The sequence below is a fragment of the Gigantopelta aegis genome, chromosome 10 (genome assembly GCF_016097555.1).
Source record: "Gigantopelta aegis isolate Gae_Host chromosome 10, Gae_host_genome, whole genome shotgun sequence".
Classification (NCBI taxonomy): domain Eukaryota; kingdom Metazoa; phylum Mollusca; class Gastropoda; order Neomphalida; family Peltospiridae; genus Gigantopelta; species Gigantopelta aegis.
Genome location: NC_054708.1, coordinates 28,657,478 through 28,775,948, shown reverse-complemented (window position 1 = coordinate 28,775,948; position 118,471 = coordinate 28,657,478). Strand labels below are relative to the sequence as shown.

Sequence of the window (118,471 nt, the reverse complement as noted above, 5' to 3'; positions counted from 1 at the left end):
GGCTCCCTCAAGATATATTTAAATTTCAACTATGCAATTTCCAGCCTTCAAGCCAAAAACAAACAATTTGCTATAAAGATCTGCATGGTGACAATTGGTATGTAGTTACCCCCTCTCTCTTCTCTCTCTCTCTCTCTCTCTCTCTCTCTCTCTCTCTCTCTCCCTCCCTCTCTCCTTTTTTATCCAGTGGAGGTTGGGGGGGGGGGGGGCATGGCCACCATGGCTCACATTATTTGGTCCCTGGATGAATTAGCATATAATAATAGACTAAATAATGCTAAAACTCATAAAAAAAACCCCCCATTAAACCATAGCTCATAGCATTTTGTACAAAACAATTCTATGAAAACAAAACGTTTCTTAACAAATTGCCATCAAATTGTCTAGATTAAATGTCATTTAAAACAGTGGTCAAGACAGAATGCTGAAATAGCTAAGTTAGGCAGTTACACCTGAATTGTTACTAGTAATCGAATAAGCACAAGCAGTTGCTTTTATATTGGCTGTTCCATCAATTGCCTTCAACCCTTATCAAAAATGTGAATTTAAATTATGCAAATTATAGTAACTTGAGAACATTTATTTTTTCACAGAGGTTTTTTGCAAAAAATCTTATGCAAATTAGTATGGGTTTATAACTTAATATTTTTATGTAAAATTTAACATTCATTGTAGAGATACAGTTTGTTTTGTTTAACGACACCACTAGAGCACATTGATTTATTAATCATTGACTACTGAATGTTAAATATTTAGTAATTTTGACATATACTAGTCTTACAGAGGAAACCCACTATATTTTTCCATTAGTAGCAAGGGATCTTTTATATGCACCATCCCACAGACAGGATAGCACATACCACAGCCTTTGATATACCAGTCATGGTGCACTGACTGGAATGAGAAATAACACAATGGGCCCACCGACGGGGATTGATCCCAAACCGACTGCTCATCAAGCAAGTGCTTTACCACTGGGCTATGTCCCACCTACTCATTGTAGATATACATGTCAATTCATCAGTTTCCTTTTGATGCAAACAGACTATAGTGATGATGATAAAAATATTATTTATTTTTTGTTTTGTATAAAGTCATGTGACATCTACTAGTATACTGGTTTAATATAATTATATAAGAAGAAAGAAGTGTTTTATTTAACGACACACTCAACACATTTTATTTACGGTTATATGGCGTCAGACATATGGTTAAGGACCACACAGATTTTGAGAGGAAACCCGCTGTCGCCACTACATGGGCTACTCTTCCGATTGGCAGCAAGGGATCTTTTATTTGCGCTTCCCACAGGCAGGATAGCACAAACCATGGCCTTTGTTGAACCAGTAATGGATTACTGGTCGGTGCAAGTGGTTTACACCTACCCATTGAGCCTTGCGGAGCACTCACTCAGGGTTTGGAGTCGGTATCTGGATTAAAAATCCCATGCCTCAACTGGGATCCGAACCCAGTACCTACCAGCCTGTAGACAGATGGCCTGCCACGACGCCACCGAGGCCGGTATATATAATTATATAAAGTCAACATTATAACAAATTGCACATATATTTTATATTATTTCAAAACTATTCTGTTGCACCAAACTAGTAACTGACAATAGACAAACAAAACTAACTCTCATTAAGATGAGAAAATAAAAAAAATAAAAGAGAGAAGATAATAAAACTCATCAGTAATTGATTATTTTCGACATGAAAACAGTTTGTAAATTAACTTTAAAAAAAAGACAAAACGAAAAGAATATTTAACAGCATTTCAGCACATTTTAAACTAGGCTATTTAGTGATGTATTGTTATTTCAACACGATTCTGAGAGGAAGTGGAAACCTGTTGTTGCCACATAGGCTATTCCCAATGAAACAGCAGCAAGGGATCTTTTATATGCACTTTCCCATAGACAGGACAGCACATAACATAACATAACATAAGACAGACAATGATGTTCACTGAGAAATATCAAACCTTGCACATTGCATCTTATTCAGCAGTCAAAACTATATATAAAAAAAAGCCCTCACATGTTGATAGACGATTCATAATAATGGGCGATATTAATATAAATCACTTAATTTAATCAATTCTCTGTGCCATTGTCACGTTTCTGGTTAACAGAGCCTTTTTAATGATGAAAATTACATACTACTTACACTTTCTTCATCGTAATGTTCACAGTAGCTGAAACTGGATTTCACATCCCAACAAATAACATTCGTATTAAAAAACTTATATACTGCATCTCAGTAAGCAAAATACAGTTTCAGCTTTTGAGATATCACAAACACTAAAAAAACCCATTGGATATGTGGGGGATTTTTATTTCAGTACCGGCTCCAACCTAGATTGAGTTCACTGCTAGGCCAAATAAGGTTTTTCATTCCAGTACCTGCTCCAACCCAGAGTGAGTTCACTGCTAGGCCAAGCGAGGTGGTTTTTCATTCTAGTACTAGCTCCAACCCAAAGTGAGTTCACTGCAAGGCCAAGCGAGGTAGTTTTTCATTCTAGTACTGGCTCCAACCCAGAGTGAGTTCACTGCTAGGCCAAGTGAGGTGGTTTTTCATTCCAGTACCTGCTCCAACCCAGACCGAGTGCACTACAAGGCAAAGTAAAGTTTTTCATTCTAGTACTGGCTCCAGCCCAGAGTGAGTTCACTGCAAGGCCAAGCGAGGTGGTTTTGCATTCTAATACTGGCTCCAACCCAGAGTGAGTGCACTGCAAGCCCAAGCGAGGTGGTTTTTCATTCTAGTATTGGCTCCAACCCAGAGTGAGTGCACTGCAAGGCCAAGCGAGGTGGTTTTTCATTCTAGTACTGGCTCCAACCCAGAGTGAGTACACTGCAAGGCCAAGTGAGGTGGTTTTTCATTCTAGTACTGGCTCCAACCCAGCGTGAGTTCACTGCAAGGCCAAGTGAGGTGTTTTTTCATTCCAGTACCTTCTCCAACCCAGAGTTAGTTCACTGCTAGGCCAAGTGAGGAGGTTTTTCATTCCAGTACCTGCTTCAACCCAGACCGAGTGCACTGCAAGGCCAAGTAAAGTTTTTCATTCTAGTACTGGCTCCAACCCAGAGTAAGTGCACTGCAAGGCCAAGCGAGGTGGTTTTTCATTCCAGTACCGGCTCCAACCCAGAGTGAGTTCACTGCAAGGCCAAGCGAGGTGGTTTTTCATTCTAGTACTGGCTCCAACCCAGAGTGAGTGCACTGCAAGGCCAAGCGAGGTGGTTTTTCATTCTAGTACTGGCTCCAACCCAGAGTGAGTTCACTGCAAGGCCAAGTGAGGTGGTTTTTCATTCTAGTACTGGCTCCAACCCACAGTGAGTTCACTGCAAGGCCAAGCGAGGTGGTTTTTCATTCTAGTACCTGCTCCAACCCAGACCGAGTTCACTGCAAGGCCAAGTAAAGTTTTTCATTCCAGTACTGGCTCCAACCCAGAGTGAGTTCACTGCAAGGCCAAGCGAGGAGGTTTTTCATTCCAGTACTGGCTCCAACCCAGAGTGAGTTCACTGCAAGGCCAAGCGAGGAGGTTTTTCATTCTAGTACTGGCTCCAACCCAGAGTGAGTTCACTGCAAGGCCAAGCGAGGAGGTTTTTCATTCTAGTACTGGCTCCAACCCAGAGTGAGTTCACTGCAAGGCCAAGCGAGGAGGTTTTTCATTCTAGTACTGGCTCCAACCCAGAGTGAGTGCACTGCAAGGCCAAGTGAGGAGGTTTTTCATTCTAGTACTGGCTCCAACCCAGAGTGAGTTGACTGCTAGGCCAAGTGAGGAGGTTTTTCATTCCAGTACCTGCTCCAACCCAGACCGAGTGCACTGCAAGGCAAAGTAAAGTTTTTCATTCTAGTACTGGCTCTAGCCCAGAGTGAGTTCAACGCAAGGCCAAGCGAGGTAGTTTTTCATTCTAGTACTGGCTCCAACCCAGAGTGAGTTCACTGCTAGGCCAAGTGAGGAGGTTTTTCATTCCAGTACCTGCTCCAACCCAGACCGAGTGCACTGCAAGGCAAAGTAAAGTTTTTCATTCTAGTACTGGCTCCAACCCAGAGTGAGTTCACTGCAAGGCCAAGCGAGGTGGTTTTTCATTCTAGTATTGGCTCCAACCCAGAGTGAGTGCACTGCAAGGCCAAGCGAGGTGGTTTTTCATTCTAGTACTGGCTCCAACCCAGAGTGAGTGCACTGCAAGGCCAAGCGAGGTGGTTTTTCATTCCAGTACTGGCTCCAACCCAGAGTGAGTTCACTGCAAGGCCAAGCGAGGAGGTTTTTCATTCCAGTACTGGCTCCAACCCAGAGTGAGTGCACTGCAAGGCCAAGCGAGGTGGTTTTTCATTCTAGTACTGGCTCCAACCCAGAGTGAGTGCACTGCAAGGCCCAAGCGAGGTGATTTTTCATTCTAGTACTGGCTCCAACCCAGAATGAGTTCACTGCAAGGCCAAGCGAGGTGGTTTTTCATTCTAGTACTGGCTCCAACCCAAAGTGATTTCACTGCAAGGCCAAGCGAGGTGGTTTTTCATTCTAGTACTGGCTCCAACCCAGAGTGAGTGCACTGCAAGGCCAAGCGAGGTGGTTTTTCATTCTAGTACTGGCTCCAACCCAGAGTGAGTGCACTGCAAGGCCAAGCGAGGTGGTTTTTCATTCTAGTACTGGCTCCAACCCACAGTGATTTCACTGCAAGGCCAAGCGAGGTGGTTTTTCATTCTAGTACTGGCTCCAACCCAGAGTGAGTTCACTGCAAGGCCAAGCGAGGAGGTTTTTCATTCTAGTACTGGCTCCAACCCAGAGTAAGTGCACTGCAAGGCCAAGTGAGGTTTTTCATTCTAGTACTGGATCTAACCCAGAGCGAATGCAATGCTAGGCTAAGTGAGAAAGTGAAAAGCCAGATATAGGAGATTAACCTACTTCACATGTGTAATTATCCCGTGAAAGAATATCCTCACTGGGGGATGATTACCAGGCAGACACTGCAATTTCCATATACCCCAGACTTGAATGATACCGAGACAGCTCCAAAATGTTTGTTTTCTTTTAACACCACCACTAAAGCACATTGATTTATTTATTGATTTATTGGATGTCAAACATTTGGTAATTTCGACATATACTGTAGCTCTTATCGAGGGAATCTGCTATATTTTTCCATTAGTATCAAAGGGATCTTTTATATGTACCATTCCACAGACAGGATAGCACATACCATGGCCTCTGATATACCAGTCGTGATGCATTGGCTAGAATGTGAAATAGCCCAATGAGTCCACCGACTGGAATCGATCCTAGACAGACCACACATCAAGTGAGCACTTTAACACTGGGTTACGTCCCGCCCCTCTGAGAGAGCTCAAATGTCAGCAAGCATGAAGCATGGCCTTGTCAAGTAATGAGATACCGAAAAGGAAATACATCTCGTTATCATCATCGGTATATGTTTGTGATGTCCTATCAAACTGTTTTTGTGTCTGGGTTAAATCTTTTTGTTTTTGAAAAACAAAACAAAAAAACCCTCCCTCCAAAAAAACAAAGCACAACAACATTAGTTAAGTATGACTAGAAACACACTAGATATATGCTGACATTGATATTCTAAGCCAAAAAATGCAATTAATAAGTAATTTTAATTGTTAAAGAAGCTCTGTTTTAATGGCTGCTAAGTCTGGAATACTGGCAAACAAACTTAATTTCATTTGAAGTTTTCTACAAGGTAATAAAAAAAATAACAACTAATGTCAATAGTTAATAGTTCATTTTGTTTAACAACACCACTAGAGCACATTGATTACTTAATCATCGGCTACTGGATGTCAAACAATTGGTAATTCTGACTCATAGTCATGAGAGGAAACCCACAATCTTTTAAATGCACTTTCCAACAGACATAAGCACCTCAGGTGAACACTCAACTGATTGAGTTAAATCCCACCCCTATGGCAATAGAAAAAACAAGAAGAAAAAAAGTTTGGTTTGTTTAACGAAACAACTGGAGCACATTGATTAATTAATCATCGGCTATTGGATGTCAAACATTTTGTAATTCTAACTCGTAGTCATCAGAGGAAACCCGCTACATTTTTTGCTAATGCAGAAAGGGATCTTTTATATGCACTTTCCCACAGACAGAATAGCACATACCACAGCCTTTGATATATCTGTCGTGACACACTGGCTGGAACGAGAAATAGCGCTATATGCCCACTGACGGGGATCGATCCCAAACCGACCGCGCATCAAGTGATTGCTTTACGACTGGGCTATGTCCCCCTCCCCTAATGTCAATAGATACTAATTTTGCGTAAATTGGTCACAACCATATGAAAGAAAAATTCAGAGTTACAAGGAACATTTTTTTCGGTTTTACTATTCAAAATTCAGATATCACTACACAATTCTAAAACATTAAATAGCACGTGCTACTCAATATTCCGCTGGTCACTATTTGTCGCTAATCAATATTTCTATAACAAAATGTTCCCCGAGTTAAAAACTTTGAATGTAAACTAAAATGTAGAGATTTTGTTTTTGATTTTCAGACACCTAAACAATTTCTCGCATGTGTTTCACATTTCCATCTTTCCCTATATGCCACTCTTGTAGATGTGCTTCAATGTCTCTGTGGGATGTTGTGGCTAGTTGAGAATAGGTCAGATGAGAATGGATACTATATACTGATGGGTACGACTGGTGGTAACACACAAAGGCAACAGTCATGCCTAGTAACGATCCAACCAACACATCTGCAAAAAATAAAAAATAAATAAACAGTTATTTCAAATCAAATTTTAAAAATTATGGTCCACTGGTAATATATAGATAGAATAACCCAAACAACACAACTGCCAAAAATTTAAAATAAACAGTTATTTCAAATTTCTAAAATTTAAATTATGGTCCACTGATGATCCCACATACAGGTGATAGTCTTACCTGGTAAAGACCCAACCATCACAAACATTTGAAATATAAATGTAGAAAAGATCAGTAGTACACGTGGGTTATGATCAAGTTACTTACCGATTACACAAATGCAATTTACATGAACAAGCAATTGGTTACCTAGGTAAAAATCAAGAGACCCAACTTCGGGTTATTTAAGATTTTGAAATATTTTCCCTTGAAAGTATAGTCAGTGACTTTAATATGGAGATAAGTAATACTGACTGGAATAATATTTTGTCTTAGAAAGATTGGTGAAATCGAGAGTCTGTGTTGGAGATGGACTGCCTCAAAATACAATAATTATGGCCACCCACACAGAATTCTGATTGCAACTTTACAAAAAACACCTGTTTCTGTAGAAGACCCACCTTGCCAATGGTGATGGTAGTCTGCAGTTCTTGACAAGGCTATTAGTATTGGCCAGACAAACAGTGTAAGAACCGAACATAACCTCCAGGTTCTGCCACGCCCACTGGCACTAAACACATGCAGCTTCCCAGCAACATACAAACCCATGTATCCTAAACTGGAAAATGAAACTTAAAAAAAGAGAAGAAATAATAGAAAAAAGAAAGATTTAACATAATAACTAGTGGTATTAACATGTATATCTTAAACATTTAATAATCATAGTTTACAATCTGCTGGGGCCTTATTAACAATATATTCCTTTCCTCTCTACATATACATTCATCCCTTAAAGATATAAAACATTATATTCGTCTCTGACAGGCAGCCTCTGATTGAATCAATACAATGGCTGAGAACAGAATATATATAAAGAAATAAAATATACACGATGCTGTTGTTGTGATTTCATGAAACAGTCATACTGCAATTGGTAATTTTCACTTATGAAATTAAAGTTACTTACAGATCTGTTTTCATAACTATGTACATATAAACTTGTACTCGGGTACACATACCACATGCAACAAAACTACTGAGTTGTGTTTACAAGCACCTGGATCCTATTCATAGTTTGTTTATTCATTTTGATTTGTCAGTGTAGTATATATGAATGCATCCCCTAAGAGATTTATATATAACGTGTGGTATATATCGATTGTAGAATACTAGTAGTGGTTTCTTTTTCTCTATTTCCTTTTTCCTTAAAATAAATCTGATAGTTGTTCACTACAATGTAGTTTTGTCAGTGCATAAATCTGACCATTTTTATACCCCCAACCATGCAGGATATACATCAAAGTGACATACCCTAGTTTTTATACACCAAGGCATATGTATCACTATTGGAGCTGTTTTTGATAACTGAAATCAGTCATTACTAAGATTTTATTGTTTATATTATCAATTTCTATACATTACATGTATTTCTGATCATCCTGGTGTTTTTAATATCACAAAATGTACATTTCATATTTTAAAAAATGCATGTGCGTCTGAGAAGAAACAGTTATGGAGTAGAGTTCTAGTCTGTTTTTAAAAGTATTTCACCGTGTCAACATCACAGACTCTTGTTTCACTCTGTTGTAACTTTATCCAAGTGTGTTACAGGTTTGTTGGTTTAAAGGGAGGGTAAACTCAAATAAGAGCCATGTATGTTGGAAAGATGCATAACACTTTAACAAATGAAAAATGTGTAATTTTAGAGTTAATCAAAAACCATCATTATTCCTTCTAACTGGGGGCAGCCATTTTGTTTCGTTTTTGTGATGTCCGGTGGTATAGCTTCATCAACCTGACTTGTAAAAGAATATAAATGACTTGATAGCATAATAAACTATTTAACTAAATATATTTCAATTTGCATCAATAGAACGAAATGGAGTTATAGTATTTTTCTCTTTAAAAAAATCCAAAGAAAAAATGCTTATTATTAGGCCTATTGGTAGGGTATGTTCGAGCGAAAACAACCACTCACAATACCCAAGTGATAATTTTCTTTTCTTTGGGACTATGTAATTGATCAGTTTTGTGATTTTAGATGGGAAAGTCTACTTAATTAAGGGTTTTACAGAATTACTTACAGTAATAAAGTGATAATGTCCATTACGATTTGAGGGGAGTCCGCACGGCTATCAGACAATACCTTGTCATCTTAATAAAAGAGGCACGTCTTTTTAGTGTGTCTAGACACAGTGTCTGGGGACCGTCTGAATATACACCTGCCAATCAGGTACAGGCCATGGAAAGAAAAGACCAATTAACCAAGAACACACTCTGATTATTATTTCAGTACGTGGGTTAATTTATGTACAAAACATAATACAGTTATTTCAACACTTTGACAATGGTGTCTTATTTTGAATTGATAAATAATAAATACTTGTTGCCGGCTTACTGGGATGGATATTATTACAGAACATTGCGATGCATCTGCAAAAATCTGGTATGTTTTGTTTCTTCAGTTTGAAGACTAATTCCTGACTTGACACATTAGGTATTACGTAACCACCAGCTCGCTAGAGGGCGTATTCACTGGGATGGTACAAAATGGCTGTGCCTGTTATATATAATAGCCGTCACGTTTAAACATTTTATTAATTAACTATACGATTATACTTGTTGATATTAAACAATAATAATGTGCGTTATATATCGTCGAATATGCATACCATGCCAAATGCCTTAATTGTCCCTTCCTTTAACTAAACTTAGTGTCCATTTTTATGGGCTGAAACTAGGGTCTGTGCCTTTAATGTTTGGTAATACCCCAACCTTCTTTCACTATTGCCGCAATATAACTGACCAACATTATTAGATTTAGTGTCATTATTTTTTGTTTCTTTGATATTAATGTATGTGTAATAACAATAAAAATTCATCTGAACAGAAAAATTGGAAATTTTAATAAAAACAAAAAATGTTACATAAATGTCTTCTATTTTTTTTTTCTTAATCAAACTAAAAAAGATTTGAGGGCTACCCTGGGGCTTAGCCAGAAAGGAAAAAAATGCCGAGGCAAACCCAGACTTGTAAAATAAATATCAGTGTCATGGGAAAAATAAAATAAATCTAAGAAAATTCCAGACGAAGCAAGCGCCTCGTCTGCCTCATGCTGGCTATGCCACTGCTACCACTGAATGGAAATAACAATAAAAACAATTGAAGAATCAGATGTCATCATTTACATAAAGTTAATAATCAATCCAGTTTTAATGTGATAAAATATACCTACATGATGAGTGTCCACTTGGAAAACTTTTATAGCCCTCAATGACTGTATCTATATTGCCAGTACAGTTTATTCCTTCATGTATTTTTCCATCAGGATAACATCGTGCTAGGAAATCTGGGCGAGGTCTAGTTAAGAATGAAAAAGTATTTTAACTTCACACCAATACATTATTAAAATAGGACTACTGTACCCAGTTTAGAATGTATCCAAAGAGTGTTGGCACAGTATTATACATTGCAAAAGTTTTTGCCTATACCAGATGTGATTGTGATAAATTTGTAGAATTTTAGTCTGTTTGTCATAATTTATTTACAAAAGTACAATGTAGTGTTAAGAGTTAACACTATATTTACTATATGTTATGTAAATGTATATTATATTGTTGTTGTTCACACACACACACACACACACACACAAAATAGATAAAATTACAAGCATTCTGAGAACAATACTAAAGCAAAACATGTTCCCTACAGAGCCCAACAAATGTTCTTATCTCCTAATTTTCTTGTTTCAACCAGTGCACCACAACTGATCAAAGGCCGTGGTATGTGCTTTCCTGTCTGTGGGAAAGTGCATATAAAAGATCCCATGTTGCATTAGGAAAAATATAACAGGTTTCGTCTGATGACTACGAGTCAGAATTATGAAATGTTTGGCATCTAATAGCCGATGATTAATAAATCAATGTGCTCCAATGGTGTCAACAAACTTGATAAATAACTGTAAAAATTAAACTTGATCTGTAACATTATAAAGCTACATGTACCAGTGTATACAAAATTTTCTCTAAATACCTTCAGGCATTGCAAAAACAAAAGTCTGGAAAACAAATGTTCATATCTCCTAAGTTCAAGGGACATAACTCTGTGCAAAATGGATAAATTGTCAGGAAAGTCAAACTCAATCTGTAACAAGACTTGATAAAGCTGTGTAAATTCCAGCTCATAATTTCGAGACATTGTGAAAAAAACATCTGGAAAACTATATGTGGGACAGATGGATGGACAAACAGATAGACAGATGGATGGAGATGAAACCTATAGTCCCCTCCAGTTGGATTGGTAGTGAACTAATAAAAAAGCCTATTACATTTGGATGTCTAATATATTGTTATTTCAACATTTGGTTTTTAAACAGTCCGGGGCGATCCCCGTCAGTGGGCACATTGGGCTATTTCTCGCTCCAGCCAGTGCACCACAACTGGTACATCAAAGGCTGTGGTATGTGCTATCCTATCTATGGAATGGTGCATATAAAAGATCCCTTGCTGCTAATAGAAAAAGAGTAGCCCATGAAGTGGCGACAGTGTGTTTCCTCCCTCAGTATCTGTGTGGTCCTTAACCATATGTCCATCGCCATATAACTGTAACTAAAATGTGTTGAGTGCATCCTTAAACAGTCCATGCTTCTACCAAACAGCAGAAAGGGATCTTTTAAACTTGGAATACAACATGAGTAGATTCTGTTTTTCTTATGAGATGTTTCAAAACATATCTAATGAGCAAAAGTGAGATGATTACATTTTTAAACAAGCATTCTGAGAGTAAATTTAAGAGAAGTGTAAATGTGGTAAGTTAAATATTGAAGGGATCTTTTATATGCACCATCCTACAGACAGGATAGTACATACCACAGCCTTTGTTACACCAGTTGTGGAGCACTGGCTGAACTGAGAAATAGCCCAATGGGCCCAAAGATTCCCATAATCGATCATGTATCGATCGTGCATCAGGGGAGCGCTGTACCACTGAGCTATGTCCAGTCCCAAATATTGAAGACTATCCATGTGTCAAGATCCAAGGTTATGTGGGTGTTATTTTATGTATAGCTTCAATTATACGGTAAGGAATTATGTGTGAAAGTTTTGAATACGTGTTTTGACAGTTGTACGGTAAAGTTTTCAGTGTGGCCAGGTCGCTATAACGATAGCCTTGAGTCGGCCTGTGCGAGAATGTATGTTGCGAAGTGTCCGGGAATGCACGTGCAGCAAGTGTGAGTGTGTGAATAAAATAGTTTGTGTGTGCTTGGGTCTGGGCAGTCAATCGAAGGTTGCAGTGTGCACGGTTGTGCCAGAAATGTGGAGAAAGAAGTTGTTTCTCTGTGGTGAACATTGGATTGGCGTGAGTTGTATATGTATTTAGTTGGGAAGTAATTTATTCATTATAAATTGTATTAATGTGTATATAGATAGATATATATATATATATTTCATGTTTGAACGTAACGATTATGTCACGCAATGTTATAAAGTAAGGTGAAGTCGCGCAGTTACAAAATGAGGTGGAGTTTAGCTTTAAATGTGATATTTATTGCTGTGTGTGTACAGAAATGTATGTGTATTTATTACCGGGATGCAGTACGTAAGATGGATTTCTTACGCCAGTAAGATAAAGTTACTGGATGAATTTATTTTGAAAATGTTATATTTTCATTATAGTGTCCCGGAGCGGATTTAGACCAGGGACCAGTCTTCCTAATCCGGTGTTGTCGGAGTATATGTGTACGAAGTCAACGTGTTGAGGTCTTGTGTGATGTTCGTCAATGGCTGGAGGTGGCGACGTCTGTGATGATATCTCGTGTAGTTAGTCGACATGGACAACCCAGTGTGATCGTCAGTGGCTTGAGATGGCCATAGTGAGCTCCAGTGTAGTGGTTTACTGTTGTATCTGAACAGTAGAACAGGTGTAACTATTGGAACGAGCGTGACTAGTGACTATTGCTACTATTGTAAATGAATGTTGGAAACAGAAACATTCAGATTGGAGAAAACTTGAGGTGTTTTCTCTTTTATAGATACATTACCTGTCCTCAAACAAGTGCACCTCCCCCCCCACGCAAGTGGTCTGGTCCGAACATCCCAACAGCCAATGGGATGGCCTAAATTCTTCTACTGCATACTGCTCTCTAGTTCCGGTCACATGACTGTAACTTCCTTCTTTTTCCCTGAGCGCATCGCACAGAGAACAGGAAGCGGGGAGGCCCGGGCGGGATGAATTTTGAGGACAGGTAATGTATCTATAAAAGAGAAAACACCTCAAGTTTTCTCCATTTCTATAGACATTACCTGTCCTCAAACAAGTGCAGCATTCAACAGATGGTGGTAGGTGCCGAGATCCGTAGATGCTTGTGATAACTCCCCAACCGGAAAGAGGCTGACTAGTGGAAGAATGAGGCCAACCTTGGTAAGCTCTCCTCCTAGGGATGCCCGTCACAGACCAATGCAGGTGATGTTAGTAACAACAACCAGAATGGTGGCATCCGTCAGCAGTGGCAGGTATGGCTCCCAGAACAGGGACCAGGAGGCGGCTGCCACATCTCTGACAGGGTGGGAAGTCGTAGCCACCAGGGATGCAGGTGTTAGGTAACCCTCACGTATTGAAGTGTTATAGATTTTTCAATAACAAGCGACAACCTAATGAGGTGCATCCGTCAGAACATTGAACAGAACAAGCCCCCCGAGTGTTTTCTGTCTAGTACACCAAAGAACTGTTAGTTCAATAACGACAACAAATAACCACATGCAGTGCAGGTTATCGAGACAAAAGTTCCGGCACCAGTGCGTGAACTGTGCAAAAGAACAAAAGTCTAAGCAATCCTCACCTGTCGATTCGATGGACATCTCGGTATGTAGCCCAGAATCAGACAGACATCAACGGCGACGAGGATGGCTTGTATTCAACAGAGTCTGTGCAGCAACAACCGGACCCAGATGATGGAACCCCTCAACGTCTTCTGTGGAGACATCCCTCAGATAATAGTTGGCGAAGATGGAGTCCATAGCCCAGAAACAGCCAGTGATGATGTGCTGAATGGATGTGTTGCAGTGCAGGGACATCGTGGCAGCCAAGGCACGGAGTTCATGCGGATGGGAAGCAGACGGAGCAGGTAAACCCTCCTTCTGATAGGCGGTCAGGATAGAAGACCGGATCCAGGTGGCCACCGTGTTCTTGGTAATATCCCTCAACCGACTCTGGTAACAGGAGAGGAAAAGTCTTTTACGATGTTGTCGAAAAGATCTGGTCCTCTCGATGTACTGGTGCAGGGCTCTAACAGGGCACAACGTGAAGTCCTCAACGTCCGCCGGACCAACGATAGAGGAGAGGGCCTGCACAACATACGAGCGAGGCGCTTGGTCTGGTAACTGATTCTTTGCAACAAAGGTCATGAGTAACCCCAAGTTGACTGCACGCCGATCTCGGTGAAAACGTACCAAGTCTACATCAAGAGCATGGAGTTCTGAGACACGGGCAGCCGTGGCGAAACCGAGTAAAAACACCGTCTTCCGCGTCAAATCTTGCAGGGAAGAGGATTCGATCGGCTCATAAGGTGCGGTCGATAACGCTCGTAACACCAGATTCAGGTCCCATCTTGGTGGCCAAAACCGGTGTACTTGATCTTCAAGGCGAAACCCTTTGATCATCTTATTGATCTCAGGAATACCCGATAACTTCGTTCCAATAGTGACATCACGAACAGTAGCGATGACCGAAACGTACCCAGCGATGGTAGACCCCTTCAATCGTAAAGTAGTCCGCAGATACAGCAAAAAATCAGCAAGACGAGGTATCTGGATCGTCTGAGGTTTGAGTTTTTGCCGGACACACCATCGGTGAAAGCAAAGCCATCTGACGTTGTAAGCCGCTTTAGTAGATGATCTGTGCGCTTTCAAAATGGCCACCGTAGACTGTGAAGAAAAACCTTTCTTCCTCAAACTCTTGGAGATAAAGTCCACGCGTGCAGTTGGAACAACTGCGGACGTGGATGGTATAGTCTTGACGTGGGATGCAGCAACAGATGATCCCAGTCTGGCAGTGGTAAAGGATGTGGATCGGCAAGACGTATTAGATCTGGATACCACATCCTGGATGGCCACATCGGAGCAATGAGTAACAAGCGACAATGGTACAGCTGAACCCTCTGCAGCACCCTTGGAAGGAGGATTGGTGGAGGAAAAGCGTACGTGTCCATCTGTTCCCAGCTGATGGCCAATGCGTCGAGATCCAGAGCTTTGGGATCCGGCACCGGAGACACGTAAACCCTCAGCTGATGGTTGAATCGTGTGGCGAAAAGATCGATGTTTGGTGTCCAAAGTCTGTCGCACACCCATCGAAACGCTTCCGGATGGAGCATCCACTCCGTCGGCTGTGGAGACGACGGCCGGGACAATGTGTCGGCTAGTACATTGGAAACACCTGGAATATGACGAGCCCGAAGTTGCAATGGAATTTCGTCGACCAGCTTGTAGAGACGATAAGTCAACTGCAGCAGACTGCTGGAGCGAGTTCCGCCCTGACGATTGATGTAAGCCGCCGCGGTAGTACTGTCTGTGGCCACCATGAGAGAGGCTTCCGTCAACATCTGTCGCCAATGAAGGATAGCGTAGTAGACTGCCAATAACTCTAGCAGGTTGATGTGGAGTCCGAGTTCGCCGGGAGACCACAGCCCTGAAGTAGTCTGGTTGCTTAGATGGGCTCCCCAACCTTCCAGTGACGCGTCGACGAACAGGTGACGAGTGGCTATGAAGGCCCGCATAGAGACACCTTCTAAGACGTTCGATCGGAGCTGCCACCACTGCAGGCTGGAGCGTAGATCGTCCGGGAGTGAGATGATCAAGTCCGGATTGTTGAAACGAACAAACGGGTTGAGAAACATCTGCAAGCGCCGCAACTGGAGACGACCTCTGAGTGTCAAATCCTGGGCGGAAGTGAGGAGACCCAAGAGACTCTGCCAACCGCGGAAGGTCATTGGAGCGGTGAGGGCTATGGCAATCATGGTCTGGATCTTCTCCCAACGGTCTAAAGGAACTTGAACGAGGCCCAAGTCGGGTCGAAGCCAAGCGCCTATGAACTGTAGAGACTGCGTGGGAGCCAGTCGAGATTTCTCAATGTTGATAATCCAACCCAGCTGCTTGAGAAAGTCCATGATGAAGGCAACATGTGCAGTCAGCCCTGTCTTGCTGTGACACCTCATCAGACAATCGTCGAGGTACGGGTAAAAGGATATACCTCTGCGATGCAGGAAGCGTGACATCGGAGTCGTGATTCTGGTGAACAGCCATGGCGCTATGGATATCCCAAAGGGCAGGACTGTCCATTCGTAATGCCGACCCTGTAGCACGAACTGCAGGTAGTGATGAAAATCGGCATGCATCGGAACGTGCAGGTAGGCGTCCTTGAGATCTAACGAGGCAAGCCAATCCCCCGGTCTGATCACGGCTATGACATCTCGCAACATTAACATCTTGAAGGTCGGAGGAGGAGACAGGTAGTGGTCGTTGAAAACCGCCAAGTTGTGGATCATTCGCAGCTCCGGAGAATCTTTCTTCGGTACGAGAAAGATGTCCGAGTAAAAGCCGGGTGTTAAGTGTGCTTCCGAAATGCTGCGAACGGCTCCCTTCTCCACCAGCTTGTTGACGGACTCCTGTAGAACCTTGACTTGCACGACGGAATGCCGCGGTTCTCGAGGTTAAGTGGTCAATGGAGGAATGGCAGACAATTGCAGACGATACCCTGTCTTCAAGATCGACGTGACAAACGGATCTTGGCAAAGTGTCTGCCAGTTTCGCCAATAACGTTGTTCTGGTTCAAAATCAGGGGCGGGCGTAGGTTGAAGCAATCTGAGCAGTCCACGATCTGTTGGCTGGCGTCAACGTCGACCAGGCTTCCCCTGGGTCCGAGCTGGAGGACCGGATGGTCGTCTGACCGGAAACCGTCGAGAAGGTTGACCTCGAAAGGAACCTTTCCAGCGCTTAGATGGTGGTTGTGGAGTGAATGTAGACTTTCGCTTCGTGGATTCCAACGTCGAAATAAGTTGCAACGCTTTGACAGTTGCTGTCGACTGTTGGTCCTTATCATTGGCCTTCACCACATCAGAAACCTTGCCTGCAAACAGCTTCGTTGCGGACCACGGTTGAGCTAACAGCTCCTTCTTATGCTGGAAATCCAAAGTGGACTTTTTCAGATAAGCCTGGCGACGGTATTGCATCAACATCGAGGATATCGAAGTCACCGAAGACGTCAGGAAAGCTAGCATCTGCGCCGATTGCTGAAACAGCGCGTAGCACCGTGCATCTTTTGCCTGGGTGGCCATCGCAGCAAGGAAAACGTCCAAGTAAGATAACACAAACAAGCAACGTCTCTGGGCAGTATCCATGGCTTGTACTTGTTTGTCCGTCAAATCCACGGTTGACGACTTCCCAAGACGGTGAACATCTTCATCCAAAGACGGAGCTCCATTTGTAAAGGGCATGTCAAACACCGGATACATACGGTGACCCCAAGACGGGAAAGCGACGAAGGATGCTGTCTCTTTAAAGGTGCGGTCTAAATCTGTCGCCACCTCGGATACGAGTGTACCGGCTGCCAAGGAACGGATCACCACATCTTCCGGAGGGACATCAGTTGCTATCATCGGTGTCGGTCCCTTCTTGGACGGCGTTGGTGGATGTGGCAAGGACAGCAACATGTCATAGACGGCCGCCAAGCAATCCCTCATAGTCATATGGTCAGGAGAGTCAGGCTCATCAATGATGGAAACCGCTGTAGGCGCTGCATCTCCAAAGTCTCGAAGCACTCGAGCACAGGCTAATCGATCCGCCGAAACATAAGCCACTGGTGAACCGGACCGTGGACGGTCCCGTCGAGAACCCTCAATAGAAGGTCTGCGCTGCAGATCCACGGAACCCGTAGGGAGCCGTGCAGGTCGTGGGGAACGGCTACGGGCCCGGCTCCGGTCCCGGCTCTGCTGCGCCGAAGATGACTTCCCCGCTGAAGATCGGCGATCCTTGGAGGCCGTGGAACGTCTAACTGATTGAGTCGGCTTGTCAGAGGGCTGCCATCTGAAGTCTTGCATCCTGGAGCCGCACCCCCCGAAGAGGGGACTGGAACCGGACCTGACCCCAAACCTGCCGGTTCTGGTAAGGCCGCCATCGACACCATGGTCTCTTTCAGCATAGTGGGTAGCATCGAACGTAATACTTCTGCTACGGAGTCCGCAATTGAAGGCGAAGATTCCACTTTCTTGGCTCTCGCCGACACCACCTTCAAGTAAGCCGCGAACTCGACAGTAGACAGGCCCAAACACAGGTCGCATCTCGAAGAGAGGCTACAAGGAACACGGCAACCCGGACATAAATCACGAGGGTCGCCGCCTGCAGTGAACTTCTTACAGCGTAAACACGCTTGTACCTGTCGCTGAACATTAACATCCGACATGATAATAAGTTTTCAATCTGTGAAAGAGAAAGAAAAAGAATCCATGACACAAACACAAAGCCGGTCAACAAAGACGCCATTTTTCAAATGGCGTCCGACACGACAACCGGCAATATAAACAACATTTCATGTAATTAAACGCTTGGAAAGTCAAGCGAAATACGCGAAAAACATACGAAAGCTAACGAAATTAAGGTGAAAAACATTTCACCCAAACACAAAGCCAGTCAACACAGACGCCATTTTGCAAATGGCGTCCGACACGACAACCGGCAATATAAACAACATTTCATGTAATTAAACGCTTGGAAAGTCAAGCGAAATACGTCCGACACGACAACCGGCAATATAAACAACATTTCATGTAATTAAACGCATGGAAAGTCAAGCGAAATACGCGAAAAGAACATACGAAAGCTAACGAAAACGAAGGTGAAAAACATTTCACCCAAACACGAATACAAAACCAAAGGTCTTATAAAAAAATTGACTCCAAACAGAGCCAAGCAAAAGGACGTCCAGACCCTTTAGCGAAGAGAAAAAGAAGGAAGTTACAGTCATGTGACCGGAACTAGAGAGCAGTATGCAGTAAAAGAATTTAGGCCATCCCATTGGCTGTTGGGATGTTCGGACCAGACCACTTGCGTGGGGGGGAGGTGCACTTGTTTGAGGACAGGTAATGTCTATAGAAAGTGTATTTTGCAGTGCTGAGACTTTTCCCTAGATGAACTGGGGTGTATTTGAGTTCATTGAGACATTTTTGTATACATGTATTTTGGGGATGGGTTTAGTTTTGGTGTATTATAGAGTGTATGTGTAGTGTGATGGTGTGGTATGTTGTGTGATGTGTGATATTCATGTGTATATATTTTGTAATTAAATTATTTGAATATCACTTAGCCTTGTTGTTGCTCCAGTTCGTGACACCATGGTTAGGATATCCAAAAAGCATTATCAAGTGATGAAAATATTTGTAACGTTGAAGTCATGGCATGTTCTGATAGGTGATTTACAGTTACAGGGAAAACAATTTAGTTCCACTAGCCTTGTTAAATATGTCTGCAGGGTTTTTTATTTGAATAGCAAAATTGGTGCAGTGCTGGACTAAATGAACTGAGCTACAAGTTGACCCAAGTTAACAAAGCTGATGAAACATTTAACAAGGCTGAAGTACAGGTAATAGTAGGTCATATCAGGCCATGGACATTATGATTTCCCCATGTATAGTTACCTTCCAACAAACAGTTTAAAAACATTAGTCAGTGACGCAGTCAAAAATATGGAAAGTGATACACCTACAATATAAAAAAGTTTACATGTATAATAAAATGTGCATAGAATATAAAATATTAAAGTGACTTACAGAATAATTACAAAAAAGTGGAACAATTTGGTTAAAAATGATAGAAAACAAACTGAATACTTAAAAAAAGTATAATTTTTGTTTTTCAATTTTTAAAATTGTTTAATAATTTTATTTTTTTAAATCCCTTTAAAAACCAAAAAAAACCCATGAATATATATATTTACAGTTTCTTTTATTATTACAATATACCCATACTGCTATCTAATTGACCAAGTCATAGTAAAGAGTTTTAAATGAAAAATAGGCTTATAAGCTAATGGTATTAAACTGTATTCTAACCGGACATAAGTAACACATTTTGTGTTTAGAAATCACTGATTTCAATTGTCATAACCCAACCACACATGTATGGTATGGTAAATTAATTTAATCAAATGCGCGACACAATACTGATGGGAATTTTTTCTATTTTTCTTGCGTGACATGAGTAACAAAAATATCAGTTTTACTTGGCAATTTCAAAATGAAGACTGTCTTTATGGTTGCATCTGGTTAGGATACAAATTTTATCACATCACTCGCGTCCGGTTAGGATACAACATTAGGATTATTAATAAATGCAATAAAGATCATTCCCAATGTCATGATAACTGTCAAATAATCATTGTATTTGATGTCTCCTCGTTAACCGACTATTTCCCGTTCTCAGAAATACATGTGATGACATCCATCCATCCAAAACCATCACCCACCATTCACCCTACACATCCCTCCATCCATCCCATCCCTTCCTCCATCCATCCATTCATCTACCCACCCATTTGTAAACCATCTTACTGTATCACCATGCAGAGATCTGAATGAAATAAAATTCTATTCTGTTCTGGCTGGTAAAAAGTGGTAAAACAATATTACCTAAACTGGCTTCCATACAATCATGCCTGTCACGATATCTCAAGTAAAATAGAGTCAACACTAACAGAGGAACACCATAAATTGTTAACTGAAATACAGAAAATGACAAACTCACGAAAAGAGAAATCTATATAAATGTAAATATAAATAATACAGATTGTATAAGAACTTTTAATGTAACTTCAATTTTAAACTCTACATATAATATTAAACTTTTTCTTTAATTTATACATACAGTTCTAACCCCCTCCAACTACATGCAAATACTTTGAAGGCTATGAAATATGGGTACTTCCATGCATTTCAATTATCCATTTTTATAAGTTGATGTTGATCAAACGAACAGTTGCTCTGTTATATAATGCACAGAGTTAAGAGTTTTGATCCCTACCCAATCCAACCAGTGCTCTACCACTGGTATATCATGGGATGTCATAAACAAATTTCAAATGACTATTTCGTGTCTTAAGATGAATGCACACGGTAGTGAAAAATATTGTTTTCCGAAACAAACTTTAGTGGACTTAACAGATACCACTTTCTCCTATCAAGAGTAACCTATGTAGTAGTAGTAGTTAAATTTTCCTTTCATTCTGTTGAAATAATGATATAAATTACCAAATGTTGGAAACCTAACAAATGTTATATTGCTGGCAGATAATGTATACCAAGTATTTACATTTTGCCATCATTAAAGCATGCAGCACACGCTGCGACAAGTGGAGATTTTTTATCACAGGAGACAGAAATCTCCACTCATCTCAGCGTGTGCTAGGGACTTGAAACAAAAATCTCAACAAGTCTCGACGTGTGCTAGGGTACGGCGACAAGTGGAAACAATCGCATGAGACTGTTTCCAAAAATCAAACATGTTTGATATTTGTTTCCACTTGTCTCCACTCGTCTCCACTTGTCGCAGCGTGTGCAGGGTTTTGCGACGGAGACGCGAGACTACTTTCTTCGATTGACCAATCAACGCTGGCTGTCGTGGCACATGACTTCAAAATGGTAGCCCCCATGGAAGCATTTAGTTGTACACACGATAATGAGGATATCATTGTTAAATTGTGGGCGGAACGACCGTCCTTGTTCAATATCGAGTGTCCAGAACGCCGCCGCCATTTCTTTTTCAGGTGCAGTTGAGTGATGTCACGAAAGCTGGAAATGTCACGAAAGCACCATCACTTGCTAGCAACTGCATTGGTATCAGAATTGTGCCTAAAATGGCCTTTCAACAACAATGTATGTAGGGAAAAGATCACCATTAGACCTCAGCAAGGAAAAGGAAGGGTTAAATATAAGGGTTAAATGTGCGATAGTCGGCGATAAAAATCTCCTGTCGTCGCCAAGTGTGCGGGGTTTTGAAACAAGCGGAGATTTCTGTCTCCGGCGACAAAAATCTCCACTTGTCGCAGCGTGTGCTGCATGCTTAAGGAGCGTTACTGATGGCACAAAAATGCTGTGTGTACTATTGTTAAGTTTGAGCCCAGCACATTGCTTATTTCCCCTCCCATAAATAAATTTCAATGTCACTTCTCAGCCTTGCTTCCAACTTGCAGGGTTTCTGCCAGAGGGTAAAACAGGTATGGCGCCATACCCAAAATGTTTTGCAGATTTTATTTTTTTAAGTTAACCTTTTGACAAAATCAATTATTCTTATCATTACTGAATGATTTTCTTAACCCTATCCCTAAACTTGACCTAGTGTTTTCCCTAGCTTGTTTTAGCATGGTGCGGCACCATGCCTCAATAGTCCATAGCACCATCTTGCCTTAATCAGTGCCATGCTGCCCTGAGATTATACAAGCTTTTTTCAGTAATTAATTCTAAAATTGCCTTTATAAAACACCCAAAAAGGTATTTAATAATTAATAAAATATGCCTTTTTATATCTTTTGCCATTCATTTATTAAAGGAAACACATAAATTACATTAATGCTTATTTTAATTAATTTTTGTGTATTTTTAATGAAAAACAAGTGCCCCGAAAATGGTGAAAATGCCCCAAAAGTGTTTGGTCTACCATGCCTTGCCTAATTTCTAGGGAAATCACTATTGACCCATTTTCTTTTAGGGGTAGGCCCCCATACCCCCTATTGACTGTGGTTGCATTCAATTCTATAGTGCCGTACACCAAAATTTCTTTCTGGCAGAAACACTTTCAAGACCAGTGAATTTGTATTATGTCACACCTGAGTTAAGCTACCACTACAGAGAGTTCAAGTATTCCGTTTCACTGACCTAGGATTTATAGTTTGTGAGAAACTCATCTAAATGCAAAACTTTAATGTTAAACTTTAAAGCAAAAGGCAATAAGGCAAGACAATGAAAAAAAGGCCGAACACAGTTTATACTATATTAGATGATTTTGGAGAATAAAAACGTATCCTCATAACATAGGTGGCTTCTTAATACAGGTGGCCACTAGAGCAGGTCTGACTGCATCTCATACTTACATGTAACATGTCCACCGAGTAATAGGCGTTTGTCTTAGGAAACCGATACAGCCACATTTCTTCAGGCTGAATCTTCCTGTGAAATCCGTCCATGTCATCGGTCGACCTGGCAACATATAAACAAAGATATAGTGAAACTATAAATATCCAGGATTTTTTTTTTATTGTTGAACCCCCCCCCCCCCCCAAAAAAAAAAACAGAGCCAAAACCAAATAATTCCTATATCTTTTTGTGAGGGTGATAGGTATAAGAAAACATTGCCCCCTCCCATTTCCAATTCTCCACTTCATGACGTGAGTACATAACATTTATTTCTAAATCTGTTCTATCATTATATGATTACAGTAACAAATATATCAGCAAAGCTATTTTACTACTTTCTGTTAGGAATTATAGGTTGCTTTTATTGCTTTATTCAGCATCTATTTTCCACATTTATATTTTTAATGCAGAACAGAATTGGTAATCAGGCATGTGCCTATCGACAGGTAATTGTACCACAAATAATATTATATATATTCATACATTAGACCTGTAGGAACGACATTTAGAGTAGGCAAGATAATCATTTAATACAATTAACCTGTATTTAGCAACCACCTGTCAACAAAGCTGACTGCTTAACACATAATATAATTGTACCTGTATACAATAAAGAGAATAATTCGGATCCCAAACTCCTGAAGTAGATGCATGTTTTTTTCAGTAAAGGCAAACATCGTGGTCCAGTATCTTCAGCTAGAAAAGTACAAAAACAGATTGTTAATAACATCAAGACCAACATGAGAATAATATCAACACTAACTTGAGATATGCTTTGGCATTTGGCGCCAACAGGGGCTTCCCACAAAAATCTTTCGCTAAAAATAACAAGTACAGAGAAAATCAGATCAGCATGACATACATACATGTACAATATTAATGATTCCATGCAAAACTGACAACTGCACTGATGACACGTAGAAAAGTCCATCAGAGGAGTTGGACATTAAACATGGCAAACTATTAGTCTTCAGCAATGTCCAACTAGGATAACATTATGGAGAATTCGCCTCAACTGAATGCAGAGCTGCCACCAGTTCTTTGAATCAATGCATTGTCATGTATTTAACCTGATATGTTGTAAAAACACAAAGCAATGAAGAACATTGTCATATGAACCCATCACCATTTATTCAATATCGTGTCATGATTTACCACGTTACTTTCAGAGATTGCTATGTAGTACACCATTCAGAAATGTTAAATAGTTGTTCCTTATCAATTTCAAATCAATTAATAAATATGTATTTACTGTAGTGTGTGTATTAGTGATTAATATGTGAACATTTTTTTATCAGGGAGCTCGAAAATGATCGATGTACAGGTATTTAACGTCAAACATAGAATTGGTGTACATATTTGAGCAGGAATTTTTGACTACCGTTTTGTAGGCAGCGATTGTGCAAATTTATATAGATTGGTCTCAGACAGTTAGAGAGTGAGATAACTGTCCAAATATCCATTTATCTCTCAGAAGCTATGTCTCCATGTGTGCGTATGCATATGCGTATGTGCGAATCTAAAAATTCGCTTCTATGTATTTAAATTGTGGTGTCTCTATGTGTATGTATGCGTATGCGTGAGTGTCTGCATAAAAAAAATGGGATGCAGTCGATTCATCCACTGGACAATTCGTCCACAGACGATTCGTCCACTGAGGAACTCGAGACGATTCGTCCACTACAAAAAATCAGTTCTGGACGATTCGTCCACTGGGTTTTTATTTCCCCAGTACAATTCGTCCATGGACTAAATAATGTGTACTACATGTACGTGGGGGCTAAATAAATTATTAGATATGTTTTACCCCGTATTTGTTCTTTGCTGTCATAAATTTACAAAGGTGAAAATAAATTATATTGCATTAGATTACGCTTGGTAGATGTTTTTGTAACAATGCTCTGCAGATAATCTTTAGCCCTTCCCTTTCAACTTGTTTAGTTTCTGTTTGCTTTACCAGTACAGGGCTCCATTTTACGAAGCGATCTTAGCGTTAAGATCACCTTAAGTGCATAGCTACATAATGCATTTATGGTGATCTTAGCGCAAAGATCGCTTCGTAAAACGGGGCCCAGGTGTCCTCTATTGTGATATTGTGAAGTAATTAGCTTAAGCTTGTTTCACCAAGTTGGATCCAGTAGCGTCTAAAACAACATTTAATTAAATTGGAATTGAAGACGAGTTTTTATTTTATTTCGAGGTTATTAGGCATATGGGGATAACATGTGACGAAGGAGGGTACAGTGGATAGAATTTACGCCATTGAAGGAGAACATGACATGGTAATAAAGTCTTCCGACGCAGAAGCTTGCATTACCTATTTACCCCATCGTGACATGTGAGATAATGTACGAGCGAGTGGACGAATCGTCCACATGATAATGAATACAAACAGTTAATAAAAACTGGATATTAATGTTGAATTTTAACTCTATTTTACTTTTTTGGTTATAGTATACCACAAAATAATGTTAAGAAACGATTACAATGTCAAAGAAATAACTATTAATATGTTTGAACAAAATGCAGTCATCGAGTGGACGAATTGTCCGACTGAGTGGACGAATCGTCTGGTAGATGAATCGTCCATGGACGAATTGTCCAGTGGACGAACTGTCTGGAAAGCAAAAAAATGTACACACAAAATCGGTACATGTAGCGAATTTTTCTCTACGCTCATGCAGTACGGACACGTAAATTCCATAAAATTACGTTATCAGTGAATTTTCCGCTAAATTTGAAGCTAACATTGTGGGTGTCTTTTCGTGATTTCAATCTTTTCAACATTATTATTATTATTAGGCCCCTATTATTATTATTATTATTATATATGTATTATTGTTATTGTTATTATTATTATTATTAACTTTATTATTATTGTTATTATTATTATTATAACTTTATATTTTGTTATTTTTCATAATTCTGGACAAAATATTAATTTTAAGATTCCAAAGATGAAAGAAATACAAAGTACCTTTTGTCAAATATATCATATCAAAAAATTACCGTTGGATATGTTTTATTTACTGTGTACGAACCCAAAACAAGGGTGCGAAAAGTGACTGTCGACGTGTCGTCGACCTTAGACTTAGTCTGCTGGTCAGTAAAAATTGGACATAAACTTTGTAAATGTGAGAGCTCTTTAACGACATTTGTTTCAATGATTATTTCTACACAATTATTATTATTATTATATTTTAAATACATATATATTTTACCTCACACTGGTACTCCAACCCCACACGCAAAACTCCTAAATTGGCATAATCACTTAAATCAGGGAGAAAAAAAATCTCCGACCCATGTTTACCTGTAAACCGGAATATCATCATGAGTTTCTCCCCTTGACTAGGGACGTCAAAAGCAAAAACGGAACCGTGCCAAACACTAGGTCTAGAGAAGAAGAAGAAGAGGGAGAAAAATGGGAGAGATAAAAATCGCCCATTTAAAACTCACGTTCAGACATACCTAGGCCGAGTACTGTGCCGTTCCAAAGCTATTCGGACAGTAATAAGGGATCAGGCTAAAACGGAACCACTACCAAAACGGAACCATTTTCGTTAACGAAAACGGAACCGATTGTGGCTATAACGGCACCTCACTGTATTGGCTAAAACGGAACCACACATAATAGAGAGAGAGAGAGAAAAATGAAAAATCATGACAGGTTTATTGCCGAATAAAGCCGGTCAAAATCGTATTATTCAACATGTGAAACCGTGGATTGTGCTACGATAGGAATTAACACTTACCAAATCTTTTGAGTTGTTATTACTGTAGACTGTTGATTATCAAGCATTTAAGTTACTAGAATTACACCTGTATTGCTAATTGTTAATCCCATCACCGATTCCGTCTAGCCGGAGTGTCGCAGACAAAACATCAAAGCTCACGATGTTCACTGCACAGCCTTGCCGGGCTTGCGTAGTTAAGTACACAACAATCGATTGCTTGTTTTGTAAATAAATAAACACCATTTTACTTTATTACGTCTGACTTCCTTCATGAGATCTGTTAGTTGTTGCTGTGTTTAAAAAGGTAATAGAGTAAATTAGTGCCTTCAGTACAACTGTTATTTTTAGCTTGAGCACGTGCTAAGATGATGCTTGACGTCACTAATCGAGGCCCTTACTATGTAGCCCAAAAATAACAACACTCATGTATATATAAACAATTTCACTTATTTAATTCACATAAAAATGAACTATGAGCAATCATGTTATAATAGCATATATTATTTTCTCATTGGGAATGCGAGATAAATAGGTTTTGATTTCGGTGCCGTTTTAGCCATCGATTTTGGTGCCGTTTTAGCCAACGCAGGTTCCGTTTTGTCCACAGATTTTGGTACCGTTTTGTCCAATTTGGTTCCGTTTTCGCCTGGGGCCGTTTTGGCACGGTTCCGTTTTCGCTATAACCCAGTAATAATAGCTCGGACAGTTATCATAATTTTATATAAAAAAAATTAATGATGATTTTTTTTTTTTATCATTTCGTTTTGACAACCTACCATATTGCTTGGTCATTTCGTGCCTGGCCCTTAGTTTTGTTTTGAAATATTTTACTGATCAGAATAAAAAAGTCAAAAGGATTGCACAACAAGCAGAGCCTATATAACTGCTCTCCTAAACAAAATGGACATCAGACAATAATCAATATTCATAATCATATATAAAACATAATAACATAATGTCCAATGGCATAAAGTATTTAACATAATTAATATTTATTAATATATAATAATAAAAGGTAGAGAGTAGATTTATAGAATAGAAATGGGATAGTCGAAAAAATTTATTATCGTGATGATCCTATTGTTGGAGCTAAACCTTATATGGGGCAGTAAAAATCAGAATAATAAGTTAGTTCAACTCGAATCTCTTACTTTCAGCTCTACATTTATGTAGGCCTACTGCTTTAAAAATAAAATAGTTTTCTTCAATTGCGTGAATAATGAATTGGTTAGTTTGTTGAGCCGGATAATTAGTAGATCAATGTTTAAGATATCAAGGTAATGCCTTAGTCCATAGTCAATTCGTAGCATGGGCATTTCATACCATTGCAAAACGTCATTTAGTACCATAATAATTTTGTGCCATTGTTGAAAATCATTTTGTACCATTACATAGTCACGGGACCACAAAACATGAATTCCGAACATCTATACGAATTAACAGTTCTAATGCATAAAAGGAAACGGAAATGTCCGTCTGCTATTAATAGGCAAACTAACCGATAAATAATTTAAATATAATTTTATTCTTATTTTCACACATGTTCTTGCAAACATAATTCCATAGAATAATTACATATTATACACTCACAATAGTTTGTTCTATAATAAAATACTTTATTAAATTATATTTATGATTAATAATGATTTTTATCGATTTCACTAGTCTTGAGTTCTGTCATAAAATTATTGCACTCCTTCCTTGTTCGATATGTCTGTTTGAAGTTTATTATTTATCAGCACCTCATAGTAATGAAACTCTTTCCAAAGACAATTACTGGATCCCTGCATGCCCAAAACAAAGGTGCATGTGACTGGTAAGTTTGCAATGAAACGTGTTTATGTTAGATAAGATGTCATGAAGCCGATGATGGGCCTGATTGAAAAAGTGAACACAATGAATGAATGATGATCACAATTAATGATACTAATAGGGTCAGTCTACAAACAACACAGGCACTTATCATAGGTTGGTATCACCCATTCATTGATTCATTTTAATTTGCCCACTGGGCTATTTCTTGTTTCAGCCAGTGGTATGCACTATCCTGTCAATGGCTCTAAGTGTGAAATGGTGCATATAAAAGATCCCTTGCTGCTGATTGATTGAAAAGAGTAACCCATGGAATGGCAGCAGCAGGTTAACTACAATGAGTTTGAAAATACTAACTTCAGATTGGTCAATTACCTTAAATTAGCTCTATTAAATCTACGTTAACCTACCTCTAATTTCATTAGTGCGCTTTACTCGCATAGGAATTTATGAATATACATTTAACATTGGAATGCTAATAGAAATTTTCAATTGAGAAATAGGTATCCACCCCGAATAGTTTGGGGATGATATGGAACAGATTCAAGAGGAACACAATGCCTACAATACAACTGAAGAAAATAAAGAAAGTTAGAACACAGATTGTATTTTTAACAAGTTGAGTGTAAATCTAGTGTTTACAGTGTTTATAGTCAAAGTTACTGGCCCCAAAATGTTAACAACGTTATCTTATAACACTGAATCTTGTACCATAGAAAAACATAAGTATTCTGCTATTTTACAAAATGATGCGCCAAAGTATGTATATCAATATGTATGTCCACAAAAGACTGTCAGGTCAAATGTTGGGAATTAACATGCTTACCGGTATATCAAATAAATGTTCAAGCATGCTTGTTGTAGATACAGCGTCTGACTTAATTGGAATCAAATAGAATTCTGGACATTTTAAATAATACCAATTGTATAATTTATGAGTGTCAAGCCAAAAAATTGAAAGAAAATTGGATGCAATTTTGACGGTTCTCTAATAATAAATACTGTAATTAGGACTCTTAAAAATTAAATAATTTTGAACCAGAAATAAAAACAGGTGCTTGCTCCATGTCTGCGTCTTCCATTTCCATGTCTATCAATTTCTCACAAAATATCCGGGCTGAGATATCTGGGTTCCAAGGACGATGACAGTCACTCTTCGCACCCTTGTTTTGACTTACAAAAGAAAAGCTGTTTTGAAAATATTTAATGAAAAGTTTTAGTTTTATGTGCATTTTGTGAAAACGTAAGTCAAAGTGTAAATAAAACAGCAATTCTCAACTGTAGAGAAAATGTCATCTACTAATGGAGTTTGAGAAAGTGTTGGAAATTGGTAGGCATTTCATTATCGATAATCATTTATAATTGGTTTGCACCAACTGATCAACTTTTGATTACACAATAGACCTCTTTCACATTTCACTGCGCATGTCCCCTTTGCAGGGTAACTCGAGGATGCAAACCGCAAACTCACGCGAGATCTTGCAAAAATAGACCTGTGGACAAGTAGGGGGCATAGACAATGGGAGGCCACACAATAGGAATGTGAATATCTCCATGATTAATTATTCTGTCAGTAGGGAACTCGAAAATTCTGTCGACATCCAACAAGACTTATTGGAGACATTTGTGAATTATTGCTTATCACAAAATAAAAAATATTTGGTAATGCCCGACAAACCATTGGTTCGGATTCATATGCAATAAATATCGGATATGGGCTGAAATAAAATTAATGTATGCACGCGTGTATTTATATATGCAGATATTTATTGTATTTAACATGATTTAAATATTTATAAAGCATTATACAGATTATTCAGGATTCTTGTCGGGATTTCTTTTCACCAAGTTATTTTAAATTTTGTTCGGTATTTGGAATAAAATTAAATGATACATATATAATTTGAGCTATGGTATATAAAACATTACAATCAAGACAGTAGGAACGATATCTGGAGTTGGGTGAGGGGAGGGGGCACAATCTGTAGAGGAGGTGAGGGGGCAAAAGCCATATTTTAAACCTGGTTTATAAAAGTGAGGCTATAGTCCCTCCGACTTCTCGGTTGCTACCGACCTTAGAATGGTCATTGGGGGGGGGGGGGGAACAGACGATCCCCCCACGCAGGATTGAGGGTTCTGCTCAAATGAAGAAAAAAAATCGGATTTTACATCTAAAAGTCCTTAATTGTCCCCAAGTGACCAGGATAATGTAGCAAGAACGTCTGTCTGAGGTTCCATTTGCTGAAAGTTTGATCCTCCTTGATTATTTCCCGTCCCAACCAATGACCCATCAAAGGACGTCGTGTATGCTATCCTGTTTGTATGAGAAATATGCCATGTATCATTTATTATAAATACATTGGTACGACTAAAAACTAACGGTTTCTTGTCGTGGCTCTGTGACCAGGCCATTTTACAAGCACACCACAACTTAATGCAACTTGTTAATGTATATTTCGCAACAAAAGTTATATACAATATTCATAAGTTAGACCAAACATCAAATTAGAATCGTATCGGGTTGCATGGGTCTACCACTCTGGAAAGGTTGCTGCACTTTATTTTATATATAATCATGTACGTTATAAAAATGTGTGATACTTGCATACCATATCGATATAGAGAACTTGTCCCTATGCTTGTAAATGTGTATCAAAGTACTGATGGTATCGCTAACGATCTCAACCAATGTTCTCAAGTACAAAATACAAAATAGTAACCAAACACTATTGTACATACAGATATATGTTTACTTCAAACTGATCTTCATGTAAAGAAGAAGATGTCATCTTCTTAATTCTTAAAAACAAACAATGCCAACAGCATGTCAACTTTTACTTCCGCGTTTACATGTGATGACAAACTTTGAGCCGCGTTTACTCGGTTTCTGGCGTCATTCTAAGTTGTAGGTTTTCGCGTGTGTCGGCTCATATATGTTTAAAAAAATTATAAATATCAGATAATATTTCAAGTGAAGTTGTAACATTGATTAGTAGTTGTACGACTATCTTTTTTTAATGAAACGATAAGGGAAAAAATAGAGCTGTGATAAAGGTCTATGTGAGTTAGGGGTTTTGTTGGTTTTTTAGGGGGAAGGGAGGCATATTTTATTAAATTTTAAATACTGATACATGTGGAGAATTAAACATTATTGTATGAATCTTTTAATTTTGTGTTGTTAAAATACCCTTGACAGGCGGCATGGGCGGATCCAAGGGGGGGGGGACCAGGGGGACGCGTCCCCCCCAAAAATTGTTCAAGTGCCCTCAAAATGTCCAAGTGCCCTTTTTGTTTGTAGAATTTTTTTTTTTTTAAGTAAACAATAATTATATTGTAGATAAATGAAATCAAGATTTTCGTGTACATGCGCAAGCTTGCAGATATGTGTCTGTGTTATTGAGTCTCAATGGGGCCCCATTGAGGTTCTAACGCGAGTGACGCCAATTTACTTCATTATTGCTAGTATATTATGACGTAGAACTGTAGGAATTCATATTAATTGTAAATATCAAAACTTGTAGTACCGTAAGGTGCCCTTTTGACGAGTCAATGTGCCCTTCTTTTTTGGTCCCCCCCTAAAAATATTTCCTGGATCCGCCCATGGGCGGCTCTAGAGACTTTGTCTAAGTTAATGTTTCACTGCTTTTGGTCTTAAGCCATTCCAATGTAAACTTTAGTAGACCGTTTTTCGCAGCCATTTTAACATCTGTACGTTAGTCGCAAGAGATTCACAGCTCCTACGAAGCTACTCATGACGCTCATGACAACTGTCGATCATGCCCCCCAATTTGTATATAGCCTCGATAACGTCCAATTCGGCAAGGGATGGTACTCTTTGCGCACATGCGCAATGGGAATGTGAAAGAGGTCTATTGGTTAGAAATTAAATGGACGTGAGATCTTACAAGGATTTGAATTATAATGACCATTCATCTATTGTGTTCACTAGAATAGACAAATTTGTGGACACATTAAAACAATTATTATTTTAATGACACCAATTGTGGATATAAAAAGAGCAACATGGGGTTTTGTGTTCTCAGTAAGTTTTTTTGCAGCAAGAAAATAAATAGTTGATGATGCAATAATGGGATGCACTAGTGACTGCCTGGTTGAAACTGCTGTTTTTTGACATTCACAAACATTTTATCCAAATTCTACTATCAGTAATGAGTTTGAAATAAGTAATAATAGGACAAAAACATGTTTATAATGACATGATATTGATAACATGTTATATTTTTCCTTAGGGGATGGCAAGGACTGTTTGCTTATGGAAGTCAAAATTTTGTCAGTGTTGTTGACCCAGTTACTGTTCAGGTAAGTGTATTACTGTATATGTAACAGTGTTTATTTGACTAAGATATTATGTATTTTACCCAGAACAACTTCAAAATCAAAGTGTTATATTATTATGTCTTCTAATTTTAGGTGATCCAAGTACTACACAAGCACAAAGCTAATGTTATTAAGGTGAAGTATACATATATCGTGTTAAAAACTATTAAATCAAATGTATTTTGAGGTGATGGAGTTCAGCATGCATGTTCTTGTACATGTAAATATATCTCATTAGGGACCATTAAAATAAGACGTAACGCTCAAGGGGATGGGTGTAGGTCCAAATGTTATGTGGCGTTGTAGGGTGTGGGTGGGTGTATTTAATAGCTTTACTTAACACACTTTTTAATATTTTTTTATTACTAAATAACATTTAAAAAACTTCATAAACGCTCTGTCACAGTGACAATGTTTAACATAGGTAGTTATAGCTAGACATATATCTCGACACTATAAGGGTTATAAATCTAATTGAAATGCATATCTGCACTTACCCAAATTGCAAGACTACGTTAAAATTATATTTCACCCTTCGCATGACTTATTTGTGAGTGAGGGGTCTCCAAGCTTTACATAATATTTTGGGGTGTGTATGGTCCAGTGTTACAGAGTGTTACAGGGGGGAGGGAGACTGTCTTAATTTTGACAAAAATAGTGTTAGGTAATTTTTGAACGGCCCCATAGTTTTTTCAACCACTTCTGTTCAGTCAACAGTCTATTTTATGCATCGCACTTTAAATTCTCTGTAATTTGCAGTATATTGATTTAGCTACATCACAAGAATCTGCAGTTTTTCAAAAGTTTTTATAATGGGTTATTGTAATGTATCTGTACCTGTAATTAGGTATAGCTCTTTAGTATTGTCAACCATTTCTGTTTTTAAAATCAACACAAGAAACATTTATTTTATGCATCACACTTTTAATTCTCCATACTTTCAGGCCTATGAGGTAACCACTTTCCTTTTTGTGTAACCCGTTGAATATATTCAAGTACATGGTGCTCCAGATTCTGTGTGAACAAAAAATAGGTTACACAAAATTAAATTTGCGTGAGTAATGCACGAACGAAATGATTATTCTTGCAATTTTCAGAGGCCTGTACTTTTCAATATATTGATTTAGCTACATTACATGGATATGCAGTTTTTTGCAAGTCTTTATAATGATGTATAATATTGTAATGTATTTGTGACATAACCTGTAATATTTATTTGTTTAGATTTTTGGAATTTTCTGTGCTTTTAGAATTTCTGGTCTTCTGTTTTGTTCTATGAAAAGCAGGTAGCTTATATTACCACAACTGTTAATATTAGTAGTGATTTGAGGGGATTCGAACTACAGACTCTTAGTACGAGAGTCCAGCGCTCTACCAACTGAGCTAATAGGGAAATTCCCACTAGCTATTGCCAGAAGGAGGCCTTTATACCAATACTACATATATTAGGAGAGGGCTTACTAAGTTTGCAATAAAATGTTTTCAGTCAATCAATTTTCAGTCAATATTAGTCGAGGTTTAAATATAAACTGTTCATTACACATGTATATTATGAATTTTAGATCAAATGGGCCAAAGAGGACTACCACCATGATGTGAACAGCCCATATTGTCTGCGACTGGCCTCGGCCGATGCCAGTGGTAACATAATCGCGTGGGACGTTTCACAAGGTCATGCACGAGCTGAGTTTTCAGATGGGAATAAGCCAGTGCAAGGTACCTGTCTGTTAGCTACACCTTTGATATGTTCAGAAGGATAATTACTCAGCCGCAGATAAGGTTAGGAGTCTTAGGCATTTCATCCTCCGTTTGTGGCAAAATATTATGATGAAAGACGAAATAAGCCATGTAGGCCCTATATACAGTGAAGACAAGACCCTCTGTAAATTGGAATTCCCTCAAAACCGGACTTTTTACAGAGTCCCTTTCTAAAAACCTTGACAGAACTTAACCTCTCTAAACCAGATCCGTCTTAAACCCAGACCAGATCCGTCTTAAACCCAGACATTTGTCTTGATCCAAGGGTTTCACTGTATAACAAAAAAAGTAATTACTGCAACAATCTATAAAGTTAAAAGTGACTACGTTCCTTAGGGACTAGTACATACATGATCTAGTGTCTTAAATCAGTGGAATAATAAATTTGATGGAAGTCTGTAAAACATTTAAAAATAAATCTGCCAAGTAGATGCTCATTTGCAAACAAGTCTAGATCCACCACTTTTGAGACCCAAATATTTTTTCCCCAGCATTTTTATCCACATGCATTTTTATCTTTTGCACCACAAAAACCTTGAACATTATTTATTATTATGTTTTTCAGATATGGATTGGCTTGGACAGCAGGATGCATCAAGAGATTTACTAGTTGCATTGCATCCTCCTTACTCCCTAATCCTGTGGAATGCGGACACTGGCACACGGCTGTGGAAGAAAACATACACCGAAACATTGATTTCATTTTCATTTGATCGTTTCAACTCTAGAAATGTTGTCTGTAGGTCAATTTTGCTTTTCAACTTATTTTCGTGCTTATATCTAACTACGGTTCAAGCATGCTGTCCCGGGCACACACCGCAACTATCTGGGCTGTCTGTACAGGACAGTGGGTTAGTTGTTAGTGAGGGAGAAGAGGGTGTAGTGGCCTTACACCTACCGAGTCGTTAAAACTCGCTCTGGGTGGGAGCCGGTACTGGGGTGCGAACCCTGTACCTACCAGCCTTAAGTCTGATGGCTTAACCACAGATGGACAGACAGCCCAGATAGCTGAGGTGTGTGTGCCCAGAACAACATGCTTGAACCTTAATTGGATATAGGCATTAAAATAAATTGAAACAAACCTGCTCACTTAGGCAGTCACCTGTTTTAAGAGGCTATCTCTTTATTCTTCTAAATCATCTAATGTGGTACCCACTGACCTGTATTAAACAGTCACCTGTCTTAAGAAACTATCTCTTTATTCTTCTAAATCATCTAATGTGGTACCCTCTGACCTGTATTAAACAGTCACCTGTCTTAAGAAACTATCTCTTTATTCTTCTAAATCATCTAATGTAGTATCCACTGACCTGTATTAAACAGTCACCTCTCTTAATATACCATCTTTTGGTCCTTCTTTTGGTGATTACTTTACACAGGTTTGACAGTACTGTATTATGTTTTATTGGGGTTTTTTAAAATAAAAATATATTTTTGTAACAATGTAATTATTTATGTTAAAAATAATATAATAATGTTTTATTTACCATTAAGTGTTTATCAGATGAAATAATAATTTTTATTTTGTTTTCCTTTTCAGTTCTAGGTCAAGACTGCATTGTATTTATTGATGACTTCATGATAAATAAAACCCCATCCAGCAATGGGAAGAAGTATTACATCTTCAGCCCTTCTAGTCATGGTAAAAGATCTGAGACAAAATATATTTTATAATTCAAATTGAACAATTAAAATGGCTTTAGATACATAGCTATAATTGTGAATTTTAACAACAAATCAAGATAACTACTTTATCTTGTACATTGTTTTATTTCAATACTTTTTTTCTTTCTTTTTATTATTATTATTAATAAGGTTAGACAACTGTTACAAATGTATTAGTGAAAATAATTAAAAAAATTTTTTATCTTCGTTTATCATGTACCGGTACTTGAGATATAAAATTATCTGGAGCTTATGTTTTCATTTAATTTAAATACTTTACAATATTTATTTTTTGTTGTGTTTTGTGTATTATTCTTAATGTATGTATAGGTTATTTTTATTTTTAAAAATACAGCTGGAGGAAACTCGGCTAACCACAACACTAGTGCGAACAATTTGGAGAGAAAGGCATCATCAAAGAATTTGGCTCAGAGAATGAGTCGCATTCTTGTGGGTGAAAGTAAACCCAGGTATTATAATAATGTTCATGATTTTCTGTCCACACTAATATTCTGAATGTTTCTTTTAATTCATTCAATCAGTATTTACATTTGAGTCTAATTATACAGTGAAACCTCTCAAAATTGGACCCTTAGTTCACCAGAATTCCCTCAAAAACTGGACATTTTTCGTGTCTCCTTTTTAAATATTTGTACAGAAGAGAACCTCTCTAAACCGGATACCTATTAAAACCGGACTTTTTACTTGGTGACGAGTGTGTCCGGTTTAGAGGAGTTTCACTGTATCTGATAATCAAATACATTCTTGTTATGTAAAACTGTGTTATGGTTTGCAGCTTCTGAGAAGTTTAAATAGAGCAAATTATTTGCTTTTATTGTTTATTATTTTAGTATTTTGGTACAGTGCATTCTGTGTTGACAGACATCAAAGTTAGTTGAAAATGTTTATTCAGATTACCATACCAATAAAGTCAAGAATGGTACTCCGATGTGAACAACATGTGATTTAAAAAAAACCCAAAACAGCACATACACATACATGTAGTTGTGTTTTATTCAAATATGATAAAAATGTCACAACAATGAGAATAGTGATATAAATGAAGTAACAAAGGATTACTCCATCTATGAAGAAAAATACTGGAAATTGTAGCCTAAAGTTGACAAATTCATAATAATATGCAAGATCTGTATTTTGTATTTGCTTATTTTGATGCCTGTGACTTGATTCTTTATTCTTAGCTTACGCATGTTATTTTTTGACTTCAGCAAGCCAGTCCAGACTGAAGAAGAGACTGTTGCAGTGAGCGAATGTCTGCAGCTGTCGTTTCACCCGTCCTGCCGCCACCACATAATTCTGCTGTACCCGAGAGAGATGTTGATTCTAGACCTGGAGATCAACCAGACCGTGGGCATGGTCTCACTCGACAAGACATCGTCTCCCTTTGTTCAGGTAAGACATTGTCTCCCTTTGTTCAGGTAAGACATCGTCTCCCTTTGTTCAGGTAAATTGATAAATGTACAAGACACAGTGGGTCAGACAAGGGACGAACTGCTGTCCTCAGTGCTGGAATAAATCCTTGAATTCGAGCAGAAACGGTATAGATTTGCGGGCAAAATGAGCTGGCCTGAAACCTTTTCACCTTGTATTTTCCCTCATTCTACCCTTTCCCTGTGTTCCAGTAAATTTAAAAGAATCATGTTAGCATAATATAGGGTCTACATTGGCAGATCCAAAGTGGTCTTGTCTTCTTTTTTTTAAAATTCATCATCCACAATATACAACACTAAAAACATGTTTCTGAGCATCTTTATTTCTAACTTATCTGAGGAGCATGCCTTCAGATCTCATTTCTGTTGGGAGATCAGCTTATTTAGAATTTTGTGTCCCTATTTACAAGATCCTGGATCCTCCCTTATGGTCTACTCTAGCTAAACTAATGAGGGCGCTTTCTTAAAAATTAGCCAGTGCACCACGACTGGTATATCAAAGGCCATGGTATGTACTACCCTGTCTGTGGGATGGTGCATATAAAAGATCCCTTGCTGTTAATCGAAAAGAGTAGCCCATGAAGTGGCGACAGCGGGTTTCCTCTCTCAATATCGGTATGGTCCTTAACCATATGTCTGACGCCAAATAACCGTCAATAAAATGTGTTGAATGCGTCGTTAAATAAAACATTTCTTTCTTTCTTTCTTTCTTAAAAATATGGCACATTCTGCATGTACATTTATGTGGTTCAGACCCCGAGTGATTTATAATGGCTCATTGGGAAGATGTAATGTCACTACACCAATTATCTTTTTCACAGTAACACAGTATATAAGGCCTTAATCCATGCCCGGGACACTTAGCAAACATAGTTAAACTGTGTGCCCCATTATGATGGGGGAAAATCCAACAGTTCCAGCAAGAGCAATCTATCTTTCGACCCATTGCACCTCAGATTAGACCTATATGACTAAATTACATCCCCTTCCTGCACCAATAGAGATTGTTCATGATACTAAAGATGTACAAGCACAATCGTGATTAAACGTTTATTGAAATAAGGTGAAACTTAGGTTTTTCTAAATTTGTATGTCAGTGAAAATAACCCCATTGAATATATGTCTGGTGGTAGAGCATCTTTCGGGTATTCAAGATATTTTGTGACATCTTTTTGTCAGTTGTTAATGTTGACTATTTAAATTTAATGTTTATCATCTGTATCTAAGGTTTTTGAATTTTCTGTTCTATATTTATTGTAGAACAAGGCATATAAAAGTGTTAGTTCACTGAGAAACACACTCTGTTGTTTGATAACAGCACTCAGACAGCAGCATTATACAGTATTTTTTCTGTTTTCTTTTAGGTTCTTCCTTGTTGGCAAAGAGATGTGCTAATGTGTCTTCATGAAAGTGGCAGTATATCTGTTCGAATACGCAGAAAGTCCAACAACTTGTGTACACCGGCTTCAGAAGGTACTGGTGCCTTTGGTGAGTACTTGCCATGTGCACAGTCTATATGTTGTCTATGTGCATACGATACCATATGGGGGCCATTAATTGAAAAATGTTGCGGTCGACCTATGTTGATTTTGTTTTAAACGGTACTTGTCAGTCGAGAGTACTCCTAAAAATTAGTAGTCACATGACCCTCTGGACAGACTTGTATTTTTCATAGAATATATTCTGACATACAAATTATATTGAACTGCATGGAGTAATTAATGGTGGTGTGTAACCTAAAACATGTTTTGTTTTCATATTGTGGTATGGTAGTTTTAATATACCTGAAATGAAAATCGCAAGGAAAATTTGATGGTTGCAATCTAGGTGTTACATTTCCTGGCAATATTTTTATACATTATAAATAAACCACACTTTTTTGATGTCTGTTGTGTCAAAATGAAACAATCAGTGTATGATAGACATTTTGCACACCTAGCAAACTGATCATGACCCTTTAAGGGAATTTTACAAACAGCTGATTTTTTTTTTTTACTTTAATTTTCAGATGATACACCACCCACAGTGTCGATGGACGTGGCCTATGACCTGAGGTCGCAGACTGACCCACTCCGAGTGACAAGACACAACCGCGTCTATGGATTCACAGTGTCACCGGTTTCAGAAAGGACCATTGGTCTTGTTATGAGTGACAGTCGAGTTATCTTCTGGGAGATGAAAACTGTTGATGTCAAGGTAACTAGCTCAGTTTTCATCATGAGTAAAATTAAGGCAAGCTGAAGATCACTCTCCTTAAATGTTAAAATGATGCAAGGTGAGCAATCGTACACAGTTTCAAATGAAATTTGTTAAATTTTTTATTGCAAGGTGAGCAATATGCAGCTCTCGTAAAACTTTCCAGGCAAGGGTGGAGGGGAGCAGGAGTTGTCATTCGCCTTTCCTTGTTAAGGCTGATAGCTCATATTTTATTGAGTGTATTTAATGATCTTTATTAATGGTGTGTCAAAGACCATGGTATACACTGTCCCGTCTATGGAAGAAAGTAAAGTTTGTTTTGTTTAACAACACCACTAGAGCACATTGATTAATTAATCATCAGCTATTGTATGTCAAACATTTGGTATTTCTGACACGTAGTCATCAGAGGAAACCTGCTACATTTTTCTTAATGCAGCAAGGGATCTTTTATAAGCACTTTCCCACAGACAGGAAACCACATTCCACGGCCGTTGACCAGTTGTGGTGCACTGGTTGGAACGAGAAAAAAACAATCAGTTGAATGGATCCATTGAGGTGGTTCGATCCTACGATGCAAGCACCTCAACCGAGCACTCAACCAACTGAGCTAAATCCCACCCTCCTGTCTGGAAGAATGCATGTAAAAACTTTGCATGGTTTTATGTTGCACCAGTATTTGAAGGACAAATCAAATTAAAAAAACAAGTAACATTGAAACTTTTATAAATAATTGCATGTATTTCAGTTTCTGCATTCTATTTATTATACGACCGGCCTCGGTGGCGTCGTGGTTAGGCCATCGGTCAACAGGCTGGTAGGTACTGGATTCGGATCCCAGTCGAGGCATGGGATTTTTAATCCAGATACGACTCCAAACCCTGAGTGAGTGCTCCGCAATGCTCAATGGGTAGGTGTAAACCACTTGCACCGACCAGTGATCCATAGCTGGTTCAATAAGGGCCATGGTTTGTGTTATCCTGCCTGTGGGAAGCGCAGATAAAAGATAATCGGAAAGAGTAGCCCATGTAGTGGCGACAGCGGGTTTCCTCTCACAATCTGTGTGGTCTGTAACCATATGTCTGATGCCATATAACCTTAAATAAAATGTTTTGAGGGCGTCGTTAAATAAAACATTTCTTTCTTTCTATCTATTATACGAGTAATTTATTGCAACTATTTTGTCATGAGGTAATCCTTTTTATTTGGGGCAGGATGCACTTACGTTAGTAGTAGGGTGCCTGTCTGATGTGCAGTGGGTTGTAGGATCGGTTGCCCTCAGTGGGTCAAGTGGATTTTGTCCCATCCTAACCAGTGCACCGTGACTGATATACCAAAGGCTTGGTATGTGCATTCCTGTCTGTGGGAAAGCATGTATAAAATATTCCTTGCTGCTATTTGGGAGGTGTAGCCTATGTGGCAACAATGGGTTTCCTTTCTTATACTTTACCATTTGTCGAAATAATCTTATACAGTGAAACCTCTCAAAACTGGGCCCTCTTAAAACTGGAATTCCCTCAAAACTGGATGTTTTTGTCTGCCCCTTTTTAAATATCAATATGGAAGAGAACCTCTCTAAACTGGATACCTCTTAAAACCAGACTTTTTACTTGGTTCCTAGGGTGTCCGGTTTAGAGGAGTTTCATTGTATTAGGTTTCAGATAGATGTAGTTTATAATGTGCTGAGTTATCATTAATAAACAAATATTCCTTTCATTTCTTTTTGATTTAAAAATTAATTTTCAGTCTTCCCAGCAGAGCATTAACTCGCCATTGTTTACACCTGGTGCTACTCTGCCTAGTGCAGTGCAGAACGTAACCTCGGGAAAGAATGAGTTTCCAGTCATTACCGGCATACCTTATCCCAAGATGGTCCTCACTGATATGATTGGCCCATCACAACTTCCTGTCATGGGTGGTCTGAGGTCAGATGTCAAAGGTCACAGTGTGCAGCTGAAGTTCATAATGACTGGTCTGCTGCAAGGGGTACATACTTACATCACATGCATACGCATGTGTCCACCTTTGACAAACAAGAACTGGACTATCTATGAGCCTAGACTGGCATTAGGTGAGAATTAAAGATTTTTTTCCCAATCTACGATTTTAGAAATCAAAGGTTTTGTTTTGAATGTTCTTTGTTCCAGTGTATGTGTTCATAGTAATAAGCTAAACAAAATGATGTTACTATTAAACTACTACAATACTGTACAATATATTGGTCAAAATATGCACAAATCTGTATTAATTTGTTTTGAAAAAAGAATTAGGAGATAACCATATGGAGTTTTTACATTTGCAGGTGTTATATTGTCTGTTTGATTCCTCAAATGTCATTTTTGACCGAAGGCGTTAGCCTGAGGTCAAAAATGAAACACTTGCAGGCATCTTATGGACTATAACACCCGCAAATCTAAAAACTCCATATGGTTATGTCCATTGTGAATCTGAATCGTTTTTCTACAGAACTAACTAATGGTTTATTTGGCATTTCTTGAAAAAAAATACCTGGCTACAGTCTAACTGTAGACCCTTGAATCATCAACTTCGCCTGTTCCAATTGCTAATGACGTCACTTTCTAATGACGTCAGTAGCTTTCCAGGTGTTATTTTCATTTGATCCTGGAAAAAGAATGTAATTAACAAATCACAATACAGAACACACTCTAGTCAGTTTACAATAAGAGTTAAATCTTGTTATGGAGCTTTATGAACATTTAGATACATTTAAAAGTCCATATGGTTGATATACATAATATTATCATGCATTCGGATTTCACGGTAACAATCGTTTCCGGTACCGTGCCAGTAAAATCACGGAACTAAAATAATAATTAATTATATACATAATTAATTTAAATTATTTTTCTGATACCACACATGAGTGTGTGTTTGACACAATCACGAGACCAGATTTGGATTATTGTGTTAACCGACCTTCTCAGTGTTCTGGTTCAGGTTAACCCAAATCCGAGTTCCAACACGCGCTCAAATCAAACACGTTAAACATTTGAACCCAAATCACTGGCACTAATTATTTGTAGTGTATCTCTTAAATATAAGGGGTCAGAAATAGTTATTAGTATTTAAATTCAAATATAATTTTGTAGCAACCATTTAACCTTCTGACTACTGTCACTGAAGTCGACGTCATGCATGTTCTTGAGTACTGAAGGTGGCAGTCGAATAGGCCCCACTATTTCCTGTGGTTTCATTATGGGAGGAAATGATGCAGGCCTAAACTATTGTTTTTATTTAACTGTCAAAATCACAACAGCGTGCATATAATGGAGAGGGCTGTTGAAAATCAACTTAATATTGAGTTTGAAAATGTTTCATTTTGTACAGATTTTTGTGATAATTTAACTCAGTGGTATTAAAAATGACTTGTTTTCACAGAACCTAAAAACAGTTTCCAATTGGTTCCCATGTTCACAAGGCACGGAACCGAATAAGTGTTTTCCGTGAAATTTGAAATCCTATCGCCTGTTATTCATTAATATGTAAATAAATACATTACTAAATTGTTTATATTCAGTTCATGTTAAAAAGTTAACTTAATTTCTGTGAACAGATGTAATTTACTATATTGTATTTCCTTCTGAAGGTATGAGCTTTTAATTAATTATTAAAAAATGAACAGCTTACTAAATAAAATGATGTTTCAAGTGTTTTGAATTTGAATTACTTTTCAGGTACATTTTCTGGTGCCATCCAGACAGTGAATGTGGCTAGTGGCCAGGTAGACAGGGAATTCAGCATCCACTCTTCTATGGTCAGGTAATACTTGTTTTTTGGGGAGTCAGGATAAGTTGTATTTGGGATATATATACCTTAAAACCATACATTTCGTACATAGAGGTTATTACCAGTCTGAGAGTGTTTTTCTGTATCGTCGATGTCATATATTAGGAACAAAAATTGTATTATGCGAGCATAATACATTATTTTTGTTCCTAATATATGATAATGACAATACCGAAACACACAAGGGTAATAATCTCTTTGTCATATAATCTCAAGCTTAATACAACATGTTTTTGTAAACCGTTTACTTTAATTCCAGTCAGCCATTACCCGATATTCAAATGACATAAGAATATGTGACACAGTGTCTTTTTGAATGGAAATGACGTCAAACTTGAATGACGTCATTTTGGATATCCTTACATGAAAATAAACTAGTGGTTAACGTTTTTTGTTTTTTGAATGCTGGGCAGTTTTCAATGTAAAGTTGCTATTGAAATGTTTTTATTTGATGACTATGAATGCATACATCAATTATGGAGTGTCACCATAGTACGTTTGCTTAAATGTCAATAAACCTAGTGCCGTGACCTTGATTAATTTACATCTAATTTGCAAAGTTGTCAGATTCTTAAAGTATGTGATCTGAAAAATATCATATACTTTGATTGCACTGGAAATTTAAGATCTTATATGATAATATAAAAATATTCATTTCAAGGTTTCTTGTTTTCAAGGTTTAGCAAATCTAGTATTGTCAGCTTGGAAGCAATCGAGGATTTTGTGACTAAGTATCTGTTAGATTGTACTTGTCTTGCAGGGGTATTGAATGGTGTGGATTAAAAACGTTTCTGTCATACGCCTACCCAAACCCTGGACCCAGTGGACTTGTCAAAAATGAGTTCAGTCATGTAGACATCCTCTCAGGTAATAATTATGTTGTATTACAATAATACTATCAAATATGATAGCTACAGTGAAACCTCTCAAGACTGAACCCTCTGTAAACCGGTATTCTCTCATAACCGGATGTTTCACAGAGTCCCTTTTTAAAAACCAGGACAGAACTTAACCTGTGTAAACCGGATTCCCTCTTAAAACCAGACATTTGTCTTGGTTCCAAGGGTGTCCAGTTTAGAGGGGTTTCACTGTATTTGAAAATTTATCTGATCCTATACGTATAGAACAGGCCTTTGAGACGATGTACTATTTTGGTCGAATGCTAAAAAAATTGCTTTAATCAAATATCTTTGTGAGGTCATTAAACAAAAGAAACTTTTAACTTTTAAACTGTTGTGTTTTTCTGTTTTGTTTTAGTAAATAATGTTACTGGATGGACAGTTGACATTCAAGCTTTAAAAAATTCTAATAATTTTATTTTACTCAAAAATATTATCACCAAGTTGGTTTCTGCTCAGTGTAATGTTATAATTTTCTATGTAGAAAATGACTGAATGAACTAATTAGTGTTCGGGGGTGGGATGTAGCCCAGTGGTAAAGCGTTCACTTAATGCACGGTCGGTCTGGGATCGATCACCGTCGGTGGCCCCATTAGGCTATTTCTCGTTCCAGCTAGTGCTCCACAACTGGTGTAACAAAGACCATGGTATGTACTATCCTGTCTGTGCATTGTTGCATATAAAAGATCCCTTGCTGCTAATAAAAAAAAGTAGCTCATGAAGTGGCCACAGCGGGTTTCCTCTCTCAATATCTGAGTAGTCCTTAACATATGTCTGATGCCATATAACCGTAAATAAAATGTGTTGAGTGCGTCATTAAATAAAACATTTCTTTCTTTAATTAGTATTCCTGTATTTCAGGGAAGGTAACTCATATCAGATTACACCGAGAGGAAGAGTCGCCATTAGAATCAATGCAGATATCACACCTAAAGTAAGACCTATTAAAGAAGATAAAACACCATTAGAATCAATGCAGATATCACACCTAAAGTAAGACCTGTTATAGAAGATAAAAGACCATTAGAATCGTTGCAGATATCACACCTTAAGTAAGACCTGTTATAGAAGATAAAAGACCATTAGAATCGTTGCAGATATCACACCTTAAGTAAGACCTGTTATAGAAGATAAAATACCATTAGAATCAATGCAGATATCACACCTTAAGTAAGACCTGTTATAGAAGATAAAAGACCATTAGAATCGTTGCAGATATCACACCTAAAGTAAGACCTGTTATAGAAGATAAAAGACCATTAGAATCAATGCAGATATCACACCTAAAGTAAGATCTATTATAGAAGATAAAAGACCATTAGAATCAATGCAGATATCACACCTTAAGTAAGACCTGTTATAGAAGATAAAAGACCATTAGAATCGTTGCAGATATCACACCTTAAGTAAGACCTATTATAGAAGATAAAAGACCATTAGAATCAATGCAGATATCACACCTAAAGTAAGACCTATTATAGAAGATAAAAGACCATTAGAATCAATGCAGATATCACACCTTAAGTAAGACCTATTATAGAAGATAAAAGACCATTAGAATCAATGCAGATATCACACCTTAAGTAAGACCTGTTATAGAAGATAAAAGACCATTAGAATCAATGCAGATATCACACCTTAAGTAAGACCTGTTATAGAAGATAAAAGACCATTAGAATCATTGCAGATATCACACCTTAAGTAAGACCTGTTGTAGAAGATAAAAGACCATTAGAATCAATGCAGATATCACACCTTAAGTAAGACCTGTTATAGAAGATAAAAGACCATTAGAATCAATGCAGATATCACACCTTAAGTAAGACCTATTATAGAAGATAAAAGACCATTAGAATCAATGCAGATATCACACCTTAAGTAAGACCTGTTATAGAAGATAAAAGACCATTAGAATCGTTGCAGATATCACACCTTAAGTAAGACCTATTATAGAAGATAAAAGACCATTAGAATCAATGCAGATATCACACCTTAAGTAAGACCTATTATAGAAGATAAAAGACCATTAGAATCAATGCAGATATCACACCTTAAGTAAGACCTGTTATAGAAGATAAAAGACCATTAGAATCAATGCAGATATCACACCTTAAGTAAGACCTGTTATAGAAGATAAAAGACCATTAGAATCATTGCAGATATCACACCTTAAGTAAGACCTGTTGTAGAAGATAAAAGACCATTAGAATCAATGCAGATATCACACCTTAAGTAAGACCTGTTATAGAAGATAAAAGACCATTAGAATCAATGCAGATATCACACCTTAAGTAAGACCTATTATAGAAGATAAAAGACCATTAGAATCAATGCAGATATCACACCTTAAGTAAGACCTGTTATAGAAGATAAAAGACCATTAGAATCAATGCAGATATCACACCTTAAGTAAGACCTGTTATAGAAGATAAAAGACCATTAGAATCAATGCAGATATCACACCTTAAGTAAGACCTGTTATAGAAGATAAAAGACCATTTGAATCATTGCAGATATCACACCTTAAGTAAGACCTGTTGTAGAAGATAAAAGACCATTAGAATCAATGCAGATATCACACCTTAAGTAAGACCTGTTATAGAAGATAAAAGACCATTAGAATCAATGCAGATATCACACCTTAAGTAAGACCTGTTATAGAAGATAAAAGACCATTAGAATCAATGCAGATATCACACCTTAAGTAAGACCTGTTATAGAAGATAAAAGACCATTAGAATCAATGCAGATATCACACCTTAAGTAAGACCTGTTATAGAAGATAAAAGACCATTAGAATCAATGCAGATATCACACCTTAAGTAAGACCTGTTGTAGAAGATAAAAGACCATTAGAATCATTGCAGATATCACACCTTAAGTAAGACCTGTTATAGAAGATAAAAGACCATTAGAATCAATGCAGATATCACACCTTAAGTAAGACCTATTATAGAAGATAAAAGACCATTAGAATCAATGCAGATATCACACCTTAAGTAAGACCTGTTATAGAAGATAAAAGACCATTAGAATCAATGCAGATATCACACCTTAAGTAAGACCTGTTATAGAAGATAAAACAGGATCGGCATTTATAAAAAAAAATGTTTAAATACAGATTGTAAAATATTTATTTTAGACTTGTGAGAAATGCTTTTTTAATCAAATTTTCATTACCTACAAAAGCAAAGTAAATTGGATTTATAATTACTGTAATATTGTATATCGTGAACAAATTTCATTGTTGCCATAAATATTTGGCTTAACTTGATTACAGGTACATAGAAAAAGGTATAGCTGCATATACTATAATTGTTATTATTATTTTACTCTCTTAAGAAAAGATAATTATAAATGTTGGTTTTAACAGTGCTTTTATTTCATCATTAGATATGTTAAATCAATAAATGGAACTTATATTTTCAGGCAGTTTTTTGTGCTGGGCTTCAAGGATAAACCTTTGGAGTTGTGGGACTTGAAATCACTGACCATTATAAGAGAACTTCCGAAAACGTTTCCTAGACCTACTGCTATTGTGCGTATTCTGTTACTTTTTCTTTATTACTCCATGGTGGCAGAGATACCCCATAAGCTATTTCGCATCTTAAGAGATATGCATTTTGAGAAGTATTGACCTTGATCAGCAATTTTGTGTTTCATGAATTAAAAAAAAAAAAAAATGCTAGCTGTCAGTTCACATAATTAACAAAATATTTGTTTGAATACAATTGTTTTATGCATTGACAGTATCGTTTGTGCAAAGTTCATTAGCATATGACATAGGAATACAATTATTTATTGATAAATTGCCAAATAAATTGACCACTGAATGATGTCATGTTGGTAAATAATGAATCTCACAATACTCGACAACAAAAGTAATGCATACAAACTATTTAAAAAACCAAATAATATCTGACATATGACATTAGGTAAGCAGCATTATTATCAATCTCTTGTCTTAGCTCTGTGCTTTTTCACAATTTTCACAATTGTGTTGGAAGGCCGGCCCCGGTGGTGTCGTGGTTAAGCCATCGGACATAAGGCTGGTAGGTACAGGGTTCGGAGCCCGGTACCAGCTCCCACCCAGAGCAAGTTTTAACGACTCAATGGGTAGGTGCAATACCACTACACCCTCTTCTCTCTCACTACCAACTAACCCACTGTCCTGGACAGACAGCCCAGATAGCTGAGGTGTGTGCCTAGGACAGCGTGCTTGAACCTTAATTGGATATAAGCATGAAAATAAGTTGAAATGTGTTGGACGAATTAATTGTTTGATTTTTGTTCAGTAATTCTAATTGTAATAAATATAATACTGTACTCATTTCCATAAAAGACCATTGTCTGTGTCTAATTTAGTGTGTTTTCCTTTATATTTACGACAGGTTTGGTCGCCATCACACAGTTTGAAAACCATGAAGAAGAAATTGTTGGACAGTGGGTCAGACGATTTGGACAAAAGTGGACATGGGTCCAGATGCAGTGAGATTGACACCTCCACAACATCGTCGGGTATGTCGGAGCACGCAGGTGGCAAGTACGTTTAGTGTTTTCTTGTTTTGCCAAACTCAATGTCAGGAGCTTTTCATTAGTGCTACTAATATAACACTACTTTTACTGGTTTTTAACACTGCTGTCTTGGGGTTTATATGCCATTACAAGATGCAGTGAGTTGACACCTCCACAACATCGTCGGGTATATCGGAGCACACAGGTGGCAAGTACGTTTAGTGTTTTCTTGTTTTGCCAAACTCAAATGTCAGGAGCTTTTCATTAGTGCTATTAATATAACACTACTTTTACTGGTTTTTAACACTGCTGTCTCAAGGTTTATATGCCATTACAAGATGTAGTGAGATTGACACCTCCACAACATCGTCGGGTATGTCGGAGCACGCAGGTGGCAAGTACGTTTAGTGTTTTCTTGTTTCACCAAACTCAATGTCAGGAGCTTTTCATTAGTGCTTCTAATATAACACTACTTTTACTGGTTTTTAACACTGCTGTCTTGGGGTTTATATGCCATTACAAGATGCAGTGAGATTGAAACCTCCACAACATCGTTGGGTATATCGGAGCACGCAGGTGGCAAGTACGTTTAGTGTTTTCTTGTTTTGCCAAACTCAATGTCAGGAGCTTTTCATTAGTGCTATTAATATAACACTACTTTTACTGGTTTTTAACACTGCGTTCTCGGGGTTTATATGCCATTACAAGATGTAGTGAGATTGACACCTCCACAACATCGTCGGGTATGTCGGAGCACGCAGGTGGCAAGTACGTTTAGTGTTTTCTTGTTTTGCCAAACTCAATGTCAGGAGCTTTTCATTAGTAGTACTAATATTTATCATCCATTAAAGGCTTTTGTAGGAAATATCGCTGGCACTGTAGTTTGCGATATCGCCTGCGATATTCTCCTAGGAGATATTGCTTCTTTTGTTACGTGACTGTGTAACTTTCAGCGCTAAACCTATCACTAGTGACGTCACGCCACTGTCGTTCTGCTAGTTAACAAGTCTACCACTGCCAAATATAGTGACATTCAACCCACATTACTGACATTGTTTACAATTGTCGCAAATGAAAAGAATTGATAATGGATGATAAAAAGAATACTCCCCTCGTGTCTAGTGATATCATAATTTATCAGCACTCATTGATAAAAGTATAAAAATCCTTGGCAAGCTTCAGATTTCATACTTTTATCAACTCATGCTGATAAATTATGATATCACAAAACACTCAGGGAGTAACACTACTTTTACTGTTTTTAAACTCTTTTATTATAAATTAAACTTTTGTTTTTATTTTACATGTACAGTTCCAGATTTAAAGAAAAGTCTTAAGTTGTTGTTTTGTTAACTTTGTATTAGTTTTTCTAACTGTCATATGCTGTATGATAACAGTGTGAATATTGATCACTTGTGATTGTCTTGTTACAGGGAAAAAAAGACTCAATCCAAAATGAGTGTTCGTGAACATTTTGTGATGACTGACAAAGATGGGACTGTCTTTCATTTCATTGTGGAAGGAAACTTGATTTCAGATGTGACCAAGATACCACCAGATGTTAGTGTTTATGCTTTGTGCCATGTTACTTGATATTACTCTAAAGATTGTCTGTTAATTATGTTGGATTGACAAGGTCATGAACCGAATGCAGAAAATACAGACATGTCTGGGCGGGATTTAGCTCAGTCGGTTGAGCGCTCGCTTGAGGTGCTTGCGTCGCAGGATCGAACCACCTCAGTGGATCGGTTCAGCTGATTGGGTTTTTCTTGTTCCAACCAGTGCACCACAACTGGTCAAAGGCCGTGGTATGTGCTTCCCTGTCTGTGGGAAAGTGCATATAAAAGATCCCTTGCTGCATTAAGAAAATGTTGCGGGTTTCCTCTATTGACTATGAGTGTATACATATTACCAAATGTTTGACATCCAATACCCGATGTTTAATATATCAATGTACTCTAGTGGTGTCGTTAAACAAAACAAACTTTACAGACATATCTGAAATGGTTAAATATTATGACTTCAGCAACAAGAAAATACCATTTTCTTTTTAAATAAATAAGAATTTAATGCCATATCAATATATACTGATGGAACACACAAACAAAACCAGCAAACAATGACAGCAACCAGAACCCTCATCCATAGTATCAGGAAGATAACTCTGTGTTCCTTACATTCAATTCACATTATGGGCGAGATGTAGCCCAGTGGTAAAGTGCTCGCTTGATGCACGGTTGGTTTGGGATCGACCCCCCGTCAGTGAGCCCATTGGGCTATTTCTCGCTCCAGCCAGTGCACCACGCCTGGTACATTAAAGGTTGTGGTATGTGCTGTCCTGTCTATGAGATTGTGCATATAAATGATCCCTTGCTGCTAATTGAAAAGAGTAGCTCATGAAGTGGCGACAGCGGGTTTCCTCTCTCAATACCCGTGTGGTCCTTAACCATATGTCTAACACCATATAACCGTAAATAAAATATGTTAAGTGCGTTGTTAAATAAAACATTAACTTCAATTCACATTACAGACGGTCAATCCCATATGACATGTTTGTGTTGTTATACAGACACTACTATTCTAGTGGTGAAATAAATTTGGTCTACAATACCATGTGTTCCCATATTTGTTTACATCAGTATACATTAACCCATCAATCTACCCTTTGCTTGTTTTCAATAAATACAAATTGTTTTTGTTAATGTGTGAATTATATTTTACTCTCATCTGCTATCAGCATTCAATATTCATTAATATTTTTCAGAGTGGTTTAAGCACAGTGACTTGTTTGGCCTGGAAAGGTGACTTCCTGGTGTTTGGTGATGTGGATGGAACTCAGTGTCTCTGGGATCTCAAAGCCAAGATATCCAGGTTGGTTTCATATTGTTTACATACCGTATATCGCTGTGTATTAGCCGACTCCATGCATTAGCCGACCCCCTAGTTTCACCATCCAAATCGGCTTTAAAATTATAGACCTTGTATATAAGCCGACCCCCCTATATAAAACTAACCAAGTTAGATGTCTGTGTGGTCTACAAAATGACAAAGTACATCTGCTTTCAAACGTCATTTGTCACAGCAAACTTATCCGGAAGCAGTAGCCGATTTCTGTTTATAGAAACGGTGTCCGGTTAATTTATTTCTCGTAAAATATAAGTACCAAGATAGCGAAATATACCTAAACATTCTTGATTGCAGCCACACGTTAAAAACACAGTGACTGTTTGCATTGTTGATTGTGCTAATCGGTCTTTTCATTACTACATGTAGTCGGCTATACCCTACCATACCCAACCACCCGTGTCGATTAATCCCAAGCCGACAAACAAAACAAATGAAGCTGGAACAATTAACGTGTTCACCGGTTTAGTAAGCAGTTTTGTAATGACACGTGACCTGCGAAGTTTTCCGAAATTGTTTTGATCGGTCACCATTTATTGTTGTTTAAACAGATAAATATTACTAAATAACTTTTAAACACCAACATTTATTAAAGATGAACATATATATACAATTTTAATATCTTTTATTTGTAATAGCTTGTGTTAAAATGCAATATTAAACCTTTATGAAAGCGGAAATGCAGAGCACAATAATGACAATAGATCGAGTCGAGCCGTGACGTCACTGTTCTAACTTTACATTTACTATAAAATGTTGACTCCTTAGATAAGCCGACCCCAGCCTTTGACTTGATAAATTTTGTATCAAAAAGTCGGCTAATACACAGCGATATACGGTACCTGCTTTTTAAAGAAAACAGAGACTTTGAAAGTTACTTTAATATACTTAACAGGAAAAATGATACTATTTTTCTCCAGTTTCGTATATCTAATCATGTCTTACCAACTGAAAAGGGCAGGTAGTCCAACGTTCCAAAAGAAGATAGAACATGTTCATTATGTAATATAGGCGATGTCGGAGATGAGTTTCATTATATTTTTATTTGTGCTAAATTCAACAAGGAACAAAAAAGATTACTAAAACCATACTATGTTATTAGACCAAATGTAATTAAATTCAGAGAACTGTTCAACTGTAAATGTGTCAGCATCCTTAAAAAACTTTGTGAACTTATTAATATTATAAATAACCACTTTACCTCCGGAAAACCTATTTTATCTAGCTTAATCTTACTTATGTGTTTGTTATAAACACTTGTCACTTAACGTATACGTGTATATGTATATATAATTTAGGGATGGTGGCTTTGAGGGAAATCAAGTTCTGTTCTGTTCTGTTCTGTCAATTTGTGCGAATAATGAAAAAACCCATTATTGAAATGAATCTGTCCGAGAACCAAAAACTTAAACGCTTGGCTTGTCAATTACAAATGGCATGACATGTATTGATGTATAGTCTCGAGTCAAAGTAAAACAATGGACAGACAATATTTGAGCTATGACACTTAAACAAGTCGGTATCTTGACATCTGTTGTGCTATTTTGGTTTTTAAATATGGATTGGGTCTAAAATATTACAGTGACTTCAATTTCACACTACCACTAATAACTTGGTGACTTGAGCTGACTTTTGGTTAAAAAAAAAAGCTTCAGCTATATTAGGGCCCTCTATATTTTTATATTTATACTCATGATCATGTGGATTTTTCTGGATTTCTGTATTGTAGCACTACCCATAGTCTTTGATGAAAAGCTCACTGTAACATCAAACTTTTTAAAACCTTGCAGTTTTTATTCTAAATCATTTCTAAATGGTGCAAATGTTTAAAATTTATACTATATAGTAAGCAATTAATGATATAAATGTATACTTTGTAATTTGTTTTCAATATTACCTGTAAATGTATTTAATTTTCTTAAACCTCAGAACAACTCCATCTAGTCGGGGCTGGATTAAGAAGATTCGCTTTGCTCCTGGCAGAGAAAACTTCAAGTTTTTCACGCTGCATAACGATGGCCTTGTTGTCTGGGATATCAATCAGGACGGGAAAGTATGTCTATTGTTGTAGAATCATTCAGCGTTCAGCATTCTTGGTTATGAGAACACTAACACATGTTTTTAAGCTTAGAGGTCAGAAAATTTCCACTGCAAGACATTACACTGAGATACATGTATAGTACTGTGAATTCCGTGGTTTTGATTAACTAAACAAGGTATATACACCATTTCATCTCAATATCTTCAGGCATTGCAAAACAAAAATCTGGAAAACAAATTTTCACATCTCCTAAGTTTAAGGGCCATAACTCATGTTAAAAATGGATAAATCACCATGAAAGTTAAATTTCATCTGTAACCGTACATGATAATGCTATACACAAAATCTCAAGGCATTCTAAGAAAAACATCCAGAAAATTATATTTGGGACAGACGGATAGACTGACAGATGGACAGACAGACAGACCGACAGAAGGACAGAGATGAAACCTATAGTCCCCTCCAGTTGAACCAATAGGGGACTAATAACTGAATAAGCTACAAAACATAACACTCCTAATCAGTAATTTTCATGTACCGTTACTGATAAAGTTTAACTTTCATGGTGATTTACCCTCTTTTTACAGAAGTATGGCCCTTGAATTTAGGAGACATGAAACAATGTTGGGTTCATTAGGTGACATATATTGCTTTAGCAGTACCTTCAGAATGCTTGTTTTGTTATCGCACAGATTTTAAATTTAGCTCCATTTCTCACAGACTATAAATCCTAAATTAGTGAAACTTATGTCATAGATGCTCTCAATACATAGGGGGGAAATATACTTCACTAATAAACAAAAAACAGAAAACAAGGAAAATAAAAACAAATACTGTTGTAGGCAGTACATTTAATTTTTGTTTAATTATAGTCGGAAATTGTCCATTTCATCAAGAGTCCTAAGGACATTGCCAAGATCGTGGATGCTGAGTGGGCGGGGTCTGACCGCCCTTGTGTTGTCACGACATCCGGATGTGTTCATGTCTTTGATCTGGCTCTGAAGATTGCCAACTCCAGCATCGAGCAGTGGGATCTCCAAGGTAACATGTTAATCCACATCAGATTCTGTAATATTATGTCGGTAATTGTACTGACTCCCCCACCCAAAACAAGTACAACAAAACAACAAACAAAATCAAACAAAAAATGCCCCAAAACAAACAAAATAAAAACAAAACAAAACAAAACAAAACGAAACAAAACAAACAAAAATCATTGAAAGCATTCCATCTTCATTTGGAATTATTATGGCTATTACCAATTTGAAAAAAAAAAATCTTTGCTTATTGTCAATAGTATATTGCATTCAAAATGATTCACTTGATATTTCTTACTAATTATTCATATTGTATTTTTAAAATCAATCTGATTAATATATTTCTGTTTAAATGAATTACAGAAATTGGTTTCAAAATCTTTATTAACAGCTGATCATATTTATTGGCAACCAACTGATTGATTATAAACTTCCAAAGGATGGCTCAAATGGTAGATACTGGGGTTGCATCTCTGTGCCAGCCTAATGTGTATTTTTGTGCTGGGGTGTCGTTAAATAACCCAGATGGGGAAGTGTGAGGACACTATACTGACTTCATTATCACTGACATCCAAAATAACTGAGACGTATCTGCCCAGGACAGCATGCTTGAATCTCAAGTGGACATAAGAATAAAAACAAAATTGTGTATATAAAAAAAAGAGAAAAAAATGAAAAAAATCTATTTTTTTTTAGGTCAGGTCAGGTCATAAGTTTTAACATGCACATTCAGAACAAGCTGTTGTAACACACATCTGTCATGGGCGCAGGTGTCTACTTTTGCTGGCTTATCAGTCCAGGACAGGAAAAGGTTTGGGTTGGGTTGGAGAGGGGATCATCTGTGCAAGGGAGCACAAACAGCCAGACCCGGGTCGAATGCGGGTGAGGGTTGGTTTTGGTGCTACTGAATTTGCAAATGTCCCGTACCATTAAACCCAATTAGAAAATGTTGCATAATTTCTTGAAGGTAATTTTGATGCTGAGTGTAGAATGGTTCATCAGAATTGAAAATGGAGCTAATTGTTTGATTTGACTACGTTGATTGAAAGATACTTCCTGTGTTTTCTATCTACAGATCCTCTGATGAGTCCATACCTGTTGCCTCCGAAAGCCTCCCAGCTTCTCAAGTGTATCCTGCAGCATCAACCGTGGACAGACGAACTCAGCTTTGAGCTGGACGGAATGAGAGAAGATGATCAGGAAATACAGAGAGCTGTCAATACGCAGTTAAATCTCATTGACAGGTACACTGAAAACTGGTCTGTATAGGCCACATAATGAGAAATAAGTTGCCTTTATTTACAGGTTACAATATGTTTGTGGGTTTTTTTTTATATAGAAGTGACTTATTGTTGTTTTAAAGCCACCTATTCAAAATTTTCAAACAAGATGAACAATTAGTTTTAAATTTAATTTAATGTTTTGTGGTAAATTGTAATATTTTGCATAGTCGCTGCATGAACTATATTGAGAAGTAAAATACTTTTTATGGTTATGTACTAAAATCATATATTAGAAGAGAGGATGCAGCACCATCACAAATTAACCTCATTTAATTAAAACGTTTCAAAATCTGAAAAGTCCTTTATCCATATATGCCAGTGTCAGTGTCGATATTATCTTTGTACACGTTTCATTTATTTAATTGCATGATGCTAAGAGACTACATTTTTTTAATATGAAATGGTTCGGGTTTTTTTGTTGAAATGTTGGTATAATGGGCATGCATTTTTGTGGATATCCTGTTGGTTGAGAGGTTAAAACCACAAAGAGGAATAGGTATATTAAGCCTTAAGTCTACAAATTGTTTAATTTATCAAATCATATTTTTGTCTTATTACTGAAGTACTGGGATTCATGTTTGTCATACTGATTTCATATTTATACACCTATCAGTTATATCCGTCTTAATTTCAGCGAGTTGCTTGATTACCTGCGGAACTGTCAGTTTGGAACAGCACAGCGGTGTCTTCTCACTGCCAGGTATTGGATTCCACAAATAATTTGAACATGCAGAATTATTTACCTATGACCAATATAAAAAAAACTTAATTGTTTGCTGTAAGCTGACCAAGGCATAAAAATCATTGCCATACATTAATATTTTATCCATAGTTTTTTTTTTTTTTTAATCCTTTTTTAAGTCTAATACAAAAATAACGTTTAAACATTTTAATAAAATGTGTGTTATGTAAAATGATGGGTTTGGTTACCGAGAACTGGTTTTCCTTATAGGTTGACGTGTATATTTGATTTTAATTATGTCAGAAGGCAAGATTTATTCTTACATTTCTGATTGCTGTGATCATGGCAGCATCAACCTTTGCATTTAACTCTATGCAATTTTTCGTATTTAACTCTGCTTTTCATCAACTATAAGTCTCAGATCACTGAAACACAACTCATAGTTGCATCTGTGGATTTCGGCCATCTTCAGACACTAGTTCTGTTAAAGTATGTTAGGGTGCATGCCTGCAACGAAATATGATACATTAGGTGTTTGTGAGTAATTTTATGCTAATTGAACAAATTTTGACACCATATAACCGTAAATAAATATGTGTTAAGTGCATCGTTAAATAAAACATTTCCTTCCTTCCATTTGAACAAATTAATTTTAATTAGTTTTGCATATCATATTTTATACTCAGTCTGGCAGTACTGAAGGGTTAATATATTTTTGTTTTCAGAATATTTGGAGACGAGTCAGAGTTACACTTCTGGACAGTAGCTCTTCATTATCTGAGGTCAACAAAAGTCCAGTCTTCAAGCAAGGTAACTTTATTTTAGACTCAATAGGTCTTCATTATCTGAGGTCAACAAAGGTCCAGTCTTCAAGCAAGGTAACTCTATATTAGACTCAATAGGTCTTCATTATCTGAGGTCAACAAAGGTCCAGTCTTCAAGCAAGGTAACTCTATATTAGACTCAATAGGTCTTCATTATCTGAGGTCAACAAAGGTCTAGTCTTCAAGCAAGGTAACTCTATATTAGACTCAATAGGTCTTCATTATCTGAGGTCAACAAAGGTCTAGTCTTTAAGCAAGGTAACTCTATATTAGACTCAATAGGTCTTCATTATCTGAGGTCAACAAAGGTCCAGTCTTCAAGCAAGGTAACTTTATATTAGACTCAATAGGTCTTCATTATCTGAGGTCAACAAAGGTGCTGTCTTCAAGCAAGGTAACTTTACATTAGACTCAATAGGTCTTCATTATCTGAGGTCAACAAAGGTCCAGTCTTCAAGCAAGGTAACTTTATATTAGACTCAATAGGTCTTCATTATCTGAGGTCAACAAAGGTGCTGTCTTCAAGCAAGGTAACTTTATATTAGACTCAATAGGTCTTCATTATCTGAGGTCAACAAAGGTGCTGTCTTCAAGCAAGGTAACTTTATATTAGACTCAATAGGTCTTCATTATCTGAGGTCAACAAAGGTCCAGTCTTCAAGCAAGGTAACTTTATATTAGACTCAATAGGTCTTCATTATCTGAGGTCAACAAAGGTGCTGTCTTCAAGCAAGGTAACTTTATATTAGACTCAATAGGTCTTCATTATCTGAGGTCAACAAAGGTGCTGTCTTCAAGCAAGGTAACTTTATATTAGACTCAATAGGTCTTCATTATCTGAGGTCAACAAAGGTCCAGTCTTCAAGCAAGGTAACTCTATATTAGACTCAATAGGACACTGATTTATTATTATATAGTTTTTTTGCGGGTGAGCACTATGTATTGTCGCAGACATGTATTAAAAAACAAATAACTGTTACATATAAAGAGGCGGGATTTAGCTCAGTCGGTTGAGTGCTAGCTTGAGGTGCTTGCGTCGCAGGATCAAACCACCTCAGTGGATCCATTCAACTGCTTGGTTTTTCTCATTCTAACCAATGCACCACAAATTGTCAAATGCAGTGGTATGTATCTTGCTGCATTAGGAAAACTGTTTGGGGTTTCCTCTGATGACTGTGAGTCAGAATTACCAAATGTCTGACATCCAATAGCCGATGATTAATTAATGTGCTTTAGTGGTGTCATTAAACAAAACAAACTTCTTTTTTTCTTAGAGTTTTACAACATAGTAAATCGAAATTTCCATCATAAACATCTGTTATAAAACATTATTTATGCATGATCAAGTTTGCTATTTGAATTTTCCATTCTTTGTAAAATAAAAAATAATAAATTAAATGATTTTAACTCCCATCAGCCATCCACTTCTGAAATGTGTGTTATTCAATGCTGCAGCTCCATTTTCATGTAGTATGATATATTATCTGTGAAGAAAATTTTAAACTGGAATTAGGAGATGACAAGTCAAAATACAGTCTGGCTATTCAGCTTCTGGCTATGTACCATTCTGTCCACTGGAAGTAGAACTTCCAAGGCTTTGATTTCCGTCCGCAGTTTGTCTCTGTATCTTTCGGATTTGAAACTAAAACAAGATGAACAACAGTTGAACTAATAAAGTAAGATAACAGAAAATATCAAAATGAATCATATAACCATTTCAGTATTTTTGTATTTGTGAGATCATGAATTTAAATTTTGACTACTTTAGAATGTCATTGAATCAATACCAGATTCTTGCATTCAACACCAATTGGTAACAAAACATAGATTTTAAAAAACATATTTTATTGCTTTTTTTAAAAGAACAAATGGATTAGACACAAGTTATACAACTGTTCCAACCTGTGCTCTATCATTGTGTCTGTGGCTAAGTGCATGCAAACTGGTCTTTGCTGGTTATCTTTATTGTAAATTCCAATGTGACTCAAATGTGCTGACATAACCGTGACACTGATAAATATTCCTCCTACAGAACTGCTAATATTTTACTTGTGCATTTTGTTTTTGTTACAGTCTCCCAGTCGGGTGCCCTCAAACAGCGACACGAGTAACCTGTTTGTTCCTCAGACCCCCGACTACAAGGAGACCAATGACCTAGTGTTGTTGGATAACCCCGAGGAGATCGAGAAGAAGAAACTGCTGACGCAGCTGTTCAGGGATCAGCCCCTGGAACGGTGTTATGATGCAGTTGTCGACAACCAGAGTTTTAAAGTAAACTTATTTTTTATAGTCACCTTTTAAGTGTTTAAACAGAAATTGTGATGTTAAAATCTATAATTTAATCTGTTTGTTATTGTTTTTGTCCTGCTGGTCTGTAATTGTTTTGTTAGAAAATGAGATAAAGAAAGAAGAAACCAAAGATTAAAAAAACAAATATATTTTATATTTCACAAGATATATCAAAAACATTTTCATTGGTCTTTTAAGCTGCATTTCAGTCAACCAACCACAATGTTAATTTCGTATAACTAACAAACCAGTTGTTGGTTATGGTTATTTAAAACTTGTAAAACCATATCATTTTGAACAACAAATGCATTATTCTTATTTACCTTAATTTAATAATTGAAAACCATTGAAAACCAAGTACTCTATATGCCTTAATAATAAATGTTTTTTTTTTTTAAATTGTAAAACAGATAATGAAAAAGTCTGTTCTCATCATAGAAGAAACATTCCAATAAAAAAATAGCCTGGAAAACTCTTATATTATAGTGAAATGTATTACATACAATCACTGAACTGCTTATAATAACTAAAGTCTGTCGTATTCACATATCGTAAAATAAGAATGACATCCTAAAAACATTTAACTGTTTGTTTTAAATGATACACCCTAGAAGAGATATTCATGTGTCATGATGTAAGAATAGCATACTAAAGCATGCATCGTTCTGACAGAAATATCAGCTGGACAGAGTGTCGCTACATGACAGCAAGCGCTCCACGTACGACCACACTCAGAAGTGTGCCGAGAACTACATGTTACTGGGACAGACCGACCGGGCAGTGCAGCTCCTGCTAGAAACAGAAGCGGATAACGAGAACTATTACATCGATAGTCTAAGGTGAGGTATTACAGATTTATTTATAGGATATTAAACGAGCTTCCATTTCTTATCATATTTATGTCCTGAGTGAAATAATTTTCAATTGTCACGAACTTTAGCAAGTGACAATGAAAATTATTTCATGAGGGACATAAACATGATACAAAATGGTAGCGAGTTTAATATCCTATTTATTACCCGTAATCGATCTTAATTTATATCACTCAACTCATGTGGTTGATGTTCCTGTAAGGTTGTAGTGTGCCAATCAATGATGTCGAACTGATACATCCCATTTCGCGTAACACTAAGTGGGACGTATCACTTTGATATGTACCAAGATATTTTTAAACATATAGGTAATGAAAACTGATAGAAATAAATAAAAGGACACCTGGAACTGTTGACCAGATTTAATTCACTACTAGCGTACTAATGTCTGTATTCCATACAAAGTTGTAATGTGGGATTGAATTGAAAGTCAGTAGTAACATGCATTGGTCATATCGTGACTGGTATATTAACGATTGTGGTATGTGCTGTCCTGCCTTTGGGAAAGGACATATAAATGATCCTTTGCTGCTAATAGAAAAATATAGCAGAATTCCTCTAAGACTATATGTCACAATTACCAAATGTTTGACATCCAATAGCTGATGATTAAAATAAATGAATCTGCTCTAGTGGTGTAATTAAACAAATTTAAACAAGCGTTACTGTTTATCATGTTTTCTGTTGTAGAGCCTGCTTAGTTGCAAGTATTCGTTCTTCTGGAGCTTCCCAGAGCACAATAAAACTTGTGGCCACAAATCTGATTGCAAATGGAAAACTTTCAGGTAAATGGTTAGTTGGCAAGTTTTCAAATGATAGAAAATTATGTTTAAGCTACCTATTAGTAAGAGTGAGTGACTATATTCAATTATAATTCATTTTCAAGAATATAAAATCTATCCAGAATATAAAAATAAATTATTCTTTTCAAAAATCAAACATAATTTTTATATCTTAGAGAATACATACTGTGGTGCTATATTATATATGACATCTTCTTAATCAAAGCATAAAACACCCCTTTGAAACCAAATATTTATTCATAACATATTGGTTTTAGGGTTCTTGAATAAAAAAAATTAATTGAAATGAATAAAAAAAAACACCAATTAAATTTGAAATCGACTATATGTCAGCCATTACAAAAATTGTGTTTGTTTATTCGTTAAGTTTGTAAATCTATTTACAGAAGGTGTTCAGTTGTTGTGCCTGATAGACAAAGGTCTGGATGCCTGCCGATACCTACAGACCTATGGATCATGGGACAAGGCTGTGTGGCTGGCAAAGGTACTCTTAAACAAAGTCGTCATCTGATTTAATTATTTATGAGCTTATGGAGTTGGGCTGATGATGGGTTAATACCACATCTCTTCAACTGTAATAAATACTTTACAAAACAGTGGCAGGTTAGTGCACACCTGATGGTGAAAAGATGGATATATTTAAAATATAACTTTCCATGAACACAGATTATGTTGTTGTTGTTTATTTTTTTAAAGAGACAATCTTAGGTTACGGTATACATTACCAGTCATTTTTAAAAAATCCCGGGTAGTCTAAACAAAATTAGTGAAGGAAAATAGAAGAAAGTTACAGTCTCGTGACCGGAACTAGAGGGAGCATACAGTAGAAGACTTTAGGCCATCCCATTGGCTTTAGGGATGTTCGGACCAGACTACTAGCCGTAAGGGGGTGAGGGGGGAGTGCACTTGTTTGAGGACAGGTAATGTATCCATAAAAGAGAAAACACCTCAAGTTTTCTCCAATGTTCTAATTTTTACCATCTTTTGATTGGGCAGGATGTAGCACGTTGGAGTGTGCACCTGAGGCTCACCCAGTCATACAATTGGTTGCTCACGATGGATTCATTAGGTTTTACCTGTACTGCCCCAACTAGCATTCCACTAGTATTTCCAAGGCCATTGTAATTTCTGTCCTATGAGAAAAAACACATATAAAGATCCATTGAGATGTTGTGTTGTATGATTAGCCTATGTGACAGAAGTTTTCTTTCTCACTCTCAAAGCCATATATCTAAAAACAAACCACTCCAAAACTAGCTGACACTAAATGGCTATAGTTTAAAATATGCTGGGGTGTCATTCAAACAACCCAAATTATTGCTTTTTATCTTTTGTTAGAAGATTATTAAAATAAACGGTTACTTTTGAATTAACCACATGAGTGAGGTGTGTTTACAGTATGACTGGTTGGTATCTTCTTTTTTATTTTAGTCAAGTCTGAACTTTGCCGAGTGTTCAGAAGTCATCAAACGCTGGGCGGACCATCTCTGCAGCACCCAGGTTAATCATAAGGTGAGAGGTTATTCTATCTGTTGATTTGTTTACCATATTTAATAGAAGTATTAAAGAAAACACAATGGACTCTTTGTCTAAATTTAATCAATGTTGAACATCTACAAGTTTAATGTTTAATGTCATAGCTGATTTGATTATTAACAGAAGCCAGTTTGAATTTAGATACGGTAAAGTAAAAGTAAAGTTTGTTTTATTTAACGACGCCACTAGAGCACATTGATTTTTGTATCTTATCATCGGCTATTGGACGTCAAACATATGGTCATTCTGACACTGTTTTTTAGAGGAAACCCGCTGTCGCCACATAGGCTACTCTTTTTTTACGAGTATTTGCACTTCCCACAGGCAGGATAGCACAAACCATGGCCTTTGTTGAACCAGTTATGGATCACTGGTCGGTGCAAGTGGTTTACACCTACCCATTGAGCCTTGCGGAGCACTCACTCAGGGTTTGGAGTCGGTATCTGGATTAAAAATCCCATGCCTCGACTGGGATCCAAACCCAGTACCTACCAACCTGTAGACCGATGGCCTGCCACGACACCACCGAGGCCGGTTTAGAAAAGGTATGCATATGCTGAAGTATGGTACATTAGGTGATCATATGGATGTTAATACAGGATGGTCGGAAGGTTTGTTTTGACAAATGGGTCGGGATGCAGGTGAACCTAAATATATCAATGATTAATATTGAAACAGTGTTACTTGAAAGTTGCATGCTTATTGAGTAAAAGGGGCGGGACGTAGCCCAGTGGTAAAGCGTTCGCTTGATGCGCGTTCGGTCTGGGATCGATCCTCGTCAGTGGGCCCATTTGGCTATTTCTAGTTCCAGGCCGTGGTATGTACTACCCTGTCTGTGATGGTGCATATAAAAGTTCCCTTGCTGCTAATCGAAAAGAGTAGGCCATGGAGTGGTGACAGTGGGTTTCCTCTCTTAATATCTGTGTGGTCCTTAACCATATGTCCGACGCCATATAACCGTAAATAAAATGAGTTGAGTGTGCGTCGTTAAATAAATCATTTCCTTCTGCTTGTTGAGTTATTAGCATACTGCCTCTTAAATCATAGAATTTCTTGAAGATTTATTTTTATGTGTTAACATTTTATTGCTGAGGTAGACAAAAATGTTTGTTGTGTCTTGGCATGGTTCTTTCAGTCCAATGAATCAGTGTGCTCCAGTGGTGTCGTTAAATAAAACAAACCTTTTTTTCCAGACCAGTGACAATGTAATACATGGGTGGTCTAGTTTATTTATGCTAAACTTTAAATGTTTTACAGTTCACATTTTTAGTTCGATGCTTAATACTTGTGTTTTCCAGAGCAAGGCATTGCTTGTGTTGTTATCTCTGGGCCAGTTTGTTAAAGTAGTGGAGATGTTGTATGGCATGAGATCATTCGACAGAGCTGCCTGCTTCATCGAAGCTTGTTTACAATTTGGTGTGCTTGAAAAGACTTCTGAAACAGGTGGGTGTATATAACCCCTGCAATTAAGGAAATGTCCATGGCAAAAAAAAACATGCCATTAAACAAAAACTGAATATAGTCCCAAGGAAAAAAAAGTGCTGTAGAGAATTAAAAACTCCACGGTATTGCTGATTGCCGTGGGCATTTACAGGGCTTGGTTATCATTAATTTTTTTATATCAGGATTCATATATCAATGATATCACTGATAAATCTTGCTACAGCTGGCATAATCAGTGTACAATTTCAGACCAGTTCAATAGTCCATTAAATGCTGTTCAAGCAAAAATAGTGCTATATGCAAAATATAGATGCATAACATTTTATGAGTTGAGAAAATGGCATTATTATTAGCAAGGTTTACACGTTTTACATGGAACTCTAGGAATACTAAATCCTTTGATCTTGTAATACTCAAAGTGAACACCAAGGCATGGCACCACACCACCACTTATCACCTCCTTAGTTGTTATATCAGCTTAATATAGTCCGGTTTAGGAAATAGTTCCTCATTACAAAAATAATACAAAATTCTGAAATGCCTTTTGAAATCTTTTGTTGATTATTACAAGGAGGCTTTAATATTTAAATAACCCATTAGGAAATAGTTCCTCATTACAAAAATAATACAAAATTCTGAAATGCCTTTTGAAATATTTTCGTGATTATTACGAGAAGGCTTTAATATTTAAATAACCCATTAGGAAATAGTTCCTCATTACAAAAATAATGCAAAATTCTGAAATGCCTTTTGAAATATTTTCGTGATTATTACGAGAAGGCTTTAATATTTAAATAACCCATTAGGAAATAGTTCCTCATTACAAAAATAATGCAAAATTCTGAAATGCCTTTTGAAATATTTTCGTGATTATTACGAGAAGGCTTTAAAATTTAAATAACCCATTAGGAAATAGTTCCTCATTACAAAAATAATGCAAAATTCTGAAATGCCTTTTGAAATATTTTCGTGATTATTACGAGAAGGCTTTAATATTTAAATAACCCATTAGGAAATAGTTCCTCATTACAAAAATAATGCAAAATTCTGAAATGCCTTTTGAAATATTTTCGTGATTATTACGAGAAGGCTTTAAAATTTAAATAACCCATTAGGAAATAGTTCCTCATTACAAAATAATGCAAAATTCTGAAATGCCTTTTGAAATATTTTCGTGATTATTACGAGAAGGCTTTAAAATTTAAATAACCCATTAGGAAATAGTTCCTCATTACAAAAATAATGCAAAATTCTGAAATGCCTTTTGAAATATTTTCGTGATTATTACGAGAAGGCTTTAATATTTAAATAACCCATTAGGAAATAGTTCCTCATTACAAAAATAATGCAAAATTCTGAAATGCCTTTTAAAATATTTTCGTGATTATTACGAGAAGGCTGACCTCTTTAGTATTTAAATAACCCATTGGTTTGAAGCTACTTGTTGCTTTTAGTACTGATAACAACTGTGAAAGTGGTATCCTGCCACTTGTATAACAACCAAATTAGGAAGTGCTCTGGCATAAAGGTGGCTAACAGAACATTTTGGTAGTGAACATATCTTGATTGTTGCAAGGTAGTACTACCTAAAATTAGAAGCCATGTAGCTCTTTTGATATTGTATTTTTCACAGATATATTCTGACATAGAAATTGTATTGAGTTGCTTGGAGTAATTAATGGTGGTGTACAGTCTTAAAGATGTTACGAAAGAGTTCATGTTAGCTATTGTATTTATTATGGCAAAAACCTACATTTGATTGCCTTATTGAAAGGAGAATCATACAGTGTGTTAATCAGAGGATGGATTTTTCAAGTTTATGACAATTAAAATAATTTATAACTGTATTTCATAATAATAATTTATGTAATAGCCAGATGAGTCTGATGTACCATGTAATCTTAATATTATTAAATAAAAAAAAACTTCTAAATTTACAAATTAATTCTCTCTTGAGAAACACAAATTTGAGATTATTAATAGTTTATTGTGAAGAAGATTATCCTATTATTAATATGTTGATCTTGCAGGCTTAACTCAGTTTCTCTTTTTTAAAATAGCTTCCTTGATAGAAGCTGTATTCCTAGAATACGCTCGGTTCCTGACCAACATTGGATTGAGAAAAGCTGCTGAATACTACTGCAATCTTGCAGGAGACAAAGGAGAACAGTTTCTAAAAGAAGTGGAAATACTTTTCACATGATTGAGACAAATGAACTACAACAGAATTTCTGATAGAAGGATATGTAAGACCTACCCGAATTGCTGACCAAAAATGTGTTAAAACCAATGAAAACAAAATTCATTTCTTAATGGTCATGCCAACTGAAGATAGCATTAATTAATTTTGGGCTGTTTTCATGTTTAGAAATTAAGACTTTCTGTAATAACTTACAAGAAAAATTATGATCATGGTAATTTAAAATCTAGTCCTAGGAATGTATTTTTTTCTAATAATGGACAATTTGTTTTAACACTGTTTTATCGCTGTGATTATAAAAATTAACCTGATCATTTCTTTTTCTCATTTGGGAGCAGTATTTTCTTCAAATTTTTATATTACTTAACATACAGAATATAACCTGTTAGTGGTGTCTGGATGTTAATAGTAATATAACATTCTGAGACAGTTCTTTCTGTTTTTTAGAAAGAGAAATAAAATGGGACCATTGAATAAAACAAATTAGTATACTTGTCTTGTGATAATTATTGTAGGATTTGTTTTACCATAATGACTATCTCAGAATTGTATTGGAAAGCATTTTATTAACACCACCACCAATTGTATGTTATGAGGCATCCACTGTTGTCTTATACTTGCATCTGTTTACACTCACAATATGTACATATAAGAACTTTCCATCCCACTCCATTTTATATTTATTTTACAAATTTAATTAACTGCAATGATATTTGTTCATTCATATATTTCAATTTATTTTTGTTTAAATCCAATTAAGCTTCAAGCACGCTGTCCAGTGCACACACGTCAGCTATCTTAGCTGTGTGTCCAGGCAAGGATTACTGGGTAGTGGTTATGGGTTGATGATTGAGAGAAGAGTTGGCATAGTTGCCTTACACCTCTATACTGAGCCATTAAAACTTGCTCTGGGTGGAAGCTGGTCCTAGGGTGTGAACCCCGTACCTACCAGCTTCAAGTGTGATGACTTAAGTGTGGATATTTGTATACTGGGAGAAAGAAATAAGGGAACACTTATACTGCAGACCAAATTCAGTCACTATTAGCATCCTAATATCTGTATAAAGTACAAACTTTAGACATAATATGGGATTCAATGTCAGTAATGTGATATTGAATTTCAGTAATATGGTTAACTTCTTGACACTATGGATGAGGGTTTTAGATGCATCACTCGTTCCTTTAAGTGTTGGTGTGATCCCTTATTTCTTTCCATCATTATATTATCACTTTTTTCTTTCATAACACTCCCAATAAAACTATTACGGTTGTGCCTCACATACTGCCATTGTTCATGTTAAATACTCGCACAATTCTAGCTGCTGTCTCGTTTTTCCAATCTCTTAATATTTATCTTATTTATATCAACTAATACATTAATTTAGGTATGTTGGGAAAAAAATGTCTACTGTTGTGTATATGGTAGTATACAGTTCTCATTATAAATCTATGTGAAGCTGTAACTTATCAGTTAAAACCAACGGAGGTTGCAGTTTTGTTAAGTCATCAAATCATTATTTGCAATACACTGTATTTTGGTGAACTGGATTTTAATAATTGTGATAATTAAATGTGCTATGTAAATAGAGAATGTATATTTATTTTCAGTACAAATTATTTCCTACATGTGATTCTGAATGTTATACATATAACAATACAAAGAAAGTGTATTATTTAATTACTTTAATCAGCACTGGTGTTGTCCATGAACAGTTTACAATTGTAACTTCTATACTTGAGAAGAACTTTCTGAGAACTGGATGTTGTTCACTTGTGCTGTAATAAAAACTTTATTATTCTCTAATGTATTTATTATGTTTAGTTCGGGTTTTTTTTAGAAATGTGTGTTATTATATTTACTTTGAATTAGGGATTACCATAATTTGACATCCAATAGCCGATGTATGTTTCATGCTGGGGTGTCATTAAACATCTATTATACTTAATTAGGGTATCGGAGGATTCTCCCCCCCCCATTAAAAATGCATCACACGATTTCCAACTGGTCTCTTAATAACCGTAAATAAATGTGTTGAGTGCGTCGTTAAATAAAACATTTCTTTCCCGTTTCTTTCCCACACAGGTCATTTTCTCTCCCGAGTTCAAATACAAGTAATAGTTTGATTTGTTTATAAGAATGTTGATGATTATGAAAGAGAGCATGCATTTGCTGACTCTAATTAAGTTTCTCTAATCAACCGATGTTAGAAAAAAAGTGCTTAAACCTTCCAACACTAATTTCAGTGGGTACATTCCCTGTAATGTTTGTAATGAAATAAATTTGTGGCATTTAAAGGTATTTTTATTAATGGAATTGAAAATGACTAGAGAGAGTAATGGTGGGAATTCACTGGGGTGGTTTGGTGAAAGAATGTCCTATCGGAATCTGAATTTACTCAAAACAACCAATGCTTCAGAACTGGTTTATTAAAGGCCGGCCATGGTATATGCTATCCAGTCTGTGGATAAAGGCATGTAAAGGATCACTTGTTGCTAAGCCGGACCTGTCAACACTCCCGAATTCCGTGGGAGACTCCCAGTACTTGATCCTTTTTTTTTTTTTTTTAATGCCAAGATCTAATGTTTACAAGTATACATGACATTATGTAGTGTTCATATAACTTATTGTTACAGTAATAATTTTTAAAAACTGGCAATTTTGTATTAAATTGTGTGCATTTAGAAAATCTGCTTTTTAACAAAATCTCCTGGGGCCTAATTCACTAAACTTTGCGATCTTGCAGTCCAGTGTTAAAAGACTTGCAAAGAGGATGCTTTGTTGTCTAACAGAGCCTAAGAGACCTTTGTGAATTAGGCCCCTGCTTTTTAAACACACACCTCCTGCTTTCTCTCGACTAAAGGTTGACAGGTCTGTGCTAACAAAATAGTCTGTATGGTGGCAACAGGAATCTTGTCTTATTTACCTAAACATAAACAACAACTACTTTGCAGCATAATTAATGTTTGGTGCCAGCACCAAGAAAAATCAATCCATATATCTTGTCTATAGTACAGTATAAATTTACTTTTATTGTTATTACAAGTACAGATGTCCGCTCTATTCATCAAGATAATCCGCCTTTGCACTCGAGGTTTATCTTGATGAACTACACTCTGCTTCTGAAGAGCACTTAATATATAGGATTGGATTATAGTGCAATCGTTTTGATTCATTAAGCAAAGCAAAAACCTGTCAAAAATAATATTGGAGACACCGAGAATACTCCACAAGTGGCTATTGGATCCCATTTATCTTACAAATTGTTTCAAACTTCTCTAACACGCAAAAGTAATACAACTCTTGTATTCTTTTCTTTTTTTAGCAATTGTCCAAAACCAGGTGTAAAAAAAAATAATAACCTTGATTATGACACTTTGTGCTTGGAGAGTTAACTTGTACATGTATGTCATAGGCAGCCATCCATTTTGGTAGTGTTAATTTCAGTGGATGGTTTGGCTTTAACATGTAGGTCATAACCATGAAGCAGCCAATCAGATGTCTTTTAATCAGTCTCCCACATGTGGGATACTACCTTGTGATATCACAAATCCCCTAATGTTCTCTCCAATGGGTGGGTATGACACTGTCTTGCAGTGGCTCGAGTCCTGTTTTGAGGATCTTAATGTGCTATTGGAGAAGGAAGAATCTTTTGAGCTGCTGCTACAATGATTTCACATTGTCATATCTTTCAGACATTTGTTTGTGAAAGTGATCCTGGGATAGCTGTATTGCTCTCTTAATGTCATGAAGTGTCCACTCGTCCTCTCTCAGACAATCCATAAGTGTGAAGGGTGACTGTTCAGTTCGTTCAAGTTCACACACATGAGCACGTGTGTCCAAATCTGGAAATTTGGAGAAAAAAAAGGAGAAAAAAGTTAAAAGTAAACAAGATTTTTGAGAGCTTTCATTAGACATATGTGACTGCATCTGCAAAAAAGTTAAAGTTTGTTTTGTTTAACAACACCACTAGAGCACATTGATTTATTAATCTTTAGCTGTTAGATGTCAAACATTTGGTAATTTTGACAAACAGTCTTGGACAGGAAACCCGCTATATTTTTCCATTAGTAGCAAGGGATCTTTTATATGCACCATCCTACAGACAGGATAGCACATACCACAGCCTTTCTGGGAAAAAGGGTATAGATGAGGAAAATATGGCCAATATTATTTTGGTTTTTTTTTTTATAGTGATCAGAGTAGTGTCCACATTTTTCAACTCTAAGATGTATGTGATGACTGGAATCTCGAACACATGTTATAATGACAAGAGTCGTCTCTTATTTTTAAAAGAGCATATAAAGAATTTAATGATAATATTTTTGGATTTGTTTTTGATGTAATGTATTAAATGTCCATTGCCAAAATGTTGATAACATTTCAAAAAAACATTAAAATTCCAGATGACATCATATTAACTGATGGGTTTTTTTTTTAATGACGTCATGCCACATCTGTAGGCCTACTCACTTTTTTTGCAGTTACATTCACATTATATATAATTACAATGCACTTAATACATGTACATGTTTAAACAATGAAAGCAGTGACAGAAATAAGGAGATTTTTTTAAATAATATCTAAACATCTACTTGTCCAACAATATTTCAATTTATCCAAATAAATAGTTTGTTTTATTCAAGTACAAGGACGATGTTTTTCATTGCTCATAATGGAACTTCATTGAACATTTTCACTTATCCACTGAACAACCACCAAGGTACATTTTGTTTGTCCGAGCAGATTTTCACTTGTCAGGACAAACGGACAAGTGCTTATTTCGAACACTGTAAAGTATTGACAATGAAATGTCAACAAAACTGAATACCCAGTTAACCATTGCATTTACTATTTCTAGTGTAAGATATAGAAATGTTTACCAACATTGCAGTACAATGTTTAAGTAACAGCTGTTAGATATTGAATGCTATTCAGACTAATCAACAATACTACCGGTACTTATTAGATTGTAATGGCCTCTAAGTGAATCACATCTCTAGTACTATAATAAAAACGTACATCTTCCAAGATCATCCACAAGTCTTCGAACATAGAATCCACCGCCTGAGTGTATAGCTGAAGAAAAAAAAAAAAAATCTACATCAGCATCTACATTATTATAGTATTATTAGCCTCAAACTGCCACAATAATGACCTGGTGACCATTGCCAGTTAAAATTTAATACATTTCTTTTCTTGCAGATGTTGATATTGCATGTAAACATATAATTTCCTCTTATATTTTGTTTTTAATAAACCTGTAATTGGACAGGTATTCAATGAAACCAATGGCAATACCAAATGTTTGTTAGTTTTAATATCGACAATTATAATTTGTGACACTGGCATTAAAAGAAGAAAAAAAGTGTTAACAACAACACTAGAACACATTGATTAATTAATCATCGGCTATTGGATGTCAAACATTTGGTAATTCTGACTCGTAGTCATTATGCAGAGGAAACCCTCTACATTTTTCCTATGCAGCAAGGGATATTTTATATGCACCATCCCACAGACTGATCAGTTCTGGTGCACTGGTTGGAACGAGAAAAAACACAATTAGGTGAATGGATCCATCGAGGTGGTTCTATCCTGCGACACAAGCACCCAAAGCGATCACTCAACAAACTGAGCTAAATCCCGCTTCTATAGTCTTAGAGAGGAAACCCGCTACATTTTTCCATTAGTAGCAAAGGATCCTTTATATGTACCATCCCACAGACAGGATGGCACATACCACAACCTTTGATATATACCAGTCGTGGTGCACTAGCTGGAATGAGAACCAGCAGGGATCGATCCTAGACTGACCGTGCATGAGGCAAGCACTTTACCACTGGGCTACATCCTGCCCCCAAAAACTTCCAATAGTTTTTAAAAAGTCGTGTATGGAACCTTGTAATCCATGATACAATGACTTTAATCCATGATGTCTTTAAACACTTTCAATAGTTTTTAAAAAGTCATGTATGGAACCTTGTAATCCATGATACGGTGACTTTAATCCATGATGTCTTTAAACACTTTCAATAGTTTTTAAAAAGTCATGTATGGAACCTTGTAATCCATGATACAATGACTTTAATCCATGATGTCTTTAAACACTTTCAATAGTTTTTAAAAAGTCATGTATGGAACCTTGTAATCCATGATACAATGACTTTAATCCATGATGTCTTTAAACACTTTCAATAGTTTTTAAAAAGTCATGTATGGAACCTTGTAATCCATGATACAATGACTTTAATCCATGATGTCTTTAAACACTTTCAATAGTTTTTAAAAAGTCATGTATGGAACCTTGTAATCCATGATACAATGACTTTAATCCATGATGTCTTTAAACACTTTCAATAGTTTTTAAAAAGTCATGTATGGAACCTTGTAATCCATGATACAATGACTTTAATCCATGATGTCTTTAAACACTTTCAATAGTTTTTAAAAAGTCATGTATGGAACCTTGTAATCCATGATACAATGACTTTAATCCATGATGTCTTTAAACACTTTCAATAGTTTTTAAAAAGTCATGTATGGAACCTTGTAATCCATGATACAATGACTTTAATCCATGATGTCTTTAAACACTTTCAATAGTTTTTAAAAAGTCATGTATGGAACCTTGTAATCCATGATACAATGACTTTAATCCATGATGTCTTTAAACACTTTCAATAGTTTTTAAAAAGTCATGTATGGAACCTTGTAATCCATGATACAGTGACTTTAATCCATGATGTCTTTAAACACTTTCAATAGTTTTTAAAAGGTCATGTATGGAACCTTGTAATCCATGATACAGTGACTTTAATCCATGATGTCTTTAAACACTTTCAATAGTTTTTAAAAAGTCATGTATGGAACCTTGTAATCCATGATACAGTGACTTTAATCCATGATGTCTTTAAACACTTTCAATAGTTTTTAAAAAGTCATGTATGGAACCTTGTAATCCATGATACAATGACTTTAATCCATGATGTCTTTAAACACTTTCAATAGTTTTTAAAAAGTCATGTATGGAACCTTGTAATCCATGATACAATGACTTTAATCCATGATGTCTTTAAACACTTTCAATAGTTTTTAAAAAGTCATGTATGGAACCTTGTAATCCATGATACAATGACTTTAATCCATGATGTCTTTAAACACTTTCAATAGTTTTTAAAAAGTCATGTATGGAACCTTGTAATCCATGATACAATGACTTTAATCCATGATGTCTTTAAACACTTTCAATAGTTTTTAAAAAGTCATGTATGGAACCTTGTAATCCATGATACAATGACTTTAATCCATGATGTCTTTAAACACTTTCAATAGTTTTTAAAAAGTCATGTATGGAACCTTGTAATCCATGATACAATGACTTTAATCCATGATGTCTTTAAACACTTTCAATAGTTTTTAAAAAGTCATGTATGGAACCTTGTAATCCATGATACAATGACTTTAATCCATGATGTCTTTAAACACTTTCAATAGTTTTTAAAAAGTCATGTATGGAACCTTGTAATCCATGATACAATGACTTTAATCCATGATGTCTTTAAACACTTTCAATAGTTTTTAAAAAGTCATGTATGGAACCTTGTAATCCATGATACAATGACTTTAATCCATGATGTCTTTAAACACTTTCAATAGTTTTTAAAAAGTCATGTATGGAACCTTGTAATCCATGATACAATGACTTTAATCCATGATGTCTTTAAACACTTTCAATAGTTTTTAAAAAGTCATGTATGGAACCTTGTAATCCATGATACAATGACTTTAATCCATGATGTCTTTAAACACTTTCAATAGTTTTTAAAAAGTCATGTATGGAACCTTGTAATCCATGATACAATGACTTTAATCCATGATGTCTTTAAACACTTTCAATAGTTTTTAAAAAGTCATGTATGGAACCTTGTAATCCATGATACAGTGACTTTAATCCATGATGTCTTTAAACACTTTCAATAGTTTTTAAAAAGTCATGTATGGAACCTTGTAATCCATGATACACTGACTTTAATCCATGATGTCTTTAAACACTTTCAATAGTTTTTAAAAAGTCATGTATGGAACCTTGTAATCCATGATACAATGACTTTAATCCATGATGTCTTTAAACACTTTCAATAGTTTTTAAAAAGTCATGTATGGAACCTTGTAATCCATGATACAATGACTTTAATCCATGATGTCTTTAAACACTTTCAATAGTTTTTAAAAAGTCATGTATGGAACCTTGTAATCCATGATACAATGACTTTAATCCATGATGTCTTTAAACACTTTCAATAGTTTTTAAAAAGTCATGTATGGAACCTTGTAATCCATGATACAGTGACTTTAATCCATGATGTCTTTAAACACTTTCAATAGTTTTTAAAAAGTCATGTATGGAACCTTGTAATCCATGATACAGTGACTTTAATCCATGATGTCTTTAAACACTTTCAATAGTTTTTAAAAAGTCATGTATGGAACCTTGTAATCCATGATACACTGACTTTAATCCATGATGTCTTTAAACACTTTCAATAGTTTTTAAAAAGTCATGTATGGAACCTTGTAATCCATGATACAATGACTTTAATCCATGATGTCTTTAAACGCTTTTAATTACAATTTCTTTTCTTTTTTTACAAGGTCAGTTGTCTCATATATTATGGACGAGGCACAATGTTAATTATACTAAAATTTCCCTCACCTAGAGTGAAGAAAGGTGGAGAGAAGTCCGTACACTGAATGCTGTGTACTCGGACTTGTCTTGGCTGTAATGTTGGTACCGATCTACCATCACGGGTGATGTCAGAGAGCCTCTCGCCACCATATTTCACAGCAGAATATCTTGAGATATAAAGAAATACCAGTATATAATTTAATATTAATCTCCATGCATGTATTTCAGTCAGTTAAAAATATAACTGCACCATCATCTTTGGCGGGCTTTTTTTTAAAAACAGTAGATAGAATGTAAATATATTCTATCAATATCAAATTTTATTCTTTGAACTTAACAAGTCTTTTATTAGTAAATGGAAATTTTCAACCCATTGGTACATCCCACCTCAAAATATTAACAGTAGTTTGCAGGAATAAAATTTATCAGGATCAAACAATTTATCCTGAAATTTTTTAAGGTATCCCGATTTTTGCATAAGAAAAACCAGTCACATATAAGTATAAGTACTTAATTCATCTAATGCAATTAAAAAGATACACAATATATCTGCCTTAAAAAAAATTCATTTGAAAAATACTCTCCTTTTTTTTTTTATCACGTTTAGGGAAGCCTGCAGGGTTTCTGCCAGAGGGTAAAACGGGTATGGTGCCAGACCCCAAAATGTTTGCAGATTGTTTTTTAAAAGTTAACCTTTTGACAAAATTTATTACTCCTATCATTACTGTATGATTTTCTCAAACCTAACCCTAAATTTAATCCATTTTCTTTCTGGGGGAGGTCACCCATATATCCCGTTGACTGTAGTTGCATTGAATTCCATAGCCCCATACCCAAAAAAAAAATTCTGGCAGCAACACTGGGAGTGGAGTGCAGCAGCCCTTCCAGATCTCCATATCATACACCTATGCCCACCACTGATGTTACTAATCCACTACTATTATACATTGTACTTAGTTTGACTTCATAGTCACCAGTTCACTCACAGTGGAGGCAGCTGTAGAATGTCGCCTGTAAAATGCTTAAGACAATCAGTTAGGCTGTCTTTGGTTACATGATCTGCAAAAACCCAAAACAAATGGATCAAAACATTTGCTGATAACATTGAAATAGTGCATATACCATCAACACTGCAATTTGTGCATTATTTAAAGATGTCTAGCTTTTGGGATATGAAAGATCATCCTTTGGTTATTACAATAACTACATATATATATATATATATATCGATAGACACAGTTAATCCCGTTCGAGTGTTGCAGTGTATTCGACCCTTCGAGTTCGACCCTATGAAATTCTACTATATATATATACTACCGGTACTCTTACCATATATATATATATATATATATATATATATATATATATATATATATATATATTATATGATCTTTTAATCTATTCTATTCAATGTAAAGTTAAAACAGTTTTTTATTTAATAACAAACATATTTAAGTTTAAATTGTTAGGTGTGTTTGTGTTTTGCAGTTGGTAACTAATTGTTATAGCTTTAACATCTTAAGCACAGGTACCATAATTTTTGGTTTCTGTTGTTACTCCACCACAATCAAATGTATCTGTTGCTGTGCCTAGTTCTGCTGTGCAAATATACTTCTGAAAAACAAAACAAATGAAAGGAATTAATAATACATATAATAATAATCCCAAAGACAGAACAGTGCATCCAATGACTTTTGATAAAGTCTGCAGGTCTATCGAGGAGAGCTGATCACATGATCCATCACACTGAGATACAAATTTGTTTTGTTTAACGACACCACTGAAGCACATTGATTTAGTAATCATCGGCTATTGGATGTCAAACATTTGGTAATTCTGACACAGTCATCAGACAAAACCCACTACATTTTTTTTCATGCAGCCAGGGATCTTTTGTATGTAGTTTCCCACAGACTAGGACAGCCTTTAATATACCAGTTGTGGTGCACTGGCTGGACAAGAAATGGGCCCACCGACGGGGATCGATCCTAGACCGACCGCACATCAAGCGAGCATTTTACCATTGGGCTATGTCCCATCCCTCCACTGAGATACATGTGTACATGTGTATCCTAAATTCTTATAGCAACAATATATAGCATAGGCATCAGAAGATGACAGTGACAGATGGGGGTGGGGGTGGGGGTGGGGGTGGGAGCAGAGATTGGTTAAGCTACAAGTATTAGAATAAACATAGTGTCTGATAACCCACTAACAGGTTACGACAAAAACATGGGTTATGACACATTTATATTTTCATTATTACTCTAAAATCTCTTCACACACATACTGATGCTTTGTTATTCATTATATATGTATGTTCTTGTTGTATGCGTATCTTGCATTTCAATAACACTCAATTTAACACTTGGGAGTAGTGATGTTTTTGCTTAAGGTAGGTAGATAACTAGTTTAACGTACAAATATACCACTCGGGTTTTGAACATGCCGTTGTTGCTTAATAAGATTTCGTGGAGAACGAAGTACCAGAGTTAACGTTCTTGGCATATATGGTAACCTCCTGCTAACCTGAACAATTGTGCTTGACGTATTTTGAGGCCTGCAGCTATGTATTAACCTGATCTTCAACTGGGGTGGGGGTGGCAATGACAATGGGCTATGAACCCAGTATCCAATAGCCTTAAACCTGCATGATGGTTTAATCTCGGAGTCATTGAGACCTGTGAGAAAATATGTACATTTTACCTTGTCTCCATGGAGGAACTGAGAGAGTTGCTTACAGCCGGCTCCCACCCCAACGACCAGAACGCCTGTTGCTAGTTTGTCCAGTGTTCCTCCATGTCCCAGTGCTAGTTTTCTAGCATACTTCATTGTTATTCCAACCTCTGTTTTTAAAAAAATAAAAAGGAATATAAATAAAATGAGAAAAAAATCTATTCATAATAAGTTAAATATAGATGAATCACAAATTTTAATATTTCCAATTTCAAGTATACCTGTGTCAAGCCATAAAAAATTTACATAATTATGCTTACCGTATTAATACTACAATGCTTATTGAATCTTCTCCATTTCTCACTTATTAAGATACCACAGTTTAAGGGGAGTTACATTTGTACCATTCGAACTTCCCATTTCATTTCATTCATTCAATATTTCCGTGCTTATATCCAATTAAGGTTCAAGCATGCTGTCCTGGGCACACACCTAAGCTATCTGGGCTGTCTGTCCAGGACAGTGGGTTGTTGTTTGTGGTTAGTTGTTAGTGTTAGTGAGAGAGCAGAGGGTGTAGTGATCTTACACCTACCCATTGAGTCATTAAAACTCGCTCTGGGTGGAAGCCTGTACCGGGCTGCGAACCCTGTACTTACCAGTCTCATGTCCAATGGCTTAACCATGACACCACCGAGGCCAGTCAACTTCACATTACTTTCCTGACATTAGTTAAGGAGAATGATTTTTATCTCCCCTTAGCATATACATTCTTAAAAACAGTACAGGATTAAATATCATTACTTGATATACCTGGGGCATATATGATCCTATCTTAAATGGTTCCCCATAATCTATGTTAGGGGTGCAATCAATTACTCCTCTCAAGCAATGTCTGTTTCCCTATTTAAAATTGCAATCTCAACAATATTTTTAATACTTAAATTCATTATATTTGGGGCGGGATATAGCTCAGTGGTAAAGCCCTCGCTTGATGCATGGTTGTTTTGGAATTGATCCCTGTCGGCAGGCCCATTGGGCTATTTCTCATTCCAGCCAGTGCACCACGACTGGTATATCAAAGGCAGTGGTAAGTGCTATCCTGTCTGTGGGATGGTAGGCCTACATATAAAAGATCCCTTGCTGCATTAGGAAAAATGTAGCGGGTTTCCTCTGATGACTATGTGTCAGAATTACCAAATGTTTGACATGTTTGCTGATAATTAATTAATCAATGTGCTTCAGTGGTGTCGTTAAACAAAACAAACTTCTTCTTTTTTTTCATTATATTTATCCACTTAGCACTGGATTTTCAAAGTAATTTAAAGATTGGGGAGATGGTAGGTCCACATTCAGTTTCATTACTTTTAAGGTTTTTTTTCACATATAAAGTACACATAAAGAAAATATATATAAAAAAACCCTGAAATTTACCTGAATAAAGTTTCTCACGAATTCTGTTCAGCAGCTGAGCACTGGTGAGACCTGCAGGTTTAAGAACGGGAAAGATTCCACTCAGCTTAATCAGCTCTTGTAGTTTACTTGAAAACATCTTTAAGACGTGTCTAGAAAATACATAATTTACAGTACATGTATAATAATATTAAAGGGACAGACCCTAGTTTTTAAACACTAAGGCATATTTTTCACTATTAGAGCAGTTTATGATCACTAAAATCAAACATTACTTATATTTTATTGTTTAGATAATGAATCCATTTCTGTACAAACTGTTTCCGGTAATCCTGGTGTTTCTAATACCACAAAATGCATTTTTCATAATTTTAAAAATGCACATGTGTCTGAGAAATAACAGTTTTAGTCTATGTTTAACGATATTTCACTGTTTCAATATCACAGACTCTTGTTTCACTCTCTTGTAACATTATCCAAATGTGTTACAGGTTTGTAACATGACCAAACTTAGTGTCCATTTTAACGGGTTGAAACTAGGGTCTGCACCTTTAATTTATGTATATATATACACCTGCATGGTTAAGATGAACAAACACTGGCAGCAAATGGGCCATTAATTTGAAGCTGATTGAACCACATTTACCCGGTACATGGTTTTCCCACTGACAAAAGTTCAATAAATCTGAATAAACACACACTTTTCTTAAATCCCACCTCTCACCGAGCCAAACTTCATTATCACTTAGGGGCATGGTATTAGTCAGTTACCACATAAACTTAAATGGAAATTCCTGAGTTTGCTGCATTGTAAGATTCTTCCGACTAATAAAATATTTTTACGATTAAACTTACATATTAAATATTTTTTGTTTGTTTAGAATATCAGTGTCTATATATTCAATGCATTTCTGGTCGTCTTGATAGTTGTAAAAGGCCCAAACTGGATTTTGTCTTCAAATAATTTTGTATGTATGAACAAACATTTTTGTGGAAATAAAATAAAAATTAACATAGCACAAATATTAGAACAATCAGAAACATGTTTAACATACAGCCACTAATATTCTAAACAAGAAAATATATTTAATATGTAAGTTTAATCGTAGAAACATTTTATTAGTCAATAACATATTAAAAATTGCAGCAAACTCAGGAATATCCCTTTAATGTTTTGACTGACAGCAGACAAAGTTCACAAACCCTTGTGCTGCCACACTTGAAACTATTAATTGTCAATCAAACGTAAGATTTATGTGGCAACTTTAACCTTTGAGGTGCTGGGATATACCCACCACTATGGACTTTTGTTCATTGGATAGCCTCAAACACAATCTCCTAGTGGAAAGATAACAAGATACAGCAACTTTAACTGAAAATGTAGGTTTAATTTTAGTGACTGCAATTAAAGAAGAAAACAATCATTAAACATAACACTTGACTCTTTGAAATCAGATTTGTAATGATTGAATGCCAGACAATATTTTATTTTTAAACTATCATTGAAACTGAAACTGAAACTGAAACATTAATACCTTACAATAGGCCTAATATTAGTAATAATATACTTTGATAACACTGTAACAGTGCCTAGCTGTAGAAGTAGAAGTGTCATTGGATAAATGTATCATGTAGTCAAAGGGAGATAAGGCTGAAATCATTGCACTTTTAGGTGCGTAGTTTTGTTCGTGTTCGTAACGCCTTACACTGTCATAAATACGAGTTTTACGATATCGTTTGTTTGATTATAGAATCAATGGTGAGCCTTTTTATATATATGACTCATTAATGGTATATGAATGTTTGTATAATGCCATTTTGTAAACGTTTGCAATTAGTAGTTAGATCGTTTGTGATTTCGAGTATAGCCTATTTTCGTTTTATTTTATTTGTATTATAGCAATTATTCATTTTAGATAAATAATTATACACCACTCAGTACACACTGGTAGTTCTAGAAGTTTTTATTAGCCAAGTAGTTCCAATAATGAAATTCTATCAGCCAATTGCTTTTCAAACTTAAAATCTGGTCTGGAGGTTTGTTTTCACTGACACTGACTTTAATCCAATTGTCAGGTGCAGATCAAGGAAATATTGTGTGTGTGACTCGCAGGAAATGGGCACTTGGACCAACTCCACAAAAGGGCACCCCAATGGGGTGGGGGGTGGGGGGTTGCACTTGAAAATGTTTAGGGGGGAATTGGTCCCTTAGTCGCCATCCCTGGATCCACCTCTGATTGTTCAAGAAGATCATTTCAAAATTATCTGGCAGATGGGTACAAAATTAAATTTTCTCTATACTAATAGTAAAGTTATTAAAACAAATATCACACTCAAAGACTGAATAAGCCACTATCTAAAGCAACTGCCAAATATTATCAAAGCAGGTTTGAGGTTTTGGTGTTATTTTTCAGTAATTAGGGTTTTACATATAGATCTTATTAATTTGGACACTTTTAACAGTATTTTTTTTGGTCTATTCTGAGTGCAGTGACTGAATGAAGTCTTTTTAACACAATAATGCTATTAACAATTGCTTTTTTACAAAACTAATTATTGATATTGATGTTTTAAGTATGTAACCTCCTTGAAATGAAGCCCCCTCCCCTAAAAAAAAGTACCCCCCCCCCCCCCCCCAAATCCTAGCTACGGCCCTGGTTAATCACCTTACATTGTAGTATTATCTATATATACAAGGTGGTGCAAATTTTTGCTTTTGACAATAATATATTAATACATGTATTACAAAACTTAATACAGTATACCTGTATTGTTACATTTATGAACATAAAATTATGAAATCTTTATCAACAGCAAACTGAATAACCATTGTTCAAATTGTCTTCTTTCAAATTCAGAAGAATCAGTAAAAGAAGAAAACATAAATTATGCCTGAAGATGGCCAACCTCCAAGACGGTTTGGGTCAGCCTTTCACCGCTTTCCTGGGCGTGAATTCCATTATGATTTTGTCATGATGGATCACAGCTACTCAAAACCATGGAGTGCGCATCCAGATGCCAGCAATGCCTATCCAGTCAAAGTGCTGTACATGTCCAAGTTGCCACGATCAACAGACAAGACTCCCAGGTTTTCCCTTTAATTAATTACTTACTGTGTTATTAACTCAAGCTATGACCATGTGCAGTTATTAATATCATTGCTCAGTTACAGATTTAAAACACAACAGTGGTAAGAGTTAATATCATTCATCCCTCAATGTACTATACTCTGAACTGCATGTAATTTATTTTGAACATTCAAGTTCGCGTACATACATACTTTTATTACCCCAGCAGGCATTCATAACGGGGAAATTAAAAATCATAATTTCTCACTGAGAAATTATTATGCATTGGTTTAACACACTACTATTGGATGATTTGACGCCAACAAACCAATCACCTTGTCGGTACTAAATATGACGTCATCACGATTTGGCAAAGCACACGCAGTGACATCACGTAGTTTAAAGCGTTTGTGTTTACATCTTTCTGGTTTCAGTGTTTAACTTGTAATAAAATGGTAGTTTAATGCAATTCATTATAGATTTTTTTATTTAGAGAATATATAAAACTTTGGGTTTTCAAAATTATCTGTGAACCGTGAATAAAATAAAAAGTTAAAGCAATACCCAGCACAGCAAAGTAGTTTATGTCGGTTCTATATACATGGACGTGTAGCCGATGTAGGCTATATCAAAAATAAAGGCTAAAAAAAGAACCCAAATAGCTGGGGTAATAAATAGAATAACAAACTCGGTACCAGTTATTATAAAATTTATGTCCCTTGTGAAATAATTTTAAAATTATTTTACTTGGGACATAAATTTAATAATAACTGGTAACTCGTTTATTATCCTCTATGTATGAGATAACCATCATTATTTATTTGTTGGGCCCGGTAAGGGACATATGTATTGCTTTAGCAGTACTCTCAGAATGCTTAATAATAGTAATGATGTCAACATTTCAGTGAACCTGTTAATATTGATGTTCAGCAAGTGTCGCCTTCACCAGCTTTGCCATATGACTTATCAAAGGCACGGAATTTGATGAATGAGTGCGAGAGACATGCTAATCTTGTCCGAACCGAAGATGCTGGCCAGGACTGGGAAGACCACATTACACGGTATTGTTTCTCAACAGTGTGTATCACCAAATCAGTAAAAGTTTAAAGTTGAAGTTTGTTTTGTTTAACGACACTACTAGATCACATTATTTGTTAATCATCGGCTGTTGGATGTCAAACATTTGGTAATTCTGACTCGTAGTCTCAGGGCTAGCTATGGGTCAGCAGAATATTTTGTCATATTATCAATCCTACTTCAAAAACTGCAGAAACCCAGTTATTTTCCAACAAAACATCATTTATTTCATGAAATTATTTTGCCAAATTAAAATAAAATTCACCAGTTGTCTTTGAAATTCACAGTTGGTGAATTTGGTGAGTGCCAGAGCTAGCCCCGAGTCTTAGAGATGAAACCTGCTACTTTTTCCATTAGTAGCAAGGAATCTTTTATGTGCACAATCCCACAGACAGGATAGCATATACCATAGCCTTTAATATACCAGTCGTGGTGCACTGGCTGGAACAAGAAACTGTGCATAAAATTGGGCACGAACGATTTTGTCGTTCGTCTTTCGGTTATGCAAAACCAATATGAACATAAATGATGGATTGTTTGTGCAAAAGCTGTAATCTTTCGTCAGTAAATCTAAAAAGACGTGTTGGCTAATGTCATTACTGTTTTTGCAAGAAAATAATAAGAGAACGGGCCTACATTGCTGTTTTGAGAAAGATACAATGTATCCGTTTAAAATCGGCATCACATTTGATACAAAGTCGGCACCGCAGTGATACAAAGTTGGCACTGTCTTTAGAAGTCTTGAAAAAGTTTAGTAACATAGTTACACATTCACTTTAATAATTTCGCTACATTCACAAAATCATATGCTGTTCCAAAATTAAAGAGACTGAGTTGTAGTAAGAGTTCTGTTTTTTTCCCGCAACAAAATAAACACTCAACTTCTGAAGGAAATTGTTCGCGTAAACACTAAAACCTCACAAGGACCTTTTGGTTGTCTGAAAAATCATAATTTTATGCCCTGAGAAATAACCCAATGGCCTAGATCCTAGATTGACCACGCCTATAACCATACATGGCAGAAAATAATTGTATCTTAATCACTGATGATTAGTGGCTTATTCATGAGACTAGAGCCATTCTTAAAAACATTTTTGGTTTACTCTAACCTGAATCACCAAATTATTACACCGTGTTTTGTCTATTTTAAAACTATTTACATTTTTTTTTAAATGGAGGAGGGGGAAGATGAGGAATTAGTGTTGAAAACATTTATGTCTGTAATTTGTTTTTGTTACTTTGAAAAACAATTTATAGAATATCTTATGAAAAAGGCATTTTTAATTGTACAAACTTTGTGGAATAGCAGATATTTTAGTTCCTAAATAGGTTTACTGTTATCTATATTCATTTTTGCTTTGTCTAATAGAAGTAACTTTAATCTGTAACAGACTTTATATTATAATGCTTATTTTTATTATAAATAACAAATGTTTTGAGATTAAGTAACCAGTCACATTCTTTCTCTCTCTTCCGACATCTAATTCTTAATAATGTAAAATTCTTAGAGGTAATAACCTGTTCATCCTCTTTACCTTTTCTTCCTTCTACATTGTATTTCCCCTTTTTGTTACTAAATTTAGAATAAATTATAATCATGTTTTATTTTATTGCTTGTAAAATATTCATATTGTAAAATGTTGGGAGAGGCCTGTTGACCAATCCCCAGATCGCTACTATTTTTGAACGACAATAAATATTGTTTAAACCAATGCTTATTTTTTGCAGTGCTGGCTGGAGTATGCAGCAGAATCGTCTTTTCAACAAAGTTATTAAGGCATTACAGATGGACAAACTGGCTAGACTCGCTTACGAAAGAGTATGAGTACTTTATATATATCCATAATATAAAGTGTTACAGTATGGGTCAAGTATTTTATATATATCCGTAATATAAAGTCTTGTGGTATGGGTCGAGTACTTTATATATATCCGTAATATAAAGTCTTGTGGTATGGGTCGAGTACTTTATATATATCCGTAATATAAAGTCTTGCGGTATGGGTCGAGTATTTTATATATATCCATAATATAAAGTCTTGCAGTATGGGTCAAGTACTTTATATATATCCATAATATAAAGTCTTGCAGTATGGGTTGAAAGAAAACAATTTGAATCTGCAACTACTACATGTCTAACATGGTAACTGATCTAAGGAATTAGAGAAGAAACCTGTAATATAAGAATAAGAATGACTTGATTGAGATTTGTTTTACATTATTATATATTAATTAAATTTTTACTCTTCGTATCACAGTTCTACTTTGCCCCACTAATGCTGGAGAAATATCAGGTTCATCTCCCTTATTGTAAAATGTATTATGAAGTGATTAAGCAATACTTAAATAATATAACCTTAAGTGATTACTTTGTCATATTAAAACACCCATGAAAAGAAATATCTAACTTAATTATATTGTAACTTTTCCTGTGTATGAAATAAAACCAATGTTCACTGTATAAATTGCTTGTACATACATATAAGTAGTTGCATATACATATGCAGATATATAATATTTGTATAATTATTGTTGCAGCTGGATAATGAGCCCATCATGAGACGTATTCACATTGACAAGACGGCTCGAAGAGTTCGCCAAGCTTTGGCCAGTGTTAACTGGGTAAGGTCCATATTTAATTTGTCAGTTTGTTCAAAATGCAGCTGTTTCATATTTTATTCTAATTCATTGTATGAAACAATGAATCTTGAGTTTGTATAATTTTTGAAACTTCATGAATAGTTTGACAAAATGAATACTCTGTATTTTATTTTTATGAAGCTTGTTGTCAAACTTGCTATTTATTGGATAATATGCATGTGACTTAACAATCACCATGACAGCATCACTGTAATCTCACACTAAAATAATGGTTCTCAGAGCACGTACCACCTACCTTTGATACTTTATTATGAATACACTCGGACAGTGGTAGACAAGCAGTTATTGTGCAATGAAATTTACTGTGACAAGTTGACGAAGGCAAATAAACATAAATGATTAATATTAACAAAGGTATTGACAAAAGTTGCAGTCTTGTTTGTAGTGCCAGGGAACTGACCAACTTTAAAGTTGTTGAAGCACAGATGGTAATAATGGCATTGTAGGACATGCTAAATTAGTCTTTCTATCACTTTAAAACTAGAATGGGATAAAGCAGACTGGTGTATGCTAAGATGAACATGTATAACAGGCCCAGCTCTGGGTCAGAGCTCAGAAACTGTCGCCAAATTATCTAAAAAATGCTAAACCTATAGCTATTTTTCAATAAAATATCAATTATTACAAAAAAATTCTCAAATTCTTCTCAAAATCTGTGATTGGTGAGTGGCAGAGCTAGCCCTGTATAATATTATTAAGACATTGATTTTGTGGCAGGACATGAAGTTAGCCCAGTGGCTGCACTGTTTCCTGATGGAGAACCTGAGTCTACAGTTGCTGGCTGCATACCTCGACGTCATGCAGACACTCAAAAGCAAGGTAAGTGTCTTGTAATATACTAGTAGTTTATACTCTGGATTATGTTTAACTTTACTTTATCAACAGTTGTTTGTAAATTAGTAACACAATTAATATAGCTATTTGACAATCAGGACTCACTGAACATAGTTATGTGGAGAAGTAGTTAATTAATACTGAATATTTAAAAAAAAAAAAAAAAAAATATTTTGTAGATTTGACTCGTTCCACTGTATACTTCATACTTTATAGAAGTTATGTTATTTTTAAAATTACATTTTATTTTATTCAGATAACATCGCTGATTGAGAGAATGACACCATTCCACTTTATACTTCATATTTTACAGGAGTTATATTATTTTTAAAATTACCTTTTATTTTATTTTTCGCTGATTGAGAGAATGACACCATTCCACTTTATACTTCATACTTTACAGGAGTTATCTTATTTTTAAAATTACATTTTATTTTATTCAGATACCGTCGCTGATTGAGAGAATGATGTCTTCATTCATTCCTCGACTGTCAGCTGTTTCCCAAGATACTATGAATCTCTTACTTAAGCGATCGTGGGATCCGGTACAGAATGTGCTATCTCAGCAGAAACTTGTAAGCAGCATTTTGTGTTGAATCCTTAACTACAAACATTTTTTGTTAGGTACTAATTTCTTTTTCTTTTTTAAAAAATAATATATATTAATATATATATATATCCCGGTTGAAAGTATGGCTATGTACTGTAAATCTTTTTAAAAAAAAAGAAAAAAAAAGTTGGTTTACTTCACTTTTAGCTAAAACTAGCTTTTCAGCAATAAAAATAAGCAGAATTTTTCACTAGTCCACTGGACAAATATTAAATCTATAACTCTACTTGTCCACTGATATTTTCATGTGTCCAAAAATGTTAGTTTTATTCAAGTGCATGGACAATGTTTTTGACTGCTAAAAATGACATGGCATTGTAAAATGTTACCATTAAGGTACATTTTACTTGTCTGAGCAAATTTTCACTTGCCAGGACAAATGAACAAGTGCTTATTTTGAACACTGCTGTTTAAAATGCTTACAAAGTATACTATAGTATCGTTTGCTAAAGAGGAACATACATGCAGATTATATTTCTAGTCACAAAATCTGTATGACTCTGCCTTTAATAAGTCAACTACCGTATAACCCTGTCTATAAGACAAATTAATGTGTGTTTTGCAGAAGAAACTACCAGGCAATCCCTTGCTTCTGATTGCCCCAAGCGGTCCGATACAGCCGCATCTGACGAACTCGAAGCGCTACAAGTTCTGGAACAGCCAGCTAGCCAACCTGGGCAAGGTTGTTCCAGTCACGATGCACACGGCTAGTGGGGGAAGTGGAGTGGCAATAGCCCAGTGCCTAGAACACATGATTGGAGCTGTGCGCACCAAAGTGTTAGAGGTCTGTTCAATGTGGAATCTGTTATCAGTAATTTTTAATATCTGCAGTTAGAGATCTGTTGAATGTGGAATCTGTTATTATTAATTTTTGATCTCTGCAGTTGTGAAAATGTGTTGGTTAATTTATCATGTAGACTAAAATTTCTCAAAACCAGACTCTTGGTAAACTGGCATTCTGTCAAAACCGAATATTTTTCATGGTCTTGAGATTTACTTTGCTTCAGTAAACATCCCTATAAACTGGATAGCCCTCAGTACAGGAGTTTTAACTTGATCCCTTGGGTGTCCAGTTTACAGAGGTTTCATTGTACAGTGAAACCCCTCTAAACCGGACACCCTCGGGACCAAATAAATGTCTGGTTTTGAAAGGTATCCATTTTAGAGAGGTTAACTTCTGTACTGATTTTTAATAGGGATCGAGAAAAATGTCCGGTTTGTGGGTATTCCGGTTTACAGAGAGTCTGGTTTTTAGAGGTTTCACTGTATAATTCATTAATAAATTGCTAAAAGCTAACACCAAAATTAAATAAATACAATTTAATAAAGAGCCCTAATTTTCTTTTCTTTTCTTAGGCTTACTGAAACTTGAATTTGTTTCACTTTACCTACACTCTGTGTAACCAAATTTTCTAAATTAGTTTACAATGTCTTTGGTACAGCTTAAACCCTGTTAACTACATCATATAAAAGAAACATACTTACTTACTTTATAAAACGCTGCAACATTGCTATGAATTGCATCAGATGCCATTGAGATGGGATGCTGTTTTGACTTTTATTTATTTGTATGTTTTTCATCTTTTCAGTCTAAAGGCCACACTCAGAATCGTCCAATCATCTTAGTGGGATGGAATATTGGAGCTCTTGTTGCTTGTCATGTAAGATATTTCATATTGACTGTTACAGTTATTTAGTTTTTGACTTTCAGAATGATTATTATCTTTGTAATATGCACAATTCATATACAGTCGAACCTGGTCTAACGGTCACCTGTACATAAGGGTCACCTGCCTATAACGGCCACTATAAATCCCCCAATGCATTTCATTCCTTATTTGACCTGTACATAACAGTCACCTGTCCATAACGGCCAGCGGTCACTATTTTCCACCCAAAATCACAAGTTTAACCTGCTATAACGGTCACAAGATGATCGTCGTAAAGACGTTGTTTGGTTTATTTTTTTATCCTGGTTATGTCTTTACTTTTTCAATCATCTTAAAAATTATAAATTAAATGTGTTTATATGGCCATGTCTGTAGTTTTGGGTTTATTTTCTGTCAAAGTAAAGTTCCATTGTAATTCTCTGATCGTATTTGAAAAACAAACGGGCACTCAATAACTTCCGTGACACGCAGTTACTGGTGGTGTAATTCAATTGGTTCTCAGCATCCGCACTGAATAGTAGACCACTTCCCATTGGCTGTACATAATCTGTATGTATGGTCACTCTATTGAGTCGAGAAACCAAAAAAATGAGGTATTATGTTAGGTGTTTCCTTGTTTCTAGCCAGACATGATTCGTAAATAAATCTGAATAGCTGAAGGCGGCGATCATTGCAGATGTCCCGTGTTCGGATTTTTAAAGCGACTCCTGATCTTATTCAGCTGTAATCAACGGTCATACTCCACTGAAGGATTAGCGGTGACATGAAACAAACAAATGAGTCAAACATGCCACATGGGTAATAACCTTCAATTACACAAAATATCTTCTGCAAGTCAGTGTTAGCGTTTGCGAAATATATTAACGAATACATTTGTATGCAAAATGCCACCGAAAAATAGTACTGCTTTAACGTTAGAACAGAGAATCGACGTTATTAACAAATCTGGGAAAGGCAATTTAGGTGCGCAAAAGATTGCCGATCATTTTGGTGTCGGACGTTTTCAGATTAATTCTGTTTTAAAAAGGAAAGCTGATGTTCTGGCCGATTTTGACAATAATGTTTCAGCCAAAAGAAAAAGGCAAAAGAAAGCAACAGGCAATGATGACATAAACAAGCTAATGTGGGAATGGTTTAAAAATGCGACATCATTTTTTTTATGACAGTTGTGATATGGGTTCTAATTTTGAACTTGTATATAAGGGTCACCTCTCTGTAACGGCCACTTTTGTCAGGTCCCTTGGGTGGCCGTTATATACAGGTTTGACTTTATATATATATATATATTTTTCGGGTGTCCTCTGACAATGCTCTCAAATGTCTTATTTGTTTTGTGTTTTCTTTTGACCAGGTTTCATTGGTGGAATCGGTGACTGCAGTTGTCTGTCTTGGTTTTCCAATGTGTGGCATAAATGGAGTGCGAGGGGTAAATATTTTGTGAATCTGTTTTAAAACAAGAATTTGTTTATTAGTATTATACATGTATGAAAATATAATAGTTTTTCAAACCTTGATTCTCTTAGACGGGATGTTAAGCAGACACCACTATAGTATTGTCGGTCTGTGTTGCTTTGTCGGTCCCTCCTCACAACTTTTCCATTATTAAAAATGTTTTTTTCTACCTTTTTCTTTTATGGTTTAATGACAGGCTGTAGTTTGTTTGTAGAACAATATGTTTTGTCCAGTCTATGTGAGAATGCATAAAAAAAAGACACCATGTATCTTTTCTGAAGAAATAACCTATATGGAAGCAGTGTGTTTCCTTTCTTTCATTCGACCAGGTGTTAACATAACCATTATGTTAGACACCAGATAGCTATGGCTTTAAATGTGCTGAGGTGTTGTTAAACAAACAGTCCATTCCTTTTCTTGGTTTTCTTACTTTTGACTAGGTTAACATTTATTTTCATCACTTCATGTTTGTTGTTTTAAAGTTTGGTCAGTTTGAGACAAAATAAGGATACAGCATGTTCTACAATTGTCTTTTCATGGCTGTTAGATGTTATAGTGTAATAGTCTATAGGTGTAGGTGGATGTGGATTATAATTTGGTATTGAATACTGGTTGGGCTATTTCTCGCTCCAACCAGTGCACCACGACTGGTACATCAAAGGCTGTGGTATGTGCTACCCTGTCTGTGGGATGGTGCACATAAAAGATCCCTTGCTACTGATGGAAAAAGGTAGCAGGTTTTCTCTCTAAGACTATATGTCAAATTACCAAATGTTTGACATCCAATAGCTGATAAAATCAATGTGCTCTAGTGATGTTGTTAAACAAAACTAAACTGTTAGTTAGTTAGTAACATGGTCACTACGTTCAAACTAATGATGTTAACACTATCCTATATTGCAGGATGTTGAAGATTCACTGTTGGACAGTAAAACCTGTACATTGTTTGTGATTGGTCAGCATGCGGACATGTGCAGTATTGACGCCATTGAAGATCTGCGTGAGCGTATGAAGGCTGAAAATAGTTTGCTGGTTGTAGGGGGCGCTGACGACAACCTCCGACTGTCCAGGGCCAAGAAAAAGAAGGAGGGAATAACTCAGGCTATGGCTGACCGAGCCATTTTGGTAAGATCTGTAATTGTTTTGATGGTTTGGTCAAGATGTGAATTTGCCATCAAATATTTTAAAAAGCATGAGGTGCAGTAGATCTTAGATTTTTTCCAGTAGCAATGTTTAGGGTTAAATTTTCTCCCATCCCAACTAGTGCCCCACAACTGGTATATAAAAGGATGTAGTATATGCTATCCTGTCTGTGGAAAGGTGGACATAAAAGATTCCTTGTCGACATTTTGGAAAAGCCTTCATATTTTTCTTTTACCACCTTAGTGTATCAAACCACCCAAAATAGTATTCTGTCTTGTGCCTCTGAAGAAATATTACACAAATGCAGTTATTTATAAACATCATTTTATGGAAGTTGAAAACAGGTACCATGATTACATTCTGTTTATACACACTGATCACAGGTTGGGAACTGTGGCTTCTGCTACAGTTTTTGTCTGTAATGTCTGTCTATAACGATTAATTTGATGTCTAAAATGACTTCGTAATAATATTATAATTTAATATACAAGTATTCCTTTAGAAAATAGTGGCCACTGATAGTGGAAAACTGTAGCAGATTTCCTTTGAAGACTATTACAAAATGTTTGCCATCCAATAGCCTATGATTAACAATCAGTGTAATCTAGTAGTGTCATTAATCGTTTTAGTATTATGTCCCTTACCAGTCACTGCTTCACAACTGGTACATGTGATCTTGCAGCTTTTTAAAAGAATTCCAGTTGAATAAAGTTCACCAGGTAGATTACAAGTGAAATGAAATGCTGAGATATGACCTTTATTTGAATAAGGCATAGCGTTTGCAGGTTTTAAAAATAATTTTATTTTTATTTTTAAATGGATATCGCATCCTTGGATACATCAAAGATGATGGTATACCACTATAATGTTTGTACGGAAATTCATATAAAAGATCCAGTGCTAGTAAACAGTGTTACTTTTATGGGAACAAAACATACAGTAGAATCTTGTTGGGTCGAATTCAGAATGGCCGAATACACCATAACGCTCGAACTAAAAACGAAGTCCTGAGTTACACTTACACAATATTGACTGAATGGTTAGGTCGAATTACCTGATGGGTCAAACCCTTTCTCAAGCACTGATGAGGTTGGAGCCTAAGGGATTCAACTGTATATATTTAATAATTAACATGTTTAATCCCAATAGGTGCTGCTGAAATCATGCTGCATTTTTGTTAAACATTCCTGTCAATGTGTATTGGATATTTACTGACTGAATACAGGGTGAAGTCAAAAGAATGAACTCTTATGGCTTGTTTATACACCCTTTGGTAAAAACAGCTTGCAAATACATCTTTTGGTTTGAATATCATTGGACACTGTGTAAAAGATTTGTATGCAAATTAATCTGTGAAATTAACTAGCCACACAAAATGATTGATTAATGAAATATTTTTTTTTACGTTTTACAGGATGAAATCTGTGAGTTCTTGGGTGGAGTTTTGTGCCAATCTGCCATGGCGACAGACGTTCAAGAAATTGGAGAATTTGAGTTGAGAAATAAGAAAAAACGAAAGATCTCGAGAGACCTGTCTACCGATTACCCGACACTTGCAGTAAGCTTTAATTTTTAATGATCTCACCAGTGATAGAAATAAGCAGAATATTTTACTAGTCAACCGGACAAATACATCTAGAAATCTACTTGTCCGCCAAAATATCCACTTGTCCAAATATATGATTTCATGTTTTTGATGGCTCAAAATTAAACTGCACTGAACATTTTTACTTGTCCACTGGACAACCACACAGGTGCATTTTGTTTGTCCGAGCAGATTTTCACTTGTCGGAACAAATAGACAAGTGCTTATTTTGAACATATTGTGTAATATTCTAGCACAGTTCTTGAAAGCTGGGTCCATATTTTTCTATGCTATCTTAGGGCAGCTGAGTCCATATTTTCTAAGCTATCTTAGTGCTGCAATGTCGTAAAAACATAAGTTATGATGTCACAATGGCGTGCACAATAGTGACATCATAGCCTACAACGGTTTTATGACATTGTAGCTCTAAGATGGCTTCATAAATCACTAACCTGATGTGCCATGGCATGTTAGTGTTAGTGCCTTTCGGACTCATCTCAGTATCAGCTGTCACTACTGCCAACCCACTAGTGACGTACCAGCTGTAAACATATTTGGACATTAGCCCTAACCATTACATAAAGTGCTCTGAATTTAAAATCTTATCAGGCCACTTTTTCTTGTTTGTTTGAGATTAGTTGTGAAGGTGAAGTAGCATTTTTTTTAATTAGATAGGATTTAGCGTAATGATAGATCACTTGCTTGAGGTGCGATGGGTTGTAGGATTATCTCCCTTGTTGAATAAACTTGTGTGGTGTTTTCCCATGCTATCCTTTCTATGGGAAAATGTTTATGACATACTTACAGCTAATTGGTAAGAGTAGCCTATGTCTATGTGACAGCAGTAGGTTTTTCACTCTATAGCTTAAGTGTCACAATTTGCATAGATGAGAAATTTGTAGTTAAAATGTGTTCAGGTGTGTTTTTAAACATTCCTTCCCCATCCCAATCAGTGCCCCACGACTGGTTGTGGTATGTGCTGTCCTGTCTGTGGGATGGTGCTTATAAAAGATTCCTTGCCACTAATGGGTGTATACTACCAAATCAAATCCCATAGACGACAGTAGTAACATATGTGACTAAAACTCCTACCTGCAGCGTATTAATTGACATAAACGCCATGGATATTGGGGGTCAAGCTGCTCGTTTCTGAGATAACGGGTAGCGTCTATGATTACCCTAGTTCTGCACAAAATTCGAGTACTTTTTTTTTGTACATGTTTCAAGCACAAGGCTACTTGACACATTGGTACTAGATGAAATAAAATTGCATTTTTTTTTTACCCAGATGAAACTGTTATTTTTTACAACCAACACACTCACATTTAAAACCAATCACAGGACTTGTGGTGTTCACTTCTCTATCAAAAGTTGGGTGCACCTCGAACTTTGACCCAGCTGGAAGTTATTTGGTTTAGTACTACCTACAGGAAAAAATGTGGCAATTTTCCCTCAGAATGTGTCAGAATTATCAGATGTTTAGACATCCAATAGCCAATGCTTAATTAATCAATGTATTCTCATGGTGACATTAAAATCAAGAGCAAATTAAAACGTTTTGAACATTACTTTCCTTTTCTATTCAGATACAAAGAGGGGCACCGAAGAAGACTGTAGCTACGACTGGAGTGTATCCTGGTCTGACATTCACCACTCAGGTGAAACCAAACGATTGGTCCGCAGCTCCAGGTTAGTTTATCATTCTCAAATACACTTAATGGCCCATCAGGTACAGTGAAACCCCTCTAAACCGGACACCCATGGGACTAGGTAAAATGTCTAGTTATAAGGGGTATCCAGTTTAGATAGGCTCTGTTCCGTATTGATATTTAAAAAGGGACTGTGAAGAACTTCGACGCGGGTCCTAGCCCAGTAGTCTCCTGATGTATGGTCGGTTTGTGATCAGTCCCCGTTGGTGGACACATTGGACTATTTCTCATTCCAGTCAGTGCATATATCAAGTGGTATATCAAAGGCTGTGGTAAGTGCTATCCTGTCTGTAGGATGGGGCATATAAAAGATCCCTTGCTACTAATGGGAATATGTAGCGGGTTTCCTCTCTAAGACTATCAAAATTACCAAATGTTTGACATCCAATAGCCGATGATTAAAAAATCAATGTGCTCCAGTGGTGTCATTAAGCAAAACAAATGTTTGACTTTTGTGAAGAACTCCAGTTTTGAGAGAATTATGGTTAACTAAATATTTGGTTTTAGGGGATTTTATAGTAATTGCATATTTTAGCTAATTGTATAATTATTCCAAATTTTAAAAGATATAATTTCCTTCATACAGTATGTCATGTCAAAAATGTTAATAAGAATATTCCTTCCTAAATCAATTTAGGAGGGAGGGGATTACGAAAATAGAATATATTTTATTCGCTCATTAAAATATTGATAATTGTTTTATTATTATTCTGAAGAATAAAATCCTGTTGAAAAATATGTGTCAGGATTATTTTTTGGCACTGAAATGATCCAACATTTTATTTTATTTTATTTTTAGATCGGAAACCAGCCCCACGAAAGCGACAGGCTAGAAGCCCTTTATCAGGTATACCCAGAAAGAAGATAACCTTATTATCGAGCTACCAAGCAGCCACGTCTGTGAAGACGTCACTTGTCCTCTCCTCCCTTCCACAGATGGCTAAGCCCATATTCACCGTTCCTGGAGCCAAGGAGCTGTCAGGATTACTGCAAGGCGTAAAGAATCCCGCAGATCAAGATTTTGCTGCCAAGACGAGCACGATAACCACTATTCCCCTGTCCAAGTTGCTGACATCTACCAGCACCACAACATCTGCCAGTGAGAAAGGAGCAACTCTGAAATATTTAGCATCTGTGGTGAAGGAAGGCCAAAGTGACGAGGATAAAGCGGCGTGGCTGGCGACTCAGGGAGGAAGCGGAACTCACAAGATTCTGCTGAAGACTCGGACATCGTCACCGTTCACTATCCCACTGTCCATGGCGCAGAAGCTGGTGAACGGATCCCCCTTACTTCACATTACATCCGCATCCACCACACCCACTCAGATCCACCAGCTGTTGTCATCGGTTACCAGAGCATCGTCGTTGTCTCCTATGGGCAAAACCATCCTGATCACCAGTGAAAACATCACGTCGGCTGCAAACTCTCCAATTCTGTCTCTCGCTAGCTCGAAAAAAACTCCCGTCACGGTTTTCACACCCAAAGTTGTCTCTTCGTCACAGAAACTGAAAACGGTGGCGTTAGTGTCTCCGTCTCCCGACCAAGAAAAGGTCAAAGAAATACAAAGACTCCAGTTCCATGACTTCCCTCTGACGACCGCAACTCTCACAAAGTTGTCTGGATCTTCGACAGTCACCCAAGCAAAGATTTTAGGAAACAGTCAGCAAATGGATATGAGCAAGTCGATTGGGAATATCACAACCAAGTCTGCTAGTGTAATGTCAGGCAACAAGAGTCTGATAAATCCAGGCACATTAACGATTCCTCTCTCCGCAGTGACTACAAAGGCTGGAACACACAGTCCAGTCCTGATCTCAAGTTCAGATGTTGGTATGTATAAGATACAGACTGGGACAGCATTGTCGGCGTCAACATTTGCCGTGACGTCACCATCAGTTTCACAGGTGGGTACATCATCAGTCAGATCTTCTCTTGTTTCCAGTGAGACAATAGGGAAAGTGCCCTTTGTGTTAGAATCGAGTCCATCTGTGGCTGTGAGTGTTACAACTGCTGCGTCTGTGGCTTCTAGTTCAAACCTGCCTGGTAATGATGAACAAAGATCTGTAACTTTGTCACTGGCAGCGTCATCATCATCATCATCATCATCATCATCATCATCAGAAACTGTTGTGACCGACTCACTAGTTCAGTTGACATCGGTGAAATTGGATTCAGTTGTTAAGACAACAGCATTGAAATCTGAGTCACCTGTTTTTTCCCCATCAGTGCAATCAGCTGTTTCACAAATTTCAGCCTCTTCAGAGAAATCTGTCTTGTCTGTTGTCCCATCTTCAGTGGAAGTTGGATTCCCTGTTGTGACGTCTTCAGGGTACTCTGTTGTTTCGGGCTTGGAGAAATCAACACCGCCAATTGTGACAACTTCGGTGCAGTGGGATTCGCCAGTTCTAACACCTCTGGTGAAATCCATTTCATCGGACGTGGCAACTGCAGGAAAATCCACTTCAAAACCGGTTTCCTCCTACTCCACAATATCCAAGCCTATTCTGCGTCCCATTGCATCCACACGGACACGCAGAATAAAGACCCCAAAACAGTATGATCTCTGAATAGCTAGTGTACAAAATGTTAGCAATCTCTGACTAGCTTGTATACAAAAGGTTGTGGTTTATCTCTGAATAACTTGTGTACAAAATGTTAGCAATCTCTGAATAGCTTGTGTACAAAAGGTTGTTGGTAATCTGTGAACAGCTTGTGCACAAAATGTTATCGGCAATATCTGAATAGCTTATGTACAAACTGTTAGCAATCTCTGAATAGCTTGTGTACAAAACGTTGTTGTCGGTAATCTGTGAACAGCTTGTGTACAATGTTTTTATTGGCAATCACTGAATAGCTTGTGTACAAAAGGTTGTTGGCAGCAGTGTGGCTGGGAGATGAGAGCTGGATCCTTAATCAGTATAGGGCAAAGAATAAATGAATGTTTAACAACACAACACCCCAGCAAAGGCCTCTCTTAATTGAACATTTCCTTTTTGCATTACTCATGAATGTGACCAGCCTCGGTGGCGTCGTGGTAGGCCATCGGTCTACAGGCTGGTAGGTACTGGGTTCGGATACCAGTCGAGGCATGGGATTTTTAATCCAGATACCGACTCCAAACCCTGAGTGAGGCTCAATGGGTAGGTGTAAACCACTTGCACCGACCAGTGATCCATAACTGGTTCAACAAAGGCCATGGTTTGTGCTATCCTGCCTGTGGGAAGCGCAAATAAAAGATCCCTTGCTGCTAATCGAAGAGTAGCCCAGTAGTGGCGACAGCGGGTTTCCTCTCAAAATCTGTGTGGTCATTAATCATATGTCTGACGACATATAACCGTAAATAAAATGTGTTGAGTGCGTCATTAAATAAAACATTTCTTTCTTTCTTTACTCATGAATGTCTACACAAAATAGATTTGCATGTGCGATGGGCTAATGAAACAATTGTTCTCGCAGTTTCTGAGGCCTTGCAACATGAAAATATATTGGCTATTATGATTAAAATAAAAGTAATGTGTGGTAAAGTTTCTATTTAATCATGAAGAATGAAAGTGCTAATTCATCTTAAGATTCTTCCTGATCAATCATGTTTTTGTTCAGGGCCCTGTTCTACGAAGCGATCGTAGCACTAAGATCACCGTAAGTGCATAAGGTAGTTATACACTTAAGGTGATCTTAGGACTACGATCGATTCGTGGAACGGGGCCCAGAACTGGTATCACAACATTAGTTGTAAATACAAACAGCACTAGGATAAATGGCATTAAGACTTGTATCATGATGTATACACTTAAGGTGGTCTTAGGACTACGATCGATTCGTGGAACGGGGCCCAGAACTGGTATCACAACATTAGTTGTAAATACAAACAGCACTAGGATAAATGGCATTAAGACTTGTATCATGATGTATACACTTAAGGTGATCTTAGGACTACGATCGATTCATGGAACGGGGCCCAGAACTGGTATCACAACATCAGTTGTAAATACAAACAGCACTAAGATAAATGGCATTAAGACTTGTATCATGATGTATACACTTGAATGTATTAAAATGCATTGTCTGTTAAAGGGACAGACCTTAGTTTTTAAACACTACGGCATATTTTTCACCTGGACCCTAGTTTCAACCCGTAAAAATGGACACTAATTTTGGTTAATTTACAAACCTGTAAAAATTTTGGATACAAGAGAGTGAAACAAGAGTCTGTTACGTTGAAATACGCTGAAAAATAGACTTAAAACGCGAGTACACAACCGTTACTTCTCAGACGCACGTGCGTTTTTAAAAATATGAAAAATGTATTTTGTGGTATAAGAAACACCAGGATGACCAGAAACACTTCGGTTATACGGAAATGAATAATCTAAACAAAATATAAGTAATGTTTGATTTCAGTGATCATAAACGGCTTTAACAGTGAAAAATATGCCTTAGTGTTTATAAACTAGGGTCTGTCCCTTTAAGACATTTTCCAACATTATCTGATAACTTATATGTGACCATGCATGTGTACATAAACATTTGTCATGAATAGGCATTTAGATTGTTAAGTCACAGTAACAAACTACCGGTATTGAAACATCCATCAGTTATCCTGCATCTTAGGTTAAGATGTCTTGATAACATGAATTATTGTATGTTGTGTATCTGGTGCTTATAGATGCATTCTAACTATGCAAATTGTACTAATGATCTATACTAGTAATGAGTTTTAAAACTGTTAACCTTGCATCTCTAGAACAAGGCGATCAGCGCACCTGAAACCAACACCACCTGCCTGTCTTTTTAAGCTTTTAAGCATCCCTTTTGTCCTTTGCTCATAAAATTAAAAAAATTTGCCCAAACAAATAGTGTGAAGGGAAGGGAAATCTTTTTTTTACGTGCCCATATCCTGAAGGTTCGGGCACGCCCACCCTGGACTTTTAGTCTCCGGGATCACCAGTGACCAATTTCGGGGCAGGAGGGAATAATAGTATGTAATTATTTTTGGACCAGGCCTGGTACTTACAAAACCTTTTAGAGTCTAGACTCGAGACTCAAAAAGAGTCTGAGACATTAATGTCATGACGACGCCATACAAATTGTATGTGTGTGGTGTCATTAGAGATTGAGTCTGGACTCTATAAGTTTAATAAGCATGGGCCCTGGTGTTAATGTCTTGAGTCTATAACATAACATTTTACAAGCATTGATTCTGTTGAAGAACCACTGATCTGTACAGATTGCTCTGGTAGATATAAGTATCATACATTGATTTAAATAGGTCTATGAATGCAGAGCTAGGAACATAATCGTTTAAGTAATTAAATTTTGTGGTGTGCAACTAAAATCATTATAATCGGAGATCATTTGCTAACAATTATTGCATCTTGAGAATGTGCCTATAAATGTAACTTTTTCTGGTACATTTAATATTTGTCTGCTTTGTTATTACTTGTTTTGTAATGTAACTGCTAACTGCAAGTAATAAACAATCAATATTTGCATATGACTTGGGATTTGTGTGTGTGAGCGTGTGCATTGTGTAAAGGGTAATATTGTAATATACCATTTTTGTGAGTGACTAATGTTTTAAATATGCATTTGGTAGTCATTCTCAAAATTTAGTTTTTATAAATTGAAATAAAATGACCCTTTTTATGCCCTCTAAATTATTTTCTTTAAAAAGTATGTTTATACATTAAAATATAAAAACAAAATCTAGGGAAAGAAAAGTTAATTATGCATGTTACAATTAGAAAATAAAAAATTGTAAATGATTTGTTTTAAATAAGTTATAGGTGAACGGTTACTCAAAACCATGAAATATAAGGCTGATTTATCATTTCAAGAAATCTGTAAATTAACATTTACACTTAAGCCCTAGATACTGTTTGTGGAGAGGTGTATTAAAAATAAGGGGAACAACTTTCGGTAACAAGTTAAAATGGGGTTGTTTCCCATATTCCTAAGATGCTTTTACGGAAATACTAAACTACTACACACAGGCAGAGCATTTCACGTATTTATTTGTTTGCTTTGTTTCACGACACCACTAGAGCACATTGATTAATTAATCATCGGCTATTGAATGTGAAACATTTGGTAATTCTAACGCGTAGTCTATCAGAGGAAACCTGCTAAAATGTTCCTAATGCAGCAAATGATTTTTTATATAGGCTATGCACTTTCCCCACAGACAGAAAAGCACGTATCACGGCCTTTGACCAGTTGTGATGCACTGGTTAGAAGGGAAAACAAAAACAACAACCCAATCAGTTGAATGGATTCACCGAGTTGGGTACGATCGTGCGACGCAAGCACCTCAAGCGAGCACGGAACCGACAGCTAAATTCCGCCTCGTGTGTATTTGCTGCGATACTGTAAGATACAATATCGTAAGGAATCGCATCTTGTGATGATACCTGCGATACAAAATTTATAGTTGATCGTTAGGTATCTCACATTATTAATATTACGACATCGGGTGGTTTAATTCGATTTCATCGTACGAAATTTATCGTACGCCCGGCTTAACTACAGTGTGAACATGATAAACTGAGTTAACATTAAATATTAAGTTGAAATTACCTAATATGTTGCAGGCACTGATCCAAGCGGTGGAGGGATCGAGGAGTCCCATGACCCGTCCATTGGAAAAAAAGGTTACAAGCCCGAAGTATATATACATGTATATTTTATAAATTAGGCTCAATTGAGCCTAGCATTCCATTAAATTTAGGCTTACTGTCTTTTTTTTTTGTGTGTATATTTCGTAACAAATCGTAGACACTCGCCGATGTAGAGGAAAACCATGAAATGTTTTAAAGTGGAGAATTCGTGGGTGACGTATAGCGAGTGTAGCCAAAATTCTGTGGCGTTCGACAGTAAGAAAATTAATGTTGCTAAGTGGTTCAATACAGGTAATACATATAAACCCCGATATTGGAGATATTCACTTGAAACGGCAATCCAAAAGTTGCATAATGACCAAACAGGCGTTTTTGCAAGGGGAGGGTTTCAGTGCAAGAAACCCTCCCTGCTGAAGCAGTTTCTTTTTATGAGTATATTTTCCGGGAAAGCATGTACCTCCTATATAGTTCGGTAGCCACAGTCTAGACATCGACCTTGATAAAATTCGAACATACGCTGCCAAATTTAAAAAAAAAAATTTTGGTTAAGAATATTTTGAATTACATGCCGCTCACCACATACCCCCTCCCCCAATCCCCCCCCCCCCCCAAACAAATCGGAACAAAACAAAATACAAAATACATCCAAATAATTTCTTCTAGTACTATTTAAAAAATTTTTTAATAACATCCAGCAGTGATGATCGACAGGTTAAGACAGGTATATTTTGTATTGGAGGGGATGGGGGGGGGGGGGGGAGGGGGTTAGAATGAAAACAATAACTGGCTGTTATTTTTAATGCATGATCTAAAAATATATATATATTAAAAAAAAAAATACGCTCTCGATATATATTTTTTTGCATCAGCAGTCCTGCCGTTGACGGATAGTGGATTATTACTTTACATGGTCCTGCGCTATCTTCATGCCCTGTTAGGCGCAGATCAAGGGGAAGGGTGCTAGTGTGCGCATTTAATGGTAATTCGACATTTTCGAGGTAAAGTTGCTATATCAAAGTTGCAATAATGGTTCCCGCTAAAAATAGTTATTAATTTTTTCGTTTTAACATAAAGTTTATATTTTCAGCTATATGCTTATATAAAAATTACAACCAAATAATTCCATTTCTTTTATTTTGAAAACGTATGACGTCGTTTGTGAGTACACGTATGCGTGCTATTTTTAGCCACAATTTGTTCGGAAATCCCCACTTGACGTCTAGTAATAAACATTTTTATTATGGAGTTAATTATGCAAAGATTATATGTATGCCATCGATTGTAGTTATTTATTTAAAACAAATGTGAAAATAATGAAATATTGTAGTTTGAACTCTGACATAACACGTTGAAAGAAAATAGCCGGAAACGTTATCATAAGAACATCATTTATTTAACGTGACGTCAACAATGCTTTATCGTTTAATATGCTTATTGATGTCAAAGCGATACTACGTACATTCTTCTGAAGATAGTTTAACTTTCAGAAATGTGCGAACAGAATCGCTGTTTGACATTTATGAGCATGTTTATTTGAAGTGTATATAAATGTAAAATATCTGTGCATGGATCTAATACTATCTAAAGACGACAACTAACTACTGTGCTGTCCTGTTGCAATGGTTTCTACAAATGTTGAGTGGACATGACGACGGAGGTAAGCGTTTGTTTGTTTGTTTAATTGGTTGTTTGTTTATCAGGACCGTTGAAGTTGGAAGGTGGGGATAGGCTACGTACACATAGCCAGGATTTTATATTGAGACCACCCATACCGAGAGAAGAAAGATGTAACTGGTAAAGGCCATGTCCAGGGGCGTAGAGTGATCTGGACCTTGTGTGTGGGGGGGGGGGGGGGGGTCGAATATGAACCAAGTGGACCCTTTTTCTATTTTGTTTTGCACCACCAGAAACTCCATATGTATAAACCTGTACGTTTTAGTTCTGAAAGCAGACCATTTGCTTCAGAGGGGGTGGGTGGGGGGGGGGGGGGTGTCCGAACCCCCAACCCCCCAGCCTACCCACGCCCCTGATGTCACCATGCACCCCATTTCCCCCACAATCCGGCTACGCCAACCCATATTAATAAGACTGTACACAAAATGTTAATTCTTGTCCGTTCAATTCAGATTATTGCATTGATTCTTTTCAGTTTAATTCAGATTATTGCATTGATTCTTTTCAGTTTAATTCAGATTATTGCATTAATTATATAATCATAAGAACTGCCAGGAGTTGCGCACCAAAATTCGAAGTGCCTCAAAAACCCCAGTGTTTAGCAGATGAACATAACACGTTTAGGCCTATTGATTTTTATTTGGGAACATCTTTACGGTGGTCAGCATGATATTTCTGTGGAAGATTACCATATAGATAACACATATTACTAACATTGCTAGTGAAATCTGAATTATGTAGATGCCATTTTTAAGCGTTGCACCCACCTCTCTAGAAAAATCCTGTATCCGTCCCTGCTTGTGAGAATACTGACAGTGCAATATTAATATTAGTACCCTACCGGTATATATATATATATATATATATATATATATATATATATATATACACACACATATATATACACACACACACACACACACACACACAGTCAAACCTGTCCTAGCGGCCACCTGTACTTAGCGGTCACCTGCCTTAATCGGATCCCAAATCGCTAAAATACCTGTATTAAGCGGTCACAGTAAAGTTTTACTATTATATAAAAGGGATATTTTGACAACAGCGATAACGTGCAGCAAATAACCGATCTTCACACCTTCAGGAATACTAGTACCCATTCGGTCCCGACATCTCTACTGTGTATCAATTAAGAAAGTATGACTCTGGAATGCATCTAATTGCCTCTTTGTAGATTCACGTACTGAGACAATACACCACATAGAATTAAATAATTAAATGGAAAAAGAAAACAAACTTGTAGATAACGATTAATTTAATACATTCCATTTGCATTATTTCTGAACGAGACGACACATCAAAAGTTGATTTGTAGTCAACAGTTACCGTGAAGCACACATCCGTTGATTAGCAGTACAGACGGTAAAACTGGAAACAACAACAAATGTTTTAAAGACTATATATGTGGCAACCTGTACTCAGCGGCCACCTGTCTTAAGCGGCCATTTTTATCAACTCCCTTGTGTGACCGCTTAAGACAGGTTTGAGTGTATATATATATATATATATATATATATATATATATATATATATATATATATATATATATATATATATATATATATATATATATATATATATATATATATATATATATCTGATCATTCAAAAATTGGTAGTTGCTACATCTGTCTGTAAAAACCTTTAGTACACAAAATCTAGCGCAGAAGACTGAGAAGTTTTAAGCCCCTCCCACATACACGTCCCTCCCAGTTTTAAAATATAAGAAAATAATTTACATGTCCCGTAATCAGTGGCGTAGGGAGTGGGGCACTGAAAAACTGAATTAAAGTTTATAACATCATACATACATACATACATAGTGTGGGTTGACCCCCCCCCCCCCCCCCCCCCCCCCCCCCCACGATAAAATCCTTGGACAAGTTTACAAAACATCGTATGCCCAGTTTTGCACGTAAATGTAAATCTACAACTACCTAAACTACAATTCTTATTACTATTATTATACAATAAATACAGTTAAAAATAAACATATTTCATTTTCTTTTGTCCTTTTATTTTAAAAATTATGTAATTTTCTTCGTGAAATGCCAAACACGCATGTCCGGTATAATTGCTAGTCGCAGACGTACGATGTTTCGTAAAATTGCCAGCCGGATATGCCAGTACATGTAAACATGTGGGAATGTCTCGAGAAATGTATGCGATATAGAGAATAATACATGAGTGGCCGTTATCTCATAACGAGTTGTTTTAAAATGTATCTAACGAGTGAAAGCGAGTTTGATACGTTTTTAAACAACAAGTTGTAAGATAAATGGTATCTAACGAACACCAGTGTATTATACTATTTCTTACATATCCTCCAAAACCAGGTTTTAAGCAAATTTTAACATCTTTTCCGACTAAAAGTTATTTACTTGTAGCTAACTTACACGTCACAGACACATGATTGTCAAGTTAACTATACGTCACAATGTAATCGATTTCCATCGTGTAGTTTTTTATTGGATGTATGGCAATGGTGACCTAGTCATCACATAGGAGCAGCCAGTCGTATGTCTTGAAATTGTTGACACACGTACATGTGTAAACAACCATGTATATGTATTATAAAAAAATAACGCATGGTGTTCTCACTAACGGATATGTAAGACAATTGAGAAAACCAGGGCCCAGTAACACAAAGCACTCGTAACACTTACGTCAGACGTACACCACACATTATGTATGGTGCATGTCTCACGTAAGTGTTACGAGTGCTTTATGTTACCGGGCCGTAAAGAGCACAACACTTTATATATATATATATATATATATATATATATATATATATATATATATATATATATATATATATAAACTAAATTTAAACATTCCTAGTACTCTGAACAGACCGAGAACAACAAAGCAGCCAATTTCAGCATAAAATAGTTTTATAAATTAAATCTCAACATTCTTGAATACTTGAATAATTGTTACTCTTTCCGTAAGATAAAGAGATATTGACATTCCCGCCATAGCTAGAGTGAGAAGAAACTATGTGATAATTGACTAGACTCAGGTGGATGAAGTTTAAACAATAAACAAGACCGGCCAGGTTTTGTTTGAACTGCGCATCACAACACGACCGCAGTGCATCGCTGATTATGTATTGTAAACCACACCAATCTGGCTAATAGCCATGAAATATCTGTGGTCTGGTTAAAATAATACACTCTAGATAGTTTCATTAATCAGTGGTACTAGCTGTATGCAACACCAGTTGTTTGCTAGCTAGTTACTTTCTAGAATCGGCCTATATTTGTATCAAAAGGTGCATTCAAGAAAGCATGAGGCGGAACGTAGCTCAGTGGTACAACGCTCGCCCGATGCGCGATCGATCTAGAATCGATCCCCGTCGGTGGGTCCCTTGGACTATTTCTCTTTCCAGCCAGTGCTCCAAAACTGGTGTAACAAAGGCCGTGCCGAGGTGGATCTAGGGGGACCCAGGGGCCCGCCCCCCTAAATTTTGCAATAGTTATAATTTTATTATATATTAATTTTCATTTTTTTACGATCCCCCTCCAAACCTCCCCCAAAGTTCCCTTGGCATTTCACATCATGTCTCTGTGGCCCCCCTAAATGGATTTTTGTGGATCCGCCACTGCCGTGGTATATACTATTCTGTCTGTGGGATGGTGCTGCTAATCGGAAAGAGTAGTCCATGAAGTGACAACAGTGGGTTTCCTCTCTCAATATATGTGTGGTCCTTAACCATATGTCCTACGCCATATAACCGGAAATAAAATGTGTTGAGTGCGTCGTTAAATAAAACATTTCCTTCCTTCCTTCTTCCTTCAAGAAAACAATATCTGCGTAATGCTTCAGGATTGGATTGGATCGGAAGTGATTTAACGTGCACATTCAGAGCAAGCCGCTGTAGCGCACGCCTGTCTTGGGCGCCGGTTCTCACGTGGGTCAGTTCCCCCGTCCATCATAAACATAAAGATAAAACGAAATCACCCCAACTCATTTTAATCTGGGGCTATTGTGGTCAAACATTTAATAACGACAACTTTGTTTTATAAAACCCAAAAACCAGCTGCAAACCCAATTGCCAGCAAGAGATTGGTATTTTTAAAAATGTGTTTGCCACATAATAGTGGTCCATTTAGAAACGAAATAGGGTGAATGGCCTTGTGGAGAGGCTTGTCCTACAGATGGTGAACATGACAGTCACAGAAGCACACCACCACGAGTCATGACCTCGTCAAAACTTCATTTGGACTCCTACTAGTGTATTAGTTTGAATACGTTTTGTTGTTCAGATTTGATATAACAGTTGCCGTACCACGCGTTGGTGTCGGTTCTTTTGATCTTACCTGAGGTGTATCCTATAGTTAGACCACAGGCGGGCTACCCCCTTGATCATCACCCGTCACTCAACGGCCGCAATAATCGTGGTCTAAGTAAAGGAATCTCTCGTAAAAGGATGAGGTAACTACTACTAAGACACTGTTTACAACGAGGAGGCGGGACGTAGCCCAGTCGTAAAGCGCTCGCATGATGCGCGGTCGGTTTAGGATCGAACTCGTTGGTGGCCCCATTGGACTATTTCTCGTTTCAGCCAGTGCTCCTCAACTGGTGTAACAAAGGCCGCGGTATGTACTATCCTGTCTGTGGGATGGTGCATATAAAAGATCCCTTGCTGCTGATCGAAAATAGTAGCCCATGAAGTTTCCTCTCTCTATATCTGTCTGGTCCTTAACCATATATCTGACGCCATATAACCGCAAATAAAATGTGTTGATTGCGTCGTTAAATAAAACATTTCCTTCCTGTTTAAAACGGAACGTAAGTGGATCTGAGAGAACCATAATATAAAACTATCGCAGCTCAGACAGTAAATACACTAAATATCATCTGATCCGAATGAATGAATGAATGAATGTTTAACGACACCCCAGCACGACAAATACATCGGCTATTGGGTGTCAAACTATGGTAATGCAAACAAGGCGATGATCAACATCAATATAAAAATTCAAGATTTAAATATAAACAGTGTAAAAGAACTGTGCAAAAATACAAATATCACAGACAGATACGGACGTTTACTCAAAAGTTCAGTTTGTGCTGTATTGGCCATTCTCAAAGAGAATGTTACACCCCTGCACTACGGTGAGGTTACAGAACGCGCAGGGGTATCTGGGTCAAAGTTCGAAGTGCACCTAACTTTTGATGTTGCATTAAATAAGACCACGCCTGCAATTGTGAGATATGATAGGACTTGTCGTAAATTGTTTCAATTGACCAGTACTTTCTGTAATTTAATTTGAATTAATATCAGTGTCCCATCGACTATTGTGCAATTTTAATTCAATTTCAATTTATTGTACAATACCAAACAATATGGTATCGGCAAATAGACATATGAAATATACATGTATATAACAACAATGTTCAACAAATAACAATAACAATAACGATATGAATGTCAAGACACAAAATCTGTATTCCTATTTATAGGAATAAATGTCTATATTATAAAAACGAAATGGTCAAAGTACTTGGAAATAATTCATATACTGAATATACGGAACAAGACGTTTACGTTTATAAATATAACTGTCCGTAAATATAACTGTCCGTAAATATAACTGTCCGTAAATACATGGTTCATGGTACATGGTTATCAATTTTACCATTGTTGTATGACAATAAATATAAATTGTAAATTGCAATTTGGAGTAGAAAAGCCGGAAACGAAGTTTAACTTATGAAATAATTGTTGCCTTTCAGCTATAAATAGCAATGTTTTTTGTTTTTTTTTTCCACAGCTTGGGAATTACAAACAAAACAAGTCCTCTGTTTAATTAGTTTTTTAAGTTAGGTTTACAGAATCTCCCAAGTTCAATTAGTTTTCATTTCAACTTATTTTTGTGCTTATATCCAATTAAGGTTCAAGCACGCTGTACTGGGCACACCAGTTATCGGGGTTGTCTGTCCAGGACAGTGCGTTGGTTGGTAGTTGGTTAGTGCCCAGGACAGCGTGCTTGAACCTTAATTGGATGCAAGCACGAAAATAAGTTGAAACGAAATGGACATACAGGTTGAAGAGCAGTCGACTCAATACACAGTTTTGCATTAAGCGTGCGCACAGTCCCACTAACATTAGGATGACCGTTTTCATGTGGTAGTCGAAGACACTTCCCGAGATATATCTGAAACTAGCAGCTTAAGAACTATATGTTCCGATTTACTTTCAGGGTTAAGCTGAAGGTTGCAGTAATTATTTTCATGCTACTGTATCTTGCATTGATTGAAATGTTGCATGTGGCAGTTTTATCCACACGTTACTGCTGTTTATAGGATACGATCAGATGATATAGGCCTACACCCTCTACCATTGGCCTTCGTTGCGTTCTTAAAACAGTATAAACATATACTGTAGTTTTAATAATATGTTACATTTTTTTCGACCAGACCCGCTTTTTATAGATTATATGTCGATATCTTGATATTTTCAGGTAGAAACAAATGCCTCCTGTTCTTCGTATTTCCAAATCCAACATGAGATATACGGAATCTGCATTTTCGATGACCCTCATGTCTAATTAAAAATGTTACGTTTAATTTTCGCGTATTCGTTCCGTCGTATTATCAAAAGAAAGATTCCATTTAATATCGAGGATCTATCAAAGTGGGCGGGGCTTGAACCCACATGGGGCGACTAGCCGAAATGTACATCAGGGACGCTGGGTCGGGCTGATGACATCCGCAGACCACGAAGAGGGTCTTTTCACGGAATAGTTACGAGCTGATCACCATCAATTACAAGACGTTTCTTGTCGCTGATGGTCTTTCAAGCTGGATTTCGCTGGGGCGTGCGTTCACCTGCTAGCTCGCTGGCCCGTGAAACAAATAGCGAAACATCTATGTGAAATAACGCAAACAGTTTGCTTTGCTAGATGACTACCGAGTGCATGCCCAGATAATGGTATGAAATTCGCATCAGTAATGAAATGCAAATAGCGAAACGCGAACGACTTTTGCAAGGGACGAACGAGAGAGGGAGAGACGAAAAAAACTATTCTGTAAAAGAGACATCATGTTTTAACGACCCTAATTCATGTTTTGCATTCAAAGAGTTTCGGTCGTTTGCGAAATACATCAGTTTGGATGATATAAGAAGCGGACGAAATGTAACGATCCTGTAAAATCGCGCCTGAAAACCATAAAATACCATCAATATGTTCATGGTAAAGGGGATCCAGTCGTAAGGAAAACGTCTTAATTCCAAATGGCAACAGAGAAACTTTACATGTCTGTGTACAGAGTTAGTGTACGCAAACCATAGTTTTATTTAACACATGCCGATAATGTGTTAATATGCATTTTACTATTGTTTACCATGTCTGTCATAAACTGGCGTGCAAAACTACAGTTTGATTTTTAACATATGCTGCGAATGGGGATATATTTTACAATTGTTTACCATACATGTTACAAGTAAGTGTACGAACCACATATTGATTTAACGCATGCTGTGAATGTATTGATGTGTGTTTTACTACTGTTGACTATTTATGCGTACGAGAATGACAATATGATTAAACACATGCCGTCAATTTCAGAACAAGATGGAAACCAACATTGCGGTAGCTGCCTTAAACGCTCGGATTTTTGAATGCATTTGATTTCAGGAACGGAATGTAGCTCAGTGGTAAAGCGCTCGCTTGATGCGCAATCGATCTAATCATCTCCTCTCCCCTACTCGCACCTCTTTTTTTTTTAATAATTTTTTCGTGCTTATATCCAATTGAGGTTCAAACACGCTGCCCTAAGCTCACACCTCAGCTATCTGGGCTGTCTGTCCAGAACAGTGGGTTAGTGTTTAGTTGTTAGTTGTTAGTGAGAGAGAAGTCGGCGTAGTGGCCTTAAAACTCGCTATGGGTGGGAGCCGGCACCGAGATATGAACCCAATACCAACCAGCCTTAAATCCGGTGGCTTAACCACTACACCACCGATGTCGGTTAACCTCATTCTTTTCCCCATCCACCTTTTATATGTTTATGTTGCCCCATAAAGAGTCTAGACAAGTGTTGGTGCCTCCAAATATAAAATCCTGGCTACGCCAATGCGTCGGTGGACCCCTTGGAATATTTCCAGTTCCAGCCAGTGCTCCCAGCTGGTGTAACCAAGATCGTGGTATATACTGACATGTCTGTGGAATGGTACATATAAAATATCTCTTGCTGATAATCGGAACAAAAAATTCATGGGGATTTCCTCTCATATTATCCGAGTCGTCCTGAGACATATATACCTGGCGCTATATAACCGTATATAAAATTGGGTTTTGTGTGTCGTTATATAAAACATTTCTTTCTTGTTTCCAACTCTTATTATTTCAGTAGACATAAAGGATTTGGTCAACTATCCCATTGACAAAAAGCATACGGTACACATACACAAAAAAAAGGGAGAAGATTTTGGTCAGTGGTTTTGCATTTCTAATATTACAATTTCCTTATGCAGCGTTGTTGGCGATACAATATATTAGTTGGATGGGTGTTTCTAGGGCGAAATCATCGTGGTGTATATTGAAATATTACAGGTGGACCATTTTTTTTACTTGCGAATGTTCCCTAGGAAAATCCTGCATCCGTCCCTGATTTAATATAGCTGTTTTGCTATTGTCATCAGTTATTCCCCACAAAGCAGCAAAACGGATATTTGCAACAATAAAACGACCATTAACATTTTGAAATTGTAAAACACAACGGAGTTTGTTCACGCAGTAATCGTTTGTCAAAAGCCTCATAACAAGGACAGTTTGACTTAACAGGGATGTTCTGAAGGGTCTGTTTTGGGAATTGTTTTTCTACGGTTATAAAGCTGAGGATGCTTTGTTGATCATCTGACTATGTATGGGCTGTTAGTCACCGTACGCGTGGTGCAAGGGTGGTCGCAATCGTGTGAGTTTTTCTTGACAGTGGCTAATACAGCGTATAGTCACCTCTTTTTTGGTGGAAAACATGGTTGGCCTAAATAGTTAAGGAGGTCGCGGGCTGTCAAGGAAGGAAATGTTTTATTTAACAACGCACTCAACACATTTTATTTACGGTTATATGGCGTCAGACATATGATTAAGGACCACACAGATATTGAGAGAAGAAACCCGCTGTCACCACTTCATGGGCTACTCTTTTCGATTAGCAGCAAGGGATATTTTATTTGCGCTTCCCACAGGCAGGATAGCACAAACCATGGCCTTTGTTGAACCAGTTATGGATCACTGGTCGGTGCAAGTGGTTTACACCTACCCATTGAGCCTTGCGGAGCACTCACTCAGGGTTTGGAGTCGGTATCTGGATTTAAAATCCCATGCCTCGACTGGGATCCGAACCCAGTACCTACCAGCCTGTTGACCGATGGCCTAACCACGACGCCACCGAGGCCGGTCCGTGCAGTAGGTTAGAAGCTTAGCAACACTTTGCGTTTTAAAATATTTTTATTGGGTCTACGTTTCTGCTGGTGGACAATTAGTTCCCGAGTGCGTCTTTAACCCCGTTGCAATTTATTCATTCATGTCAACTTATTTGCGTGCTTATTTCCAATTAAGGTTCAAGCACGATGTCCTTGGCACACACCTCAGCTCTCTGGGCTGTCTATCCCGGACAGAGGGTTAGTGGTCAGTGAGATAGAAATCAGTGTAGTGACCTTTCGCCTACCAGTTTTGTCGTTTAACTCGCTCTGGGTGGGAGCCGGTACCGGGATATGAACTCAGTACCTGCCAACCACTACACTTAAAGGTCAATGCTACGTACACTGTAGAGATATCATGTGATGCAAAATAAAATGACCAACATTTTAGAAATTACTGCCATTTTCTACAGGAATACTTGTATATTAAATTATAATATTATTACGAAGTTATTTTAGACAGCAAATTATATACCGACAATATAGACAAAAACTGTAGCAGAGATCCCACCCTGTGATATAATGTAATCACGATACCTGTCTTCGACTTCCATACAATGATGTTTATAAATAACACTATTTCTTCAGATATCCAAGATGGAATACTATTTTGGGTGGTTTGATACACACCAAGGTGGCAAAACTAAATATGAAGATGTTTCCAAATGTCTACACAGAATCTTTTATATGCACTTTTCCATAGACAGGACAACACATGCCATGGTATTTGATATATCAGTCGTGGGAGCAATGGTTGAGGGGAGAGATGTCCCTCAAGAGCGATCGATGCTAACAGACGCACTGCATATCGGCTGTTTTTCGCCTGATGCGCAATCTGGGATCGATCACCGTCTGTGGGCCCATTGGGCTATTTCTCGTTCCAGCCAGTGCACCACGATTGGTAAATCAAAGACCATGGCATATCCTGTCTGTGGGATAGTGCATATAAAAGATCCCTTGAAAATTTAGCGGGTTGCCTCTCTAAACTATATGTCACAGAGACCAAATGTTTGACATCCAATAGCCGATGATTAAGAAATCAATGTGCTGTAGTGGTGTCGTTAAACAAAACAAACGTTCTGCACATCGGCTAAAGCGAGCACCGCTCTGCCATAGAGCCATTCTCAGAACAAGTCACATCCACGTAAAGAGAAAACCGTGGGAGGCGAGACGAAATGGGCGTATGTAGCAGATCGTTGAAAAGAAAATAACACCATATCACATGTAACACCCAGCACAAACTAGCTGCGCCATTTTTCTCACGATCATTATACGTCACTGGGCATAAAAGCCATCCTCTCGGTTCCTGTTTTCGTTGCATATTACAGAACAATTATTGATGTTTTGATTGTCACGCACCGTTGCTGGACCCGCGAAGCGCGTGGCCGGCACGAGTCATGCTCGCGCGACTGTCTGCCTCATTGTGCCACGTGATGACGACAACAATGCTTTGTCCAAAATGGACGCAATGATCAAAAGGAAAAGGCAGGCTGACCGTGCACGGTCTCCGTTTTTGAGCACTTCACCTAAGATATCTCTTTAATAAGGACATCAAACAACGGAAACACGTCACGGGCGAACGCGACTTTGAAAAGTCCCGCAGCAAATAATTCGACCCGAAATTCTTGGACAGATGGTATGTCATTGGTTCATTTACCACACATGTCCGCGCACTGCTACAGAAACAAGAGCCGTCCCTCAAAGCACGCTGCACCCTTACGCACGAAATTGTATTGTTTCACAATTATATTACCTCCGCAGAGACAAATTTGAACAATTTAGAAAGTGTTTTATTTGTGGACTTAGAGAGTTATGAGACAGATTTAATTTGGAATCACCAGGGATATGACAATATTGTCCGAATTCCGCAGTGCAGTTAAACGGTGGGTCACGCGGTCCAACGTTAGAACCATGTTGAACTGCGTTCAGAATCGCATTTGCATTGGGTTAAAATTTGTAAAACAATACGCAAAGCGTAGTGTGCACGCGTTCTTGCACACGGACCCATTAAGTCCATTAACTAGATCAAGAAAACTGTTTTGGTGTAATAATATCTTTTAGAGTATTAGCAGGACACACTGGAACACATTTTGGTTTAGCCAACTTTTCAGAAAATTATTCTAAAGTGGTTAATTTAAACAAACTTGTATTAGCCAAAGATTAAATGTTGTAGCCACTTTGTATTAAAATTTTGCAATTTAATTGGCTAATTTTGCAGTGGACAAGGTGAGCCCCGTTTAGAAGAAACAATATTAACATAAAAACCTATGAAATTGTCAAATTCATATCTATACGAGGCAATGATGGAGAAGGAAACCCTACATCCACCCCTACCCCCAAAATAAGGAAAACTTGATAGTTTAGAAATTCCTTTTTTTTTGTCTACCATCTATTAATGTGCCTTGATTCTGTTTTCTTGACCCCAGACCACCAAAACCATCTACATATAGTTAATTGGGTTCTTCGTAATTTAACACATGACTAAAACCATCAATGGTTCACGCACACTTTTGGTACAGCATCTGACATCATCTAAACAATTTAGACAGGTAGTCTTAAATTAATTTAAGACCACAAGTCATCATCATCATCATCATCATCATCATCATCATCATCATCACTACTAGTTAACAACAGCTACTACTACCATCATCATCATTAACCATCATCATCAATATCATCATCATCATCATCATCACAACTACTATTCAACAACAGCAGCTACTACTACTACTACCATCATCATTATCTTCACCATTGACCATCATCATCATCTCTTGGATTAGTCAGATTTATAATAACGGGCGCGTTTGCAAACATTTGTGCAAGGAGGTCTGCACTTAGGGGAGTCGAGTATGCTACAGCGAAAAAACTAAAACTTGTGCAAAGGGGTCTGCACTTAGTGTGTGTGTGTATGTGGAGGGGTGGGGGGGGGGGGCGGCGGGGGCGGGGTCAAGTATGCTACAGCGGAAAAACTAAAACTTGTTCAAGGGGGTCTGCACTTAAGGGGGGTGGGGGGTGGGTGGGGTGGGGGTGGGTGGGGTGGGGGGGGGGGGTCGAGTATGCTACAGCGGAAAAACTGAAAATTGCTTGGAGCAAGGTCTGTTCTTTATTCAATTATTAATATAATAACTTCGGGAGTGTCTGACTGTATTAAACTTATTAATTGGACATTCATTTTTTGTGTGTGAAGGTCCCAGGTGGTCATAAGTAAAAGTCATGGTCTGTCGAATACCACACGAATCAGTGCACTAGGTTCGAATCCCATCAATATACATCTTCATTTTAAATCATAGATTAACGCTATCAAATGCTATATCTGCACTTATTTATTTTCCATTAGAGCCGACACAAAAGTCTATTTATCGTCTTTACCCAGCTCCGTGGGCAACGTGGTATGTACACGACATGCATTGTTTCCTTCTAGACTCTCCAGCAAATGGTCTTGTTAACGGTTCTGTCGTTTTTAACAAAGCGGATTTCATTTGGGTAATATACATCGAATGAAAACCATTTTAACGTGGGACCCAAAGCTCTGCATGAAAGGGAAGCTGGTCAGAGAGGACTCACTCGCAGATGGAATGACTTGTTATGAGCCTCGGCAATTTATCCTCGAATGACATCTGCATGAAGCACTGGCCTCGATGTGCAATCAATCATGATGACATTTCCAGTCATTTTAATGGCTCCGACCAAAGTCAAAAATCATTGGCAACACGTCCCCGTCACCGCCAGTCTGCTCCGAGATTAACGCCGCCATTGTCGTCGAATAGAGTCCATTCCAAGTCTATTAAAATTATCATCAGCCTACTCGGAACTGACCGACCTCTGGCGGGCAAAATTATGGCTCTCCCTTGTTCGTGAGGTGAAGCGACGCCATTTTTGTGTGTGTGTGTCTTGTGTCCATTTTTCAAAACCGTGTTACAGAAGTGGTTCATTCTTTGTTAGTCTGACCAAAAGGTCGTGTCTTTTGGTTATTAGCGTTCAGAGGTCGTGTCTTTTTGTATGTGGCAAGGACCAGGCAGATTGGTGGGGTTTTGTTATTTCTTTAGCACGTCGATAGATTTATTAGAACAGACAAGAGCGTGTGGTTTGACATCTGGACAGGTCACCAGGGCCGCACCAAACCTAAAATAATTAGAGGAGGGTTGGGGTGGGGTAGGTGGGTGGGAAGGGGAGGAAGGATGATAGTTAAGAAAACTAATCGTAGCACACGAATATAGGGTCTTGACCGGCTAGTCAAAATGGCACTTTTAGACTAAAAAGGACTCTTTTTCTTTCCATATTTTTTGTTTGTGGTGGCGGAGGAACTGGCCCTGTGCCCCCGTTATAGTTTATAGTTATTTTCATGTTTTTATCCAATTAAAGTTCAAGCACACTGTCCTGGACAAATTAAGGTTCAAGCACACTGTCGTGGGCACACACCTCATCTACCTGGACTGTCTATTCAGGACAGAGAGTTAGTGGCTTGTAGGTAATGATTAGTGAAAGAGAATTCAGTATAATGGCCTTACACCTACCCACTGATTCGTTAAATTCGCTCTGGTTGTGAGCCGGTACGATGAGGCGAACCCAGTACCTACCGGCCTTACGTCCAATGACTTAACCATTATATCAAAGGAGGCCGGTCAACAATATCTTTATTAGAAGGGGGCGAGACGTAACCCAGTGGTACAGCACTCGCTTCAGTAAGTTGAAATGAATGTTTTTAATGTATGTATTTTATGTTTCACTGAAACGTTTAACAGTAAAATGTGAACAGTTTGCTTTATTTCACATGCGATTGCAAGCTATGCATTTTACGTATTCGTTCTGAAGTTCTCTATTTATTTTTCACTAAAATCATTGGCCGATTCTCGTTAAAGCCCTACTGTCGAGTATGTTACTTAAAGAAGAGGTTTTTTTTGTTTTTCTGTTTTGTTTAACGACACCACTAGAGCACATTGATTTATTAATCATTTTGTAATTTTTACATATAGTCTTAGAGAAGAAACCCGCAACATTGTTTTTCATTAGTAGCAAGGGATCTTTTAAATGCACCAT

At 36.9% G+C, this 118,471-nt stretch overlaps 4 protein-coding genes across 7 annotated transcripts; 2 read left to right on the top strand and 2 right to left on the bottom strand.

Moving 5' to 3' along the window:
- Positions 1-6,143: 6,143 nt before the first annotated feature.
- On the bottom strand, positions 6,144-28,197 carry LOC121382597 (phospholipid phosphatase 5-like). 2 transcript variants are annotated; one of them, XM_041512112.1, is made up of 8 exons: positions 28,095-28,197; positions 23,612-23,707; positions 22,969-23,074; positions 20,513-20,600; positions 19,523-19,586; positions 10,076-10,200; positions 7,302-7,472; positions 6,144-6,731 (listed from the first exon to the last, which is right to left on the bottom strand). In XM_041512112.1, the coding sequence occupies exons 2-8, from the start codon at positions 23,686-23,688 to the stop codon at positions 6,532-6,534; spliced, it is 831 nt and encodes a 276-aa protein (XP_041368046.1). In that variant the 5' UTR covers positions 23,689-23,707; positions 28,095-28,197; the 3' UTR covers positions 6,144-6,531. The 2 variants fall into 2 exon arrangements, with proteins under 2 accessions (XP_041368046.1, XP_041368045.1); XM_041512111.1 differs by lacking the exon at positions 28,095-28,197 and adding an exon at positions 26,233-26,325.
- A 239-nt stretch (positions 28,198-28,436) lies between these two features.
- On the top strand, positions 28,437-68,902 carry LOC121382958 (WD repeat-containing protein 11-like). The gene is made up of 30 exons (XM_041512649.1): positions 28,437-28,564; positions 32,811-32,880; positions 32,992-33,033; positions 34,461-34,614; positions 35,222-35,395; positions 36,197-36,298; positions 36,677-36,791; positions 37,551-37,734; positions 39,137-39,260; positions 39,781-39,968; positions 41,715-42,039; positions 43,664-43,748; positions 44,536-44,642; positions 45,536-45,608; positions 48,104-48,212; positions 49,066-49,217; positions 50,623-50,749; positions 51,954-52,060; positions 54,023-54,146; positions 55,007-55,175; positions 56,247-56,415; positions 57,089-57,154; positions 57,862-57,946; positions 60,034-60,231; positions 60,922-61,088; positions 61,812-61,906; positions 62,311-62,408; positions 63,356-63,436; positions 64,759-64,903; positions 66,964-68,902. The coding sequence occupies exons 1-30, from the start codon at positions 28,500-28,502 to the stop codon at positions 67,104-67,106; spliced, it is 3,843 nt and encodes a 1,280-aa protein (XP_041368583.1). The 5' UTR covers positions 28,437-28,499; the 3' UTR covers positions 67,107-68,902.
- A 1,199-nt stretch (positions 68,903-70,101) lies between these two features.
- LOC121382959 (probable tRNA pseudouridine synthase 1) lies at positions 70,102-81,494 on the bottom strand. 3 transcript variants are annotated; one of them, XM_041512650.1, is made up of 8 exons: positions 81,412-81,494; positions 79,898-80,028; positions 78,497-78,636; positions 77,323-77,404; positions 76,777-76,849; positions 75,818-75,957; positions 72,124-72,180; positions 70,102-70,946 (listed from the first exon to the last, which is right to left on the bottom strand). In XM_041512650.1, the coding sequence occupies exons 1-8, from the start codon at positions 81,489-81,491 to the stop codon at positions 70,765-70,767; spliced, it is 885 nt and encodes a 294-aa protein (XP_041368584.1). In that variant the 5' UTR covers positions 81,492-81,494; the 3' UTR covers positions 70,102-70,764. The 3 variants fall into 3 exon arrangements, with proteins under 3 accessions (XP_041368584.1, XP_041368586.1, XP_041368585.1); XM_041512652.1 differs by having other exon boundaries at positions 81,445-81,483; XM_041512651.1 differs by lacking the exon at positions 81,412-81,494 and adding an exon at positions 81,172-81,368.
- Positions 81,495-81,531: 37 nt separating this feature from the next.
- On the top strand, positions 81,532-98,640 carry LOC121384608 (KAT8 regulatory NSL complex subunit 3-like). The gene is made up of 14 exons (XM_041515070.1): positions 81,532-81,635; positions 82,735-82,964; positions 83,850-84,005; positions 85,750-85,840; positions 86,560-86,643; positions 87,400-87,501; positions 87,960-88,091; positions 88,692-88,910; positions 89,716-89,787; positions 91,148-91,222; positions 92,152-92,373; positions 93,806-93,949; positions 95,563-95,665; positions 96,485-98,640. The coding sequence occupies exons 2-14, from the start codon at positions 82,765-82,767 to the stop codon at positions 98,251-98,253; spliced, it is 3,369 nt and encodes a 1,122-aa protein (XP_041371004.1). The 5' UTR covers positions 81,532-81,635; positions 82,735-82,764; the 3' UTR covers positions 98,254-98,640.
- The last annotated feature ends 19,831 nt before the right edge of the window (positions 98,641-118,471 follow it).

Bases quoted from the DNA above. Each gene is read 5' to 3' on its own strand.
- LOC121382597 (XM_041512112.1), bottom strand. From the start codon at position 23,688: ATGTTTGCCTTTACTGAAAAAAACATGCATCTACTTCAGGAGTTTGGG. The intron at 19,587-20,512 runs GTAATATTGTTT...TTTATATTGTAG, and splicing joins TTGTATGGAAGCCAGTTTAG to GTGTATCACTTTCCATATTT. The intron at 6,732-7,301 runs GTGGGTCTTCTA...TATTTTTTGCAG, and splicing joins CTACCATCACCATTGGCAAG to ATGTGTTGGTTGGATCGTTA.
- LOC121382958 (XM_041512649.1), top strand. From the start codon at position 28,500: ATGAAACTCTTTCCAAAGACAATTACTGGATCCCTGCATGCCCAAAAC. The intron at 48,213-49,065 runs GTGCGTATTCTG...TATTTACGACAG, and splicing joins TTCCTAGACCTACTGCTATT to GTTTGGTCGCCATCACACAG. The intron at 54,147-55,006 runs GTATGTCTATTG...GTTTAATTATAG, and splicing joins ATATCAATCAGGACGGGAAA to TCGGAAATTGTCCATTTCAT.
- LOC121382959 (XM_041512650.1), bottom strand. From the start codon at position 81,491: ATGACACTTCTACTTCTACAGCTAGGCACTGTTACAGTGTTATCAAAG. The intron at 77,405-78,496 runs GTAAAATGTACA...TTTGTTTTTCAG, and splicing joins AGTTCCTCCATGGAGACAAG to AAGTATATTTGCACAGCAGA. The intron at 70,947-72,123 runs GTACGTTTTTAT...CCAAATTTCCAG, and splicing joins TGTGGATGATCTTGGAAGAT to ATTTGGACACACGTGCTCAT.
- LOC121384608 (XM_041515070.1), top strand. From the start codon at position 82,765: ATGCCTGAAGATGGCCAACCTCCAAGACGGTTTGGGTCAGCCTTTCAC. The intron at 85,841-86,559 runs GTATGAGTACTT...TTATTGTTGCAG, and splicing joins CTAGACTCGCTTACGAAAGA to CTGGATAATGAGCCCATCAT. The intron at 89,788-91,147 runs GTAAGATATTTC...TCTTTTGACCAG, and splicing joins GAGCTCTTGTTGCTTGTCAT to GTTTCATTGGTGGAATCGGT.